This window comes from Pyrus communis, chromosome 3 (genome assembly GCF_963583255.1).
Source record: "Pyrus communis chromosome 3, drPyrComm1.1, whole genome shotgun sequence".
In the NCBI taxonomy this organism is placed as follows: Eukaryota; Viridiplantae; Streptophyta; class Magnoliopsida; order Rosales; family Rosaceae; genus Pyrus; species Pyrus communis.
In genome coordinates, this window is record NC_084805.1 from 1,385,411 (window position 1) to 1,490,545 (window position 105,135).

Genomic DNA, 105,135 nt, shown 5'->3' on the forward strand with positions numbered 1-105,135 from the left:
ATAAAAATGTTCTTTTATAAATTTCACATAGAACTTCTGGAATCTCAGAGACGGCTTTGCTTAAAAATACTGATTTGCGCGTTTTCTTGGTTGCATTTCTTTTTCAGCTCTCTGTAATTTAATTTTTTTTTTCTCTTTGGTTTGGTCAACTTTTATTTCTTATTTGAATACGTTGGAAGAATTGGTCCTGGGAGTTGACGCCAGACACGGTTTCTTTCAGTCCTAATCTTTTATTCATTACGTATACCTAATACCGCGAATTCCAGGAAGTGCCATTCGATTTGACAAGTTCATATTATATTATATATTTTAGTAAACTTTAATTAAAAAGGATTTAGACTAATTTTAAATTTATCAAAAATCACACTATAATTTTATTTAATAAAAATGTTATGAATTTTAATGAAAAGAACAAAAACTAGAAGAAAACAAGTCTAAATAAAAGGCTCACGGGCTGGAAGCAAACCCAACGTGAAAAACAATTTTTTATTTCTCAGTCCATGCCCCTGACGGAACACCACTTCCGTCAGCCCAAAACGTTAGAATTGTAAATTTCTACGCTATTTGCTTAATTTGTCATCTTGTATTGCAATTGCTGCAAGTGTGCATGGAATTGTAAATTTCTTAAAGAATTAGGAAGAACTTCAAAGCCAGGAGAAAGGAACAAAAGATTAAATTGGATCATCTTTAGATTATACATCTTAGAGAACGCTTCAAAATTACAGTGTGCTTCTTCACGCTTTGGCAAGTGTAATACTATGCCTTCAATATCTTCTGTTCCCTGATGAAAAAATAAAGGAGAAATTAGTTCCATGACCAATTCCTAAATCGTTTTAGAAGAAATTATAGTGCTGTATATCTAAGCTTGATATTTCTGCATAATTTCTTACCGTATTATTCTTCAATACATGAAAAATGTCCTCACGAACCCACACCCAACTACGTCGTCCAGGCTCTTTAGACTTTCTACGAACAATTTTCCATGTCATTTCCTGTACCAAATCATGCATCTCCAGATTCTTGCCTGAAATATATAAAAGAGATTTCTCAATGAGAACATCTATCCCGATACGTCCAGAAAAGTCACAGCAGTCAAGTATTTCAGTTACTCTATCCTTGTCATTCCCCTTACGGAAGCATGCCACATCAAGAAAAACATTCTTCGTCATATCATCTAGTACGTCATAACTTACTAGAAGCGTTTTAAAAGTTGTCTCTTCTGGATCTTTCTTTAGTTTATCCAATGTACTTGTCCATGCACCTTGATCTCTTCCACACAAAAAGATAGGGTTGGGCAAACGGGTCTTGGGCCCGCGGGTAGGGGCGGGTATAGGTGGGTCGGGGCGGGTACGGGGCGGGTCCTGTTTTTAAATAGGGGAAACGGGGCAGGGCGGGCCTAGGTAATGACATTCTAGGGTCGGGCCGGTTCCAGATTTATAGAAAAACGGGGCCCCGAACCGGCCCGTTTGTAATTGAAATCGACGGCCCAGATTGAAAATAAACATACCTTCCAATCATGACCGTTGGTTTTAGGTTTTAGTCTAAACTCCAACCCGTCTCTCTCTCCCTCCCTCTCTCTCGCTCTCCGTCGGTGAGAAGCAGCTGCAGCCATGGCGCAGTACAGCAAGGTCGCCCCGACCCCTCTGCTGAAGGACGAGCTCGACATCGTCATCCCCACCATCCGAAACCTCGATTTCCTCGAGATGTGGAGGCCCTTCTTCCAGCAGTACCACCTCATCATCGTCCAGGACGGCGACCCGTCGAAGGTGATCAAGGTCCCGGAGGGCTTCGACTACGAGCTCTACAACCGCAACGATATCAACCGGATTCTGGGTCCCAAGGCGTCCTGCATCTCCTTCAAGGACTCTGCTTGCAGATGCTTCGGCTACATGGTCTCCAAGAAGAAGTACATCTTCACCATCGACGACGATTGCTTTGTAAGTATCGCTTTTGGGTTTCGAAAACTTGGGATCTTAATTGGGGCTGTTTTGGATGTGGGATTTGATTTTTGAGTTGAAAAGGTTGGATCTTGGTGGGTTTTGGGAAGTGGGTTTTGTTGGGGTTTTCGAAATCTTGTTGTTCAATTGAATTTCGATTCGACTCGAATTGATTAGTTTGTGATGAAATTCTGTTGCTTTTGTGTAGAGATGTTGTTTGTTAGTCATTGTCTTCTGATCCGGTTTCGGTGATAGCATGAATTATATAATTGCAATTCTATGATATCGAAGCTTTTGAAAGATTTGTATTGTTTTCGTAAATCTTAGGTTCAGCACTAAGCTAATTGATATACTGTTTACTACATTCACAGATCTCCACCTTGCACTCGAGTCTGTTCGAATTATTGTTAGATTTACACCTAAAAGTTTCGGCCCGTAAATATTGATTAAGATTAAAACGTTTAATTTCGGTTTCGTGTATTCGTAGTTTGAGTAGCTGGTGTTGTGTATTTGGAACTGTTGCTGGAATTAGCAATGTTATGGTGCTGCTAATGTGTTTCAGATTTGATCGATATCCTTAAAATTCTTGTGAAATTGAGGTGTTATAACTTAAGTATGGTACTCTTTGTGAAAATGCAGGTTGCCAAAGATCCTTCTGGCAAAGATATCAATGCACTTGAGCAGCATATCAAGAACCTTCTGTCTCCGTCAACTCCATTTTTCGTCAGCAGGTGTGTGGTGCAGGGGAACCTTGAGATTGGAAGTCTCAGAGAAGTTGATGTTAAGTCTGGGCTTCCTGCCACTACAAGTACTGAAAGATTGGAACTTCTTGACGATGACGAGCATATTCTTAGCATTAAAATAATTGGTGGGGATCACAGACTTAGGGTATGAAGACTTTGATATGAAGTTCTGTGTTCACCGGAGTCTTTGCATATCCTTTTATAATTCAGCACATACTTCTCTTTTCCTTTTATTTGGTTGCACATTTCTCAGCATACAAGCTAAAAGGTTAACTAGTTCACAAGATTTTGATATGAAGTTCTGTGTTCACCGGAGTCTTTGCATATTAGTCTGCAGTTTTTTGTGCAGATTGCAATCTGTGCAGTTTGCAATCTGTGAATATGTACATTTTTTTTTTTCTTTCAAACAACCAAAAAAAAAAAAAAAAAGGACCCGTGGACCCGGCCCGAACCGGCCCGTTTCAACCGGGCCGGGTAATGTCCGGTTCTTATATTAAAAAATGTAATCCCCGGCCCGGCCCGCCCCGTTCCCTTTGAACCTAGGTCCGGTCCGGTCCCTTCAAAATTGGGCCCGGCCCGGCCCGTGCCCAGCCCTACAAAAAGATTCCCAAAGTTTTCAGAGTTAAAGGAAGTTTGGCAGCATATTTAACAAAAGCTTTCGACAATTCCAGGTATTCGTCTTTCGGATCATTTTTAAAGGCATGCCAACTAAAGAGCTGAAGAGCTTTATCTTCACTTAATCCCATAAGCTCAAATTGTTTGATCTCAACGTCATGTGAGACCAGCAAACGTAGATCCCTAGTTGTAATGATGATTCTCCTCCCCGCACCAAACCAGCGTTTGTCTCCAACCAATAATTCCAACTGCTCTAATTGATCCACATCATCAAGAACGTGAAGAACCTTTTTACTCCATAAACAATTCTTTATCATCATGCTCCCACCATAATACCCCCAAACCTGTGTAATTTTTTCCTTCAATATCGGGGAAAGAAGTTGTTTTTGTAGATTAACAATACCATGTTTCGCCGACACCTCCCTAACATTGGCAAGAAAGGAGCAAACTTCAAATCTATGAGAAATTCTCTACAGCACGGACGTCATTGGCCTCAATGTCTAAAAGAAAATCTAGTTGCTCTATTTTGGAATCAATTTCCACAAAATTCTCTCTAGAACTCAATGTGAATGTGGGACGAACTTTGTTCCACAATTTCATTTATAAGTTCCGTTTCATATCTACACGAAAGAAAAAGAAAACTGTAAAGAACGAAACCTTTAATGCGTTACTACTATAGCGCTGATCGGTTAAATGGTCCAGGGTGTTACCTGTCCTTTGAAGCCCATCCAGCAAGATTCCCCATTTTGTTAAAACAGCTCTCCAATGCCGCATCTTTGCTGAATCCTCCTGAAAGTTCTCTTCATGCCTGTCAAAGGCTTCCGCGAAAGTTCCCATTTGTTTTCGGGCATGGGAGGGATCCACATTATAAGACACTCGCAAAATTCTGTTTCTTGCTTCCATGCAATAAAAAATCTTTGAAAGTTCATCCAAGCACCAGGACGACGAAGCGTAGTTTGGAGAGAGAACCACCATGGCGAACCTCGATTCCTCAATTGCACGAAAGAGCTCCGGAGATATAGATGCGCCTCTTTTGAGTTCTGGGTCGTCCTTCAAAGTTTTGATGCCATGCCACAGCAGTTTGTCGTATCAATGGCCTATGAAATTCTTGCGGGAGTCTTCACCCCTGAAACTCAAGAAAACGTCATACTTCCATTGGGGAGGTGAAGACGAACCAGAGCCGGAGGCTCTTGGATCGGTCATCGCCATTAGCCGACCCAGGTTGCGGCAGAGATATCTGGTAATTAAAAGTTGAGCAACAGATATACCAAATTTTTGAAACTCGAAACTGGAAAGACAATGTAAGTTAAGATATGTGCAGCAGAAGAAGATGGTGGATGGGAAGGATAAATGAATACCTATCTGGAGAAGGATGGATAGTGAGACCACTGGAGCAAGTAGTAGCAAGTGGGTGGCTGATGGATATGCTTTGGTAGCAAGTAGCAGTAGTCTAAAGAGTGAAAAAATTTCAAGATTACTCCAGATATTCTGAAATTGAAGATTGTGACCTGATCCGATTCAATTTCAAAAATTTTGAATGAAAATTGAAAATATTATTTCCAACCCGGCACATCAAACAATCACCATCTCTCCTTTCTCCACAACCTTGTTAAGTGAAGCCAAATAGAAGCCGGCAATTCTACCCTACAAGATCGGATGTTAGGCACCTCGAATTTGCAAGCTGGCAACATCTCAATTTCTTCTTGTTTTTTATACAAGTCACATTTCAGAGCGAGTGAACGCTCTTCACTAATTAGAACAAGCATCCCCTTGCGGAAAATTGTACTCAATTCACTAAAATTCCTTACCACTCGATCACAATGTCAAGATGGTAAACTCACAACACACACAGCTGGACAATATAGCAAGACAGAGCAATAAAACAGGAGGAAAACAGCGGAGGCAAAGGGAAGCATCTCTCTCTAAGTACAAATCTATTCAATTTCATGCCTCAAACACATTAGTAGATACTAGACAGCCGTAGATAGATCGATAACTGAGATCTAGTATCTACAATGTTTCCCAACACCGAACAAAGAACGGAAAAGAGAAGAAACAGAAAAACCCAACAATTAACTATAAGCACATAAGTTAATCAAGGTTCTTAAATCCCTCGTTAAATTAAACAACGCTTTATTCAAGGACCTGTTGGTCTTATAATCCCTGAATCGGAAGGTACACTAAGCTCCTGTATTTATCCCTGGCTGAATTAAAGTATCTCCTAAAGCATCCACTCTTCTGGATTTGAGCATTCACAGTTGCTAGCTGGTTATGCGCATTCATAGTTGCGAGCTGGTTTGGAGCATTCATAACCAGCGCCAAGCCTGACACTCCTGACAGAGACTTCCACCGGGATCAAGTAAAAGATATGCAGCATCTCTTGGCTGCAATTGCCACAAAGACAACACCTAAGAGTCCCAATGCACACATGAAATGGACAGTACTTTTGTTGGCCCTGTGGGTGAAGATTAAGGAGAAAATCCTTGCAAACATCCCATCTTGGATGATGCTGCTCCTTGGTGATGCTTGCCTATCCTCTGAAGTACACCGAGCGATATTACCCACTTTTGATAAAGCAGCTCTCCAATGTTGCGCCTTTGCTAAGTCTTCTCTGAAGTTTCTTTCGTGCTTGTTGTAGAATTCACAAAAGTCCCCCATTTGGTTTCGAACATTTGTAGGGATCCACATCATAAAATATTGGCAAGCTTGCATTCCTAGCTTCCATGCATTCAAGAATCTTTGAAAGTTCATCCAAGCACCAGGCGCAGGAATCATAATTCGAGGAGAGCGATGCCCAACCTTGATTTTTCTATTGCACACGAGATCTGGAGAAACATTTTTGCCTCTTTCAAGTTCTAGGTCGTCTCTGAAAGTTTTTAATCGCTCTGAGTTGCAATGTGTCATATAAATGATCTGTAAAATCCTTGCGGGTATCTTCACCTGTAAACCTCAAGAACACATCATATTTCCATGGGTGAGCTGAGGAAGTAGGTGGCACAGAAGCTCTGCTCAACCCCATTGCAAAGTGATCCCGAGAAATGTGCTTCAAATACTGATCATTACCATCGAATCATTTCTAAACTGGTTCGTAGAATAAAAGGTTCAGACCAAAAATAAAAAAGAAAAAGAAAAAGCAGTGTATCACAAATTTCCTATACCACTAAGCTAGTCTCGAACAATACATAATATGCAATCTGCTCAATACAACCAATTAATACACAAAAAGATGATAAATGACACCAAAATGAAGAAAATCATACCTTGATTCTAGTTCCACCACTTTAAAGCACTGCAATCTTTTGAATTTAAGTCTAGGAAGTGAACTATACCTTCTATAGGGTCTTCGTTTCGGGGCAGTGACTCTTGAATGCTAGCAACAGTTTATACTTAATAATAGGGATGTACGAAAGTAAACTGGAACTACGCTATAGCTGAAATCAAGGTAGGGGTTCATTGGAGCCTCTGTAATCATACCTTGACGGTGTTTTTGGAACGGAAACAGTGGAGAGAGGGAGATGCAGGGGAAACCTAAGAAGAACTGAGGAAGGGATGATGCCCTTTGATTTTCATGAAAAAGAGTATTGGAGTGGGAACTGCGTGTACCCTCTCTGTTTTAGCTCTGCAGAGGCATTTCAACAAAGGACCTTTCCTTTGACTTCTGTTTACAAACAATAAAAATTTAATTTTGGTTTCCAGGTAGGGGCACTTGATTTTTGACAAGTTCTTAAGCTATGTTACCTAGATGGTTTTGTTTTATAATTATTAAGTACTAGTAACTTGTTTGGATGACTAATCAGCTTAATAATCAAAAGTGTGAATGTCAGGCTTCTGGAAACTCCTTCGGCGTACCTTCATCTGCCAGTGGAGAAGATCTGACATTCATATCGATCCCAGACTCTGTCTTCAGAATGTCCATGGTCGGATTGTGCAGAGGTGAGGACAGCTTGCACATTGTCTTGTTTTGTGGTAGGATGAAGATCTGACATTCATATATTCACTCAGATTTCATAACATATTGTTACTTATCTGGTGTTTAGTTCAATATGCTGCTGTCTAACAGTACTCAACAAACATATTCTACACCAACCAAAACACCCGACCTTCAATTGCCACATGACACTTAGAATTACTGGTAAAAGTCCTGCAAAGTTAGTAGCCCCTCCATACTATGCCTTGCAATTCAAGGACCAAAACACAAACCCATCATCAAATTTACTGACTAAATGGTAGTGCAAAAGGCACGAGGGAAAACACAGCTAATTTTACCAAACTTTTCGGTGACGCTGATGAAATTGTAACTACTGCGTGGCAATATTGTCCCAGTTCTATCTTCCTAGGAGAAAAATTGTAACAGATAGGGAGAGAACATATTTAAAAACAACAATTTGAGTGAATATACCAAGTAATTTATGTAACAATGCATGGATACTGATAGGCATTGAAATTGTTAGGTAGCTCATTTAGTCAGGTTTCCTTCTCTCTATAGGTAGGGAAAAAAGGAATTGTAGCAACACAGATGCACATTCACCTGAGTAACTTACATGACAAGTACGCATGAATAGATTGCTGTAAATAAAAGAGTAAGCCAACACAAATCTGCATCATAAGAATATACAAGAGTAATTTATCTAACCATAAATTGATAGGCATTACCATTTTCATTATTCTGGGAAAGAAGGAAAACATATATATGCATATTGATATAGTATCCAACTGGAACTACAACTTGGGATAGAGTTTAAATTTTGAAATTTATGTCTATCCACTAAATATATCTCAAAATTTAAACTCATCTAAAGGTGATAAATAAGGTGGTAAGCATCATCATCCCTTCTACTTCTAGACAATGTCAAAATGAAACAAAAATCGAAAAAAGGGATAAAGAGAGGATTTCACCAAATGAATACATGAAATCATCAAGTGGAAGCAACACCAACACCAACCTTGACACCGAAATCTTGCATCTGCTGCAGCTCCTTCCTCTTAATATACTGATTCAGAATGGCAAGCCTGGCAGTCTCGAAAGCAAAGTAACCCAATGCCGAAAAGCAAGCGCTGTGAAGAACTCTGGGTCCCACTCCTCTCGTAAACCCCACCCACCCCTCCTCCATTAAAATCTGCTTCACCGTCCCCGAAACCCCGCCCTGCGCCGCACCAGTCATCAGCCTCGTCTTCACCACATCAAGTGGCGTCGTAATGGAGGCTGATATTGCTCCGGCCAACGCCCCACACACCACGCTCTGTATCGGCTCCAAGTTGGTCTGCTTCGTCTTGCTCAGCACCGCCGATTTCAGGTACTCGAACGACGAATAGCTCAGCACACCCGCAGGCAAGTTCCTAAGCAACGTGGCAGAGTACCCTGCGTAAAGACCCAGAAAGCCGTCGTTTTCGAGGATCTTGAGCAGCACCTGCCAAGACCTCCCTTTGGCCCCGGCTTGCATCCGCTGCGTGATGAGCTCCTTGGGCACCATTATCGCGGAAGAGATTATGTTGCCCATGGCTCCGGCCGTGGGAGGGATGAGAACGGGAGGGTAATTGGGTAATTTGGAGAGAACCGACTTACCCAGTTCGCAGGTGCCGAAGTAGACGGCGGAGGAGGCGGTGGAGCCGACGATGACGGCGGAGATGCCGCTGTAAAACCCCGAAATGCCCTTGGTTTGGAAGGTCTTGAAAACTGCATCGAAGGTGTTTGCGTAAATGTCTGAGGCGCCCTTGGTCTGGAGCTTGGTCTTAATGGTGTCCAGAGGATGGAGGCAGAAGTAGGTGAAGGCTCCGGCTATGCCTCCGCCGCCTGCGCCGATGAGGGCGCGCTCGAAGACGGTTAGGTTCTTGAGTAGGATTTGGTTCTTGGGGCGGGTACTGGGTCGGGTAATGGAGGCCCAATTGAGGGTGGAGGAGGTGGTGTTGGTGGTGGTGGAGGCAAAGAATGGGATCTGGTTTTGGGTAGAGGTGAGAGTAGTTTGGGGATTTGGAGTGATGAAATGGGTGAAGAGGTTGTGGAAGTCATTGGACGACTGAGTGTGGTGGTTTTGATTGGGTGCGGGGAGGCCCAGAGAGGCTGAGAGTCTACCATCCATGGCTGGCTCGCTCAATTCCCTCTCGCTCCCTGTGGAGATGGAGGTGGATGTAAGCTTTTATTATCGACTAGTCACGGAGGAGTGAGGGCCATGGAAAATGAAACAGTAGGAAGTCGGTGGTAGCTGTTTCCTGTACGTGGACATGAGAAGGACAACTCGGGTTGTATTTTGGGAGGAATAGTGCGTTCGGAATACGGTATGATACTTAGTTACAAGTAGAATACTTTAAAACAAGAATTTCAATAATTTATATTATGACATTTATTGTATGAAGCGTGTTCCTGTAACAGTGAAAATTTTCTCATATTTTGGACTAAACCCAAATTACATTATCAGATTTTCTTTCTAGATTTTTTCATACGATAATTTATACAAATCTAAACTACCAAAAGGAGATTCGAACTTGGTTAGGAAAAAAGAAAAAAAGTACATTAATTTAACTAACTTGATTATTATGCAAATTTTCTTTCTAGATTTTTTTTTAATATCATATGATAATTTATACAAATCTAAACTACCAAAAGAAGATTCGAACTTGGTTAGAAAAAGAAATACATTATTTTAACTAACTTGATTATTATGCAGATTTTCTTTCTAGAGATTTGTTGTGGACCAATATGTTCGTTTTTCTTCTTCTTGGGCCGCACTTTCAATTTTGTGGTGTAACTTATATTAAAATGATATATACGCAATCGTGTTCATGTAAGTTATTTTTAAAGTTTAGTTAGTTGTGTCACTTTGTTACACATACAACTCTTTCATGTAGAGGTGTCACTGTAGTAGTACAGTCGGACTGGCCCGAGCACGGCACAAACACTAAACCGTATTGATTGCAGACATCTTAAAATGTGTGCGGAGGAAGTAGCTAGCTAAATATGCAGGTTTATTCACCTAATAATTTGATGAAAAAACAAGTTAAACACAACAAATAACAGACCATACAGTTTCGTTCCTTCATAGGCAAAACAATCGAAAACCGCTTTGACATTTTCTTCCCCATTCTGCAAACAACAACATTATTTGAACAGTCACCAAGAAGGGTTTGATGAGCTTACAGATCGATCTTTCGTTTAACACTACGACTAATTACTTACATACAATGTTCTCCGAAATCAACAGAATATTGGTTTAGCAATCATTGTTATCTGCTTGTATCACTCTACAAGAGGAAAATTTCCTGTGGTTCGAATATGTTCAAGGGTACTCCCTAGACCGTGCTTGCGAACTGCTTTGATAGCTACTGTGGATGCTTCTCCATACTCCAATAACCGAATTGTTCGTTTCCTGTATTCAAGAAGCTTCTTCTCAAATTCGGACAGTTGTTGAGATCCAACAAAACTAGAGGAGGAGGCAACATGATCAGTACTAGACCGAGAATGCATCTGCTGAGACTCCAGCCACATGCGCGAGAAGGCCAGACAGATACCTTCTTGCACTTCTTGTCTTAGATTCGGATATCCATTAATCCTTATCCATGCTTGCATCATCACTTTCGCTAGCGATGATCCCATTACAAACCGAGGAAGGCCACGCCAGATGAGAACTGTTCTCCTGTCCACCAAGTCCACCGGAATTTGCAACCTCATGTTTAAATCGTGACAGAATTTTTCTACTTCATTGTAGAGGGATTGGCATTTGTTAGTACTCCTTATTGCCAACTTTTGACACTGTTGACATAGCAAATAATCACCAAGATACATATATTTGGCATCCTTCGGCGCAAATCTGCCACAACTATAGCACCAAACAGTGCCATCGCCCCAATGCAAGGGGCAATAAACTTCTTGCCAAATACGGTATTCCCAATGGTTCGTTACACCATCTAAATCTTCCGGGACAAAATTCTTGCAAACAACACAGGTAAGATAGTGTTGATAAGGATGCACCTTACTGCTGGATTCGCCTTCTGCCAAATGAAGTTGTGCCGGTTGTTCATGACCATCCTCAGATTGAGATTCTTCATCGAGCAGCTGTTTCTCGGTAAGTGTCAAATAAAACTCTCCAGGTTCATCTCTTTTTAGGGCTTTCCAATGACAGAGCTGCGAAGATTCGTTCTTGTGTAGCCCCAAGAGCTCATATGGTTTGTCTATAAGATATTCCACTAGCAAACGCTCGTTTCTGGTTGTAATAATGATTCTACTCCCTGGACCATACCAGTTCTTTTTTCCAGCCAATGTTTCCATTTGATTTAATTCTTCCACCTCATCAATAACCAGAAGAACTTTTTTCTTACAAAAACATTTCTTTGCCATATTCGACACACTGGAAGCATCCCAAACTTGCATGACTGTCTGCAACGCTGCTGAAACCTCCTTGACATTACCAATAAATCTGCAAATTTCAAAGTTGTGGGAAATTCCCTCGTAAACAAGTCTAGCTAGAGTTGTCTTACCTGTTCCCCCCTCACCCCATATCCCTATAAAGCGAACATCATTTGCTTCAAGATCTAAAAGCGAATCTATCTTCTTTAATCTAAACTCAATTCCGACTAATTTCTTTCTTGAACCTAACAATGTGCATGTAGGATGCACTTTGTGACATATTGTGTCAACAATTTCTTTGATCAGATCATTATCGTACCTACATCAACAGCAAAACAAAAACAAATAAACATGTTTGAACTAAGAAAATCTTACAGAACAAATATGTATAAGATATACTACTATTTCATTTATGCATACCTATCTTTTGAAATCCACCCAAGCATATTACCCACTTTTGTCAACGCAGTTCTCCAACGTTGCACCTTTTCTGTGTCACTCATAAAGGTTTTCTCATGCTTGTTGAATGCTTGCGCGAAAATCCCGGTTTGTTTTCTAACATGGGAGGGATCCACATGGTAGAAAATTGGTAGAATGGTCTTCCTATCTTCCATGCATTCAACAATATGTGAAAGCTCATCTAAGCACCAGGTGGAAGAAGCATAATTCGGTGAGAGGACAATGATAGCAAACCACGATTCTTCAATTGCATTCAAGAGCTTTAGAGAAATAGTGGTGCCTCTTTCAAGTTCATGATCATCCCTGAAAGTTTTGATTGCTCGCTCCACCAATTTTTCATATAAATCATCTGTAAAATTATCCCTTGTGTCCTCACCCCTGAAACTTATGAACACATCGTATTCCCACGGAGCAGCAGCTGGAGACTTGGAGACTCTCTGCTTGCTCAACGCCATAGGAAAATGATGGAAGCACTTTGCATCAAATTCTCCAAAAGATGCACGCGATACTGTCAAACCCTTGGGAGACAACAATTTGCGGGGAAATATGAAGGCAAAACAATACACACTATATTTCCTGCGCTGATTTCATTTGAAATATTACATCACCTCTTATGGAAACAACACACAACTAGTAATACAAGCAACTTGGTCTTAGATGTAATCACAGAGACATGGAGGGAGGGAGGGGGGGGAGAGAGAGAGAGAGAGAGAGAGAATGTGTGAATACAAAGAACATAGAAATTACTAGGTAGGCAAAGATTATTCGAGGAATAATTAATGACATTATTTTGAACTGGAAGGCTTTGGTGAAAAGCTTCTTTCCTTTCACCTAAAAACAAAGAGTTTATTTCCTTGGAGGAGCCGTCTATTTTTGGACACTTCTTACATGCTAATGTTTTGGAAACTGGAAGAGGAACAAACCCTTCGTAAAACCTTTTTTTTTCTTTAAATTATTTTGAAAATGATTTTTATTAGAAACACTCCAAACTTCCATTAAAGAATAATCATGTGATACCTACAAAAGCGCTTGAAAGTATTTTTTGAAGAAGCACATGACAGATGCCAAAATGCCTCTACGACCCAAAATTGCTTTCTAGTTTTTCTGCAAAACATAGTAAAAAACACTTTTAATTATTAGAAGGGTAATGCTAAAGAGACCAAATTTTTTAAACCAAATGATGTGGTTGTTGATGATTGGATTATTATTTAAGCGTTGATTAATGTGCTTATTTCATATTAGTAACATATCATTTGGTTTTGAAACTTGATTTAAAATTTTGATCTCCCAGCATTACCCTTATTAGAAACGCTTCTAGTTCCTATAGAACTGTTAATTTCAAACAGAGCCTTAGTCAACTTGTTTTGTTTTTTCAAGTGAAGATATTCCACTTTGCTAAAAAAAATGTAGTCATGAAGCAAAATACACTAACTGCTGAAAACCGCATTTCTCATAGAATACTCTGTTTTCGTTACTGCAATCAAGATTCACCTTATAACACCCAACCGAATGAGCATGATCCGTGCAGAAATTAATATTTTCGTCCCTAACTGCATCCTACTGGCCACGGGCATCAGCCTCGACCACAATATCGTCAATGTGACTGACATTGCCACAGTTCCGTATGAACTTCTTTTCGATGAACACACTTCGAGTTGCAATAATCTTCCTCGAGTGGCCATCTTCTATAACACAGGTACCATGGTCATCTCCGAGGGAGCTAATCGGAATATCTATCTGCAAACTCCTTGTCTGATACAGAATCACAAAATGGTTAGCTGTTGCAATAGTTGTATGAAACCCTTGCTTTTGTCCCACGTCTCTAAATTTTCTGACTCAAAATATTTGCCCTTTACAGCTTTGCATGTCTGCAGAAAGAGCAGTACTAATTCTCAGACGCATTTCATCGAACACGTAATGTGCCACGTTCTCATATGCTTTCTTACGAGAATAAATTAACAAATTAGAAGCAAAATCACACCCAGAAATCTTGAAAAATTTGCCTTCAAGAATTGAAATTACCTTGAAAAGGTTGGAAATCTCTTTTTCTCAGACAAAACGTATATAAAGCATCCAACCAACATTTGCTTGGTCGATGTGGGAGTTTTTCCTCATTGCTATTCTGAAATGCAGCGTATGGCATGCTATCTCTTGACATGTACAAATAGACGATGGACAAACTCCCTATGGGATGCTGACTCCAACTCACCCTAGTCAACTTGTTATTGTCATGAATGAGCATATTTTTAATGTTTGTCGGATTAATTTATTTGCTTTTTGAAGGGTTGAAAACCGAATTATAACAATATCGAAATTACTTTTGTATAACACACAAGTCCAATCGCGTTTTTATATTTTCTTTTAACGTTGTTAGGAACTTATAGCTCATTTGACAAAAAGTATCCATGTCTAAACTTAAAAGTTCTAGTTCGATTATGCCCTCCAGAAAATCACTTTGTAGTTTGTATATAAATAAAATAAAATAAAATTAGAAAATACTATCATCATTCCCAAGATGGTGGACATAATAGTTTATAAATGTTGTCAAAGACTTGAAATCCCTCACTTAAAGAAGATGAATATCACTAGATTGTAATATTAGATGATACTAAAAAAAAAGTCTAAGTATAATTTTCACTCGAGTTCTAATCCATAGATAAAATCGACAATTTACTCTTTTTTTTACAACTCAAATTTTTCTGAAAGATATAAAGCCCAAAAAGGCGAAAAAACACAATATACACCAATCTACTACCAAAAGACAGAAACAGACTGAACAAACTCGAGTTGAGAGTGACATAGAACACTAGATGACTTACTTATGAGAAGAGGCAAGCCACCGAGCCTGACTTTTTGGTAAAACCTTGTTAATTCATTTTGGCACTTGTACTCTATAGTCTATACATATGATTTTATTGTTGCTCTTTCTCTGTTAAATTTTCGGTGTTATTGGATTTAGAATCTGTAGATAAAATGATGAAGTTGGGAAAAAATTTCACACAAACGTAAGGTAGTGTTGATAAGGATGCAACTTACTGCTGGATTCGCCTTCTGCCAAATGAAAGTTGTGCCAGTTGTTCATGACCATCCTCAGATTGACATTCTTCATCGAGCAGCTGTTTCTCAGTAAGTGTCAAATAAAACTCTTCAGGTTCATCTCTTTTTAGGGCTTTCCAATGACAGAGCTGTGAAGATTCGTTCTCGTGTAGCCCCAAGAGCTCTTATGGTTTGTCTATAAGATATTCGACTAGCAAACGCTCGTTTCTGGTTGTAATAATGATTCTACTCCCCAGACCATACCAGTTCTTTTTTCCAGCCAATATTTCCATTTGATTTAATTCTTCCACCTCATCAATAACCACAAGAACCTTTTTCTTACAAAAACATTTCTTTGCCATATTCGACACACTGTAAGCATCCCAAACTTGCGTGACTTTCTGCAACGCTGCTGAAACCTCCTTGACATTACCAATAAATCTGCAAATTTCAAAATTGTGGGAAATTCCCTCGTAAACAAGTCTAGCGAGAGTTGTCTTACCTGTTCCACCCTCCCCCCATATCCCTATAAAGCGAACGTCATTTGCTTCAAGATCTAAAAGAGAATCTATCTTCTTTAATCTAAACTCAATTCCGACTAATTTCTTTCTTGAACCTAACAATGTGCATGTAGGATGCACTTTGTGACATTGTTTCAACAATTTCTTTGACAAGATCATTCTCATACCTACATCAACAGCAAAACAAAAACAAATAAACATCTTTGAACTAAGAAAATCTATCGGAAAAAATATGTGTAGAGATATACTACTATTTCATTTATGCATACCTATCTTTTGAAATCCACCCAAGCATGTATTACCCACTTTTGTCAACGCAGTTCTCCAATGTTGCACCTTTTTTGTGTCATTCATAAATGTTTTCTCGTGCTTGTTGAACGCTTGCGCAAAAATTCCGGTTTGTTTTCTAACATGGGAGGGATCCACATGGTAGAAAATTGGTAGAATGGTCTTCCTATCTTCCATGCATTCAACAATGTGAAAGCTCATCTAAGCACCAGGTGGAAGAAGCATAATTCGGTGAGAGGACAATGATAGCAAACCATGATTCTTCGATTGCATTCAAGAGCTTTAGAGAAATAGTGGTGCCTCTTTCAAGTTCATGATCATCCCTGAAAGTTTTGATTGCTTGCTCCACCAATTTTCATATAAAACATCCGTAAACTATCCCTTGTGTCCTCACACCTAAAACTTATGAACACGTCGTATTCCCATGGAAAGCAGCTGGAGACTTGGAGACTCTTTGCTTGTTCAACGCCATTGGAAAATGATGGAAGCACTTTGCATCAAATTCTCCAAAAGATGGATGCGATACTGTCAAACCGTTGGGAGACTACAATTTCCGGGAAATATGAAAGCAAAACAATACACACCAAATTTCCTGCGCTGATTTCATTTGAAATATTACATCACCTCTTATGGAAACAACACACAACTAGTAGTACAAGCAACTTGGTCTTAGATGTGAATACAAAGAACACAGAAAATTACTAGGTAGGCAAAGATTGTCGAGGAGTAATTAAGGACATTATTTTGGACAGGAAGGCTTTGGTGAAGAGCTTCTTTCCCTTCACCTAAAAACAAAGAGCTTCTTTCCTTGGAGGAGCCGTCCATTTTTGGACACTTCTTACATGCTAATTCATAAAAATAGGGATGAAAACACTTTAAATACTTGCAAGAGTACAAGATTATCGTAGTATAGTAGCTCTAACAAGGTCATTCTCTTCAGGAATTGAATGAATAATCTATGTTAAATCAAATCTTTATTAATTATTTAAAACAAAATTTTAGAAAAAGTTGATTTTGTGATTCAAAATAATAAAAAAGAATTTTAAATTAAAAACAATTAAATAAATTGAAAAGTAGAGAAAACAAAAGAAAATAGTTTTGAAAATCAATTTAAGCACTAAGGTTCCGCCGTCACTTTAACAATCTCACGTAGTTCTTCCAATTACTTATGACTTACACGTGCATATTTGAAGGTTATGTTTTCCTAATATATGCCTACTTGGACCCCTAATATAGAGCGTATATCAAACCTGCAATCCGTATGTGGTATTCATATCAAATCTAAACATTTGTGAAACCTTTTGAAAAACCATACAACCCTTAAGATGTGGTATTCATCCTAAGTGAACTTACACATATGAACCACAATCGTCAATTTCAGGGACCAACCTCTGACTAAAATTGCATCAAATTACTTTTCTAAATAACCTAATGGTGATCAAGTATCAAGACAATTAGATAGTTTAAACCGGTGATTTATAATTGAAATTAACCTGCATGCATAATATCATAAGTAAATTGAAAAGAAACTACATATTCTTGTTAAGGCTCGTGGCCTCGCCCTAGCAAAAGAAATTAGTAATGAACAATCATAAAATAAAATATTATTAAAAAGATGGATTGAAAACATCTTGAAAATAAACTTGAATCGTCAAAGCCAAAATTGATGCATTGTTATCCCCTCCCTTTTTCTCAACCCTAATGCCTAAAAATCCTTATTCATACTACAACAAAATAAAACCCTACCTAGATAAGGTCTTAGAATAAGACTAGGAAACCAAATAAATTAGGAAACATAATCCTAAATTGACTAGTAAAATTCGCCCAAAATATGCACAGCCACAAAATAGCCACGTTTTTTTTTATCTTTAGGGCTCCAAAATGGGCCCCAAATGACTCAAATTAAAATTTGAGATGTTCCGAACATAATTGCAAAAGGCCCTCAAACCCAAAAGACATCATCTCGGACGCCAAAAAGCCCAAAAAATCCACACGAGCATCCTCCAATTGGAATCACTCCAAAATTCATTTGTTTGATCACTTTTTGCTCAAGCGGAAGTCGAATGTTAGAAATATAAGTCAAAGTATCAAAATTCTCATAAAATAATCAATAAACTAATACTAAGATCAGGATAAAATATATAGTATAATATCGACTCATAACTAATATTTTGGATACTGGAAGAGGAACAAACCCCTCGTAAAACCTTTATTGTTTAAATTATTTTGAAAACGATTTTTATTAGAAATACTCCAAACTTCCATTCAAGAATAATCATGTGCTTCCTACAAAAGCATTTGAAAATATTCCTTGAAGAAGCATGTGACAGGTGTCAAAATGCCTCTAGAACTCAAAATCGCTTTCTAGTTTTTCTGCAAAACATAGTCAATAGCACTTCTAATTATTAGAAACACTTCTAGCTCTTCTAGAAACTGTTCATTTCAAACAGGGCCTTAGTCAACTCGTTTTGTTTTTTCAAGTGAAGATATTCCACTTTGTTAAAAAAATGTAGTCATGAAGAAAAATACACTAACTGCTTGAAGCTGCATTCCACATAGAATGCTCTATTTTCGTCACTGCAATCAAGATTCTCCTATAACACCCAACCGAATGAGAATGATCCGTGCAGAAATTAATGATTTTCAATCTGCAAACTCCTTGTCCAATAGAGAATCACAAATGGTTAGATGTTGCAATAGTTGTATGAAACCCTTGCTTTTGTCCCACGTCTCTAAACATTTTGACTCAAAATGTTTGCCCGTCACAGCTAGGGATGGCAACGGGGCGGATTGGGTTCGGATGTGCCATCCCCATACCCGAACCCGTTTATTTTCCCCGAACCCGAACCCGTAGAATCCCCAAACCGGTTTTCCCCATAACCGAACCTGTCGGGTGATGGATTTTTTATCAGGGAACGGTTTTCCCCATTATGATATTTATATGTTTATTTATATCATTAACTAAATGAAGAATATTAAAAAACCAATATTAAATAAATTGCTATTATTAATACAATTGATACAATGCATCTAATAAGTAATATTAAAAATTTATATTACTAAGAAAACATTTACACTCTTAAAAATTATAAGCATATAATTCCTATTATTAATGATATAAAAGTAAATAATTAATTTCATATTTAATGATGCATGATTATTAACAATCCCTTTTCATATAATAAATATTTATATTCATAGATGAAATGGTTCAGTTTTGGGTATGGGTTTGGGGCGGATACCCCAATAACCATAACCGCACCCGAAACCGAAAAATTTATCCGACGGTTACCCATAACCGTAAAATATCCGAAATTTTATACCCGAAACTGAACCATTCGGATCGGTTACTTGCGAGGATCACATTTGACGGGTTAAATTGCCATCCCTATTCACAGCTCTGCATATCTGCAGAAAAAGCAGTACTAATTTTGACTCAAAATGTTGTAAAAAACTTGAAATCCCTCACTTATAAGAAGATGAATATTACTAGATTGTTGTACGAGATGGAAGAAAAAAAGTATGTCTAAAAACTTAATTTTCGCTCGAGTTCTAATCCATAGACAAAATCGATAGTTTACTCTTTCTTTTCCAACTCAAATTTCCTTGAAAGATTTAAAACCCAAAAAGGGCAGAAAAGCACAATATACACAAGTCCAGCTCGTACTACCGAAAGACAGAAGTAGACTAAACAAACTCGAGTTGAGAGTGACACAAACACTAGATGACTTACTTATGAGAAGCGGCAAGCCACCAAGCCTGAATTTTTGGTAAAATCTTGTTCGTTTTGGCGCTTGTACTCTACAGTCTATACATTTGATTTTATTGTTGTTTTACTTGTTTTAGAATCTATAGATAAAGTGACGAAGTTGGGAAAAAATTTCACACAAGCATAGAATTATAACAAATATCTGCAACTGTAACCAAACAAGGGCATAAACAGGTTAGACTTTGTCATACTGGTGTCTCGTATGTATAAACTAAGACTTGGAAGATGAATGAGAATTCAAGAGCTTAGGGTTTCTTGCGGAGGAAATGATCTTCACTCTTCAAAGTTTGGTTAATCATTCGGTGTTAATTATCATTTGAAAGATAACCTTGACGATGCCCAGTTTCTCTCCATTATTTCATATGTCGTTTTCACTTTAAATTAATTCAATCCCACTTGTCAGAATTCGCTAGAGTCTTACCAAGCAAGTAGTCGGAAACCGTCCCAATAATTGACGTTCAAAAAAGATAAGAAGAAAAATAAGGAATGAGTAAATCAATGTATATTTCTGTCATTTAGTAGAATGCTAGTTGTTCACGCTGGGTTTTTTTTTTTTTTTTTTTTTTTTTTAATCCATTTTTATCATTTTCTTGCCACTTAAGTCCGGATTTTTTTGTTGGATTAATCGATTCGTATTGTCCCACTTGACCGGCTTCCTACAACTTTCACTCTCTCTCCCCCATTATTTCCTTTCAACAAAACCTCTCTTTTGGTCTGCTTCTACTTTTGTGCGAGTATTTTCATCGTGGTTTTCGTTAACTTTTCATTACTTTCCAATGGCATTGAGCACCCAAAGAGCCACTGCATCTTTTCTTTCGAATGAATCAGCTCCTCGATGGAAGTATGATGTGTTTTTGAGTTTTAGGGGTGTAGACACCCGTAAGGGTTTTGTATCCCATTTATACCATGAATTGTGGGAGTGCCAAGGAATTACTACTTTCTTTGACGATAGAGAGCTAGAAGCGGGAACCAGTATTCCTGTTGAGCTCCCGAGTGCGATCAAAGAATCGCATATTGCAATCGTTGTTCTTTCACCAAACTATGCTTCTTCCAAATGGTGCTTGGATGAACTGACAACCATTCTTCAGTGCATGGAAGCCAGGAACTCAGTTCTGCCGGTCTTTTATGAGACAGATCCATCTGACGTTGGAAATCAGAGGGGGTCTTTTGCCAAAGCCTTTGCTGAGCATGAAGAAAAGTTCACTAGTACCGAAGAGAAAAAGAAGGTGACCCAATGGAGAGAAGATCTAAAAAAAGTATCCAAAATTTCTGGGTGGCATTCGAAGGAATCTAAGTAAGCATGCATGAACAACTTTACTTTCCCATGTCTTAGTAGAGTCAAGCTTGAATGCTTCGTTTATGTTTTTTTTTTTAATTGGTTACTTTATACCTTGTAGGTGTGAAAGGGAGCTTATTGAAAAAATTGTCCAAAGCGTGTGGAGGAAAGTGCAAGCGACATTCACGTTGTCAGACTCCTCACAGAAATTTGTTGGGGTTACTTCTAGGCTTGAGCAATTAAGTCTGCTATTAGCTCATGATGCCAATGATGTTCGCTTTATAGGGATAACGGGGATGGGTGGCATAGGTAAGACAACCCTTGCTAAGCTAGTTTATGATAAAATCTTCCATCATTTTGAAGTTCATTGCTTTCTTGGCAACGTTAGAGAGGTTTCTAAAATAAACCGTACTCTAATTAGTCTTCAAAAAAGACTTCTTTTTCCAATGTTGAAGGGAAAGATTGAAGAAATTTGGGATGAAGAGTGCGGAAGCATTTTCACTAAGAAGTGCTTATGCAACAAAAAGGTTCTTCTCATACTTGATGATGTGGATGATTTAAAACAACTAGAAGTACTGGCTGGAAATCAAAGTTGGTTTGGTATGGGAAGTAGAATTGTCATTACGACTAGAAATGAAGGTTTGCTAGTCCAACGTGGTATAGCAACATCATATAAGATGCAGGGGTTGAATTACTGCGAAGCACTTGAGCTTTTTTGTCTGAATGCCTTTATGAAAGAACAACCCGAGGAAGATTTTTTGGAACTCTCTGAGCATTTCCTAAAGTATGCCAGAGGCCTTCCACTAGTTCTTAAAACACTAGGGTCTTTTTTGTATACGAGAGGTCAGGATGCATGGAAGAGTATGTTGGATAATATTCATAGAATCCCTAATCCAACAATTTTCAATTCACTCAAAATCAGTTATGACGGACTAGAGGACATGGAGAAGAGAGTTTTGCTCGATGTTGCATGTTTCCATAAAGGGAAGTGCATGCAGCAACTTATTCGAATACTAGACAATTCATTTGAAATTTCTAGTAGTCTTGTGATAGATCTACTAATTGAGAAATCTTTGTTAACTATTGAAGAATGCTTCCAATATGATAATTCAGACCAGTACTGCATAGGTATGCATGATTTGATACAAGAAATGGCGTGGACTATTGTTGTTCAAGAATCTAAGGAGCCTGGTCTACGCAGTAGATTGTGGCTTCCCGATGATATTTTCCATATACTCTCGACAAATACGGTAAGAAGTTATGTAAATTCCAAGTTCAAAAGAAGATAAGATTTCTTTTAACGCAATATATTAGAATGTTAAATTTACGTTTCCTACATTCTTGGTTATTAGGGAACAAGAGCTATTGAAGGTATAGTCTTACAGTTACCCGAAATAGAAGAGGTAGTGCATTGGAATTGTGAAGCCTTCTCTACTATGCATGGACTGAGGTTTTTAGAATTCGACAATTTGATCATTTCTTCGAGTCCCAAATTTCTTCCATGTTCCTTGAGAATTATGATTTGGAGTTGGTATCCTTCCAAGTCTCTTCCGCCAAACTTTCACCCACGTTTCCTTACTGAACTAAGAATGCCTCATAGCAAACTTGTTCGTTTATGGGATGGAAAAGAGGTAAGAGTGTGTGTGTGTGTATATATATATATATATTTTTTTTTTTGAACAATTGATATCATCTACACTATGGGCAGGGGTGGGCTTAGCCTCACAATGGGCTAGCAATAATGTGATTCAAGTTCGCCTTTGGCGAGAATCGAACCTAAGACCTCTCACTTACCAATGAAGATGAATAATACTAGATCGTAGTACTAAGTGGCGGTAAGAGTATATTGACTGAATGCTACTTTACATATTTTTAAGGGTCATTTTGATTGCAATCTCTAGTCAACTCAATTGTTAGATTGAATCATTATTGTTTTTCAATATTTGATAAGATTCTTTGAGTTTGTACACCTCAACATTTTAGTATTTATTATACTTCCATGTCATTTTTTTATTTTTAAATTTAAATTGTTGATTAAAGTCCAACATTTTAAAACACCCTGCCTGGTTTTATTTTTCATTTTAAAATTGCTCTAATTAACAACATTCAAGGGATTTAAATCCAAGAATTAATGTAATTCGAAATTCTAATAATTATGAAATTCAGTCCATCATCAAATCTGAAAAAAATTATGAAATTGTAAAAATCCCAACATTTTTGGAGTAGTGTTAAGGGAAATAAGTACCCCATTATATATATATATATATATATATATATATATATATATATATATATTTATCATCAAATCGTGCACAAATTTCTGAAAATTTTATCTGTTAAGAGAAATAATGTACTATATTAAATTTATTATGGGTACATACAAAAGCAATGTAACCATGAACTCGATAAATAAAAAATAAAATAAAAAAGTACCAATGAACGTAAAAAATTTGTGCGTACCCAAAACACATAAATACCAATGGGTACATGTATTGAATTTACAAGAAACTTATAGTTAACATTGTACCCAAATAAAAATAAATACAAGAGAAAAAACTCATGGGTATATGTAAAAACTCAAGGAAAAGAATGTACCACATTGTTTTGTAAGCATGCATATGGGTACATAAAAATGCAACCACCAAACCATTATACCTAATTTTCTCAAAAAAAAAGAAAAAAAAGAAAAAAACATTGTGCCCATATATCAGTATGTATAACGAAATTGTGCTCACAAAACATATTGTACCAATAGATATATTTGAACGAAATAATATGCAGAATAAATTTGTACCCATAAAATATAAAAGTGTAGCGAACCATACATTGAACAATCAAGATTAATAAAAGAAAAAAACAATAAAAAGAAGAAAAGAAGGAGAGAGAGGGGGTTACGTTTGGCGTCTGGTTGATGAAGAAGCATAAGGGATTGAGTCTGAGGTGCAGTTGGATGGAAAAGAATGGAGGGGTTTAAATGACTGTTTATTTACTTTAAATGTAGGAAGGGATGAGATTTAATTTTCAATTATCAACTAAAAATCCAGACAAAGCAATTAATATTAATTACAAAAAAAAAAATTAAGCAAATACTTTAACCAAAAAATGAAAAAAATAAACAAAGCGTTGACATGTAAGTTTTAAAATTCTAAAATAATGATGTGGACAAAGTCAAAAGACTTTGATAAAAAAAATATTAATGTTTCAATAAAAGCAACATAAAAATTAGAGATGGAAAGCTTTTTTTTTTTTTTAAGTGAGAAATCTTAGGTTCGATGCTCATTAAATGTGAATTTGAACCACATTATTTGTAGCTTATTGTGAGGTTAAGCCCACCCCCTTCACCTTAATATAGATAATATAGTTTGTTAAAAAAAACAGTAAAGTTTTTGGAAGCTTATATATTATTTCTTGTATTGTGCAGAACTTCCCCAAGTTGAAATATATTGATCTGATTAAGTCAAATAAATTGATCGGTACCCCAGATTTCACTGGACTTCAAAATCTTGAGGAGTTGGTTTTCGAGGATTGTACGAAGTTAGTTGAGATTCACTCATCTATTGCAGTTCTCAAAAAACTTAAAGTTTTGAATCTTCGTGGCTGTAAAAGTATTAAGAGCCTCCCAAGTGAGGTAGAAATGGATTCTCTTGAATATTTAGATCTTACCGAATGCTCCAAAGTGAAAAAGATTCCAGAATTTTCGAACCAGATGAAAAGTTTGTCCAAGCTTTTATTAGGTGGGACTGGGATTGAGAAATTACCTTCATCGATTGGACATTTGGTTGGACTTACTGTACTGGGTATCATTAAATGCAGAAATCTGTCGGATATTCCTAGTGAGATTTGTCATTTGAAGTCTCTTAAAAGGCTGTTAGTTGGCCGAAGTTTGAAAATCGAAAAACCCCCTGGGAAAAGCGGTATAAGAGAGCCCTTTTTTTATATGAAAAATCTCAAATCTCATTGGTTTGGTGGATCAATTGCTAAACCAAGGGATGATTGGGGCCTGCTCCGCTTACTTGGAATTAGAAAGAGTGATGAGCCTTGTTGGGGTTTGGTGTTGTCTTCTTTAAATCATTTGCGTTGTTTGGAGGACTTACAACTACGCTATTGTGAACTTGGTGAAGGTGATATCCCTGATGATATTGGTTGCTTGTCCTCTTTACAAACGTTAAATCTTAGTGGAAACAATTTTGTTACCCTTCCAGCAAGCATCAAATGCCTTTCTCGACTTGAGTCTCTTTGCTTGGAGGCGTGCGAAAGACTTGAGCAACTGCCAGATCTTCCGTCAAATAGCAAATTACTCGTAAATGTAAATCATTGTACTTCATTGAAACGGTTGTCGGATCCATCCAAGTTGGGCAGCAGATTCGCCAATTTGTATGATTTTAATTTCAGTTCTATGAATTGCATTACATTGGTGGAAGATGAAGATTGGATTAATACAATATATTCAAGGATCCTGAAATACGCCACTGAGGTACACACACACTCTCTCTCTCTCTCTCTCTCTCTCTCTCTCTATATATATATATATATAATGGTTCTTTGGCAGGGACTATCTCCTGGTTGGTACAATAATTATATTGTATGCCCCGGGAGGGAGATTCCGAAGTGGTTCAACAATCAAACTGTGGGACATTCGCTAAATGTGGAGCTACCTACTCAATCATGTAGCAGCTGGATGGGGATTGCTTTTTGTGTTGTTTTTGCACAAGACAAGGAAACCTTGGGAAATCCAGCCGGCCTTCTCTATTATCAATCCAGGATGCGGCATTCACCTTGGATTAGATGTACGCATTGGTTTCCTGATATAAGGCCTCTTGTGTCGGAACACCTTTGGGTATTCTATTTGCCTCTCGAAGAATGTCGTCAAGAACAGTTTCTATTTGAAACTTTTTATTGCGAACCTGGTATGACTGAACCCAAAGGAGGCTTGAATATGGTGAAGAAGTGCGGGGCTCGTTTGGTGTACAAGCAAGATTTGGAAGAACTCAACCGAACACTGAAAATCTTGAAACGAACACATGACTATTGTGAAGAGGCAGCTTCAAGTAAAAGTCATACTTTTGAAGAACATACCCCCAAAAGGCAGAAGGAAGACTAATAATTGTTTTATGTTATTTTTTAAACATTCAATGCCTCAGAGCTGTACTTGAAAGCTTTTCTCAGGATCCATGTTAGTAAGTCACCATCCCAATCCCAGCATAGCCTACATAATATTTGAGTATTATTTTTTTCCTCTTTTGAGCTATAAAATTTTAATTTCTTAGCCATGCAGATTGGAAAGCTTAAGAAAATTAATAATGCAAGACTATCGATGTTATAGAAATTAACTCAATCACTAATTGTTCAGTTGATCTCTTTCTTTCTTCTGCTTTTTCTGTCCTTAAATTCTGTCTGCCTCTTGTGTTTTGCCATCCTAGCCAATGTCATTCAAGTAGGAGGGAAGGGAAGAAAGATTAGGAATGGAGATAATCTTCCTCCATGTATTATATGCACTTGAATAAAACATGTTTGTTTAAATACAATCAAGTTAGATACCGCAGTGAAGCCTAAATATGTATGCACGTTAAATAATGTGTCTCTCATTTGTGCCAGAGATTCAACCAAAAGAGATGCAAAGTCGTAGTATGTAAATAAGACAATTTTAAATTGACTGTATCATAATATTTTTGTTTGGGTGGTGCTATCCACACACCTTTCTTAATTTTCGACCATTAGATCGAACAAATTGAATAAGATCAAATAACAGAAACTAATAAGATGTGTGTGGAAGGTAAAAAATAGTGTAGATAGCACCACCTTTCTGTTTTTGTTCTTCTATTTGGTAGGAGGAGGATAAGTCTCTTGTTACATATTGTTTATATTTAGTTTGCAGAAAATTGTGTAATATCGTTATATTGTGATACAAGCTCGTTGGACTTTGTTTTTCTCGAATGGCCACGCATACAAGAGATGTTTATCTTTTAGGATTTAAATAAAATTGTAAAGTAGTGCGTGGCGTTAACAAAAAGTGCAATTATATTAATATATATGTGGATGTAAGATTGGGAAGCAAAAGATATTGTGATAGTTTCAGCAACAGCCCAATTGAAGCAAAACTTATTATGCTATGAACAAATACGTAGCTTCGAGATAAAATCACAAATTAACAGTCATCTCCAAATAATTGAAAAATCAAGAGATAGGTAAATCGATACGGTAAAATAAGCAATTCAATTTGAGTTTACATTCTATTAAGTTAACATCAAGAGCCAATATATTTATGGTTATGGTTTTCAATCAGTGTTTTATTGTCTTCGTTTTAAACTAGTGGTTGTTTTCAAATATTAAGTTTAGTCTTCTTAGCAAAGTTATTATTTTTTTATAGTGGTTGGTTGAAATAAAGAGGTAGTATGACATTGTGACCATTAGAGCAGTTCCATTGGGGGTGGATTGCCCGGCACCTAGCACCCAGCACCCAAAACAGGCTGGCCCCCAACCAAATCACTCCACCCCAGCCTAATGAGCTGGCACCCAACCCAAGTCAGGCAAGAGACTGGCCCAAAATCGACAGACCCACATGCCCCCATGCCGGCTCATCTAACGTCAGCCAGGCCATCAACCTTCAACCTCCTGCCGGAGGACTCGAACACCTCACGGGTGACCTTGGTCTTGCTACACATGAAGGGAAGAGAGAGAGAGAGAGAGAGAGAGAGAGAGAGAGAGAGAGAGAGAGAGAGAGAGAGATAGATGCACATGGAGGTAAGGTTTAGGAAGGGAAGAGTAGCCTGCAACAAAGAAGTCCACGGCGGCAGCCACCGCAAGCAAAGCATGGCTGTACTTACAGTGCGCCTCTGAAAGGGCGTATCTTTTCTCCACCGCCAGCTTCAGCTGCCGCTTTCTCTCTCTACAAATTGTCACAACTCTTTCCTCCAGCTTGGAAGCAACACATCCCTCCATCTCTCTCTCTCTCTCTCTCTCTCTCTCTAAAGGTGGAGACTTTATGCTTTTAGGAGGGAAAAAATGGTGTAAAAGTGAAAAAGGTGAATTTTTGGAAGAATCTTGTGGATTTTTGAAAAAAAATGGACAATCTTCTTCTAAGAACTAGGAATTTTTAGAGAAATTTTATGTTAAAAAATAGCTTTTGGAGAATTTTGAGAGAAAATTAGAAATGCAGCTATCTAAACCTCCCGAGGGAGAGAGAGATGCAGAGGGAGGTTCCAGACTTACCTTCTTTTTTTTTTTTAATAAAATTATTATTTTTATTATTTTATAATACAAAATAATAATATTTTAATGAAATTGACCAGGCTATGACACGCCCCGACTCTGATATTGCTCGAATACCAGGATAGACACATGCTGGCCGACACCCGAGGGTGACGAAAGCCATTAATTGATACAAAAGCTAAGAATGAGAAATAAATAAGGGTTATGAATTGAAATACAATGAATTAACAACTTAGGAACGTGTTCAGAGCATACAGCTAATTAGAACACTAAAAGAAATAATATAAAATTGAATGAATAAAGGAGTGGGTCCTACACCGAGATGGTTTGAAGATGCCGATGTTGAAGTGCCTTCACACCGGGATTGTGTGCCTCGATTCTAAGACCTGAATGGGGGCGCAAAACAAAGGTGAGTGGACCAAGTTCATATATATATAATAATAATAATAATAATAATAATAATAAAACAGTTATCAAGATATTAACCCCCACAGTTTATATAAAGAAAACTACTAGCATAATAAGTGATAGGTTTACTGAAAACCCTAGCATGCCAAAAACATCTCAAAAGACATATCGCGGAAATCAAAATATCAATTGTCTCACAAATCTTCTCGTAAGCGCGGTGTGCTGCTAGTAAGATCACTAAATAAATATAACTCCCGGCCCTATGCCAGCACCGTGGTCTCTGCACCCGTAGCCAGAGATTACCAACTCCCAGCCCAATGCCTGCTCCGTGTCCCTCAGCCCGTAGCTAGGGATTATTTCTCCCGGCCTAACTACCAACACCAGATCCTCGCCCCAGGCGGCATAGTGTCCACTAAGTATGCACAAATAGTTACACCTCTCATAAATAACCACTTCATAGTATAAAGTCACCCATCATCTATACTATAAAGAGGGGTTTCTAAAACATGTTTTAGCATCCTATCGTCATCCATCAGATAGTCTACCAGTTCATGGTTTTTATAGAAGATACAATATATCAAACTATAGCTCAATATAAGCCAACAATTAATTCCTCACAAAATAACGAGACGATAATCAACATTTCAATAACACATGCTTAACATAAAATCAATCCATAAACTCATAAGGCATGCTTTTCATTTATGCAATTAAACTATGAAATCATGTAATTTTAGAAGGGGTCCAGTCACAGATACTCCGTAGCAGCAGAGTTGTGCGGAAAAGGATTAAGGAAATCCCTACTAGCAAGTTCACCTAAGCACAAAAATGTACAATTTATCAAACTATGCCCAAACGGTAGAATTCTAGGAAATGGATGCCAAAAATGGATTCGTAACATCAAAATTGGCCTAGGAGAGATTTTGGGTTTTTGGGTCCTAAGGTTTTCGGTTAAAAAGGGTTAGGGTGAAAATGGGTGGTTTGAGCTTAAGCCCAAACCAACACACACACACGCACGACACAACACACACACACACACACGCACGTGCACCACACTCACACATTCACACGGACACACACATACACACGCTACACATATGCACGACACGCACACGCATGCACATGCACCGCACGCGCACGCATGCACACAGTCCACATACACACGCACACACTCACGCACTGCACATCCCAAAGGCCTCACACACGGGGCCGAGCTTTAAGCCATTTCTAAATAAAAATAGCCCAAGGCCCTTTGGGTCATTAAAATAAATAACAAAAATTAATTAAATGAAAAAGAATGGGTTAGGTTTGGTCTACGGGCCCAAAGCCCGTGGGTGTCCTAAACGGCCTGAAGGGCCTGCATGCTGATGGAAACAAACGGAGAAGAACGCCGGAGCTTCTACAGCTCCGGCTGACTGCAAACGTACACCTTAGGCTCCGATCTAGGTACTAAAATGAAGTACTAGACGAGAGGAGTGTTTTCATACCTTTGGTTCGACATTCACGGGCTCGTCGAAGTTGGGTGAGTTTTCTCCCGAGTTGATCTTGCTCTAAAAACCCTGGAAATGATGAAATAAAACTCATTAAAACTCATCCACACCTCCTCTAAAAGGATTAGAGAGAAAACCAAGGCTTACCTAACCGGAACAATAAGAAAATATCGCCGGAGTGCTTCTGGGTTTCGCCATTCTTCGCATGTGACCAGAGAGAGAGAGAGACGGCAGGATGATGATGATGATGATGATGACACTGTTAACGCCAGGGAGGGTGGTGTGGTGATGGATGAACACGGTTGTGGGTCATGGGGTGAGAGGATTTCGAGAGATACGGGAGAGAGTGTAGAGAGTTGAAAGAAAGAGAAGAGGTGAGGTATACGGGATAGGGAAGAAGGACAAGGAGAGAGATGGAAGAGTGACGGGAATGGGGGACACAAAAACAGAAGGTGGGCCCCCTTGAGCACACCAACTAAGAATTAAAAACCCACTTTTAAATAAAAATGGGGGTCGAGTATTACTATCTACCCCCCTTATAAAAAAATTTCGTCCTCGAAATTTGAAATAACTTACTACACTGAAAAACTCGAAAAACAAATAGGGAGAAGAAAAATATATATATATATATATATATATGTATGTAACGAAGAAATCAAGTAAGAGCGGTTTGACAAAAAGGGAATTGCCATCCCGTCGCGATCGGGTTGCAATGATTCCATCTTTCGTGCCTCCAGGCTCATACCTTCTTTCCCCATTAGTGTAAAAATAGAAATATACTTTAATAAAATATAAAGTCGAAAACATAAAAATAGCTTAAGGCCAAAAGTAAGAACATAAAATAAGATAACGTCAAAATAGATGAGTACTAACATATAGATCGAAAACTCATGCTGAACTTAAAACTGAAAACGGAAATACTTCCCCCAACACATTTGTAACTTCGAAAATACAAATATATATATATATATATATAGCTATGAAAAGGTAAGTTAAAATACTTGTACTAAAAACCAAAATCGAGAATGGAAGTGAGTTTCGCCCAAGAATTCGTAACATCACGCATTACGTGAAAAATTATCTTTAGGTCAAGCACCTACAATGACGAATCCACAACATTGTCGTTGACGGGTCTTCCTGCCCACTTGCTCAACAAATCCAACAAATAAGTTATCAATATCACAGTCTGCAGCCTACAATATCGATCGTACATCCGTTGTCTCGATAAGCAAGCAGTGATTTCCTAAGGGTGTACAATTTCGCATATCATAGGATCGATCCTCCGAATATTAGTCCACAATACTCTTCTGTTAGCCAATGTTGCCCGTGGAAAACTCTCGTACCTAGTCGTAAAAGTGTTGTACCCAACTAAACAAAGTAAGAATTATCGTCGTAACAACTCCATCCAGCACCAAGCACACCATCCTCCTCAGTTCTTCAAAATGTGACCATTCAATTCAACATAAAGATAGTGATGCAATCTGCTGATAACCTGTACTACAATCTTCACCAATCCCTTACCAAAAGACGGCTCAAACCTCACACCCACGTGGAGCTTTTCTGGTAAGCCTGATAAGCTTGTGAAAAGGTTATGCTCCTAACGTTCCTTTCTGAATTGTTAAGAATTGGGCGCACACTTCTGCCGAATCAATCGATCGTGAATTCCTTACTGATTGAGAGAGAAACCATGTCGAGAAGGCTGAAAGAACACTCAAGAATTTGAGGATCAAAACAAGTCCATTACAATCCAAAGTACAAGGTATCGAGATTGAACTAGAAACCATGCCAAGAACAAAGGGTTTTTTTTTTTTTTTTTTTTTTTTTTTCTACCTTAATGTAATGTTCCGACATGATCCAGTTTCACATTGAGAGACGAAAAAGCGAAAGAAGGTGAAGATGCAGAAATAGAAGTCATTGTTTTATGATTATTTTGCAAATCATCACAGTATGGTCAACTGGTTTCTTAGGCAAAAAGGAAATAGGTTCAAGCTCAGGAATAATTAAGAACTAATAATAAGATTTGACGAGGCCAAAGACAATTTGAAATTCACAATACTTTGTGAGAGTTGTTTCAAAGTTCAAAAATTAAACATAGAACCTCTGAATCAATAGAACAACGAAGAAGAAAGATACAAGGTAGTCTGCGTATGCATACGGTGACACGATTGGCTATCAGAAAGTGATGCCCTTGAGCAAACCAAGGCACAATGATTCTAGAGAAGTTCAATGTAAAGCTCGATCTTTGTACCATGATGAATATGGTGGAATCTCAAGTCATTACACTGAAAAATTACAAGGCTGAAGAGTTAGTGGACAAGAGTACTGGTTAGTTAGGCTATAAGTAAGAGGCTAAGTTCACCTTATCGGAAAGTACGTGGATAAGGAGCTAGGATTTACTGCCGAGTACCAGACCCAGGTGAAGTTCAAGGAGTCTGTATATCCAAACAAGATTGGATCTTCATCACCCAATCCAACTACAACAACAACAAGAATCGTATTTGCTTTTAGAAATTGGTGAGAATAGCGTCTGCTACCGAGGATTTCCCCAAGAAAAGCAATTAATGTAAACGAAGTCAACACTCGAAGAATTTGGTGTAAAGCTGACAGTCAAAGGTTAAGGAACTTGACTTCGGGGTTGGAGTAAGTAAGAAGGTTATCGATAGAACAATCACCAAAGATTCATTCTACAGATTCACACAAGTTTCTTTAGTGGTAATGAGTTTGAGAACATTGATTTGCTCCCACCAACTAGCACTTACTAACCGTCTTCACAACTAGCACTTACTCGCTTTCGCAAACACGCACTTTGAATATTTCGAGTAGTTGCCACTATGATATGACTCTGCCCGTCATTCCTGGGGAACGCATGTTGCAGAGTGATATCACTGTTTCAAAACTCCAGTTGGTCTTAACTAACTCGTACCACTAAGATTTTTCCGTTTCCCAAGATTTCGATGTAAAGCCGACTCTACCCGCAATTCCTAAGGAATGCATGTTGCAGAGTGGCATCGCCATTTTGGATCTACCGCTGGTCTTGACCAAATTTCCCCAAATTGAGATTTCTAAAACACGTCGCTTCCAAGTAACACCGATTATGCCTGCCCTTCCCAGGAAATGAACGTCACAGAGTATCGGTCTGATGTTGAAAGTCGTTCAGCAATCCATTACATCACCGATGAGGCACAATCCCTACACGAATTACTTCTTCTTCACTAGGATGAGATAATTCATAACATGATAAGGATTCCACAACCGTGTCGAAAAGATAGCAAATCTAAAAGTCTTGACATCCAAATGATGTCATGACCGACACACTATTAGAGTAACAGAAGATCCTAAGTATGCTCTGAACAAAACCATGCTCTGATACCAATCTGACACGCCCCGACCCTGATATTGCTCGAATACCAGGATAGACACGTGATGGCCGACACCCAAGGGTGACAAAAGCCATTAATTGATACAAAAGCTAAGAATGAGAAATAAATAAGGGTTATGAATTGAAATACAATGAATTAACAACTTAGGAACGTGTTCAGAGCATACAGCTAATTATAACACTAAAAGAAATAATATAAAATTGAATGAATAAAGGAGTGGGTCCTACACCGAGACGGCTCGAAGATGCCGATGTTGAAGTGCCTTGACATCGGGATTGTGTGCCTCGATTCTAAGACCTGAATAGGGGCGCAAAACAAAGGTGAGTGAACCAGGTTCATATATATAATAATAATAAAACAGTTATCAAGATACTAACCCCCACAGTTTATATAAAAAAAACTACTAGCATAATAAGTGATAGGTTTACTGAAAACCCTAGCATGCCAAAAACATCTCAAAAGACATATCGCGGAAATAAAAATATCAATCGTCTCACAGATCTTCTCGTAAGCGCAGTATGCTACTAGTAAGATCATTGAATAAATATAACTCCTGGCCCAATGCCTGCTCCGTGTCCCTCAGCCCGTAGCTAGGGATTATTTCTCCCGGCCTAACTGCCAACACCAGATCCTCGCCCCAGACGGCATAGTGTCCACTAAGTACGCACAAATAGTTACGCCTCTCATAAATAACCACTTCATAGTATAAAGTCATCCATCATCTATACTATAAAGGGGGGTTTCTAAAACATGTTCTAGCATCCTATCGTCATCCATCAGATAGTCTACCAGTTCATGGTTTTTATAGAAAATACAATATATCAAGCTATAACTCAATATATGTCAACAATTAATTCCTCACAAAATAACGAGACGATACTCAACATTTCAATAAACATGCTTAACATAAAATCAATCCATAAACTCGTAAGGCATGCTTTTCATTTATGCAATTAAACTATGAAATCATGTAATTTTAGAAAGGGTCCACTCACAAATACTCCATAGCAGCAAAGTTGTGCGGAAAAGAATTAAGGAAATCCCCACTAGCAAGTTCACCTAAGCACAAAAATGTACAATTTATCAAACTATGCCCAAACGGTAGAATTCTAGGAAATGGACGCCAAAAACGGATTCGGAACATCAAAATTGGCCTAAGAGAGATTTTGGGTTTTTGGGTCCTAAGGTTTTTGGTTAAAAAGGGTTAGGGTGAAAATGGTTGGTTTGAGCTTAAGCCCAAACCAACACACACACACGCACAGCACAACACACACACACACACACACGCACACACATTCACACGGACACACATACATACGCTACACAAACACGCATGCACGGCATGCACACACACACACACACACACAGAGTCCACATACACACGCACACACTCACGCACTGCACAGCCCAAAGGCCTCACATACGGGGCCGGGCTTTAAGCCATTTCTAAATAAAAACGGCCCAAGGCCCTTTGGGTCATTAAAATAAATAAAAAAATTTAATTAAAAGAAAAAGAATGGGTTGGGTTTGGTCTACGGGCCCAAAGCCCGTGGGTGTCCTGAACGGCCTGCATGCTGACGGAAACAAACGGAGAAGAACGCTGGAGCTTCTACAACTCCGGCCGACTGCAAACGTACAACTTAGGCTCCGATCTAGGTACCAAAATGAAGTACTAGACGAGAGGAGTGTTTCCATACCTTTGGTTCGCCGTGGAACGACCTAAGATAGACGGAAAGCTCCTCGACACTCACGGGCTCGCCGAAGTTGGGTTAGTTTTCTCCCGAGTTGATCTTGCTCTAAAAACCTTGGAAATGACGAAATAAAACTTATCCACACCTCCTCTAAAAGGATTAGAGAGAAAACCAAGGCTTGCCTAACCGGAACAATAAGAAAATATCGCCGGAGTGCTCCTCGGTTTCGCCATTCTTCGCATGCAACTAGAGAGAGAGAGGCGGCATGATGATGATGATGATGACGATGACGACATTGTTGATGCCAGGAAGGGTGGTGTGGTGATGGATGAACACGGTTGTGGGTCGCAGGGTGAGAGGATTTCGAGAGATACAGGAGAGAGTGCAGAGAGTTGAAAGAAAGAGAAGAGGTGAGGTATACGGGATAGGGAAGAAGGACAGGGAGAGAGATGGAAGAGTGACGGGAATGGAGGACACAAAAACAGAAGGTGGGCCCCCTTGAGCACACCAACTAAGAATTAAAAACCCACTTTTAAATAAAAATGGGGATGGAGTGTTACATGCTATATTTTGTTAGGGATAGAAATACATTTGATCTATTACTGTTTATTGAGATCTATTAATGTTCACTGAATGGATTAAATAGGCTGGGTGCTGACGCATTTTTTCAGGGATGGACTTGCTCTTAGACAATAGATTGGCTGTGATCTAATAGTAAATGACCTTAATTTCACTCATAGGTTTGGTCTCAAACTTACTACATAAAAACAATGTCAACTTGCAAGACACTATATGAACTGGCTGGATAGCTAGTTGAATAGGCTTGTTCCCCTGTTTTTTTCCCTTTCTTTCCTCCTTCCCCTCCTCCCCCCACAAACTATCTTCATCCCATTTTGCACTTTCCCAAAAGCCTTTTCTCTATCCCCGTCTTCACTTTATCACATGCTTTTTTATCCTAGCCATAATTAGAATAGGGGTGTGCTATCCACACACCTCATTTTACTTCTCACACACCCCTTGATAATTACTGTCTGTTGATCTTCCTCAATTTATCCAATCCGACGAGCGAAAATTAAAAAGGTGTGTATGAGAAGTAAAATGAGGTGTGTGGATATCACACCCCTTAGACTAATGTGATTTATACCTAAAGACTAATGTGCTTTTTCACATGCTTTTTTCTCTCAAAATTTATAGAAATATGAAAATGATCATCACAAATTTCAAATCCTGCATTAACCTAAATTAAAACAATTATTCAAATTCCTAAATTAAAACAGCATTTAGAAGCACTATAAACTCAAATCACAAAAAACATCAACAACATGGTGAGAATGAAGCTTTATTTTATAGAAAATGATAAATCTTTCTCAACAAATATGCTAAAAATGTCCACCACCAATATATAATAAAAAACAGAATGCTAACTTCATCACATAGCATCACTTTTAAACGCATTTCTTTCCGAAATTAAATTAAGAAAAAAATTCGACATTCACATGCCACTCATCAAGAAACTGATACTAACTGAAGTTGTATATTGTAAAATGCAATTACTTTTAGAATTCCTAAATCATATCAGTTCAGTTAGCAAGAAACCCATACTAACTCAAGTCGTATAGTGTAATAACGGAACTGCAAAAAGACCAAGCTTACTAAAATGCTTTTACAAAATCATAAAACTCTTAACGGTTTGAACCCTAACGGAAAGTTTATACGAGTTGAAGAACATTCGTACTTAAGTGCAGCAAGATCATAAACTCTTGCAGCTTCTCCTCCATGTCAGAACCACCTGCAGTCCAAATTAAGAAAGATTCAATGCCAGATCAAGAACAAATTAGTAATAATTTAAACTAAAATCCCCAATTATTGTTGCAAAGAGAATTCATATCAAGATTAACTACATTATTTAATTCGAATGGAATCCAAAAGCAGCATAAATATGAAAGGTAAAAAATTAATAGCAAAATTCACATTTCAGCATCAATTAATAGCAGAAATCAGAGTTTAGTGGCAGGGACCAAAATAATTTCAGTAAAAAAGAAACAATTTCAAACAAATAGAAAGAACTGTAGAAAATTCACCAAAAAAAAACAGAAACAATTCCAAACAAATCTTTGGAAAGCAACCCCATCCCTCCCTCACTGTCTCACTCCCCAATTCCCACTTCTCCCTACATCTATCTCTCTCTATAATAGACGTGCAGTTTAGTAATCTTTGTTGCCGAACTCATTTTTTCAATAATTAGAATATGGGGAGTGAAAAGGCTGTTTATCTAAGGAAAAAGGGGCATATTGTCCATCATAGAAAGCAAGCGTGGAAGAAGAAGAAAATTAATCATATTCCATAAACCAAATATTCACAGAATCTTCGAAACATTCACAGCTGCCCTGACCCCATAAAAAGTTGCTCTTCTGAAATTTACAATCAAGCAAACAAGCCATCATCATTTGTATCGTACCAAAGCAGGGGCATAAAAGGAAGTGAATGAGTTTAATAAACCCTAGTTCAGTTACACAAAAGCATGAAACATGAACGAATCTGAAACTACAAATTGCGAAAAACATCTCAATAAAAAATTAAGACAGAAAACCAATCTCCACAGACACCACAAAAAAATGAAAACTAATTTTACCAAAATGAGAACGGTTTCATGAATCTCACATCTCTTTTTTTTTTTCCAGCTGGGATACACACTGAATACAAAACCATGGCAAAACCCGTACTCGAATCAAATATATACAGTCAAATAAACCTCTGGATTTCAGCACTGCTTCAAAAATTAGACAAACACAGAATCCAATTTCATCTTTTTCCACTCATTTTTTTCTTGCAACACTGTTGGGCACCAACCATCACCAAAACTGAGCTCGCCGACACACAAATAAGCACAGTGACAGTGTGTGGGAAAAATGTAAAGCTCCAGAAATCGATTCAATCTGCTACTCCAAAGGACACTCAAGGAACCAAATCCCTAATTACTAAAGCAACCGAATTCAAAAGATCTCAACAAATTAAACGCAACTAAAATACAAAAAATTATAAAATCAAAGAACCAAAGAACCAAAGATTAGGGGGTTTGTATGGAGAGCTAGACCGGAAGATTTCGAGACAAAAGTAAACGTTGAAGAGGACACCAGTACAACTGAATACAACATAAATCATCCAAATACAGCGCAACTACATGTATATATTAAATTCACAAAAATAAAAATAAAAATAAATAAGGAAAGTGAGAAAAAAAACTAGCCTCTATTGAGAGCACCAGCTACTGTACACTTTTCGGTGAGGTTGGCGGAGAGCTCACTGTAGTGGCGCTCATACCCTTCGAATACGTCGCTCATCTTTCCCTAAGTTTCTCTTTGCATTCAACCCATCACACAATTTCAGCAATAATTCAGATACAAAGCCCTAAATCCAACAAATTTGGGAGATTGATTGCGAATTATGATGAAATTTTGAACGATCTGAAATCAATGGAATCGAAAGTAAATACATGTTTCGATCGGAGATTTGAATGGATCACCGGAGACGATGGCTGAAGAGCAGTGGCGGGTGTTTATTTTTTGTTCTACATGGTGGTGGTGGCGGCTTGCTGTTGAAGCGATCGAAACGGTAATGTGTGCGAAAGGAAACCGCTCTCTCTACATGTGACCCTTCCTTTCACCGCCAAAACAAGGCATCAAAACACCTTGCTTGCTCCTGTTCAAAAGAGCCCTACTTGCTCCTGTTGAGTGCCCCCACCCCTCCCTCTTTCTCTCTGCCTCTGCAACCCGCCTCTCTCTTTCTGTTTTTGCCTTACCGAATGTCAGACCATCCTCAGTCAATCAAGTCAGTGGAATCCTCGCAAAATCCCTCACGCAACAGGGTCAGTGATAACCTCCCTCAATTTCCTCCCTCATCTACTCCTCTCCCTCAATCCCATCGAACCCCCAGGCACACCACCGCTCTCCCAAACCGAGAATGACCAAAATACCCATGCAATTTCCAATCCGGTCAGTCGGATTTAGAATGTAGATTGGGTAAAATAGGCATTTGACATTCAGGGTTTTAACCCATTCAATGGTCACCACCGAAGCCCACTTCGGGCCCAAAACCAACAGCCGTAAAAAACCCAAATTGTGGTCAGTGGCAGAGATGTAAATATTCAGCCCAAATCTGATGGCATTGTTGTAAATAGCATGAAATCGAGGGGCAAAAATTTGACTGCAGCTAATCCTTCCTCAATTTTAGAATGAGCGGTGTTAAGCCCATCTCAACGTCTTATCACTCCACCCACTTTAAAATATAAATACCGATGACAAATATATCTTCTTATAAAGTGACATTTAAGGGCTTAAACAATATCTACTAACATTTTGCCACATCATCATTAGTTGAAATAGCAGGAAAAAAAATTTTAAAAACCCACCCTATTGTACAAACCCAACCAGTCCACACACGCACGCTTCCCTAACGGTGGCGTCGATGCCAGCTCCTCCCTCTTCAAAGTCCTTTCATTGATGACAACCTTAATCTAATTGTGACGGAATGGAGATTGTGTACAGCGAAGGGGAATATATGGGTGGAGCCGTGCGAGTGGGTGGTTGTGAGGCTATGACCGTGCTGCGAAGGGTGGCATGAGGTAGGGCATAGGTGTTAGTGCGGCTGAAATTTTGGGGGTCGTGGTGTTGGGGTTTTGGAGGTCTGATTTTTTTTGCAGCAAGTGGCGAGAGTTTTGTCTTTGAAGGTCAATCTGCCTCCTTTTGGTTCCTTTTTCTCTCTCAAATATCTTCAGAACACAACCCTCAATCCAACAAAAAGAATAACGGAGCGAGTAAAGTAATTCTCACTGCACACGTACCAAAATGCAGCAATGCATTGACATACTCATATTTCTTGTCCATAGTCTGATATTCAATCTTTGATTGGCACTCTGACTTGGTTTTTTATGATGATATATATGTACCAGTACATCTTTTGCCATCTCCGTCCTTCTTCGAGCTTGACCCAGAAAAGAGGCGTATGTGGACCTTCCATGTCTGCCTTGATGGATTCTTGTTTGTTGTTTGAATTACTGCTGAATATGTCCCATGGTTGGTGTTTTTATTGAGATAAATATATTTACATGTATATATACGTATATAGATTTATATATACATAATACAGAAAATAAAATTTAAAAAACTTAAAGATATTTAAAAGGTTATAATTGGAATAATGGTGGGTGGGAAAATAGTGATGTTATTATTTACCTTTTTATAGTGGGTGGGAATATAATATGTGAATGTAAAAATAAGATAATGAGGTGAGCTTAGTATCACTCTTTTAGAATAGACTAGAAAATGTGCCCGCACTTTGCTACGGACGTTGAATGTATTAGTCGCAACAGGCATGAATTGTTTCCACAAAACAACTAAAAAGACGTAGTACCTAAGAATCAATGAAGTCAAACTTTGCTTGCTATATATGAATATGCATGTCATAAGAAACATTCATTTGTAGATCGTATTGTGTCATCAATATCATAGTTTCAAGTAATGAGCCTACTACATGAAGGACAAACAAAGAAAAAGGAAAAAAGAAAACTAGAAGGCATAATACTTGAGCATCTAGCACGAATAGTAAGTTTTTGAAAAAAATTGCTAAACCATCTTACAAATTCAATCGTTAAACGTTATAATGTAACCCAAGACAAAGATAAAGTATATAGTTTGTTTACAAATCAAAACAAAGTGTTTCTATAATCTGCAACAGCTATGAATCATTTCCACATAAAGATACTCAAATTTGACGGCAAATCGAAAGCAAAGCAAAATACGTCATGTGCTAACACGAAACTAAAAAAAAGAAGGATTAAATATCGAAAATTTTCCATAAGGCATCAATTGACAAAATGCTTCTTATTGTGGTCTTCCAAGAAATGATTGCAGCTCCAAAACAACTCAGAAAACATCTTAGAAATCTTATCTCCCGAATCTTACTAAATAGAAGCATAAATGGATAGGATAGCTCCCTAATTTTGTAACAGAAACTCTAACAAAGAATATCAGACTCCAAAGGCCCTGATTTTTCCTTGGAAAAATCTGTACATTGCAAGTTTAATTCCAACAAAACAAATATGCGTGTAGTAAAAGGCATCAACATTACATGTACTGCTTTACAATCATCTCAAGTTGTTGACACAATCAAAATTCAACTTCACCCCAAATTAGATCAATAGAAAAAGAAACTGGGAAAACCCAAATGCAAAAGGAGATAAAAAGACGGGAACGAGAGAATGTGTTTTGTATCCCATTTATACCATGAATTGTGGGAGTGCCAAGGAATTACCACTTTCTTTGACGATCGAGAACTTGAAGGAGGAACAAGTATTCCTGTTGAGCTCCCGAGTGCGATCAAAGAATCACATATTGCAATCGTTGTTCTCTCACAAAATTATGCTTCTTCCAAGTGGTGCTTGGATGAACTTACAACCATTCTTCAGTGCATGGAAGCCAGGAACTCAGTTCTGCCGGTCTTTTATGAGACAGATCCATCCGACGTTGGAAATCAGAGGGGGTCTTTTGCCAAAGCCTTCGCTGAGCATGACAAAAAGAAGGTGACCCAGTGGAGAGAAGATCTGAAAAAAGTATCCAAAATTTCTGGGTGGCATTCGAAGGAATCTAAGTAAGCATGCATGAACAACTTTAATTTTCCATGTCTTAGTAGAGTCAAACTTGAGTGCTTCATTTATGTTTTTTTTTTTTTTTAATTGGTTACTTTATACCTTGTAGGTGTGAAAGGGAGCTTATTGAAAAAATTGTCCAAAGCGTGTGGAGGAAAGTGCAAGCAACATTCACGTTGTCAAATTCCTCACAGAAATTTGTTGGGGTTACTTCTAGGCTTGAGCAAGTAAGTCTACTATTAGCTCATGATGCCAATGATGTTCGCTTTATAGGGATAACGGGGATGGCTGGCATAGGTAAGACAACCCTTGCTAAGCTAGTTTATGATAAAATCTTCCATTATTTTGAAGTTCATTGCTTTCTTGGCAACATTAGAGAGGTTTCCAAAATAAACCGTACTCTAATTAGTCTTCAAAAAAAAGACTTCTTTTTCCAATGTTGAGGGGAAAGATTGAAGAAATTTGGGATGAAGAGTGTGGAAGCGTTTTCATTAAGAAGTGCTTACACAATAAAAAGGTTCTTCTCATACTTGATGATGTGGATGATTTAAAACAACTAGAAGTACTAGCTGAAAATCAAAGTTGGTTTGGTATGGGAAGTAGAATTGTTATTACGACTAGAAATGAAGGTTTGCTAGTCCAACATGGTATGGCAACATCATATAAGATGCAGGGGTTGAATTACGGCGAAGCACTTGAGCTCTTTAGTCTAAATTCCTTTAGGAAAGAACAACCCGAGAAAGACTTTTTGGAACTCTCAAAGCATTTCCTAAAATATGCTAGAGGCCTTCCACTAGTTCTTAAAACATTAGGGTCTTTTTTGCATAAAAGAGGTCACGATGCATGGAAGAGTGTGTTGGATAATATTCATACAGTTCCTGATCCAACAATTTTCAATACACTCAAAATCAGTTATGACGGACTAAAGGATATGGAGAAGAGAGTTTTTCTCGATGTAGCATGTTTCCACAAAGGGAAGTGCATGAAGCAAGTTATTCCAATACTAGACAATTCTTTTGAAGTTTCGAGTAGTATTATGATCGATCTACTAATTGAGAAATCTCTCTTAACTATTGAAAAACGCGTCCAATATGATAATTCAGCCAATGTCATAGGGATGCATGATTTGATACAAGAAATGGCATGGACAATTGTTGGTCAAGAGTCTGAAAAGCCTGGTCTACGGAGTAGGTTGTGGCTTCCCGATGACATTTTTCATATATTCACAACCAATACGGTAAGAAGTTATGTAAATACCAACTTCAAAAGAAGATATGATTTCTTTTAACGCAATATACTTAAATGTTAAATTCACGTTTCCTACATTCTTGGTTATTGGGGAACGGGAGCTATTGAAGGTATAGTCTTACAGTTACCTGAAATAGAAGAGGTGCACTGGAGTTGTGAAGCCTTCTCTAATATGCATGGACTGAGGTTTCTAGAATTCGACAATTTGATCATTTCTTCAAGTCCCAAATTTCTTCCATGTTCCTTGAGAATTATGGTTTGGAGTTGGTATCCTTCCAAGTCTCTTCCACCAAGCTTTCACCCACGTTTCCTTACCAAACTAAGAATGCGTAATAGCAAACTTGTTCGTTTATGGGGTGGAAAAGAGGTAAGAGTATATTGAATGAATGCTACTTAACATATTTTTTTATGGATTGTTTTATACACACGCCACATTTTGTTGACCACTCCCCACGTGCTCAATACACCTCATATCCATTTTTTAAATTAAAATTTATCTTACCACACCCCGCTTGCTTTCCAAAACTACCCTCACAACCCATACTATTTGTCAATTAAGGATTTTGGGGTTTTGGTCAATTAGGGATCATTTTCCTTTCTTGCAGCGTAGTTGGATAATACCTTGAATTTTTCACATTTTTTCAATCACTTGGTAAGCAAATAGTTGGAAATAGGATGATTGCATTAGTTCCTTCGTCTTTCGATCAGTTGGCCTGAGAGCCTATTAGGATGATTGCAGAAGTATCATTAGGTGCAGAACATTAGGTTTCTTATTCACCATATTGGCTTCCTTTAGTTTCATCTAGATGATATTGGATTGCCTCGTGATAATATCATTTTTTTCTTAATGTTTGCAGATTTTTCTTTTCTTTTAAAATCTTATTATTAGGCCCTAAATAGTCATTTTATAAAAATAAAATAAAAATATGTAAGTTATTTAATAAATAAATGTTTGTGGAGTGTATTTAACAATATGTGAGGTGCTAATAAAAAAAAATTGTTACTCTTATTACATATTTGCATCATCTCTCTAATAGAGATGAGACTCACATGCGTTAATGGACCATACCTATATTAGAGAGATGGTATAATTAATTGTATAAATAAGTGGTAAATATAGCATTACTCTTTTTTCAATGTCAAATAGAATTGTAAGGTTTTTGGAAGCTTATATATTATTTCATGTATTGTACAGAAATTTCCCAAGTTGAAATGTATTGATCTAAGCTACTCAAAAAAATTGACCGGTACCCCAGATTTCACTGGTCTTCAAAATCTTGAGGAGTTGGTTCTTGGGGATTGTACGAAGTTAGTTGAGATTCATCCATCCATTGCAGTTCTTAAAAAACTTAAAGTTTTGAATCTTCGTGGCTGTGAAAGTATTAAGAGGCTCCCAAGTGAAGTAGAAATGGATGCTCGTGTTTAAATCTTTTCGGATGCTCCAGAGTGAAAAAGATCCCAGAATTTTCGAACCAGATGAAAAGTTTGTCCACTCTTTTTATACGTGGGACTGCGATTGAGAAATTACCTTCATCGATTGAACATCTGGTTGGTCTTACTGAATTGAGTATCAATAAGTGCAGAAAAGAGTTGTTTGTTGATATGAAAAATCTCAAAACTCTTTCGCTTTCTGGACCACTTGCTAAAGCAAGGAATGATGAGCCTTGTTGGGGTTCGGTGTTGTCTTCTTTATATAATTTGCGTTGTTTGGAGGACTTACAACTACGTTATTGTGATCTTGGTGAAGATGATATCCCCGATGATATTGGTTGCATGTCCTCTTTAAAAAAGTTATATCTTAATGGAAACAATTTTGTTACCCTTCCAGCAAGCATCAAATGCCTTTCTCGACTTGAGTCACTTTGCTTGGTCGGGTGCGAAAGACTTGAGCAACTGCCAAATCTTCCGTCAAATAGCAAATTACACGTATATTTAAGTCATTGTACCTCATTGAAAAGCTTGTCGGATCCATCCAATTTTGCTTTCAGTTCTGTGAATTGCATTACATTGGTGGAAGATGAAAACTGGATCAAAACAATATATTCAAGGATCGTGAAATACGCAACTGAGGTACTCTCTCTCTCTCTCTCTCTCTCTCTCTCTCACATAATGGTTCTTTTGGTGCAGAAAATCTGTCGTAATCCTATCGTGTGCCCCGGAAAGGGGATTCCCGAGTGGTTCAACAATCAAACTTTGGGACATGCGCTAGACGTGGAGCTACCTCCGCAATCGTGTAGCAGCTGGATGGGGATTGCTTTTTGTGTTTTTTTTGCACAACCTAAAGAGAACTTGTGTGCTCTTCAAAAACAAAAGGAGACCTTGCGAAATCCAGCTGCCCCTAGAAAGGATGGATTCATGATTCAGTGTTTATCTCGGACTAACCGTATCCAGAATAATACATGGTACTTTACATGGCCTCTTGTCTCTGAACACATTTGGATATTCTATTTGCCTCACCAACAATGTCTTCAAGAACAGTTTCGATTTGAAACTTATTATAGATTCAGAATGAATAAACTCAAAGTAGGATTCAATGTGGTGAAGAAGTGCGGGGCTCGTTTGGTGTACGAGCAAGATTTGGAAGAACTCAACCGAACACTGACTCAACCGAACACTGAAAATCTTGAAGTGAACATATGAATATTGGGAAGAGGTAGCTTCAAGTCAAAGTCGTAGTTTTGACGACAAAGAACATACCCGCAAAAGGCAGAAGGAAGACAAATAATTGTTTCATGCTTTTTTCAACCATTCAATGCCTCAGAGTTTACTCAGAATCCATGTAAGTCACCATCTGAATCCCAGCATAACCTACATAATGTTTTAGTATTACTTTTTAACTCTTTTGAGCTATAGAATTTTAACTAGCAACTGTGCCCCCGCAATGCTGCAGGTTTTAAAACTGTATAAAACATGCAGAAAGTTTTAAATACCTAAGGTATGCAACACTATTTACATTCATGTGAAAATCGATTTACAATAACTAACATATAGGTGTCCAAGTGTCCATATCACAGTCATTGGCTTCTGGTGCGGAGTTCACAGATTCCTATAGGTTGGAGCTAAAGAGTTCAATGAACTCGCTCTAAACTCCAATGATTTACACAGCTGCTTATCTGTCGGCAATTCATCATCAAGATAAACACACTTTTGACCTCAACTCTCCATTTATAACTCAATCTTTCAAAGAAACCCAATAACTATCTACTCCTGCATGACCAGAGCATAAATCTGTTGGTATTCACAAGAGTTTGCTAACTCAATACCAAAATATGTGGGTGATAAGTTTACAAACTCTATCACACCTCTCACTTTCACTCTCAATAAAATTGGACAAGGAAAGAAATAGAGAAATAGAGAAATAGAGAAAGGAGGGAAGCAACAAGTTTTGGTAAAACACTTGCACTTAGATATATGAAAAGAGAGTTTACAAACTCAATAGCTTACAAGCTGAAATTAAATGAATGAGAAATGGGATTCGGATGGGATGCTCTAAAGCTTAGCAAGATGGCCTATTTATACAAAACAGAAATTAATAAACAATGCAACAACACATGCAATGAATGGGGTGTTTAACATCTTTACACCCTTTAAAACACATGCAGGAACTTTGGACAGTCTAGCACACATATGCAGCTATCTTTCCAGCTTGCAATCAACACTCTTTCGGCTAATACATCACATGGCAGCACACTGCTGTCTTGTAATCAGCTTTCGGCTAACAGATGGAGGGAGCAATGATCTTTGTAGTTGCTGGAAACAACCTGGAAAGAAACTAACAGCTTGCTTTAACCATTAACAACCTGTTTTGATTTGATTTTCCAACACACCTCCTCAAATTAAAACGCCTTTATGCCTAGCATTTCACGTAGCAACTTGAATGGCTCAACTGGCAGTGGCTTTGTGAATATGTCAGCCACTTGTTCCTTGGTGTGACAATAGACAAGTTCGATTGTCTTTTGCTTCACATGGTCCCTCAGAAAATGGAACCTGGTATTGATGTGCTTGCTCCTTTCATGTCGGACTGGATTCCTAGCAAGCTTGATAGCTGAGATGTTATCCACATGAATCACAGTCGATTCCATTTGTGGATGACACACTGACTTCAACAGATTTCTTAACCAAATTGCCTCACACACGGTTGAGGCTACAGCAACATACTCGGCTTCACATGATGACAAAGCAACAATTGATTGCTTCTTTGAAGTCCATGAGAAAGTTGTTGATCCTAGAAAAAACACATAGCCAGTTATGCTTTTCCTTTCATCTTGGTCACCTCCCCAATCACTATCTGAATAACCAAATAATTTTGCATCTTCACCAAAATTATAAAACAGACCATAGTTTAGAGTACCTCTTATGTACCTCAAAATTCTCTTGGCGGCCAGCCAATGAGACTCCCTTGGTGTTTCCATGTATCGACTCACGAATCCAACACCATAAACTATATCAGGTCTTGTGATTGTAAGGTACCTTAGGCTTCCAACCAAGCTTTTGTACACGGTTGAGTTTACAAACTCACCTTCTCCTTCCTTAGACAGCTTCAATCCAGTTGCAACTGGAGTGTTGACAATATTGCACTTGTCCATATTGAATTTCTCCAATATATCTCTCATGTACTTTTGTTGAGAAATGTAGATACCATCACTTCCTTGCTTCACTTCTATGCCAAGAAAGTATGACATTAATCCATTATCAGTCATCTCGAATTCACTGAACATGGATTGCTTGAACTCACAGAACATTGCTTCATTGTTTCCTGTAAACAACAAGTCATCTACATAGAGACAAATAATTAAGAACTCCCCTTTTGCACCATTCTTCATGTAAACTGAATGCTCGTATGGACATTTCTGAAATCCATTTTGGTGAAGGTAGTTGTCAATCCTTGAGTTCCAAGCTCGTGGTGCTTGCTTGAGGCCATACAAAGCCTTCTTCAAACGATACACCTTATCTTCTTTTCCCTGTACTTGGAAGCCTTCTGGTTGTTCCACGTACACTTCTTCCTCAAGAACTCCATTAAGGAAGGCTGACTTGACATCTAATTGATAAATTTTCCATTTATGCTGAGCGGCAAGAGAGATTAGTAATCTTACTGTGTCAAGTCTTGCAACTGGAGCATAGACTTCATCATAGTCCACTCCATACTTCTGTTTGTAGCCCTTTGCTACAAGCCTTGATTTGTATCGATCCACACTCCCATCTGCAGTGCGTTTGACCTTGTAAACCCACTTGACACCAATAGTCTTCTGATTTGGTGGGAGCTTTGTTAACTCCCAAGTGTCATTCTTCTCGATGGCATGGATCTCTTCTTCCATGGCTTTCTTCCAACAATCTTCTTCCACAGCTTCATTGAATGAGAAAGGCTCATGGTCTGCATAGAAGCAGAAAAACTTGGTTTCTTCTTCTTCTTGTCCATAAATCTCTGTGAGACTCCTTAACCTTACTGGAGTTGAGAAGTTGTTTTCCTCACTAGATGTAGGACCACTCCTTGCAATTCTGTGCACTGGAGTTGTTGTGATTGTTTGAGCAGGCTGTTGCTCAATAGGTGGTACAACTTCTGGTTCTTCAAAATCAGTGGAGACGATCTTCTCTTTACTGACTTCTTTGTTATTCCACTTCCATGTCCCTTCCTCACTGAAGATGACATCTCTACTAACCACTAGTTTGCCAGTTAGTGGGTTGTAGAGCTTGTATGCCTTGGACTCTTCACTATAGCCCACAAACACACACTTCTCACCTCTATCATCAAGTTTCCTCCTCTTGGCTTCTGGAACTTGAGCATATGCAACACACCCAAAAATTCTTAGGTGTGTAACATTCGGCTTGTATCCACTCCAAGCCTCTTGTGGTGTCATCCTCTTGACACTCTTTGTTGGACATCGATTCAACAAATAAATCGAACAAGCTACAGCTTCTGCCCATAACTCTTTTGGCAAATTCTTCTCCTTAAGCATGGACCTTGTCATGTCAAGGATGGTTCGATTCTTTCTTTCGGCTATCCCATTTTGTTGTGGGGTATAGGCAGCAGTAAGTTGATGCCTAATTCCTTGCTCCTTGCAGTATGCTTAGAAAGCATTGGAGGTGTACTCTCCACCTCTATCTGATCTCATAGCCACAAGCTTGTGGTTACTTTCAGCCTCTGTGAGTGCCTTGAACTCCTTGAAAATTTTTAGGGTAGCTGACTTCTCCTTGAGAAAATAGACCCAAGTCTTTCTACTGAAATCATCAATGAAGGTAATAAAATACCTATTACCTCCATAAAACATGGGTTCTAATGGACCACATACATCTGTGTGCACCAACTGCAGTGGTGCCTTTGCTCTCCATGTATCACCAACAGGGAACGATAGTCGTGCTTGCTTGCTAAGCACACAACCTTCACATACTTGGCGTGTGGCTTCAATTTGGGGTAGACCACGAACCATTCCTCCACTTGACAGCAACTTTAGGCCATTGAAATGAAGATGGCCAAATCGAAGATGCCATTTCCATGACTCATCTTCCATTACACCGATGTTGCAGCTTCCAATCTTTGTGTTCAAATTCAACGGAAACATCCGGTTATTTGACATTCGAACATGTGCAATAAGCTTTCTCCTTGCATTCCTGAGAGTGAGAAACATATTCTCCATATGTATAATGTACCATTTCTGGAGCAGTTGACCAATGCTCAGAATGTTGCTCTTCATACCTGGTATGTAGTAGGTATCGGAGATGTATTCTTCTCTACCATCCTTCTGGATGATCTTGATCTTCCCTTTGCCTTCAACTGGTAACTTTGAGGAGTCACCAAGACTTACAGATCCATAGGCCCCATCTTTGAGTTCGGCAAAAAACTCCTTCTTTCCACACATGTGATTGCTTGCACCAGAGTCCAAATACCAAACATCTTGTTGGCTACTGGAATCATGGTGTGCTAGCAAGACTGTAAGTTCTTCATCAATATTTCCACTTGATTCTGCCATGTTGACATGCTCACCATTTTTATGTGAACATTCATTGGCATTGTAGACATCGAAATTTCGGTGAAATGAATGTTAACCAATAATTAAAATTTCAACGCTCACGTGTCACATAAATTTTACATGTAGCGTGTGACTCAACGAAAAATCGAAATAAATTGGAAAGGTCATCAAATAGGACACGTGTCAATATCTGGCAGAAATGATTTATTTCATCTGATTATTTAAATCCAAAAATCAAGTTTTGGAATTCTATAAATAGGAGGCCAAGGCATTCATTTCAAAGGGGGAAGAAAGAGGAAGAAGAAGAGGGGGAAAGAAAGAAAAAGGAAAAAAGGAAGAAAGAAAGAAAAGGAAGGAAGGAAGAAAAAAAGAAAGGAAGAAGCCTTGAAACTCTAAAGCTCTCAAGCAAATCCCGAAGGATCAAGAAAGCTCTCTTCGTTCTTCGTCAAATCCTCCTTCAAGATCAAGCCCCAACGGCCCTTGAAGAACTTCCACCAACTCAAGATCAAGCCCCGACGGCCCTTGAAGAGAAGTGTTCATCGTTCATCATCCGTTCATCCTAAGATCAAGCCCCAACGACCCTTTGGATCAACAACCTCAACAAATCCACATATCCAATCAGTCTTCAAGATTAGGCCCAAAAGCCCTTGAAGATCCGCTCATCCATCAACCTTCAAGATCAAGCCCAAAAGCCCTTGAAGATCCGTTCATCAACTGTTCATCCCTAGATCAAGCCCCGACGGCCCTTTGGATCAACAGCTCATCCACAAACCTACACCCTACGAAGATAGAATCAGAGGATCAAATTACAAAGAGATTGTAACCCCAAAATCATAAACACCAAAAAATATATTTTGTACACGTTATTCTTGTCTCTTGTTTTCAGGAACTTTTCGTGTTTACAAATTTGGCATGCTCGGTGGGACCATCTCTACCTCTCATCTCTGTCTCCGTTCAAGATATTCAAGCACAGTCCATGGCTTCAAACAAAGAACAAGTCATGACTATCGGCACTACCTCCATTGAAAGACAGCTGGTTCAGATGAAGGAAACAATTGCAAGGCTGATAAAGACTGCAGAGGAGAAAAACTTGCAAACCGCCGGACTCATCAACCGTCTGGAAGCGCAACATGGTGTCATGGTGAAACCAAGCTCTCTTCCAACTAAGAGGACCGAAGAAGGCTTCAACCCAAATGCCTACGAACTCATGTCAAAGGCTAGGCATGACTTTGCTTCCTCTTCAAATCTTGGAAAGAAGGTTTCAAACACCGTCAACGACAAAGATCGCGACCTCACCAAAACTCAAAAGAAGTTGAAGGAGCATGGTTACGGAGTTGACAACAACCAAAGCACACCTCCAAAATCAATGGCATCAAGCAAGGGACAAGCCGTTCTTGCAACCACCAAGGGAAGAAGCATAAGCACTTCCGCCACGAATGGAGCATCCATTGGCACCACAACCACTCATCAACATGCCGCTTCAAAATTGGTACCGCTAAGCGAGCAAAGGGAACATCAAAGGCGCGAGTCTATCATCAACCTAACCTTGCTGGGGGCACCAAAGCATGCTGCTAAGGCGCATAAGATGACATCCCAAAATGGCCAATGGGTTTCTTCATCAGCACCCTGGATGTCTGAAGGAAAGTCATGCCTATTGGTTGCACAAGTCATGACCATCGGCATCACCTCTGTTGAAGAACAGCTAGCTCAGATGAATGAAGCAATCGCAAAGCTCACACAGACTGTGGAAGAGAAAGACTTGCAGATTGCCGCACTTTTCAACCAACTAGATGCGCTGCCCGACGTAAAAGTCGACCCAAATATTGGCCTATTAAAGAAAGAAGGTGACGAAGAAGAGGAGCCACCAGTGGAGAAAGCTGAAGAGAAGCCGAAGCCAGACCAAGCAATGACATCCATGGGATCTCTCTCTATCCAGCAGCTACAGGAGATGATTGCAAGCACTATCAAGACACAGTACGAAGGAAGCTCGCACGACTTCGTACTGTACTCAAAGCCTTACTCCAAGAGGATTGATGCTTTGAAGATGCCAAAGGGTTATCAACCCCCAAAATTCATGCAGTTCGATGGAAAAGGCAACCCGAAACAACATGTCGCCCATTTCGTTGAAACTTGCAACAATGCTGGGACAGAGGGAGACTACCTCGTCAAACAGTTCGTGCGTTCGCTGAAAAGTAATGCTTTTGACTGGTACACTGACCTCGAACCTGAGTCTATCAACAGTTGGGACCAGCTAGAAAGGGAATTCCTCAACCGTTTCTACAGCACTCGTCGTACTGTAAGCATGCTAGAGCTGACCAGTACGAAACAGTGGAGAGATGAACCTGTCATCGACTACATAAATAGATGGCGTTCATTAAGCCTGGATTGCAAAGATCGGCTTTCTGAAACCTCCGCCATCGAGATGTGCGTTCAAGGCATGCAGTGGGGACTACACTACATCCTTCAAGGCATCAAACCACGAACATTTGAGGAGTTAGCCACCCGCGCCCATGATATGGAGTTAAGCATCACCCGTCATGGGAAGAAAGAGCAGATCGCCGACTACAAGAATGACAAAGTTTTGGGGCCAAAGGTGGATAAGGCTACGTGGAAACCCACCAAGGAAGCGATGACGGTCAACACAACTCCAGTCAAAACCCATACACGAGGCAAGGCGATTCAAACCGAAGCTTTTCGTGATCAAGAGATACGTAGACGCACTTTGAAGGAGCTTGAGGAGAAGACTTATCCATTCCCCGACTCTGACGTGGCTGCCATGCTAGATGACTTGCTGGAAAAAAAGGTGATCGACCTACCTGAGTGTAAACGGCCAGAAGATATGAACCGTACTGACAGTCCAAGGTACTGTAAATTCCACCGCTTCATTAGTCATCCGACAGAAAAGTGCTTTGTGCTAAAAGATCTCATCATGAAGTTGGCTCAGAAAGGGATCATCGAGCTAGATCTTAATGATGTGGTGAAGTCAAACTATACCACCGTCACTTCTGGCTCTTTGAACTCAAAATCTTCACCTCAACCGTTGGGGGCATGCTCCAAAACCATGTCAGTCAAGTCAAGTGAAGATGAAGGATGGATTCATGTCACTCCAAAGAAAATGTACAAGAAACATAGGTCTCCTCCACAAGTTCACCAATCGGAAAGGGGGCAAAGCAGCTACCGTCAACCTTCAAAGCTACATGAAAGTGTTGAGGATGATGAAGTTATGACACAAAGATCGTCCGTTGCCATTACGATGCGCGATTTCTTCCCAAAAGACTTCTTCAATCACTCAGTCAAGACTCCTTGCTATGAAGATTGCAAGGAATGCCTCTCTAAGATCGCTTGACAACAACAATCAAAAGCTCCTCGTTCGCACGAGCCTAAAAGGCGACAATCCAACGCTCCTCGTTCGCACGAGCCTAAAAGGCGACAACCAAAGCTCCTCGTTCGCACGAGCCTAAAAGGTGACAACAAACGCTCCTTGCCTGCATGAGCTGAAAATGCAAACGGCACCAAGATGCTCCTTGCTTGCATGAGCTGAAACTGCAAATGGCACCAAAAGCTCACTGTCCGCACGAGCGTAAAAGGTGACAACAAAACGCTCCTGGCCCGCAAGAGCATAAACTGTGTACGGCAAAATCATCACCAAAATCATCATCAAAAACCATCACTCATTTGAACTACGTTATGACTTGATCTCTTCTTTGGAAGAGTACGTAGGCAACTTGAAACTTCAAAACTTCAAGTACAGTCACATCAAAATAAATAAATAAATGTTTCATTAAAGAAAGTCAATTTTATTACAATTTCTTTATTAAATAAAAAAAAAAAAAAATTATTACAGTTTCTTCTTCTTCTTCTAAAAAAAAAAAATATATATATATATATATATAATAAACAAAACAACAAAAAAAAAAAAAAAAAAAAATCGAAACACGGTAAAAGCGGGGTTCACGACAAAGTGAGCAAAAGTACTAGGTATAAATTTATAATTTATTCTTTGTCTTGGTGTTGCTTCAGCTTTTTTGCAGAGGAAAAGAAAGAAGACTTGGCTTCTTATTTTCACAAAAGCAAAGAAAAAGGTGAAAGTTCCACCATCGCAGCCATCAGAAGACATGGCTACTGCAGCAATCACTACCGCCAGTGTTAACCTCCCCAAGGTCCAGACGGCTGCTCCTTGTTCCTCTCTGCCCAGCGAGACTGCCATCCGTGAGCCCAGAGACCACAACGTGCACCCTCGTCTCGGCCGATAACAACGGAAAGGCAGTAGCAAAGTGGTGACATTCGGAGACCACATTTCTCTCTCTACTTCTCTTTCTCTCTCTCCTCCGTCCCCATGGCGGCGCTCCCCCCAATTTCTCTATCAAGGCTGGAGATGCACGGTTTGAGGGTCGTGAGCGAGTGAAGTACACCAGAGACCAGATCCTACAGCTTAGAGAGGTTGTTGTGCTCCCTGATGAAATTCTAAAAGTGAAACAAGAAGTTGAAGCTGAATTTTTCAGTGGTGAAGATCAGAGCCGGGGTCGTGCGGAAACAAATCTGCCAGCTCTATCTCCAACTCCATCTCCAGCTCAAAATCGTTATTCGGAGCCCGACAGCCGGGATTGGCGTGGCCGTTCTACACCAATTCCTGCCTCTGGAAAGGAACGGTCTTGGGATACTCTTCGGGAGAATAAGGAGTCTGGTAATCGGTTTGATTACAGACAGCAAGATGCAAATCAGGCGTCAACTGTGAGAACAACCACGTCACGGTGCTTCGTCTTCCCGGCGTGGCTCTCTCCGGCGAAATCCCGGAGTTTGTGTTCAGTCTGCACGACTTGGTCCGGCTGAACTTGGCCTCCAACATTTTTTCCGGTGCGATCTCTCTGGGTTTCAACAATCTCACCAGGCTCAGAACTTGTACTGGAAAAATGATGGGTGCTCTAAATGTTCAGTGAGCTCCGACTTTGTTTGCCTCAACAATCAGCACTGCGCCTTCAAGACCTCGAGCTGCAAAAACCACGGCGGCTCTGTGGACTGCAGCCTCGGAATCCAGTTGGCATTTTCCGGCACAGAGTCTGCGAGCTCCACTCCAAGACCCCTGTTGTCGTCGTCAAGGGAAATACAGAAACGCAGCTGTTTAGAGTTCAAGGAGGTTGGGTTTTGCTGGGCTCCAATGGCTCTCCTCTGCGAATCGGCCGGAGGCAAGCATTGAGTGCATTCTGGTTATACTTAGTAAGGAAACATGAAATTTGAGTTAAAGAGATGGAGATCCATTTCCCCGCTTCAATTGAAGACGAAATCAGCGGGACGTTTTTGTATATTTCCCAAATCAAAGTCCGATAGCGCTGAATCAGGAAAAGCACCAGTTTATCTCAATGTATATGATTTAACTCCCATGAATGGATATGCCTATTGGGCAGGCTTTGGAATTTTTCGCTCTGGTGTTGAAGTTCATGGTGTAGAATATGCATTCGGAGCACATGACTACCCTACAAGTGGCGTTTTTGAGGTTGAACCTCGCCAATGCTCAGGGTTCAAGTTCAAGAAGTCTATTTTAATCGGAACAACATGCTTGGACCCTACTCAGGTTCGAGAGTTTATGGAGCACCAGTCTTTGAGCTATAATGGTGATACATATCACCTGATTGTCAAGAACTGCAACCATTTCTGCAGGGATATTTGTCGCAAGCTCACTGGAAAATCGATTCCTAAATGGGTGAATCGACTGGCAAGAATAGGTTCAGTATGCAACTGCGTACTTCCGGAATCTCTGAAGATTTCTGCTGTACAACACGACCCAAACCACCAACCATACGATAGCGAGAAGAGGAGCTTGAGAAGCACCTTCAGTTGCCTGTCTTCTATCTCGATGAGGCAGAAGCAATTATCATCATCTTCGTTATTTTTGCAGTCGCCCCTGAAAGGCTGCTTACCGCCATGGGAATTGCGAAGGTCGTTGAATGGTTCGTTGAAAGAAAGATGAGAAAGCCGTCAACGCCGCTCGCCGCTCCGGAGCTGAGATCGAAACCCTCAAGAAAGCTGCTGCTGGGACAAATAAAGCTGCCTCAAGCAGCACTACTTTGAACACGAGGAAACGGAGAACCTTGCTCATGAACGGGTGCCAAGTGAGCTGAAAAAAAAAAAAAAAAAAAAAAAAAAAAAAAAACTATCATGCAAGCTCGAACTGATAAGAAGCTTACCCAGGCTCAACTTGCTCAGATCATCAATGAGAAGCCTCAAGTGATCCAAGAGTACGAATCTGGGAAGGCGATCCCAAATCAGCAGGTGATTACCAAGTTGGAGAGAGCTCTTGGAGCGAAGCTGCGTGGAAAAAAGTAAGGAAGCCTGGAAAGAAAGGAAGCCGAGCGTGCGATATGAATTTAAGTTTGAACTGATCTGTTGCACTGCAATCTGTAGTTGAAGTTTGGGCTAATGCGCTGCACCTCATTTTGTAATCTTTTAAAGGTCGTGGGTCTGGTGTAGAAAGTACCTTTGTGTTTTCTAAGAATAATTCCTCGAATGATGAGCTTGCCGCTGAATGGTGCCAGACTTTCCATTCTGATGTTGTGGTGGGTTTAGTGTGCCATCGTCGATTGGGGCATGACGAACCATCTTGATCTTCAGGCAAGGGGCGACAAATGGGAACTCACTGCTACCTGTGCTCAGTGGCTGTGCTCCTTACCTGTGCTTAATGGTGATGGTGGAGCTTCTTCCTCTGTCTCCTCACGCTGCCAACAAACCTCAAGCTCCTCACTCTGGCCACCATGATCAAAATCGGCGAAGAACTTCATTGACCGCTGTCAAACGACTAGCCGATCGTGAAGCTCGACGCTTTGCACTACTTCAAGCTCTGGCTGCTTCTGCACTTCCGCCATGGCTGCTGCCTGTGAATGTGATTAACAAAAACAAAGTTTGTCAACTCACATCTGCTTGCCTCTGCTGCTGCCTTTGAATGTGATTGACAAAATCAAAGTTTGTCAACTCACACCCAAAGATCTCCTCCGTCTTCTCTCGGACTCGGCCTGGGTTTTCACCCACGAACTCAGCCTTGCAGATGGCTATATAAAGAAAAAAAACAAAAACAAAAAAAAAAAAAAAAAAAAAAAATTTCCTGTTTTTCCTCCCCAAAACAAGGAAAATGTTTCTCATTTTCTTCCTTTATAATTTTTTATAGCTAAAAGCATTTGCAAGTTGTGGTCTAGCTCCCAACGGATGTTGAAGAAAAAAAAGAAAAAAAAAAAAAAAAAAAAAATTCCTGTTTTTCCTCCCCAAAACAAGGAAAATGTTTCTCCTTTTCTTCCTTTATAATTTTTTATAGCCAAAAGCATTTGCAAGTTGTGGTCTAGCTCCCAACGGATGTTGAAAAAAAAAAAAAAAAAAAAAAAGAAGAAGAAAAAAAAAAAAAAAAAAATTTCCTGTTTTTTCCTCCCCAAAACAAGGAAAATGTTTCTCCTTTTCTTCCTTTATAATTTTTTATATAGCCAAAAGCATTTGCAAGTTGTGGTCTAGCTGAAAGCATAGCCAAGTTGGCCACTTTTGAAGAAAAAAAAAAAAAAAAAAAAAAAAAAAAAACTTTGGTGGATCAACGCCATCGGGAAATAAAAAAATAAAAAAAATAAATAAAAAAAAAAAATCTTAGTGATGTATATGTTTTATTTGTATTTAGCACAATACACTGAATAAAATAAAACATGTCCATTAATCTTCAAGAAATTACAAGCATGAAAAAAAAAAAAAAAAAAATACAAGATTGGAGCTTTCACAAAGGATGTTCACGTGAAGCCCCATTATTTGGCAAAACTCTCGGAGCGGAAGGCATCAGAGCGGGAGGCATCGAAGATAGAGCATTCGAGGCCTCAATACTTGGCCAAACACTGGAAGACCCAGGAAAAATGTGCCTCTGGAGGAAAGACGAAAACCTTTGACGGTCACTTTGAATCTGACCTTCAGACTCTTGTAGCTCATCAAGCTTCCTCTTCATGCCCGTCGAATAGTTGTTTGCAAGCACGTGCAAACTTCTATTCTCATACTTCAGCTGCTTGATCTCTTGCTTGAGACTTTCCACCTCTGCCATCAACGATTCAACCTGACGGGAGCGAGCAAGTAGGCGTTGGCCCATGTTGGACACAGAGCCTGCACACTGAACGCTGAGAGCGAGGGACTCTTGAACGGCCAACTCATCGGACCGTCCTGACAGCAGCCTACTATCTTTTGGAGTGAGGAGGTTCCTAGCTACTATTGTAGCTGTTGTGGCGTCCTGCATCACGGAGTCTTCACCTGTAAGAGGACCGTTAGAAGATAAAAAAGAAGGGCGCCATACATTACCTTGACCGGGTGCAACCGGATCGCTGCTGAGACTCAAATCTAAGCAAAGGTTCGATGAGTTAGTCATTTTTTTCAAAGGTGTTCAGAGAGAATGGGTGGATGAAGATAATTCTCAAAAGGCCGGAGACGATTTTCAAGAATGGGCAATTTTCAGAGTGTGTATGTTGGAGTGATCGATACCTCTGTAAAAAGCCAAGCGACACGACCACCGATTCAAAAATCCGGATTTTCCTGCGTGAAGTTCGGCGACGCGTTCGTGGCTTTTCAGAAAATGCGTTCAACTTTGTCAAAAGATATCTGACAAAGTCGAGAACACGTGGAGGCCATCATCGCAACTACACGTCTTTAGCCGACAAGCGCAAAGTTCGGCGACGCTTTCTCTGCTTTTCAGAAAACGCGTGCAACTTTGTCAAAAGTAGCGCTCGTTCAGAAATCGAAGAGGCGTCGTTCAGAAATCGAAAAGGCGTCGTTCAGATATCGAAGAGACGTTTGTCGACAAGGGTAAAAGAACGGTACCACCACTTGCTATTAAGAAATCCCTATATGTGTCGACCTTCGTCTTTTATGGCAAGGCAGACCTGAAGAAAATGCCCAACTCTTCCTCACCTCTGAGGGCGCACTCCCAGCAAAGCCTCTCGAAATACACAATTCTTCTTCTTCCTTTGAGAAAACCTATTCAACCTTTGAAGATACCAGATGCCTGGAGTACAGATGACCCAGGAGGAAACGATAGATTGAAGCATGTGCTGATTCATTCACCGCTTCTTCAAAAGCAAAGGTATCTCATATCATCAAGGGCGAAAGCAAAGGTATCTCATATCATGCTTTTTCCCTATCTTTTCCTTTGCCCTTGTTCTCACCTGCCAAGACAAGGACAGAGAAAGCAATATGTCGGAACCTCCACTCAAACCAGTTGCCACCAAGAAGTGAAGCACCATTTAAATGCAAAGGTTGCATTCAACTCCTGCATCGGAGGACAAATACTACAAGAGAAGATGCTAAACCTGCATAAGGAAATACCACTTCTGCAAAGGGGAGCAAGTAAGGCAAGTGAAAATGATACATCGAAGCATGTGGAGACAAGCACAACAAATATATGTGTTGATTCATTCGCTGCTTCTTCGAAAGCAAAGGTATCTCATATCATGCTTTTTCCCTGTCTTTTCCTTTGTCCTTGTTCTTACTCGCATGGCAAAGTGAAAGAAGCAATCAGCCGGCACTTGGAGTCAGTCTTCCGATCTGGAACCGACTACCTGGAATCTATTCCTGATTGCTTACCTAGTATTGCTCTCGAGTAGTCATCTTCAACGGTTGATACACTGCCAGAGAAGGGACAAGGAAACTTCAATCTTTCCGATTCGTATTCAATACGAATTGGAAAGATTGAACAAAGAAACAGGTCAGCACCTCCACTTCGTACTTGCCTGCCATATCCTGAAACCGCTCGTAGACCTTCGGGGGGAGACCAAAAGAATCCTGCTGCCCAGTTCAAGAGTAGCACAAAGGAAAATCAACGAGCGGAGGAGACCAGAAGAATCCTCCAGCCCAGTTCAAGATCAAGCCTCAATGGCCCTTGAAGAAATCACAAGTCCGATTCAAAATCAAGTGTTCACCACCCTTGAATCAAATTCAACTCCAGATAAAAGGAGTAAGTTCAGACCTTCGGAGGAGACCAAAAGAATCTTCCAGCCCAGTTCAAGATTAAGCTTGTGGAAAATCAACGATTGGAGGAAACCAGAAAATCTTCCAGTCGAACTCAAGATCAAGCCTCGATGGCCCTTGAAGAAATTTCCAGCTCAATTCAAGATCAAGCCTCGACGGCCCTTGGGTTGACATCTACATTAAGGGACTTCAAAACGCATCTTCTACACGTGACAAGCACATGTCAACGACGCGCCTTGAAGTGGGGGCATTTGTAGACATCGAAATTTCGGTGAAATGAATGTTAACCAATAATTAAAATTTCAACGCTCACGTGTCACATAAATTTTACATGTAGCGTGTGACTCAACGAAAAATCGAAATAAATTGGAAAGGTCATCAAATAGGACACGTGTCAATATCTGGCAGAAATGATTTATTTCATCTGATTATTTAAATCCAAAAATCAAGTTTTGGAATTCTATAAATAGGAGGCCAAGGCATTCATTTCAAAGGGGGAAGAAAGAGGAAGAAGAAGAGGGGGAAAGAAAGAAAAAGGAAAAAAGGAAGAAAGAAAGAAAAGGAAGGAAGGAAGAAAAAAAGAAAGGAAGAAGCCTTGAAACTCTAAAGCTCTCAAGCAAATCCCGAAGGATCAAGAAAGCTCTCTTCGTTCTTCGTCAAATCCTCCTTCAAGATCAAGCCCCAACGGCCCTTGAAGAACTTCCACCAACTCAAGATCAAGCCCCGACGGCCCTTGAAGAGAAGTGTTCATCGTTCATCATCCGTTCATCCTAAGATCAAGCCCCAACGACCCTTTGGATCAACAACCTCAACAAATCCACATATCCAATCAGTCTTCAAGATTAGGCCCAAAAGCCCTTGAAGATCCGCTCATCCATCAACCTTCAAGATCAAGCCCAAAAGCCCTTGAAGATCCGTTCATCAACTGTTCATCCCTAGATCAAGCCCCGACGGCCCTTTGGATCAACAGCTCATCCACAAACCTACACCCTACGAAGATAGAATCAGAGGATCAAATTACAAAGAGATTGTAACCCCAAAATCAATACAAACAAAAAATATATTTTGTACACGTATTCTTGTCTCTTGTTTCAGGAACTTTTCGTGTTTACAGGCATAATGTCCATATTGCTTACAGTTGTGACACTGGATATGCGCCTTTCCTCGAGTAGATCTCCACTCCTGAGACTGACCTTGATTTTGTGCATAGCCTCGACCTCTTCCTCGGGCTCGTCCTCGGCTACGGTTGGATGAACTCCCACGACGTGAGTTCCACTGCCCACGACCTCCATTTGGTTTGTCAATATTCAACTTTGACTCCAAAGCTTACTCTAGCGTTGTGGGGCTTGCATTCTTCTGAATGCGTTGCTCGTGAACTAGGAGGGATCCTAGCAATTCCTCTGTGCTCATTGTCTCCAAATCCTTCGATTCCTCAATGGCAGTCACCACATGCTCAAAGTTGGATGTGAGTGACCGAAGGATTTTCTCCACAACTCGTACTTCATCGAGTTTCTCGCCATTTCTCCTCATCTGATTTACTATCGCAATGAGCCTTGTGTGATAGTCGGAGATGCTCTCTCTTTCATTCATGTGAGCAGTTTCAAAATCTGCTCGAAGTGACTGTAACCTCACTTTCTTGACTCGATCTACTCCTTTGTAGATTGTACTGAGTGTATCCCATACTTGCTTGCTCGTTGTTGCTTCTGCAACCTTCTCGAACGTTGAATCTTCCAAACCCTGGTATAGAAGATACAGCGCCTTTTGATCCTTCTTTCGTAAGTCCTTGAGAGTGTTCCTTTGATCCGCAGTATATACGGCTTCTTGCTCGGCAGTGGGTACAACATACCCACTACTGACAACTTCCCATAGCTCCTGTGATCCAAACAATGCTTTGAATTGGATGCACCATCTTTCATAATTTTCTTTCTTCAATGTGGGAACTTGGAGTTGCACTAAGTTGGACGCCATAACTGCTGCACCTGCCAGAATGGTATTCTGGCTCTGATACCAATTGTTGGTATTCACAAGAGTTTGCTAACTCAATACCAAAATATGTGGGTGATAAGTTTACAAACTCTATCACACCTCTCACTTTCACTCTCAATAAAATTGGACAAGGAAAGAAATAGAGAAATAGAGAAATAGAGAAAGGAGGGAAGCAACAAGCTTTGGTAAAACACTTGCTCTTAGATATATGAAAAGAGAGTTTACAAACTCAATAGCTTACAAGCTGAAATTAAATGAATGGGAAATGGGATTCGGATGGGATGCTCTAAAGCTTAGCAAGATGGCCTATTTATACAAAACAGAAATTAATAAACAATGCAACAACACATGCAATGAATGGGGTGTTTAACATCTTTACACCCTTTAAAACACATGCAGGAACTTTGGACAGTCTAGCACACATATGCAGCTATCTTTCCAGCTTGCAATCAACACTCTTTCGGCTACTACATCACATGGCAGCACACTGTTGTCTTGTAATCAGCTTTCGGCTAACAGATGGAGGGAGCAATGATCTTTGTAGTTGCTGGAAACAACCTGGAAAGAAACTAACAGCTTGCTTTAACCATTAACAACCTGTTTTGATTTGATTTTCCAACAAAATCTACCTTAATTATAGTTCTAAAATTGAATTCAACCCACAAATCCAATTCTAAATTACCAAACAATTAAAATAAATAATAAATAAATAAATAAACTTTAGCATCAGATAACACTTCAAACAGACAAAAAGCACGATACACAATCTTGCACCAATAGATTTAAACCTGAAAACAGATGATCAGAGCAAAAAGCTGGAAGCAAAAAGTATTTTACTTATGCAAAAGCTTGCATTTTTTTTCATTCCCAACCCTCAAACTTGCATAAATCAAAGAAAGGTAGAAATGAAGATGTAGAGTTGTCCTCAAACATACTGCGTGGAAGCAAAGTGTAGAGGTTTGTGAAGCAAACAGCGACATCAAAACAAATTGGAGGTCTGTTAGCCTCTGTTTCTACTGCTCTAAGTCTAAAAAAATTACAAAAACATTTCAATAAGTACATTAACATTTCAAAAAAAATAATTTTTGTTCATATACTTTGGTTCATACTATGTGAAAGGAGGCATTATGTGTATTCTACAAAATTATATGGCATGTAAAAAAGGATGCATTACCCTCCATCTAAATGCTCCTTGGATATCCAGTCAAATGCCCGGCAAAAATTGAATATTCACAAAAAGTAACAGAACATTAGAAGTTAAAATTCAAAAAGGATCTAACTATTTACGACCATTTCAGAATAACTTAAATAGAGAACCTCATCGTGTGTCCAGTCATCCATGCTAAATTCTGGAAATGAACGACATCCATAAGAACAAAGCCATTGACCTTTCTCGATTTTCCGACAATTAGGGCATTGCATTGCCCCTTACATTGAAGGCTAAAACAATGTAATCTGAAAGGATGTCAACAAAAAAATCAAACCCACAATAAAACTTCAAAAGGTCCTCCTTGAAAATTTTGAATTCTTACAACTTAATGTCATTTTGAGAGTTGAAAGATGTATGGTTCTATGGGTTTAAATTTTCTTTGAATTTGTAGCTCTTTAAAAATAGAGACTTCTGTTTTTTTTTAATTTCTCTATCAATTGCTTTAGTGAAGTTTTATTTGATCTTTTTTCCTAAAGTTTCAAATTTCCAAATGGATTTTTGAAAACCTAACCCGGCGGAGACCAATGATGTAGAAAGATTTCCTGATTTGATCTTTTTCTTAAAGCTTTGTTTTTATTATAAGAGCTATTGGCGGTTTTGCCGGAATGAATGTAGGATTAACAAGGAGGGATGGCAGAGTTTAATTATAGGGTGTGGGTTTATTCATAAATTTTAGTTTTATTATTAACTTCATCTTGTACTTTATGATAATCATGCAATAGAGTAAAAAAGACAATTCACATTTAAAGTTCAGGTTGGATATAGAGAGAGGTTATGTGGATTTAAATAAAATTTTCTTAGAAATAATGACCACCACGTGTATAAGAGGGAAAAATTAGAATGAGGATAAATATTTGAGGGAAAATTTGGTAGTACACTGTTCATTTAGTTGAAAATGAGTTTTAGGTTCTTGGTTGGTGCCTTTAAACAACTGAAAATACTTTTAGGTAAAAGAATTTTGAGTTCAAAAAACATTTAAAGTGCTTCCTACAAGAAGTGCTAGTTATATATGATATTTTTTTTTTTTTTTTTTTGGAGTTATGAAAGATTATTGATGTTAATTTTAAAGAAATTAACTCAATCGCTACTTGTTCAATTGATCTCTTGCTTTCTCTTCTGCTTTTCTGTCCTTAAGTTCTCTATGCCTCTTGTGTTTTGCCATCTTAGTCAATACCAAGAGCTATATAGATTATATGCAGTTGAATAAAACATGTTTGTTTAAATACAATCAATGAGTACCTTTTTTTCCCCCTTAGATCCCGCAATGAAGTCTAACTGTGTATATACATTAAATAATGTGCTTCTCTTATCTATGCCAAAGATTCAACCAAACGAGATGCAAAGTCGCAGTGTGTGCATAATAATACCATTCTGTTTTTGTTCTTCTATTAGGTAGGAGGAGGATAAGTCTCTTGTTACATTTTGTTTAATTTTAGTTTGCAAAAAATGCTGAAACATCGTTATACCGTGATACAATCTTATTGTGCTTAGTTTTTCTCGAATGGCCTTGCATACATGAGATGTTTACCTTATAGGATTTCATAGATAATTGTAAAAGTAAATTGTAGCAATGGTCCTTCAACTTTAACTTAATTGGAATAATAGTCATTCAACTAAAAATCCATTACCATTGTCCCTCAACTCATCAAAATATAAAGCTATGGCCCCTCAACTAAAAATTCATAATAGTCCTTCCAACATCATTTTGACAAAATTCTGACGAAGTTGACGAAAAAGATCATAGCTACACGTTTTGATAAGTTGAGAGACCAATGGTAATAAATATTTTGTTGAGGGACCATGCTCCAATTTGATTAAAGTTGAGGGACCATTGCTACAATTTACCCTAATAGTAAGGTAAAGTATAACATGGCGATGGCGTTCACAAAAAGTACAATGATATATATGTTCGGATGTAAGATTGGGAAGCAAAATATATTGTGATAGCTTCAGCATCAGCCGAATTGAAGCAAAACTTAGTATGCTTTGAACAAATAAATCAGCTTCAGAGATAAAGCAAGTGCTTGAGCAGTGCCGATCATGATATCTGAAAACCCCTAAGGAAGCTGTCATGGTTCTTTACATAAATGCAGGATATTCTGTAACAATGTTGTGTTTGTGAATCTTTTCTTTATTGTGGATACTGATAATTTTGAACTCAACCTGAAAGTAGATTCTTAATGGCAGGGCTAAGACATAACAAAAAAGTGAATATCTGTTTCTGTGCAGGATGAGAAGTTTATCATACAGGGTTATTTTTGGCTTGATCATTTTCAGAACGAAACTTCAGCATCAGATGTTGGAATTTGGTAAGTATCTTTTTGTACTTAAATGTTTTCTGTTATAGGTTCAATCAAGTCCAGATATTGTATATTACGTTTGATACAGTCAGCAGGCCAATTGGTGAGGGTCATATCAACAAACTGTCTAAAACTACGCTAAGAATACAATTTAGTTCGTAATAAAACCATGACCTCATGAAAGCTTCTATTTATGTTTTTTTCATTCAAAGAAAAAAAATAAGCCTGCATGTCTAGCTACTTCAGCCGAAGTGTTAATGGATACTGATTATTTCTTACCTCCGATCTTGTGCAAACAGAAAGAAGTAGCATAAATCGAAAACTATATGTTTTAAGTTTCCAAAACAAGTTTGTCTCAGCCTCCAGGACCTCATATTGTTTTCAGTTACCCTTTTTTTCGTATTGTTTCTGAATTTTTTGCACAACTTGCCAAGATAGCTGAGGCTTTAGTTGTCCAATCTGTTACTACTCCAGAACCTACACAAAAACGAGTGTTGAAACAGTATATATAGTATATCCTATGAGAAATTGACCATTCTAGTATGAATTCAAACACGCAGTGCCAAGATAGAAATCATCTGCCCCATGCTAAACTTGATACTATCGACATCCACAATCTAGGTTTGTTTTCAGCCATTCTCTCCCCTCCCTTTCGCTCGTGGTTAGTGGATGTGACGGGATGTGACTGTTCTTCCAAAAGTTTTATTCAAGCAGTTCTGGAGAGTTGCCGGTCTGTATTTTCTGTTGGCAGATGTTTTGTTTGTCACTTCTTTGACTCCTTGTACTCTAATAGTTTGATTTATTCTTTGGTCTTTGTAGTGGGGTCAAGCATGGTTAAGGAGGCAGTGGAGGATTAGCATAGATATTTGCAGGTAAAACAAATAAATACTGTAGAATTCTTCTTGTCAATTAATTTCGGCTTGTGTGCTCTTCTTCCATATGTTATCTTGTATTCATCATTGTTGAAAATTTTAGCTTCCTGTCTCCATTGCAGAAGAAAATTAGTTTTGTTCAAAATTGACTCCTCAGTTTAGAATTTCGTCTTCCGTCTTTGAATCTCCGTATGATCGTAAAACCCTTTGACTTTCTGGTCTTTCTTTATATTCATTGCATAAAGTTTATATGTATGAAACCTGATAATTTCTTGTACGTTAATCCATGATTGCTTCATTTGTGGTGACGGTTTTCGTCAGTCCTCCCTAGTACACATAATCTGTAGCTTAGAGGAGTCTGAAGAACTAGCTTCTGTCGAGTAAACCTACAAGCTAACGTTGAGTCTGCTGCGATTGTTGTTGCAGCTTGCTGCCTTTTGGAATGAAGCTTACGTTCTAGCTAGGTCAGTTTCACCACCATATGTCCGGTTCTTCTTCTTTGCCCCAATTCAGTGCTTGTGTTGGGACGTGGAAGAATGTTCATGAATGAAGAAGACGGTTGAGCTTGAAAGGAGTGTGCAGTCCGAGATGCAAGTGTGCTATAAACACCAGATTTAACACTTGGAACACCGGCTTTCTCTTCGTCACCAATGGTGCATCAAGCATATATACGGCTGCAAGTTTGAAGATTTATGTTATTATTAAACCGCATTGTATTTGTAGCATGTAATAAGTTTACAAACAAAGTAGGTATTTTGATTACTGAACCAGCCAGGAATTTCACATACTGAAAATGAGTGATCGAGTGAGAGAGATTAATCAATCGCCTTAATTTTTTTTTGTTTTTTTTTTTATGAGTGGAGCGATAGTATTAGTTAAATGTTATATTAACCACCGACGGAGTTTAAACCCACGTTGTCATATAAAAAATATAATACTTTTTCACCACTAAGATAAAGGGCCAACAAGTTTTATTCATCTTTAATGACGTCAACAATTTGGAATTTTGGATGGTTTGCCTCGTTGGAATATTTGAAATAAAATTAATATATATTCAGACTAGGCTGTGAAGGAGGTAGGTGGAAGTCAAATTTGGGCTTTTAACCCAATTGCCATATTTTGTTCAGATTTCTGGACTTGCAATCGTTATGTATGGGGCCTTTTTTTGTTTGTTGGGCTAAATGTCATAATCATGCAGCTATGTTTCCTTAGTTAATTCATAGGTGAAATTTAAACTTGAGATTCCTTTCAATACTCAAAAATAAACATGTACGCATTTTCGTTCAATTCTAGAAAGACCACTCCTCCCTTACTGTTAAGGACACCTAACATTTTTGTTCGATTCTAGATTCCTCTTTATTTGTAAATAAGAAATCTTAAGTTTGATTCTCGTGAAAGGTAAATTTGAACCACATTATTGTAGTAGTTCAATGAGGCCTAACCCTCCTTATTTATTTATTTACTTTGAACAAATGATAATTATCTACACTAAAGAGGAGGCGGTGGGCGTAGCCTCACATTAGGCTAGCAATAATGTAGTTCAAATTCACCTTTGACAAAAATCAAACCTAAAACTTCTCACTTACAAGTGAAGAGGAAAACTACTAAACCGTAGTGGGTTGGTAGGAATCCGAGGATTCCATTGGAGATGTCCTAGAGAGGATATGGTATCAGTACACACAAAACTCTTAATAATGATTCTCATAAAAAGAATTTAAAGAATCATCATTGTTCAATTTGAACCTCAAGCTTCTTACTTTTTTTCTTAATTTGTGTTAAATTCTAGTGGCGCTTAAACCCAATTTAACACAAATAGGTAAGTCAATTGTTTGAAATAACAATTTTAAACTTTTACTTAACATGGCACTATCGAAAATTTCAATTGGACTGTAATTGCCAACATGATTCACCAAAAATGTTTAACTAACAACTTTTTCATCACACATGAGTCGCATTAAAAGTACTATGTCACCGCAATGAACCCAAACAAATAGCAAAAGGAAAGAGTGTTGTAAAAGTTTTTCTAATCAAATTCCCCATGTTTGATAGTGTCTACTCTCAAAATATTTAATTAAATTCACTCTTGGTACTTCCAAAATTTTGTTTTACTAAACATTTATGGTTTTCAACAATCTTGAAAGAACCTTGGGATAGTATCCATCCAATGATCCATTCAAGTAAGAAATGGAACGGAGAGAAAAACTCTAACATCTCATGTTTTTAGCATAATACTTTATAATATTAATATAAAAATTTACATTAACCTATAAGATGACATAAAATTTATAGATAGTCTCCATTTTTAGAAAGTTCCTTTAACATTCGCCATGAAATGAATCCGACCAGAGGATGTTGATGTATTGCAGATGGTATGTGTTGTTGGAGAAAGGCCGATCTTGCACGATTTCAAAGTCCTCGTTAGGCCCAAAGTAAATAATGGGGATATTTTGTGATGAAACCATTTCAAGAATATTCATCAATCTCCATTGGGATGGGAAACACAATCGACATCGATATGGGGCACCAAAAGTTTTTGAGAGGCACCAAAATTGTGCTGGTGGCGGCAGATAGTGTGGGATATGCTGCCCATTCAAACCAAGTCTTGAGAGCATATCTAATCCTCCTATATGATAAGTTTTAATTAAAATTAACAAAAATCCTTTTTAGGAGCTTTCCGATAAATTTTACTCTGACCAGTCAGAATAAATGACAAAAAAATCACTAGGAGTTGTTTCATTTGGATTTGGATCCTCTCCGGATCCCCTCCTTGGGGATCTCGGGAATCAAGGCACAAGAACTGTTCATCAAAGATCGTGCAGCCACAAATAAATGCTTTTTATATTTTTAAAAGTAAAGTAATCTCGTTTTACGTAAAAAACATTTAATTATGACTGCACGATCTTTGATGACTTTTAGCAACGCGCGGGCTTATTATCTAGTGGACTCTAAAAGGCCATGTGATGTGGGAGATCACCAGCTGGCTGTGTCTAATCTGTGTGGGACTATCCTTTCCGTCCAAAACGGCACCGTCAAACAACCCAAAACAGAAAAGGGCTAGTGAGAAATCACACCGGGGCACACTCCCTTGCGGGAAGGGTGTGCGACGAGAGACCGTTGCAAAAGCAGTAGAAGGGGCATTTTGGGAAAGAGCGGCACAAAAGATTTCCCGGGAAAAATGATATGGGTGGTTGTCCCAGCAAGCAGTTACCCGCTTATTTCCCCAACTACCCTTCCCTTTCGTTTTTTTCTACGGTATTTTTACTTTCTCTCTCCAACGCTCCTTCCTCCTCACAACCTGAAGGTCTCTTGGAAGATGAATGAGAATTAAAGAGCTTAGAGTTCTTGTGGAGGAAATGGTCTTCACTCTTCAGAGTCTGGTTAATTATTCGATGTTAATTAACATTTGAATGATAATCCTTGATGATGCCTAATCTCAACCAATTTCTCTCCATGATTTCATATGTTGTTTTCACTTTAGATTAATTCAATCCCACAAGTCAGAAATCGCTTGAGTCTTACCAAGCAAGTTGTCGGAAACGTCCAGATACTTGATGTTCCAAAAAAGATACGAAGAAAAGGAAGGAACGAGTGAATGAATGGAGGCCCCATAGAAAGAATAATTAGTTTTGGTCCAACTTAAGAGCAGGAGTAGGAGTATGTAGAATGCTGGCTTTTCACACTGGTTTTTGTGGTTTTCTTTGTTGGATTGATTGGTACTGTCCCACTTGGCCGGTTTCCACAACTTTCATTCTCTCTCTCTTCCATTATTTCCTTTCACCAAAACCTCTCTTTAGGTTTTCATTAACTTTATATTACTTTCCAAAGAGCCTCTGTATCTTTTCTTTCGAATCTCGATGTAAGTGTGATGCTTTATGAGTTTAAAAAAAAAAAACAAAGAGACATGAATATCTTTTCTGTCAAGAAAGTTGGAAACTTACTTAAAAGTCTCGCATCCAATCCCTTTCGGCTTTGGTGAGCAGAGAAAAGGTAGAGAAAGATGATAGTCCCAACAAGGAAGCTTCCTGAAAATTTCTCATGGTCAGTCTTCCACTTTTTTTGTGGAAAACCCGCGCTAAACCGTGTACGTATGTTAACGTTTTCCCTTCAGCTTTTCACTATGACCCACACTCTACCGTGTGGTCACCACCAACAGCACCACTACCAATATAAGTAGTCGATTGTCCATCTCTTTCCCATTTATTTCCGTTCCTACATCTCTCTCGACTTCCTCCCTTCCTACAACTTTGCCGTGAGAATTTTGAGTGTGATTTTTCTGCTTATTTTCTTGTCATTTCTCACGTCTCTCTGCCTGTGTAAGTTTGTGTTGATTCGGTATTTTGCTTTTCCGGTATGTGCTTTGAGTCCTTAATCTCTTTTTCTTAATGTACATTTTCAATTACCAAAACATGATTTAAAGTTTGTATTTTCCTTTTCACTGCTCATTTTTGTTTTACTTGTTAGTAACTGTTTCTCGTTTTTGTTTGCAGAATCCATTTTTCCAGTAACTGAATCTGATTCAACGGTTGAAACTGAGTTATCAAGGACTGTAAGATCAAATCGAATTGTCAAATATGTGTTGTTCTGAGTTACATATCTGACCACAGTGAGTCCCTTTAGTTACGAATAAAATTGCATTTTGTAAATTACAAAAAGAAGAATCAAAGTTTCAATTTTTTTTTTAAATTTTAAAACATTAATCTTCTATCTATTTACTTGTTCATTCAGTTACTGTTCGGAGTACTCGATTTATAGCAACTGGTTTTTTTACGATGGCATTGAGCACCCAAAGAGCCTCTGCATCTTTTGCTTCGAATGAATCCGCTCCTCGATGGAAGTATGATGTGTTTTTGAGTTTTAGAGGTCTAGACACCCGCAAGGGTTTTGTATCTCATTTATACCATGAATTGTGCAAGTGCCAAGGAATTACGACTTTCTTGGACGATCGAGAGCTTGAAGGAGGAACAAGTATTCATCTTGAGCTCCCGAGTGCGATCAAGGAATCGCATATTGCAATCGTTGTTCTCTCACCAAACTATGCTTCTTCCAAATGGTGCTTGAATGAACTTACAACCATTCTTCAATGCATGGAAGCCAGGAACACAGTTCTGCCGGTCTTTTACGAGACAGATCCATCAGACGTTGGAAATCAGAGGGGGTCTTTTGCCAAAGCCTTCGATGAGCATGAAGAAAAGTTCATTAGTACCCAAGACAAGATGAAGGTGACCCAGTGGAGAGAAGCTCTGAAAAAGATATCCAAAATTTCTGGGTGGCATTCGAAGGAATCGAAGTAAGCATGCATGAACAACTTTAATTTCCCATGTCTTAGTAGAGGCAAACTTGAATGCTTCGTTTATGTTTTTTTTCATTGGTTATTTTAAACCTTGTAGGTGTGAAAGGGAGCTTATTGAAAAAATCGTCCAAAGCGTGTGGAGGAAAGTGCAAGCTACATTCACGTTGTTAGATTCTTCACAGACATTTGTTGGGGTTAATTTTAGGCTTGAGCAACTAAGTTCGCTATTAGCTCATGATGCGGATGATGTTCGCTTTATAGGGATAACGGGGATGGGTGGCATAGGTAAGACAACCCTTGCTAAGCTAGTTTATGATAAATTCTTCCATCATTTTGAAGTTCATTCCTTCCTAGGAAACATTAGAGAGGTTTCTAAAAAAGACCGTACTCTAATTGGTCTTCAAGAAAGACTTCTTTCTCCGATGTTGAAGGAAAAGGTTAAAGAAATTTGGGATGAAGAGTGCGGAATCATTTTCATTAAGAAGTGCTTACGCAATAAAAAGGTTCTTCTCGTACTTGATGATGTGGATGATTTAAAACAACTAGAAGTACTGGCCGGAAATCAAAGTTGGTTTGGTATGGGAAGTAGAATTGTGATTACGACTAGAAATGAAGGGTTGCTAGTCCAACATGGTATAGCAGCATCATATAAGATGCAGGGGTTGAATGACTGCGAAGCACTTGAGCTCTTTAGTCTGAATGCCTTTAGGAAAGAGCAACCCGAGAAAGACTTTTTGGAACTCTCAGAGCATTTCCTAAAATATGCTAGAGGCCTTCCACTAGTCCTTAAAACATTAGGGTCTTTTTTGCATAAGAGAGGTCAGGATGCATGGAAGAGTGTGTTGGATAATATTCATACAGTTCCTAATCCAACAATTTTCAATACACTCAAAATCAGTTATGACGGACTAGAGGATATGGAGAAGAGAGTTTTTCTCGATGTTGCATGTTTCCACAAAGGGAAGTGCATGAAGCAAGTTATTCCAATACTAGACAATTCTTTTGAAGTTTCTAGTAGTATTATGATCGATCTACTAATTGAGAAATCTCTCTTAACTGTTGCAAAACGCATCCAATATGATAATTCAGCCAAGTACTTCATAGGGATGCATGATTTGATACAAGAAATGGCATGGACAATTGTTGGTCAAGAGTCTAAAGAGCCCGGTCTACGGAGTAGGTTGTGGCTTCCCGATGACATTTTGCATATATTCACGACCAATACGGTAAGACGTTATGTAAATACCAAGTTTGAAAGAAGACATGATTTCTTTTAACGCAATATGCTTAAATGTTAAATTTACGTTTCCTACATTCTTGTTTATTAGGGAACGAGAGCTATTGAAGGTATAGGATTACAGCTACCTGAAATAGAAAAGGTGCACTGGAGTTGTGAAGCCTTCTCTAATATGCATGGATTGAGGTTTCTAGAATTGGACAATTTGATCATTTCTTCAAGTCCCAAGTTTCTTCCATGTTCTTTGAGAATTATAATTTGGAGTTGGTATCCTTCCAAGTCTCTTCCACCAAGCTTTCACCCTTGTTTCCTTACCGAACTAAGAATGTGTCATAGCAAACTTGTTCGTTTATGGGATGGAAAAGAGGTAAGAGTATATTGAATGAATGCTACTTAACATATTTTTTTATGGGTTGTTTTATACATACCCCACATTTTGTTGACCACACCCCATGTGCTTAGTTTTTTTTTTTTTTTTTTTTTTAAGGATTTTTCAGTTTCTTTTATTTTATTTTATTTATTTATTTATTTTTATAGATTTTGGGGTTTTTGTCAATTGGGGATCATTTTCCTTTCTTGCAGCGTATACTACCTTGAATGTTTCTTATTTTTTTCAATTAGCTCCTTTGTCTTTCGATCTATTGGGATGATTGCACAAGTGTCATTTTTATTGGATTGCCTTAGTTTCATCTAGATGTTATTGGATTGCCCCGTGATAATATCATTTTTCTTAATGTTTGCACATTTTTTCTTTTAACTTATTATTAGGCCCTAAATAGTCATTTTATAAAATAGTATGTAATAAATAAATTTTTGTGGGGTGTATTCAACCATATATACGGTGCTAAGAAAAAATCTTTTTTTTTTATTTTTTTTATAACAAAAGTGCTACTCTTACTACCTATTTGTGTAATCATTTGTATCACTTTTCTGGTAGAGATGAGATCCACATCCGTTGGTAGGTCCTACCTCTATTAGAAAGATGGTATAAATAATTGTACAAATAAGTGGTAAATATATCATTACTCTTTTTTTTTTCTTTTTTTAATGTCAAATAGAATTATAAGGTTTTTTGGAAGCTTATATATTATTTCATGTATTGTACAGAACTTTCCCAAGTTGAAATGTATTGATATGAGCTTCTCAAATAAATTGATCGGCACCCCAGATTTCACTGGTCTTCAAAATCTTGAGGAGTTGATTCTTCTGTGGTGTAAGAATTTAGTTGAGATTCACTCGTCTATTGCAGTTCTTAAAAAACTTAAAGTTTTGAATCTTTGTGGCTGTGAAAGTATTAAGAGCCTCCCAAGTAAGGTAGAAATGGATTCTCTTGAGTCTTTAATTCTTACCGGATGCTCCAAAGTGAAAAAGTTCCCAGAATTTTCGAACCAGCAGATGAAAAGTTTGTCCACGCTTTTTTTAGATGCTACTGCGATTGAGAAATTACCTTCATCGATTGAACATCTGGTTGGCCTGACTAAACTGAGTATCAATACGTGCACAAAAGAGCTGGTGTTGTCTTCTTTATATCATTTGCGTTGTTTGGAGGTGTTAGAACTATGTTATTGTGATCTTGGTGAAGGTGATATCTCCGATGATATTAGTTGCTTGTCCTCTTTAAAAGAGTTAGATCTTAGTGGAAACAATTTTGTTACCCTTCCAGCAAGCATCAAATACCTTTCCCGACTTGAGTATCTTCTGTTGATGGGGTGCCAGAGACTTGAGCAACTACCAGATCTTCCGCCAAATAGGAAATTACACGTATATTTGTTTGATTGTACTTCATTGAAAAGGTTGTCGGATCCATCCAATTTGTATGATTTTGATTTCTGTCCTTTGAATTGCATTACATTGGTGGAAGATGAAAACTGGATCAAAGCAATATATTCAGGGATCATGAAATACACAACTGAGGTACTCTCTCTCTCTCTCTCTCTCTCTCTCTCTCTCTCTCTCCCTCTCTCTCTCACTCATATAATGGTTCTTTTGGTGCAGAAAATCTATAGTTTTTACAATAAAATTGTGTGCCCCGGAAAGGAGATTCCCGAGTGGTTCAACAATCAAACTTCGGGACATGCGCTAGATGTGGAGCTACCTCCGCAATCGTGTAGCAGCTGGATGGGGATTGCTTTTTGTGTTGTTTTTGCACAACCTAAGGAGATCTTGCGTCTTCTTCAAAAACAAAAGGAGAACTGGCCAAATCCAGCTGCCATTAAAGGGGATGGTTTCATGATTCGGTGTTTACTTCGGACTAACCGTAAACAGAGTGCACGGAGTTCATGGTGCTTTACAATGTGCTTTCAATGGCCTCTTGTGTCTGAACACCTTTGGATATTCTATTTGCCTCGCAAAAAATGCCTTCAAGAACAGTTTCTATTTGAAACTTATTATAGGCTCGGAATGAATAAACCAAAAGTAGGCTTGAATACGGTGAAGAAGTGTGGAGCTCGTTTGGTGTACAAGCAAGATTTGAAAGAACTCAAACGAACACTGAAAATCTTGAAGTGAACATATGAATATTGTAAAGAGGCAGCTTCAAGTCAAAGTCGTAGTTTTGACGACGAAGAACATACCCGCAGAAGGCATAAGGAAGACAAATAATTGTTTCATGCTCAATGTCTCAGAGTTTACTCAGAATCCATGTTAGTAAGTCACAGCATAACCTACATAAATTTGAGTATTACTTTTTTACTCTTGAGCTATAGAATTTTAACTAGCAACGGTGCCTGCGCAATGTTGTGGGTATTAAAACTGTATAAAACATGTTGAAAGTTCTAAACACCTACTATATGCAACAGTATTTACATTCATGTGGAAATCTATTTACAACCATATTTACAATAACTAACAGACAAAAAACATCCAAGTGTCCATATCACAGTCATTAGTTTATGGTGCGAAGTTTACAGATTCCTATGGGTTGGAGATGAAGAGTTTGACGAACTCACTCTAAACTCCAATCAATTACACTTTTGACCTCAACTCTCCATTTATAACTCAACCTTTCACAGAAACCAAATAACTATCTACTCCTGCATGACCAGAAGCATAAATCTACCTTAATTATAGTTCTAAAACTGAATTCAACCCATAAATTACCAATTAAAAAGTAAAAAAAAAAAAAAACTTACGCATCAGATAACTCTTCAAACAGACAAAATACACGACACACAATCTTGCATGGATAGATCAAAACCCGAAAACAGATTATCAGAGCAAAAAGCTGGAAGCAAAAAGTATTTTACTTATGCAAAAGCTTGCATTTTTTTTATACCCAACCCTCAAACTTGCAGAAATTAAGGTGTAGGGTTGTCCTCAAACATACTGTGCGGAAGCAATGCGTAGAGGTTTGTGAAGCAAACAGCGACATCAAAACAAATTAGAGTTCTGTTAGCCTCTGTTCCTCCCCCTCAGTCTAAAAAAATTACAAAAACATTTCAACAAGTACATTAACATTTCAAAAAAATAAGTTTTTGTTCATATATTTTGGTTCATACCGTGTGAAAGGAGGTATTATCGTATGTGTATTCAACAAAATTATATGGCATGTAAAAAAGTATGTATTACCCTCCATCTAAATGCTCCTTGGATATCCAGTCAAATGCCCGGCAAGAATTGAATATTCACAAAAAGTAACAGAACATTAGAAGTTCAAATTAAAACAGCGAAAAGGCGTAACTAAACTTACGCCCTTAAGAACTATAAAAAATGGCCTCATCAAACATAAAACTCCACTTACTGATATGAGATGATTTGAGCTACCAAAGGAAAATACCATATTCAGAATAAATTTACGGATGACAAAGTTTATCAAAGTTATATGAACCTGTGACTAAATTATGACACTATATGCTCTCAATGTATACAAATTCGGACTGTCAACACTGCACTTTCAACCTGTGACTAAAATGTTGTTTATACTTGTCATGCATGTATATAGTGTTGATAACCCAGAAAAAAAAATCCGTAAATTCCACAACCCAGTAACCAAAATTGGAATAATAATTAAAAAAATCTACCAGTTGGAGAGAGAGAGGAGATGTTAAGCATCCATGAGGAGAATCGTTGAGAGTAGGATCATAAACGATCAAATTTTGGGGAAAACCTGAGGATATCGGGGATTGGGGATAAGACGGTTGAGACCAACCTCGAGGTTGGCCATCGCCTGAATCCTAGAGGCCGTCGCCGGCAAATTGAAACATTAGAGAGGAGGCAGAGACGAGTGGGTATTTTAGAGAAAGCAACCAGAGAGAATCGAGCGGGAAGGAACCGAGAGAAGGGAGATTAGAACGATTTGGATGAATTTTTCCTTCGGGATTCTAGGATTGATTTGGATAAACGCAAGGTTTTTCTTTTCTTTTTTACATTTATGGAGAGATGAAGCAGATGAAAGCAAATGAAAGCGTACAGAAATAACTAGAACATATGCCCGCGCATTGCGACGGGAATCAACTGTTTTAGACGTAACTGCATGAATAAAACACATTTAACCTGAATAAATTCAACACAATCATGAATGAATAGAGGGACATGTGAGTGAATGAGATCGATAAGATAAGCAAGCTTTTATATACATTCAACTGACATCTTTTATCATCTTAGTCTCCAATATATACTTAAGGTATGTAAGCTGAACACAGAAAAAGAGGAAATGACACAAACGATGTTTTGAGGGGAATGCCAGAACTGAACCATGAGGAGAAACTTACACAGAAAATGACCAGATTTGCTGCAATAGAAATTAAATTAATTTATGGTAAAGTCCAAAGTCATTCATTACACACATATGTAAGGAATTATCAAACAATGATTAGTAGTTTTACATATTTCTAAAGCGAAGTGTTACTGACACTCCAAAAAGTTCATCATAAACTCCTCGATGTGCAGTTTTGTTCTTATATTTTTATACAAAAACTTGGAAATCTTGGACAACCAAAATGCAAATTGAAAAAAGACCCAGATCCTGAAAACATAACAACAAATTACCTATATCAAAGCATGGAAAAGCGTCAAGAAAACCCATGAAATCAGATAAAAAAACATAATATTGGATCAAACATGAAGAGGGTGAGAAGGGGAACTGACATGTATGAAGATATTCGCATATGGTAGTGGCCTCGCAGTAGTGCTTGTCACAGAGATTGGAACATATCCATGTGTCCGAGTTGTGTGCATAGAAATGCTGTTGGTAGACTGAATGCACGTAACCTTGTAATTGCATTTCTAGAACCATTGACACGTTTGAACTATCATCTTCCATTGAGAAAAAGTGCCACTCACCGAGAATTGAGAAATAAGGGAAAAAAGAACATAACCCAAAACCATCAACTTCTCGAAACCAAAATATAGCAAAAACACAGTACTTTATTCATGAACAAAACCAACCCCAGAGAACAATCAAAATTACTAACTTCCATTGGCAAATATATATATAATTCTGAAAGCGATGAGAGAGATATATATACCTTTGGGGTGTCGATGATAGAAGGGTGAGTAAGGGATCTGAGATGTTTGAGAGCTGGAATTTTTGAGCAATTTGTGCAAAAAAGTTGAACTTCAAACTGAGTGAGAGACAGAGAGAGTAGAGTGAGAATGGCAACGAGAATTAAAACCAAACAAAACAGTAGAAAATCAAGTATAAAGATGGTACTTATCTTGTGAATGAGGACATGCAGACGCAGGATGGACAAAGGAAAGCACATCCAGGGTCCAACTCCTTGTATTCCAGCATATAAACAGGAAAACACAAAATCGGAAACCCCCAAATTTATTAATTTCTTAATTGAAATCCAGAAAAAAAAAATGCAAAATTTAAGTAATGCAGAGAAAACCCAGATCCCACCCCAAATTTATCCTTGAAGGTTTTTTTATAAATCAACCAACCATGAATCAAAGAAGAAGCAGAGGATTGAGTAAGGGAAGGAGAGAGTGTTTAAGCGCAGTGGTGCTGTCGGAAACGGTCCAAAGGGACAAAGCGAAACCCCCAGCCATGATCCCTACCCCTCTCCCTCAAATCCCGATGGCCCCCATGCTTTTCTCTGACTGTCCCCCCTCTCCCACTCATGAAATTGAGGATCTGCAGCAATGGCGATGAGATCCCCACTCCTCCCTCTCCCTCTCTCCCTATCACTCTGTCTCCCTCTCTCCCTCTCCCTCTATCTCTATCACTATCTCTATTGGCATGACCTCCCATCCCTGAAACGCTCACCAAGCGATCCCTACTCCTCCCTCTCCCTTTCCCTCTCTCTCTATCTCTATCTCAGAGGCGGCATGGCCTCCCATCCCCAAAACCCTCACCAAACAAAGAATGAAGAGGCAGTGGCAATTTTGTAAATAACGTGAAATCACCAACAGCAGGGGCAGAGAGAGCCCGTGGCAGAATGGTAAATAACTTACACAAAAAGATGCACTACAAAGGCGGTACGAATGGAGTCACCACCTAAAATGCGCCAATGCAGATAACACATATTTCACCAGAGTAAATCTAACAAAATCACAAATCAATATAGGCATCTCTAAAGAATTTAAATAACCAAGAGATGGGTGAACCAAGCAAAGCAGTTTGATTTTCACTTACATTCAATTCAGCTGACATCAAGAGCCACTGTACAATCAAATGGATGAACTCAAAAGTTTCTATTCACAAAAGTTGTAATCTAAAAAAATAGTCTGTTTGCATAAGAAACATATGCAGCATGCAGTTCACACATGGTCTGTGAAAGCACCAAAAATTACACAAGAAAAGAATTAAGAGAATCCACAGTAAACAAAAAAGAAAAGAAATCCAACAAATCCAGCATTGTTGCATAAATATAATATTTACTCAGTATCACTATGGCGACAGATTTTTACGACACTACGACACATACTATATGATCTACTTCATTTCTCACTCCTTTTAGACTAAAGTGATAATTTTAAAATGAAGGCTTACAATTTATTGAACTAACAAATCTAAAGCCACATACATATATGCAGTTGAAACTCATATGGAACGTACCCAAGAGAGTATCTGAGTTTCATGGTAGAAGCCGCTGCACATAGTTGGACACAAAGGCCTATCAATCAATCTACAAATGAGAACCTGCACAGAACCAGAAAGATCAATTCCATCAGCTATCGTACACAACAATGATCTCTCAAATAAAGCTAAAGCAAATATTTAAAAAAAAAAAAAAAAAATTAAAAGGGGAGAATGTTGAGTAATGTACGATGAATACAAAACAATACATTCTCGCGGGTGTTACTCTGCATTGTTGCTTTCTCGACCCATGCGGATCTTAATGTCAATAGATATGGTTCACTTATCGTTTGAAGGGCCAATTTTCGGCCCAATGATATTTGCAGTGACAGCGGGCCAATTCAAGGAGAGGTGCTAGTGTACCGGCATCCAGGTTTACATTTTGGTGATGTTCATGTTTTGAAGGCCACCTACGTGGAGGAGTTGAAAGAATTTGTTGGAAATAGTGGCTTTGCTATATTCTTCTCTCGCAAAGGTTCACGCTCAGTAGCTGATGAAATGGGTGGTGGAGATTTTGATGGCAATCCATATTGGGTCTCAGGAAACCCTCGGGTTGGCATTTACCTAAAGCATGATTACTTTGTCATTATTTTGAAACTTCAACATGCACAGACCATCTAGAAATACTTAACCAGTTTATGCATGGAATGGAAATAATTTTGTTCATCATTAATTCTTGGAATTATTTCAGCTTTTGGAATTATTTCCGCTATACAATCTAATTCCCGCTGTCCTACTCTGTCCTACATCACAGAACAAAAAGAAGGTTACCTAAGAATTCATGCATTCATCTTCTAAACATGCAACAGAAAAGCAATGCATAAAAAAGGGTACATTGGAAATAAATAGATCAACTTAAGTGCTAACAGCCAATCAACAAATTGAACATAATTTGAAGTTTTGGTAGAATGAGTTAAGAAAAAGGAAGCTTGGTTTCTGCACGAAAGAAAAGATCCGCTTGAAATGGTAAGTCCTTCAAGATGTTTTCTGGTATTTATGTGAATTCTGAAATGCTATAAATGTAAAAGTTACCTCAAGAGCTTTTTCTGCGTTGGTTTCTGTAATCACTCCTACTGCAGCATTTGCAGCCAATATCATGAGAATAACCTGTGCCCCATTATTTTCAAACAATAAATCTGTATTAAGTGTCTAAGACCGGACCGAGTTGTATCCCATGTTCTTAATCAACAACAAACATAGAAAACAGTTATCATATATAATAAAATTGCAAGTCTTAACTTGTAAAGTTTCTGGTGCTCAACAAATTTCGAACAATGTATGTTTCAATACTTCAAAAAAAAGACATGCATCAAAGACCTTCAGGTGGAAAAAAAATATGCATTGGCTGAAATAGAGATAATTAGGATTTAAATGTTAAAAATTTTCTTTTTGGCTCATTAATTAGATGCAAAAGTGAGATTGTATGAACAATTTTACACCCGGAAACATGAACTACACAGAATCACAACTGATCTAACAATGAGAAAGTATATAAGACAAAACACTAACAGAAGGCTAAAACACTCTTTTAATTGATCTAACAATAGGCTAATAGGGTTAACTAAACCATTAGAGACTTCAACAATGAGAGAGTCTGAAGATTAAAGTTCTTGTTGAATATCCTTGAAAAACATTTTCAGTAAATCTGTTCAGGAAAACATAGAAACTTATGATGCTATGCAATTCCATCATCCGGGATAGCACATATTTACCTGGAATCCAACCTTAAGCCAACATTTTTCTATCTATAGCATCCATCATACCTAACGCATTTCTCAGTAGGGGCACATGAACAATCATAATTGAGATTTCATAAGTTTATTTTTTTGTTAACTATAATGAAATTTATAAAACAATTTTAGCAAAACTCGAGTCTAGATAATGGATTTTTGTTCCAGTTTAAAAAATATTGACTTGGGTTCTAAGCAATATAATGCATTCATATTTCAATTGTCAAAAGGCATCTCAATAATCCCCGACTGAAGATATTAAAAATCAGAACTTCTTCTCCAAGTTTTCATTCAGTTTATTTCACTTGTCCATCAGAATTTTATTCAAAGAGTGATCAAATAAAGACAATAGCATGCCAAAGATTAAAAACCCTCATTTCAAACTTTGCTAATGCATAGCTCTGTTTGGTTTTCTTCTCCAGAGACCAGACTGAGAGAGGAGTCAAGTTCTCTAGTGCACCATCAATCTCCCGTTCAAGAAACCATCACCACCTCACTCGCCACTCCCTCGAGGCACCACCTTGCCACCACCCTCATGTCTCACTCCCTCTTTACCACTCTCCTTATTTCCCTCACCTCTCTCTCTCTCTCGATACTGTACTCGCTGCATAGAAATAGCAAGGTGACCACCGTCGCCATTTTTCACAGAGAACTACGCCACCACGAAACCACCACCATTAATCTTGCCACCTACGCAACTTTTACCATCCCCGAACCACCCTTTGCAAACTGCCCTCATCCCTTCTAATTTCAATTCTTGCATTTCTTGTATGGTATCCATTTCCTGCACACTCAAATATTTATATACCAACTGAGAATAACAATATAAATCCAACACCCACCCCTTTTTCCCCACTTGAAAAATTCACCAAAAAACCACATTAACCACCATAGTTTAATAATCCAGACCCCAAATTTCAATCTAATCAATTAAATTACAAAGGATTCTATCTACCTCACGAAAACAAATATGTCCAGTTAAAGAAATTCCCTAATCACTGCATCTTAAACTACTTCTTAACTATGTCAGCCATACCAATCTAATAAAAAATCCATTTCAATCGATTCTTATTAATTCCAACTCCAAGTATTTCAGCATCTAGATTATAGAAAAATTACAACAAAACAAAACTCAGAACACCCAGATTCCAATCTTGGTGCTAAAGCACACTTTGTTAACCTCACCTTCATCAAGTCCATGATTCCTGCCATGAGATCTCTCTCTATCCAGACTTGGCTTCAGCTGCAAGATCAAAATAACGAAGCATTCAATTCCATATCTATACTCATAAAATTACAAATTGAAATATGTTATAATTTACTCGGAATCTTCACATGTATTATGAAAGCATATAAACAGATACATTTGAAAACTTATAACGCTATCTAATAAAGTTGAAAAGTAGCTAATTAAGATCAAGTTTCAGTGCATCTAGTGAGCCTTCCAGGGAAAGATTCCCTACAATGAACACACACACACACACACACTCCAAACAGAAAACACTTACCCAGTCGGAAATGATTTTTGCATATACAACCAAAAGACGGCACGGTTCAAATACAATTTTATTAGGGTTGGTAAAAGCACAATCCATCCAGCAAGATGCCTATCGTGCAAAGATCCACTGTCAACTATTATACCAACTGTGATTCATCTGTCACACACTTGAGTTCCATCATACGTACCAGACCCCACCAAACCACATGCTAATTAAACTAATTAACAACGTAAAACCATCTGTAGTCTTTACTATCCAAAGGCTGAACAATGTTGCCCTCTCTTTGCGAACCAAATACAGAGAGAATATAACATATTTGCTATCAAAATATTATACAAATATGTACTAACTAAACCAATTTTCGAGAGGATTTAGCTAACGCTAGCATCCAATACTTGATTTACCAATCAATTTAGAGGTTGCTCTCAACACCACCTAAGCCAAGGCAGACAGTCGAAAAAAGACCAAAGAAAGCCATTGGGTTACCATATTCAAGCGCTGCCATTTGCCTAGAAATGGGGGTACCACCATAGACACATATCCAAACCAGACGCAACCGTTCATATTCTCTCAATGCATTGACTTACCAAACACAAAATACACAGCCCTAAGATCATGTAGTACGATTTGGATTTTTCTTAAGCATGCATACACTACAAAAGTAATATAGTTATTTGAAAAACGGACTCCGGCTTATCACTTGCAGCCATGTTTCCAATTGCTTCTTGTGTTTGATTACTTTTTCTTCTCTTACTGAAATCCAACCCAACCAACCCACCCAATACATATATGAATTAATACCTAATGCTCCTTATGTGTAAAGACAACAAAAAACAAAACAATTTCGAGTACATATATGATCTATGCTAGCCATGTTAAAAGAAACTAAAAAAAAAATCAAGTGGTCCCAAATTAATGTATAGTTTTAATATAAAAACTGAGATCAGGTTGGAAGGAAATTAAACTACCAATAAGTGGACAGCTTATGGCAGATAGGATACCTGTGTAATATAACTCAATAAAGTTTTGTATTTAACTAAATGATTGTTTCTAAATCTACAGCATCTCCCATACTTTATGTTTCATAGTTATGTCACCTGAATATGTCACAGGTATTTTCCTTTTTCTTTATCTGAAATCATTTTATAAATGATTTCTGGTAATCTAAATTGAATTAGAAAATTTGAAAAACAAATAGTTTACAAATAAATGTCATGTTAACAATATTTAGCAAAAGCATGTCAAATGAAAAATGTAAGAAATATAAATAGCATTCTCAGTCCTCCAACTCCATCCCCACCATGAGTATGTTATCATTAAGATTTACACAGGCAGTTCAAGTTAGACAATGAAAGCTTGTACAAATTCAGTTCACCCACTACAAACCCATTTCAAAATTCACACCCAATGCAAAAAAGAATCACTCCTATGAAGTCCGAGCACCATTTTTTATCCACCATCACAGGTAATTCATACCAAATAAATACTTTATTGCTTAAGATGATAGTAATTTTAAATGCAAGAAAGCAACCATAAAATAAGCATATAGAATTTGATTTCTTTCCACTAAAACTGTACTGAATCAAGCAGATGAAATAGACTTCAGATTTGTTCGAGCAGAATTCAAAACCTAAAACCAGATATTAGAAAAGCTTATTAGAAGAGCTCCTATTCAAACATTGTGGAATCAGTTACTACAATGAAACCCAGCACAGGAGAAAATTTTTTGACTCAAATGGGTGACATTACATCTAACTGAAGAAACTAAAACAAAAGTATAGCAAATTATATACCTAAAAATGTCAAGCAACGAAGGCCATAATTAAAATGTTTTGCTTTAAGCAGATAATAGTGAAAGGGTCAGGATGAACCTGCTGCTATCAATTGCAGATAAGAGTGGATGAAGCTCCCTGTTTCAAAAAACCGTTCATATGGTTCACCTGCAAGGATCATCACACAGCCAAAAATTAGAGAGAATAAGAATTTGTATTCGAACATGGTAAACAGATTTGTACCAAGGAATACATAAGGAACCAAGGAATGGAAAAACAATCTATCAAAAGAGGGATGAGAAGCAAACAGCAGGAAATTATGAAAAAGCACAGAAATGAGCACAGTGAAACCACAAAATTCGAATGATGGTTTTAACAAAGCAAATGGAAAACAAAACAATAAACAATGAATTTAACAAAGCACAGAGGAAAAAACTGAAAACCCATACCCTCTGTCATCCTCTCCTCACCGACCCTGTGTAACCCCAAAAAATGCACACAGTCATGCTTTCTCCTGTCTCTCTCTCTATCTCTATCTCCATGTCCGTCTCTCTAAAATCGGAGAAAATCTCATAGGCCCTAACCTACCTAAATCTCTCTCTCTCACTCGGTCCAAACCCGTAGCTCCCATCTCTCTCCAATCCGTCAGTCCCTCTGTCCCCCTCCTCTGCTCCCCCCAACAACCGTCTGACCGATGCATCACCCACAGGACACCCACCCGCACGTCCCTCCCAAAAATCCCCTCCCCGAAATCCCGGCGAACCTCCCCTTCTCAACCCTTCTGTCGCCCTTCCCTCTCTCTCCCCGAGTCAAAGCCCAGATCCAGCCCAAAGAGGAAGACCCGTTCTTAAGCCCATTGGCAATCTTGTAAATGAAGCGAAATTTGGGCTGAAATCAGCCCGGTGGCAACTCGTAAATAAAGTGAAATTGAGGCAAAATTGCACAGTGCCGTTTCCCCATCCTACTTTGTTTTTTTTTTTTTGGAAACTGATCAAAATATTAACCAGAGAAAGCCACACAGGGCAGAAAGCCAACAAGGGCAAACAAACAGATCAACCAACTGGGAGAGATACCGGGGGTACAAATAGACACACAAGAACTTGCAGTCAGCCCAATCTCTTAACATCAGAAGACTAGTTCCGCAGGCAGGGAAGGGCATCATTGTTGAGAATGCCCACAAGCGAAGATGGGGGTCTTTCGACTCAAACGGTATCGCACATCTCCACGCCAAAATGAGACGCCACATAGTCCGCCGTACAGTTTGCTGATCTTGGGACCCAAGACCAGTCGCAAGCATGGAAGGAATTCCTCAACACATGGATGTGGGACAGGATGGGGAATGCCTCCTAGCTACAATCATCAATCTGGCCATTGAGGCAAGACACCACCTCTAACGAGTCAGATTAATGACCACCACGTGTATAAGAAGACGAAATCAGAATTAGGATAATATTTGAGGGCAAATTTGGTAGTACACTGTCATTTAGTTGAGAAAGAGTTTTCTTGCCAAGTGCTTTTAAACGATTGAAAACATTTTTAGGTAAAATATTTTTTAGTTCAAAAAGCATTTAAAGTGATTCCTGTAAGAAGAACTACTTATGTAAGATTATTGATGTTAAAGAAATTAACTCAATCACTACTTATTCAATTGATCTCTTTCTTTCTCTTCTGCTTTTCTGTCCTTAAGTTCTCTATGCCTCTTGTGTTTTGCCATCTTAGTCAATACCATGAGCTATATATATATATATTACATGCACTTGAATAAAACATGTTTGTCTAAATACAATCAATGAGTACTCTTTTTTTTTCTTAGATCCCGCAATGAAATCTAATTGTATATATACATTAAATAATGTGCTTCTCTCATCTATGCCAGAGATTCAACCAAAAGAGATGCAAAGTCGCAGTGTGTAAATATCACCACTCTTCTGTTTTTGTTCTTCTATTAGGTACGAGGAGGATAAGTCTGTCGTTACATTTTGTTCATCTTTAGTTTGCAGAAAATGTTGTAATATAGTTATACTGTAACACACGCTCATTGGTCTTAGTTTTTCTTGAATGGCCTTGCGTACACGAGATGTTTACCTTTTAGGATTTCATAAATAATTGTAAAAGTATAGCATGGAGATGGTGTTGACAAAAAGTGCAATGATGTATACGTTTGGATGTAAGATTGGGAAGCAAAATATATTGTGATAGTTTCAGCATCAAACGAATTGAAGCAAAACTTATTTGCTATGAACAAATAAAGTAGATTCAGAGATAAAGTAAGTGCTTGAGCAGTGCCGATCATGATATCTGAAGACCCCCATGGAAGCTGTCATGGTTCTTTACATAAATGCAGGATATTCTATAACAATATTGTGTTTGTGAATCTTTCCTTTATTGTGGATACTGATAATTTTGAACTCAATCTGAAAGTAGATTCTTAATGGCGAGGCTACAGGTTAACTTTGGCTTGATCAATTTCAGAATGAGCAGCAGATGTTGGAATTTGGTAAGTATCTTTTTGTGCTTAAATCTTTTCTGTTATAGGTTCAATCAAGTCCCGATATTGTATATTCCATTTGATACAGTCAGCAGGCCAATTGGTGAGGGTCATATCAACAAACTGTCTAAAACTACGCTAAGAATACAATTTAGCTCGTAATAAAACCATGACCTCATGAATGCTTCTATCTGATAAAAAATAAGCCTGCATGTCTAGTTACTTCAGCCAAAGTGTTAATGGATACTGATTATTTCTACCTCCGATCTTGCGCAAGCCGAAAGAAGTCGAATAAATCGAAAACTGTATGTTTTAATTTTCCAAAAAAAAGTTTGTTCTCTGCCCCCAGGACCTCATGTTCTTTTTCAGTTACCCTTTCTTTTCGTATAGTTTCTGAATTTTCTACACATGCCTTAATGCAACTTGCCATGAGAGCTGAGGCTTTAGTTGTCCAATTTGTCCGTTCAAGTATGAATTCAAACACGCGGTGCCAAAATAGAAAAGCATATGCCTCATGCTAAACTCGACACTATCGACAGCCACAATTTAGGTTTGTTTTCAAACATTTTCTCCCTCTCTCTCACTCATGGTTAATGGATGTGACTGGAAGTGACTGTTCTTCCAACAACGCTTTTCGAGCAGTTCGGGAGATCCAGTCTGTATTTTCTGATGACAGCTGTTTTTTTCATCACTTCTTTGGCTCCTTGTACTCTAACAAGTTTGATTTCTCCTTTGTTCTTTGTAGTGGGGGCAAGCATGATTAAGGAGGTAGTGGAGAATTAGCATAGATTTGCAGGTAAAACAAATAAATGCTGTAGAATTTCTCTTGTTAATTAATTTCAATTTGTATGCTCTTCTATCATATGTAATCTTCAATCTATATACTCCCCAGTTTAGAATTTCTTCTCCCCTCTTTGAAATTCCGTATGATCATAAAGCTCTTAAATCACGAAAAAGAACAAAGAATGGTTTGAAAAAAAAGAAATGAAATGTAAGAAAAGAACAGAAGTCGTGCAGATTCACAAAAACTCCATGGGTAAGAACTCAAAAAAAAACATATCAAAGGCGTGACTTTTCTGTTCTTTCTTTATATTCATTGCATTATAAATATGAAACCCCATAATTTCTTGTACGCTGATCCGATGATTGCTTCATATCTGGTTACGATTTTCGTCAATCCGCCCTAAGTACACATAATCAGTTGCTTAGAGGAGTCTGAAGAACTAACTTCTGTCAAGTAAACCTACAAGCTAACGTTGAGTCCTGCTATGATTGTTGGTGCATGTATGCCTTTACGGTATTTCTTTACTCTGTCTACTTCTCTTCTATGCAGTGCAACTTGCTGCCTTTTGGAATGAAGCTTACGTACTAGCCAGGTCAGTTTCACCACCCATTGACCGGCTTTTCTTTGCCGCAACTCAATGCTTGTGTTGGGACGTGGAAGAATGGTGAGGGAATGAAGAAGATGATTGAGCTTCAATTGAGTGCAGAGTAAGAGCTGCAAGTGGGCTATAAACACCAGATTTAACTTTCACGTCGTCCCCAATGCCGCATCAAGCATATATGTGGCTGCAAGTTTGAACATTTATGTTCCTATTAAACCGCGTTGTATTTGTAGCATGTATTAAGTGTACAAAGTACGTATTGATTTTTAACTCTGATTAATTACCGGTTTCCAGTAGAATGATTACTCGAATCATAGATATTATTTTTTAGCATTGATTTGGAGATGGTTACTTGAATTCTGAGAAGAATCACCATCGCCTTAACATTGATATTATTGAACTCTTCCAGCCTCATCGCCAACCAATCTACAACTATTGACAGAACGGAATGCAAAAGTTTGTAAACTGATGAATCTACTCAATTTTGATGGATCTGACAACAATGTTAGCAGAAAGAGCAGTACTAATTTTTCCGACTCAAACTAGGGTCACCAACCGTCTCTAATTTTTCCGACTCAAAATTTTTGCCCTTACACAACTTTGCATGTTCGCAGAAAAAGCAGTACTAATTCTCAGACGCATTTCATCGAACATGTAGTGTGCCATGTTCTCATATGCTTTCTTACTAGAATAATTGAGCAAGATTAACTTCTAGTTTAGTAATTTAACAAATTAATAGCCAAAAAAAGACCTAGCAATCTTGAAAAATTTGCCTTCAAGAATTGAAATTACCTCGACAAGGTTGGAACACTTCCATTCCTCAGACAAAATGTATATAAAGCATTCAATCAACATTTGCTTGGACGATGTGGGAGCATTTCCTCACTGCTATCCTGAAACACACTGTATGACATGTTATCTCTTGATAAGTACAAATAGATGATGGACAAACTCCCTATGGGATGGCCATTCCAACTCGCCTTAGTCAACTTGTTATTGTTAAGAGTGAGCATATTTTGTTGTTTGTCAGACTAATTTATTGGGATTCTTTTCTGAAGGGTATAAAACCGAATTGTTACAATATCGAAATTACTTTTGTATAATACACAAGTTTAAGCGCGTTTTTATATTTTCGTTTAACTTTGTTAAGAACTTATTGCTGATTAAAAGTATTCACCTCTACACTTAAAAGTTGGAGTTCAATTATGTTCTTTGGAATATCACTTTGTAATTTGTGCATAAAAAAAAAAAAATTAGAAAATACTACCATCATTCCCGAGATGGTGGACATAATAGTTTATAAATGCTGTCAAAAACTTGAAATTCCTCACTTATAAGAAGATGAATATCACTAGATTGTAGTACTATATGATATAAAAAAATGTCTAAATACTTAGTTTTCGCTTAAGTTCTAATCCATAGACAAAATCAATAATTTACTCTTTTTTCCAACTCAAATTTCCACGAAAGATTTAAAGCCCAAAAAGGCTGAAAAGCACAATATACATAACACAAGTCTAGCTCGTACTACCGAAAGGCGGAAGTAGACTGAACAAACTCGAGTTGAGAGTGACACAGAACACTAGATGACTTACTTATGAGAAGAGGTAAGCCACCGAGCCTGACTTTTTGGTAAAATCTTGTTCATTTTGGCACTTGTACTCTACAGTCTATACATATGATTTTATTGTTGTTTTTTCTCTATTAATTATTTGGTGTTACTTATTTTAGAATATATAGATAAAATGATGAAGTTGGGAAAAAATTTCACACAAGCATAGAATTATAACGAATATATGCAACTGCAGCAAAACAAAGGCATAAAGATGTTATAGACTTTGTCATACCGGTGTCTCGTATGCCTAAATTAAGACTTGGAAGATGAATGAGAATTAAAGAGCTTAGGGTTTCTTGTGGAGGAAATGGTCTTGCACTCTTCAAAGTTTGGTTAAGTATTCAATGTTAATTAACATTTGAAAGATAATCCTTGCCGATGCCTCAATCTCAACCAATTTCTTTCCATAATTTTATGTCTTTTTCATTTTAGATTAATTCAATCCCACAAGTCAGAAATCGTTAGAATCTTACTAAGCAAGTAGTCGAAAAACGTTCAGATAATTGACGTTTCAAAAAAGATAAGAAGAAGAAACGAGTGAATGAAAGAAGGCCCCATAGGGAGAATAATTATATTTGGTCCAACTTAGGAGCAGGAGAGTAGAGTATGTAGGGCCTGCTTCCCTACAACTTTCAATCTCTCTCTCTTTCCTTATACCTTTCTTTTGGTTTGGTCTGCTCCTACTTTTGCGTGTGAGTCAATGAGTGTTTTCATCGGAATGAGGATTGTCTACCTTCTATTCCTATTCTTTTTTATTTTATTTTTTCACACATTACTTTTTGTATTATTATTATCTTTATGAAAAATCAATATAAAATATTGACGTGATTTAACTGTAACTGTGTAAATAGGAAGGGATGGAAAAGTAAAGAGATTAAAAGAGTATAGAATCTTGATCCGTGGTTTTCATAGTCGGTCATGGTTTTCGTTAAAAATAAAAAAATAAAAATATAGCCTCTGTATCTTTTCTACTTCTATGGTAGTGAAAGATGACACGTCCCAACAAGGAAACTTTCAGGAAATTTCTCATAGTCGGGCTTTCCACCTTTTTTTTGGTGGAAGTTGGAAAACCCACACTAAACAGAGTACGTATATGTTAATGTTTTCCCTTCAGCTTTTCACTATGACCCACTCTCAAACCGTGTGGTCACCACCCAGAAAACCACTACCAGTACATGTAGTTGATTGTCCATCTCTCTCCCATTTATTTCCATTCCTACCTCTCTCAACTTCCTACAACTTTGCCTGTATAAGTTTATGTTGATTCAGTATTTTGAGTGTGATTTTTTTCTTGTCATTCCTCACTTCTCTCTGCCTGTATAAGTTTATGTTGATTCAGTATTTTGTTTTTGTGATATTTGCTTTGAGTCCTTAATCTCTTTTTCTTAATATACATTTTCAATTACCAAAACAAGATTCAAAGTTTCTTCCTTTTCACTGCTCATTTTTGTTTTACTTGTTAGTTTTTGTTTCTCTTTTTTGTTTGCAGAACCCATTTTCCAGTAACTGAATCTGATTCAACGGATGAAACTGAGTTATTGAGGACTGTAAGATCAAATCAAATTGTTAAATATGTGTTGGTACTGAGTTAAATATCTGACCACAGTGAGTCCCTTTAGTTACGAATAAAACTGCATTTTGTAAATTACAAAAAGAAGATTTAAAGTTTCAAATTTTCAATCTTTTTTAAAATTTTAAAACATTAATCTTCAATCTGTTTACTTTTTCATTCAGCTACTGTTCGGAGTACTCGATTTATAGCAACTGTTTTTTTTTCTTTCCCCCCAATGGCATTGAGCACCCAAAGAGCCTCTGCATCTTTTGTTTCGAACGAATCCGCTCCTCAATGGAAGTATGATGTGTTTTTGAGTTTTAGGGGTGTAGACACCCGCAAGAGTTTTGTATCTCATTTATACCATGAATTGTGGGAGTGCCAAGGAATTACGACTTTCTTGGACGATCGAGAGCTTGAAGGAGGAACAAGTATTCATCTTGTGCTCCCGAGTGCGATCAAGGAATCGCATATTGCAATCGTTGTTCTCTCACCAAACTACGCTTCTTCCAAATGGTGCTTGAATGAACTTACAACCATTCTTCAATCTATGGAAGCCAGGAACACAGTTCTGCCAGTCTTTTACGAGACAGATCCATCTGACGTTGGAAATCAGAGGGGGACTTTTGCCAAAGCCTTCGATGAGCATGAAAAAAAGTTCATTAGTACCGAAGACAAAATGAAGGTGACCCAGTGGAGAGAAGCTCTGAAAAAAGTATCCAAAATTTCTGGGTGGCATTCGAAGGAATCTAAGTAAGCATGCATGAACAACTATAATTTCCCATGTCTTAGTAGAGGCAAACTTGCATGCTTCGTTTATGTTTTTTTTTTATTGGTTATTTTATACCTTGTAGGTGTGAAAGGGAGCTTATTGAAAAAATCGTCCAAAGCGTGTGGAGGAAAGTGCAAGCTACATTCACATTGTTAGATTCTTCACAGAAATTTGTTGGGGTTAATTTTAGGCTTGAGCAACTAAGTTCGCTATTAGCTCATGATGCCAATGATGTTCGCTTTATAGGGATAACGGGGATGGCTGGCATAGGTAAGACAACCCTTGCTAAGCTAGTTTATGATAGAATCTTCCATCATTTTGAAGTTCATTGCTTTCTTGGCAACGTTAGAGAGGTTTCTAAAATAAACCGTACTCTAATTGGCCTTCAAAAAAGACTTCTTTTTCCGATGTTGAAGGCAAAGATTGAAGAAATTTGGGATGAAGAGTGCGGACTCTTTTTCATTAAGAAGTGCTTATGCAATAAAAAGGTTCTTCTCGTACTTGATGATGTGGATGATTTAAAACAACTAGAAGTACTGGCTGGAAATCAAAGTTGGTTTGGTATGGGAAGTAGAATTGTGATTACGACTAGAAATGAAGGGTTGCTAGTCCAACATGGTATAGCAGCATCATATAAGATGCGGGGGTTGAATGACTGCGAAGCACTTGAGCTCTTTAGTCTGAATGCCTTTAGGAAAGAACAACCCGAGGAAGAATTTTTGGAACTCACTAACCATTTCCTAGAATATGCCAGCGGCCTTCCACTAGTTCTTAAAACATTAGGGTCTTTTTTGCATACGAGAGGTCAGGATGCATGGAAGAGTGTGTTGGATAATATTCATACAGTTCCTAATCCAACAATTTTCAATACACTCAAAATCAGTTATGACGGACTAGAGGACATAGAGAAGAGAGTTTTTCTCGATGTTGCATGTTTCCACAAAGGGAAGTGCATGAAGCAAGTTATTCGAATGCTAGACAATTCTTTTGGAATTTCTAGTAGTATTATGATAGATCTACTAATTGAGAAATCTCTCTTAACTATTGAAAAACGCATCCAATATGATAATTCAGCCAAGTACTTCATAGGGATGCATGATTTGATACAAGAAATGGCATGGACAATTGTTGGTCAAGAGTCTATAGAGCCTGGTCTACGGAGTAGGTTGTGGCTTCGCGATGACATTTTCTATATATTGACGACCAATACGGTAAGAAGCTATGTAAATACCAAGTTCAAAAGAAGATATGATTTCTTTTAACGCAATATACTTAAATGTTAAATTAACGTTTCCCACATTCTTGGTTATTGGGGAACGGGAGCTATTGAAGGTATAGTCTTACAGTTACCTGAAATAGAAGAGGTGCACTGGAGTTGTGAAGCCTTCTCTAATATGCATGGATTGAGGTTTCTAGAATTCGACAATTTGATCATTTCTTCACGTCCCAAATTTCTTCCATGTTCCTTGAGAATTATGGTTTGGAGTTGGTATCCTTCCAAGTCTCTTCCACCAAGCTTTCACCCGCGTTTCCTTACCCAACTAAGAATGCGTCATAGCAAACTTGTTCGTTTATGGGATGAAAAAGAGGTAAGAGTATATTGAATGAATGCTACTTATCATATTTTTTTATGGATTGTTTTATACACGCGCCACATTTTGTTGATCACTCCCCACATGCTCAATACACCCCATATCCATTTTTTAAATTAAAATGTATCTTACCACACCCCACTTGCTTTCCAAAACTACCTTCACAACCCATACTCTTTGTCAATTAAGGATTTTTGAGTTTTGCTTTCGATAGATTTTGGGGTTTTTGTCAATTAGGGATCATTTTCCTTTCTTGCAGCGTAGTTGCATAATACCTTGAATTTTTCAGATTTTTTCAATCACATGGTAAGCAAAGTAGTTGGAAATAGGATGATTGCATTAGTTCCTTCGTCTTGCGATCATTTGGCTTGAGAGTCTATTAGGATGATTGCAGAAGTGTCATTAGGTTCAGAACATTAGGTTTCTTATTCACCATATTGGCTTCCTTTAGTTTCATCTATATGATATTGGATTGCCTCGTGATAGTATCATTTTTCTTAATGTTTGCAGATTTTTTTTTTTTGTCTTTTAAAATCTTATTATTAGGCCTTAAATAGTCATTTTATAAAAAAAAATAGGTAAGTTATTTAATAAATAAATGTTTGTGGAGTGTCTTTAACAATATGTGTGATGTAATAAAAAAACATATTTAAAAAAAAAAAAATTGCTACTCTTATCACATGTTTGTATCATCTCACATGCGTTAATGGGCCCTACCTATATTAGAGAGAAGATATAATTAATTGTATAAATAAGTGGTAAATATAGCATTACTCTTTTTTCAATGTCAAATAGAATTGTAAGGTTTTTGGAAGCTTATATATTATTTCATGTATTGTACAGAACTTTCCCAAGTTGAAATGTATTGATCTGAGCTACTCAAATAAATTGATCACTACACCAGATTTCACTGGTCTTCAAAATCTTGAGGAGTTGGATCTTGGGGATTGTACGAAGTTAGTTGAGATTCACCCATCCATTGCAGTTCTTAAAAAACTTAAAGTTTTGAATCTTCGTGGTTGTGAAAGTGTTAAGAGCCTCCCAAGTGAAGTAGAAATGGATGCTCTTCAGTATTTGAATCTTTTCGGATGCTCCAAAGTCAAAAAGATCCCAGAATTTTCGAACCAGATGAAAAGTTTGTCCACGCTTTTTATACGTGGGACTGCGATTGAGAAATTACCTTCATCGATTGAACATCTGGTTGGCCTTACTAGACTGAGTATGAATAAATGCAGAAGAGAGCTGTTTGTTGATATGAAAAATCTCAAATCTCTTTCGCTTTCTGGACCACTTGCTAAAGCAATGGATGATGGGCCTTGTTGGGGTTTGGTGTTGTCTTCTTTATTTCATTTGCGTTGTTTGGAGGACTTAGTACTACGTTATTGTGATCTTGGTGAAGGTGATATCTCCGATGATATTGGTTGCTTGTCGTCTTTAAAAAAGTTAGATCTTAGTGGAAACGGTTTTGTTACCCTTCCAGCAAGCATCAAATGCCTTTCTCGACTTGAGCATCTTTACTTGAACGAGTGCCAAAGACTTGAGCAACTGCCAGATCTTCCGTCAAATAGGAAATTATACGTATATGTAAATGATTGTACTTCATTGAAAAGGTTGTCGGATCCATCCAATTTGTATGATTTTGCTTTCAGTTCTCTGAATTGCCTTACATTGGTGGAAGATGAAGACTGGATCAAAACAATATATTCAAGGATCGTGAAATACGCAACTGAGGTGCTCTCTCTCTCTCTCTCTCTCTCTCTCTCTCTCTCTCTCTCTCTCTCTCTCATATAATGGTTCTTTCGGTGCAGAAAATCTGTCGTCATCCTATTGTGTGCCCCGGAAAGGGGATTCCCGAGTGGTTCAACAATCAAACTTTGGGACATGCGCTAGATGTGGAGCTACCTCCGCAATCGTGTAGCAGCTGGATGGGGATTGTTTTTTGTGTTGTTTTTGCACAACCTAAGGAGAACTTGGGTCTTCTTCAAAAACAAAATGAGAACTTCCGAAATCCAGCTGCCCCTAAAACGGATGGATTCTGGATTCGGTGTTTACTTCGGACCAACCGTAAACAGAGTGCACGGAGTTCATGGTGCTTTACAAGGCCTCTTGTGTCTGAACACCTTTGGATATTCTATTTGCCTCGCAAAGAATATCTTCATGAACAGTTTCTATTTGAAACTTATTATAGTCTCGGAATGAATCAACCCAAAGTAGGCTTCAATGTGGTGAAGAAGTGCGGGGCTCGTGTGGTGTACAAGAAGGATTTGGAAGAACTCAACCGAACACTAAAAATGTTGAAGCGAACACATGAATATTGTGAAGAGGGAGCTTCAAGTCAAAGTCGTAGTTTTGACGTCAAAGAACATACCCGCAAAAGGCACAAGGAAGACAAATAATTGTTTCATGCTTTTTTCAACCGTTCAATGCCTCAAAGTTTAGTCAGAATCCATGTAAGTCACTATCTGAATCCCAGCATAACCTACATAATATTTTAGTATTACTTTTTAACTTTTTTGAGCTATAGAATTTTAACTAGCAACGGTGCCCGCACAATGCTACTGGTTTTAAAACTATATAAAACATGCAAAACATTCTAAATACCTACGGTGTGCAACACTATTTACATTCATGTGAAAATCGATTTACAGTAACTAACATATACGTGTCCCAAGTGTCCATATCACAGTCATTGGTTTCTGGTGCGGAGTTCACAGATTCCTACTGGTTTGAGCTGAAGAGTTGGATGAACTCGCTCTAAACTTTAATGATTTACACAGCTGCTTATCTGTCGGCAATCCATCATCAAGATAAATACACTTTTGACCTCAACTGTCCATTTATAACTGAATCTTCCACAAAAACCCAGTAACTATCTACTCCTGCATGACCAGAGCATAAATCTACCTTAATTATATTTCTAAAAACTGAATTCAACCCATAAATCCAACTCTAAATTACCAAACAATTAAAAAAAAAAATTAACTTTAGCATCAGATAACACTTCAAACTGACAAAAAGCACGATACACAATCTTGCATCAATAGATCGAAACCCGAGAACAAATAATCATCAAAAAGCACCTAGATGATCAGAGCAAAAAGCTGGAAGCAAAAAGTATTGTACTTATGCAAAAGCTTGCATTTTTTTTATACCCAACCCTCAAACTTGCATAAATCAAAGAAAAGTAGAAATTAAGATGTAGAGTTGTCCTCAAACATACTGCGTGGAAGCAAAGCATGGAGGTTTGTGAAGCCAACAACGACATCAAAACAAATTGGAGGTCCGTTAGCCTCTGTTCCTCCTCCTCAATCTAAAAAAATTACAAAAACATTTCAGTAAGTACATTAACATTTAAAAGAAAAAAGTTTTTGTTCATCATATATTTTGGTTCATACTATGTGAAAGGAGGTATTATCATATGTGTATTCTACAAAATCATATGGCATGTAAAAAAGGATGTATTACCCTCCATCTAAATGCTCCTTGAATATTCACAAAAAGTAACAGAACATTAGAAGTTCAAATTAAAACATCAAAGAGAAGGCAGCGGCGAGTGGGTATTTTAGAGAGAGAAGCCAGAGAGAATCGAGAGGGAAGGAACTGAGAGAATGAGTTTTAGGGTTCTTGGCAAGTCCTTTTAAACGACTCAGAACACTTTTAGGTAAAGTATTTTTGAGCTAAAAAAGCACTTAAAGTGCTTCCTGTAAGAAGCGCTAGTTACGTAAGATTATTGATGCTAAAGAAATTAATTCAATCACTACTTGTTCAACTGATCTCTTTCCTTCTCTTCTGCTTTTCTGTCCTTAAGTTCTCTATCCCTTTTGTGTTTTGCCATCTTAGTCAACCATGAGCTATATATATTATATGCACTTGAATAAAACATGTTTGTTTAAATACAATCAATGAGTACTTTTTTTTTTCCTTAGATCACGCAATGAAGTCTAATTGTGTATATACATTAAATAATGTGCTTCTCTCATCTATGCCAGAGATTCAACCAAAAGAGATGCAAGTCGCAGTGTGTGGATAGCACCGCCCTTCTGTTTTTTGTTCTTCTATTAGGTAGGAGGAGGATAAGTCTCTTATTACATTTTGTTTATTTTTAGTTTGCAGAAAATGCTGAAGTATCGTTATACTGTAATACAAGCTCATTGGAATTAGTTTTTCTCGAATGGCCTTGCATACATGAGATGTTTACCTTTTAGGGTTTCATATATAATTGTAAAAGCATAGCATGGCGATGGCGTTGACAAAAAGTGCAATGATGTATATGTTTGGATGTAAGATTGGGAAGCAAAATATATTGTTATAGTTTCAGCATCAGACGAATTGAAGCAAAACTTTTTATGCTATGAACAAATAAAGTAGCTTCAGAGATGAAGTAAGTGTTTGAGCAGTGCCGATTATTGTATCTGAAAACCCCGATGGAAGCTGTCATGGTTCTTTACATAAATGCAGGATATTCTGTAACAATGTCGTGTTTGTGAATCTTTTCTTTATTGTGGTGACTGGATACTGATAATTTTGAACTCAAACCGAAAGTAGATTCTTGATGGCAAGGCTAAGACGCAACAAAAAAATGAATATCTGTTTCTGTACAGGATGAGAAGAAATTTATCATACCGGGTTAATTTTGGCTTGATCATTTTCAGAATGAAACTTCGGCAGCGGATGTTGAAATTTGGTAAGTATGTTTTTGTGCTTAAATGTTTTCTGTTATAGGTTCAATCAAGTCCAGATATTGTATATTACGTTTGATTTCAATTCGTCTGATGCTGAAACTATAACAATATATCGACATCCAAGATAGAAAACATCTGCCCCATGCTAAGAGAGATGAGGTTTTAGTTGTCTAATCAAGTTTAGCACGCGGTGCCAAGATAGAAAACATATGCCCCATGCTAAACTTGAAACTATCGACATCCACAATCTAGGTTTGTTTTCAATCATTCTCTCCCCTCCCTCTCGCTCGTGGTTAGTGGATGTGACGGGAAATGACTGTTCTTCCAAAAGTGTTTTTCAAACAGTTCTGGAGAGTTGCCGGTCTGTATTATCTGTTGGCAGCTGTTTTGTTTGTCACTTCTTTGGCTCCTTGTACTCAAATAGTTTGATTTCTTCTTTGGTCTTTGTAGTGGGGTCAAGCATGATTAAGGCGTTAGAGTACATAGCTTTTGGTATTTAGTTTTATGAAGGTTTTGGTTGTTTGGGAAGGCAGAGAAAATGCGGCTATGGTGCTGCAAGAGTTATGAAGGTTCTGATTAGCATAGATATTTGCAAGTAAAACAAATAAATACTGTAGAATTCTTCTTGTCAATTAATTTCAGTTTGTGTGCTCTTCTTCCATATGTTATCTTATATTCATCATTGTTGGAAATTTTAGCTTCCTGTCTCCATTGCAGAAGAAAATTAGTTTTGTTCAAAATTGACTCAGTTTAGAATTTCATCTTCCGTCTCTGAAATTCCGTATGATCATAAACCCCTTTCACTTTCCTGTTCTTTCTTTATATTCATTGCATAAAGTTTATACGTATGAAACCCGATAATTTCTTGTACGTTGATTGCTTCATATATGGTGGCGGTTTTCGTTAGTCCTCCCTAGTACACATAATCTGTAGCTTAGAGGAATCTGAAGAACTAGCTTCTGTCGAGTAAACATACAAGCTAACGTTGAGTCCTGCTGTGATTGTTGGTGCAGCTTGCTGCCTTTTGGGATAAAGCTTACGTACTAGCTAGGTCAGTTTCACCACCCATTGACCGGTTCTTCTTCTTTGCCGCAATTCGGTGTTGGGACGTGGAAGAATGTTCATGGAATGAAGAAACGGTTGAGCTTGGAAGGAGGGTGCGGTCAGAGATGCAAGTGTGCTATAAACACCAGATTTAACATTTGGAACACCGGTTTTCTCCTCACCACTAGCGCTGCATCAAGTATATATGCGGCTGCAAGTTTGAAGATTTATGTTCCTATTAAACCGCATTGTACTTGTAGCATGCATTAAGTGTACAGAGTAGGTATTTTGATTACTGAATCACTCAGGAACTTCGCACATTGAAAATGTGTGAGCAAGAGAGAGAGAGAGAGAGTAATCAATCGCCTTAACATTTTTTTTTCTTTTTTTGAGTGGAGTGATAGCATTAGTTAAATGTTATATTAGTCATTGACGGAGTTTGAATTCACGCTGTCGTATACAGGCACAACACATTTCTACTACTGTGGTAAAGGGCCAACAAGTTTTGTTCATCTTTAATGACGTCAACAATCTGGAATTTTGGATAGTTGCCTAGTTGGAATATTTGAAAGCAAATTAATATATAATCAGACTGGGCTGTTAAGAAGGTAGGTTGAAGTTAAATTTGGGCTTTAACCCAATTTCCATATTTTGTTCAGATTTTTTTTGCTGGACTTGCAATCGTTATGTATGGGGCTTTTTTTGTTTGTTGGGCTAAATGTCATAATCATGAAGTAATATTTCCTTAGTTAATTCATACGTGAAATTAAACTTTGAGATTTCTTTCAATGCTCAAAAATAAATATCTATGCATTTTCGTTCGATTTTAGCGTAGGTCTTTGAATATATATTTTTAGACTTGATATAATATGAATAGAAAGACCAACACTCTTTCCTTACTGTTAAGGACCCCCAACATTTTTGTTGGATTCTAGATTCCTTTTTATTTGTAAATGAGAGGTCTTAGATTTGATTATCGTCAAATGCAAATTTGAACCACATTATTATGGTAGTTCAGTGTGAGGCTTAACCCTCCTTATTTTATTTTTTATTTTTATTTTGAACAAATGATATTATCTACACTAAAAGGGAGGCGGTGGGCTTAGCCTCACAATAGATTAGCCATAATGTGGCTTAAATTCGCCTTTAGCGAGAATCTAACCTAAAACTTCTCACTTACAAGTGAATAGGAATATCACAAACCATAATGAATTGGTAGGGATCCGAGGATTCCATTGGAGATGTCCTAAAGAGGATATGGTGCCAGTACACACAAAACTCTTAATAATGATTCTCATTCAAAGAATTTAAAGAACCATCATTGTTCAATTTGAGCCTCAAGCTTCTTACTTTCTTCTTTAATTTGGGTTGAATTCCAATTGCACTCGAATCCAATTTAACACAAATAAGTCAATTGTTTGAAATAACAATTTTAAACTTTTACTTAACATGGCACTATCGAAAATTTCAATTGTACTGTAATTGCCAATATGATTCATCAAAAATGTTTAACTAACAACTTTTTCATCACACATGAGTCGCTTTAAAGGTAATATGTCACCACAATGAACCAATAAAAGGGCGAAAGGAAAAAAGTGTTGTAAGAGTTTTTCTAATCAAATTCCCTATATTTGATAGTTTCTAATCTCAAAATATTTAATTACATTCAGTCTTGGTACTACCAAAAATTTTGTTTTACTAAATATTTATTGTTTTCAACAATCTTAAAAGAACCATGGGATAGCATCCATCCAATGATCCATTCCATTCAAGTAAGAAATGGAATGGAGAGAAAAGGTCTAGCACCTCATATTTTTAGCACAATATTTTATAATGTTATTATAAAAATTGACGATAACCAATGAGATGATAGAAAAATCATGAAGAATCTCACTTTTAAGAAAATCCCTTTAACATTCCTCATAGAATGGATCCAACCAGAGGATGTTGGTGTTGGATTTGGCATTAAATTAACATGCCTAAACTAAAACAAGAATCAAACAAGGATTAGGATATCTTGGACACAAGATATTTGGATTTGTGTTTCCTAGTTGGTTTGCAATTTGGTTTTAGTATAGAATTTGATTTCCTATATTCTAGAGACTTTGTGTAAACCTATGACATCTATTAGTATAAATAGATCGATGTGGGATAGAGTTTTGTGTGTGAAAGTTGTGAGAAGCATAAGCTTATAGTTGAGAACACTTTGTGTTTGTGAGCTCTCTTGTATTTGTTGGTAATCAATAAAGCTTCCGTTGTTAGAGAGGTACTCTTATATTGGAAGAACTCTGAAATCGTTGTGTTTTGTTTATTGCGTGATTGGTTTTTGGTTTACAACAGTTGGTGTATTGCAGATGGTATGTTTGTTTGGAGAAATGCCGATCTTGCACGATTTCAAAGTCCTCGTTAGGCCCCAAGTAAATAATGGGGATATTTTATGATGAAACCATTTCAAGAATATTCATCAATCTCCATTGGGATGGGAAACACAATCGAAATCAATATGGGGCTGCGAAAGTTTTTGAGAGGCACCAAAATTGTGCTGGTGGCGGCAGATGTGGGACATGCTGCCATTCAAAGCAAGTCTTGAGAGTTGAGAGCATCTCTAATCCTCATATATTTTATACATAAGTTTTAATTAAAATTAACAAAAATCTATTTTAGGAGCTCTCCAAAAAAATTCTCTAACCATACTTCATAATTTAGAGTCGCAATGACAATGAATCAGTAAGAATAAATTACAAAAAATTACTAGGAGTTGTTTTCTTAAATTACTAGGTGCAGGCTCTGGATATAACACATGTAAACATGAAAATAACTTGTTGATTACGTGTATAATATGTGTATCGTGCGTTGAAATTTAAAATAAAAAAGTGCAATTTAATGAATCATTAATATGTGTACGAAAAATAAAAGTTTTTTTTAATACATACATACATGTACAATACGCAAATTTATTAACTATACTAGAAACCAACAATAATGTGAATATGAGTCAATATTATCTACTAACAAAGGGCCCAGATTTGGTGTTACATTTGTTACTACTTCACGGGTTCTTTCTTGCTTATACTCTTTTGATGTCATCAAGTTTCCGCAGGCAGAGTAAAGGCTGCAACATTTGCCCTAACAAGCAACTGCTAGCTGCTTTGGGTGGTCCTTCCTTTAATCTTCACTCAGCTTTTTCCCGAGATGCAAAGCCAAACAATTATCTTCATATACTCATCTTAATCACTTAATCTGTCCTCATTGCTAATTAACCCATATGTGCTGCGGCCGTGTGGATGGATACAAGCGGTGTATGTCTTTTTTTTTTTTTTTTTGAACAAACGATATTATCTATACCAAATAGGACGGGGTTAAGCTTAGCCTTATAATGGGGTAGCAATAATGTGGTTTAGGTTTGCATTTGGCGAGAATTGAACCTAAGACCTCTCACTTACAAGTGAAGAGGAATACCACTAGAACGTAATACTAAGTGACACAAAACGTGTATGTTTATACTAGTTTATTGGCACACACATGATTTTTTTTACCATTATTATATAATATATACTACATGCAGTTAACACACTATGTATGTGATTTAAAATTTTAAAAAGAATTAAATTAAATTTATGTAAACAAAATTAGTGGATTGGGGAAGTTAGAAAAAGTGGGAAAAGAAGTAGAGAAAGAGAACAAAATTAGTGGATTGGGGAAGTTAGAAAAAGTGGGAAAAGAAGTAGAGAAAGAGAACAAAATTAGTGGATTGGGGAGGTTAGAAAAAGTGGGAAAAGAAGTAGACTGGGTGGGTGCAAATGAAAGAGAGAGAATTGGTAAGATAACATGGCTGAGAGGTTCAGAAAAAGAAAAAAAATATTGTTTGTGCGAAATTACTATAATGTTTTTTTTTTTTAATATTTTCTTTTAGTTATATATAAAAGGGTGTAATAATAATTTCATTGGTTTTTTTTTTGTTGACAAATAGGTTCTATTAATATGTCGTTTAGATATATATATAATTTTAATACAACGACATATTTATAACAAGAGATGCGAAATTTGGACTAAGATAGACTATGGTTCGATCAAAATAATTTGATATTAAACTCACTATTCACAATAGTCAAACCAATAACTTCCCGCTTACAAGTAAAGATGAACACTAGACGGTAGTATTAAGTGACTACCTCATTATATTTAATTGTTTTTTTATGAAATTAAGTTAAGTAGAAACAAGTCTAGGTATTTTGAATGTTTTCACCAAATTAGGGTTTTTTTGTTAATATGTATTGATAAATATAAAAGGGTAGTTAGCTAAAATGATCCACTTTTAACATTCAGTTGTTGAAATGATCAAAATCAGATATTGACAACATACAATTATCACGGGATGGTCTAGTGGTTGGGGATGAATTACATGACCGTATTCCACAACACATGATAGGTTCGATTTTTGGCGCTAATGAATCACACGATGGTGGTTAGGAGAGGTTGAAATGTCTTTGTGAGCCTTCTTGGCCCCCCGAAGGGTGGACTATGGCGAAGCCACCAGCTGGTCCCCTTTAAAAAAAAAATATTGACGACATATCAATCATATATCAATGATACAACGATGATATAATAACAACCTAAAAACAGAGCATTTCAACAACCAAATATCAAAAGTGAATCATTTCAGAATATACTATAATCAACATGATTTTTTATTTACAAAGAGAGTTTTAAATTTTAGATAGCCTACTCTTATTTTCTACTCTTATTTTCTACTGCTTTATTACTGGACTAATCCCAATATTTCAAATATGGTTCATAGTATGGGCAAGTTGATGAATTATTATTTATTGGACCATTATTTCATTAAATTTCTTAGTTGCATATATATGTAAGATCCCGCATCGCTCATAGGTGAGAATCTTGTAAGCCTTATATGTATATTCCTATCTCTACCTAGCACGAAGTCTTTTGGGAGCTCACTGGCTTCGAAGTTAAGTGAGTTCGCTCGAGAGCAATCCCAGGATGGGTGACCCACTGGAAAATTCCCGTGTGAGTTCTTAGAAACAAAACTGTGAGGGCGTGGTCGGGGCCCAAAACGGACAATATCGTGCTACAGTGGAGTCG

At 37.9% G+C, this 105,135-nt stretch overlaps 8 protein-coding genes, 2 long non-coding RNA genes and 1 pseudogene across 14 annotated transcripts; 7 read left to right on the forward strand and 4 right to left on the reverse strand.

Annotated features, from left to right (window-relative positions):
* Positions 1–561: 561 nt before the first annotated feature.
* Positions 562–12,547, reverse strand: LOC137729455 (disease resistance protein RUN1-like). The gene is made up of 5 exons (XM_068468411.1): positions 12,054–12,547; positions 11,682–11,952; positions 3,275–3,714; positions 891–1,275; positions 562–781 (listed from the first exon to the last, which is right to left on the reverse strand). Exons 1-5 carry the CDS (start codon positions 12,545–12,547, stop codon positions 569–571), a joined length of 1,803 nt encoding a protein of 600 aa, XP_068324512.1. The 3' UTR covers positions 562–568.
* On the forward strand, positions 1,547–2,997 carry LOC137729457 (UDP-arabinopyranose mutase 3-like). Its single transcript, XM_068468413.1, has 2 exons — positions 1,547–1,937; positions 2,577–2,997. The coding sequence occupies exons 1-2, from the start codon at positions 1,611–1,613 to the stop codon at positions 2,829–2,831; spliced, it is 582 nt and encodes a 193-aa protein (XP_068324514.1). The 5' UTR covers positions 1,547–1,610; the 3' UTR covers positions 2,832–2,997.
* Positions 7,933–9,475, reverse strand: LOC137729456 (protein MITOFERRINLIKE 1, chloroplastic-like). Its single transcript, XM_068468412.1, has one exon. It carries the CDS (start codon positions 9,370–9,372, stop codon positions 8,212–8,214), a length of 1,161 nt encoding a protein of 386 aa, XP_068324513.1. The 5' UTR covers positions 9,373–9,475; the 3' UTR covers positions 7,933–8,211.
* A 7,861-nt stretch (positions 12,548–20,408) lies between the features above and the next one.
* Positions 20,409–26,084, forward strand: LOC137730304 (TMV resistance protein N-like). The gene is made up of 5 exons (XM_068469372.1): positions 20,409–21,000; positions 21,104–22,232; positions 22,335–22,613; positions 24,404–25,456; positions 25,532–26,084. The coding sequence occupies exons 1-5, from the start codon at positions 20,483–20,485 to the stop codon at positions 26,081–26,083; spliced, it is 3,531 nt and encodes a 1,176-aa protein (XP_068325473.1). The 5' UTR covers positions 20,409–20,482; the 3' UTR covers position 26,084.
* A 10,591-nt stretch (positions 26,085–36,675) lies between these two features.
* Positions 36,676–39,081, reverse strand: LOC137729732 (uncharacterized). The gene is made up of 2 exons (XR_011068030.1): positions 38,408–39,081; positions 36,676–36,949 (listed from the first exon to the last, which is right to left on the reverse strand). It is a non-coding gene; the product is annotated as an uncharacterized lncRNA (long non-coding RNA).
* Positions 39,082–41,944: 2,863 nt separating this feature from the next.
* LOC137727946 (disease resistance protein Roq1-like) lies at positions 41,945–67,194 on the forward strand (annotated as a pseudogene).
* On the forward strand, positions 55,131–56,086 carry LOC137730033 (deSI-like protein At4g17486). Its single transcript, XM_068469102.1, has one exon. It carries the CDS (start codon positions 55,241–55,243, stop codon positions 55,979–55,981), a length of 741 nt encoding a protein of 246 aa, XP_068325203.1. The 5' UTR covers positions 55,131–55,240; the 3' UTR covers positions 55,982–56,086.
* A 3,332-nt stretch (positions 67,195–70,526) lies between the features above and the next one.
* LOC137727945 (TMV resistance protein N-like) lies at positions 70,527–75,571 on the forward strand. Its single transcript, XM_068466809.1, has 7 exons — positions 70,527–70,666; positions 70,841–70,956; positions 71,079–71,640; positions 71,741–72,869; positions 72,972–73,247; positions 73,988–74,794; positions 74,876–75,571. Exons 3-7 carry the CDS (start codon positions 71,123–71,125, stop codon positions 75,386–75,388), a joined length of 3,243 nt encoding a protein of 1,080 aa, XP_068322910.1. The 5' UTR covers positions 70,527–70,666; positions 70,841–70,956; positions 71,079–71,122; the 3' UTR covers positions 75,389–75,571.
* Positions 75,572–77,605: 2,034 nt separating this feature from the next.
* On the reverse strand, positions 77,606–85,852 carry LOC137727947 (uncharacterized). 5 transcript variants are annotated; one of them, XM_068466811.1, is made up of 9 exons: positions 85,352–85,852; positions 85,002–85,070; positions 82,817–82,874; positions 80,934–81,008; positions 79,881–79,964; positions 78,535–78,596; positions 78,346–78,445; positions 77,966–78,159; positions 77,606–77,843 (listed from the first exon to the last, which is right to left on the reverse strand). In XM_068466811.1, exons 3-8 carry the CDS (start codon positions 82,841–82,843, stop codon positions 78,157–78,159), a joined length of 351 nt encoding a protein of 116 aa, XP_068322912.1. In that variant the 5' UTR covers positions 82,844–82,874; positions 85,002–85,070; positions 85,352–85,852; the 3' UTR covers positions 77,606–77,843; positions 77,966–78,156. The 5 variants fall into 5 exon arrangements, 3 of the variants coding, with proteins under 3 accessions (XP_068322912.1, XP_068322911.1, XP_068322913.1); XM_068466810.1 differs by having other exon boundaries at positions 77,966–78,133; positions 85,352–85,847; XR_011067890.1 differs by having other exon boundaries at positions 77,966–78,133; positions 78,346–78,596; positions 80,934–82,415; positions 85,352–85,728.
* Positions 85,853–88,061: 2,209 nt separating this feature from the next.
* Positions 88,062–89,106, forward strand: LOC137727617 (uncharacterized). The gene is made up of 2 exons (XR_011067828.1): positions 88,062–88,186; positions 88,724–89,106. It is a non-coding gene; the product is annotated as an uncharacterized lncRNA (long non-coding RNA).
* A 2,454-nt stretch (positions 89,107–91,560) lies between these two features.
* On the forward strand, positions 91,561–97,641 carry LOC137728062 (TMV resistance protein N-like). The gene is made up of 5 exons (XM_068466947.1): positions 91,561–92,695; positions 92,797–93,924; positions 94,027–94,303; positions 95,150–96,037; positions 96,115–97,641. The coding sequence occupies exons 1-5, from the start codon at positions 92,178–92,180 to the stop codon at positions 96,700–96,702; spliced, it is 3,399 nt and encodes a 1,132-aa protein (XP_068323048.1). The 5' UTR covers positions 91,561–92,177; the 3' UTR covers positions 96,703–97,641.
* Positions 97,642–105,135: the final 7,494 nt, after the last annotated feature.

Coding starts and splice junctions, on each gene's coding strand:
- LOC137729457 (XM_068468413.1), top strand. CDS start 1,611: ATGGCGCAGTACAGCAAGGTCGCCCCGACCCCTCTGCTGAAGGACGAG. Junction 1,938..2,576: donor CCATCGACGACGATTGCTTT/GTAAGTATCGCT, acceptor GTGAAAATGCAG/GTTGCCAAAGATCCTTCTGG.
- LOC137728062 (XM_068466947.1), top strand. CDS start 92,178: ATGGCATTGAGCACCCAAAGAGCCTCTGCATCTTTTGTTTCGAACGAA. Junction 92,696..92,796: donor TGGCATTCGAAGGAATCTAA/GTAAGCATGCAT, acceptor TATACCTTGTAG/GTGTGAAAGGGAGCTTATTG. Junction 96,038..96,114: donor TCGTGAAATACGCAACTGAG/GTGCTCTCTCTC, acceptor CTTTCGGTGCAG/AAAATCTGTCGTCATCCTAT.
- LOC137730304 (XM_068469372.1), top strand. CDS start 20,483: ATGGCATTGAGCACCCAAAGAGCCACTGCATCTTTTCTTTCGAATGAA. Junction 22,233..22,334: donor ATATACTCTCGACAAATACG/GTAAGAAGTTAT, acceptor CTTGGTTATTAG/GGAACAAGAGCTATTGAAGG. Junction 22,614..24,403: donor GTTTATGGGATGGAAAAGAG/GTAAGAGTGTGT, acceptor TGTATTGTGCAG/AACTTCCCCAAGTTGAAATA.
- LOC137727947 (XM_068466810.1), bottom strand. CDS start 82,843: ATGGCAGGAATCATGGACTTGATGAAG. Junction 78,446..78,534: donor TGCATGTCCTCATTCACAAG/ATAAGTACCATC, acceptor TCTGTCTCTCAC/TCAGTTTGAAGTTCAACTTT. Junction 78,134..78,345: donor CTATCATCGACACCCCAAAG/GTATATATATCT, acceptor TCTCAATGGAAG/ATGATAGTTCAAACGTGTCA.
- LOC137727945 (XM_068466809.1), top strand. CDS start 71,123: ATGGCATTGAGCACCCAAAGAGCCTCTGCATCTTTTGCTTCGAATGAA. Junction 72,870..72,971: donor ATATATTCACGACCAATACG/GTAAGACGTTAT, acceptor CTTGTTTATTAG/GGAACGAGAGCTATTGAAGG. Junction 73,248..73,987: donor GTTTATGGGATGGAAAAGAG/GTAAGAGTATAT, acceptor TGTATTGTACAG/AACTTTCCCAAGTTGAAATG.
- LOC137729456 (XM_068468412.1), bottom strand. CDS start 9,372: ATGGATGGTAGACTCTCAGCCTCTCTGGGCCTCCCCGCACCCAATCAA.
- LOC137729455 (XM_068468411.1), bottom strand. CDS start 12,547: ATGGCGTTGAGCAAGCAGAGAGTCTCCAAGTCTCCAGCTGCTGCTCCG. Junction 1,276..3,274: donor ACTTTGGGAATCTTTTTGTA/GGGCTGGGCACG, acceptor TATCTTTTTGTG/TGGAAGAGATCAAGGTGCAT. Junction 782..890: donor ATGTATTGAAGAATAATACG/GTAAGAAATTAT, acceptor TTTTTTCATCAG/GGAACAGAAGATATTGAAGG.
- LOC137730033 (XM_068469102.1), top strand. CDS start 55,241: ATGAAATTTGAGTTAAAGAGATGGAGATCCATTTCCCCGCTTCAATTG.